This window comes from Pleurodeles waltl, chromosome 3_1 (assembly GCF_031143425.1).
Source record: "Pleurodeles waltl isolate 20211129_DDA chromosome 3_1, aPleWal1.hap1.20221129, whole genome shotgun sequence".
Classification (NCBI taxonomy): Eukaryota; Metazoa; Chordata; class Amphibia; order Caudata; family Salamandridae; genus Pleurodeles; species Pleurodeles waltl.
In genome coordinates, this window is record NC_090440.1 from 992,861,175 (window position 1) to 993,005,353 (window position 144,179).

At 43.2% G+C, this 144,179-nt stretch overlaps 1 protein-coding gene across 2 annotated transcripts; it reads right to left on the reverse strand.

Annotated features, from left to right (window-relative positions):
- Nucleotides 1-8,717: 8,717 nt before the first annotated feature.
- Nucleotides 8,718-70,420, reverse strand: YTHDF2 (YTH N6-methyladenosine RNA binding protein F2). 2 transcript variants are annotated; one of them, XM_069224130.1, is made up of 6 exons: nt 69,907-70,420; nt 68,921-68,948; nt 67,008-67,087; nt 61,580-63,157; nt 10,902-10,939; nt 8,718-9,754 (listed from the first exon to the last, which is right to left on the reverse strand). In XM_069224130.1, the coding sequence occupies exons 1-5, from the start codon at nt 69,931-69,933 to the stop codon at nt 10,925-10,927; spliced, it is 1,728 nt and encodes a 575-aa protein (XP_069080231.1). In that variant the 5' UTR covers nt 69,934-70,420; the 3' UTR covers nt 8,718-9,754; nt 10,902-10,924. The 2 variants fall into 2 exon arrangements, with proteins under 2 accessions (XP_069080231.1, XP_069080230.1); XM_069224129.1 differs by lacking the exons at nt 8,718-9,754; nt 10,902-10,939 and having other exon boundaries at nt 61,090-63,157.
- Between the last annotated feature and the right edge of the window lie 73,759 nt (nt 70,421-144,179).

The window sequence follows — 144,179 nt, forward strand, 5'->3', positions numbered from 1 at the left end:
GCAGCATAAAGGCGGATATGAAAGGCAGATGGGTTATAGCGGACATCAGATTCAATAAGCATCTTTATACTTTGGTATCTTCCTACGGCCCAAATCTCGATGATGCATCATTGCAGGATTTATGTAGTGAACTGTTGGATGTCCGGTACCCAATTATAATGGCAGGTGATTTTAATGTAGTGTTAGATCATTTATTGGATAAATCCACTGGAAGTAGATTGTTAGGATGTCAGACGTTAGCATATATTAAGATAATGAAACATTTTGCATTGGTGGACATCTAGAGAGTCTCATAGCCGTTCGCGTGGCTTCACTTATAACAAGAAGCATAAACATCACTCGAGGATAGCCTACTTTTTATTAGCTAGTTCACTTAGGAAGACCGTTGTGGACATTCAACATATTCCAACACACCCGTCTGATCATGCCACTGTAATTTTAACATTGGAGGGTGCAGCAGCACATCTTTCAAGAAGAGAGAAGTTGGACCGATCACTTCTAAATGAAGCTAAGGTGGTGGGGCGTTTAGTAAGTGACACTAAGTCCTTTTTTTAGTTTAATATTAACTCTACGCCCCCTCATGTGGTTTGGATTCCTACAAGGAATACATTAGGGGGATCTTGATCAGTATCTGTTCAGAGAACTAGAGATTACAGTAAAGAAATACAGAACTTGGAGAACAGCCTGGCCATTTTAGAAGGAAATTTGAGGGAATTACTGTTGGAAGGGAAAAACGAGGAATCAATATTATTCGACTGCTGTCTAAACGGGCCTCGTTGCTATCACTAATAGAAATAAGAGTAAGGAAAAGGTGGGAGTCACGTAAACTTGCACACCGAGTATGGTGAGAGTGCTGGAAAGTTGTTGGCATGGAAAGTGAAATCATATCTTGTAAGGAACAAGGTGACAGATAAGAGATTCCGCCACGGGGGCGATTTTAAGGGATGCCTCAGAGTTCCAGAAAGCATTTGTGAACTTTTTTTTAAGCCTTTTATACCGAAGATTTATTCAACACATTGGGGGGCCGGCTGCCAGGATTAGAAGATTTAAGGATGCAAAAACTTGAAGGAAAGACACTATTGGAGGAAAAGTTTAGAGAGCGAGTTAGTCCAGGCTATTTCCAAAGGTAACAGAGGGAAGGCAGCAGGACCTGATGGCTTACAGATTGAATTTTACGTAACACTGCAAGAAGTCCTAACCCCAGTTTTGAAAAATCTTTGACTTTTTATGGGAGAGTCTTCTCTCCCAAAATCTTGGAATGACGCGGTGATCACACACATTTTGAAACCTGGGAAGGACCCCTTACTTTGTGAATCATATAGACTAATCTTTGTTAAGCAAGGATTATAAAATATTTACTAGTATTTTGGCTAATAGGTTAGGTAAGATCATAATGGGGGGGGAGACGAACTGATTCAGGGCGACCAAAAGGGTTTCTTAAAGGGCAGACATGCACCAATTGTCCCATGAATTGATTGGGGCAATTGATTTGGCAAGACAACATGAATTACCCTTGGTAGTTATAACTTTGAACGCTACTAAACCGTTTGATCGAGTAAATTGGAAATTCCTAAAATTTTAACACAACTTAATTTCGGGCCAGACTTTCTTGGGATTTTGGAAAGTATCTAATGCCCCATCTGCTAGATTGTTAAATGGGAACTTCAGTAACCCTTTTTCTATTACTAGAGGGACTAGGCAGAGCTGCCCCCTTTCACCGCTACTGTTTGACCAATATATAGAACCATTGGCCCTTATGATTGAAAATGATCCCCTGATTAAGCCATTTGCCTATATGGATTGGGAGAAGAAAAACATTTTTGTATGCAGCTATGATTTTTATGGAAAATTTGCCCTCTGAGTTGAGAGCACTCAGCGTTAATGAGGAATTTTGGACAGGTGTCAGGGTATGCCGTCAATATGGCAAAAACAGAAATAATGATATGGAACATGAATGGGAAACATTAATAAAAGGAGAGAAAATACTTGGGTATAAACTGTAGGATATCCCTCTAGAAAATCTGAAATTGGTGACACGTGAAGTAGATAAACTTCTGTTAAGTTGGGTACATTTAGCATCGACTTTATATGGGAGGGTAAATTTAGTAAAGATGTTCATTCTCCCCAAGCTTACTTTCCTTTTTAATATGATCCTGTTATACTTCAAGAAAAAGGGAATAGAAGAACTCTAGGCAAGAATTGACAATTTTATCTGGGCCTCTAAAGGGGTTAGGACTGCAAGGAAAAAAAAAAAAAAAAAAAAACTTAGAAAGAAATATGATAAAGGAGAGATTGCCCTCCCTGATATCCAAATATATTCATGGGCCTTTCAGTTAAAGAACGCAAAAGATTCATCAGGAAATGAGGGCACTCACCAGAGAAGAGCTATGTTGAAAGGGGAGGGGAAGGACTGAAAGAACATTTTGTATAAATTTGGACATCTGAAATTCTATAAAAGAGTAAGACTGAAGACGTTACAAGTAGCTGCTTTATTGTGGGCGCAGATAAGGCCGGCCACAAAACTATCATACTATAGTGTTTATGCTCCTATTTGGGGCTTACAGGAACTCCCGAATGCTTTAAGGATGTCTTAACTCGACCTTTGAAGGAAGCGGATATTGCGGAGTGGGGGCAGGTATTTCAAGAAGGGATTTTAAAATCTTGGGACACATTTAAATAGATAAAAATCAGAAGATATCCACCAAGTACCAGGTTATTTTGGGCTTACATTCATCATTCTGTGTTCATATTGTTCCTCCACTGATCAACAACCCTGTTGTATTTGAGCATATATTCATTGCACATGCCCATTTAGGTATTGTAGTGTATTCTGATTTCACTGAGAATATTGATCTTGGAATACTTAGCTACACTACAGTTGGAGCTGTCCCGCCTTGAAAACACATTGCTCAGCTGCTGTATACACATCTATTTTAAACTTATTTATCTTTGCAACAACAGCAACAAATTAGAGAGGTATCCTGTCATTCCATGCAACATAGAAGCAGAGTACCTTACTTAGCCACAGATTTTTACATTTTTGGATTGCCTGGGTTTGAAGCTTGTAGAGTGTAGACAAAGAAAATTGTTCTTACTGCAAGAGGAGAGAAATATCTACACATACTAATGACCTGTGTTTCTCTACTGCCACAAGTTACTTTGTGATTCCAAGTCAGAGGGTGTCTTTAAAATTGACACTTTCTGCACGCTTCATATTCAGCAGTTCCTTGTTGGAATCTCAGGAGTGCAGTTGTGGCATCACTTTCGTCAACGTTCCTTGGAATGGACATGTTTCACAGAACCTTTGCGGAGGCTAGTGCATGTACTGCCCACGGCACATTCTCAAGTTGCTTGTTGCGATGCCAGTGTCACACCGAGATGGCAGTTTTGGTTTGTGAAATACAGATCACCAGTGATTGTGCTGTAGTTAACGTTTTAACATTCCGTGAAAGGGGTTATCTGCTGTTCATCAGGAAGTGGAAGCATTGAACTTCGGTCAGTACTTGTTGAATGTTGCTTGTTAAAACTTACAACTTGATTTTTCACAAATATTTTGTGTAGGAATCTCTAGGTGGAATGTATTAGAGTGTAAAGTGTGTACCACCTCAAACCAGACATCAAATGTGACAAGTGCATGGAACCCTTTACCAGGACTGTATCACATTTGGTATGGTTGGACAAACGCTATGCAGTTTGATCCCGCAGCTAAGTTCTTGCAAAGCAAGGGTGAGCCTCCTATTCCTTGGCTGGGGTGGAGAGGTGTTTCATCTACATGAAAGCTATAGATTGTGAACACATGGGGCTGAACAGAAGAAAAATATCTTCTTACACTGTCTTGGCTGAGGGTCAAGTTGATTTTAGGACGCACCACCAGGTCAGGCCATCTGAGGATGAAAATGAGCTGGATGTGTATAATGAAGCTATTCTGAGGATGGAACGGAGGTTTAAACCGACTAATATGGCTTTGAACAGGTTAAAATTTTACACAAGAGGGCAAAAATATGATGCATCATTTGAGTTTGATTGTGTTGAGGATTATCTATGAATTGCAATTTGGTTCTTTATAAATTTGTCCTATCAGACAAGATGATGCAGGACCAGCTAACAGTACATATGAAGAGTAAGAAAATCCAAGAGCAGTTATGGGTTAAACGATGACCAAGTTACAAGATGCTATTTCCACAGGGAAAGCACTGGAGCAAATCGAGAAGTGGCTGTCAACTGTGAAGAGCACTAGCATACATGTAAAGGGTGCTGAGGTACATTGTTCTGATGCATTTACCACAAGTGGTTCACGTGTGAATTTTGCTGGTAGTAGGAAATTGATAGGATAGAGAGGGGTGGTGTGTTATAGGTGTGGTAGTAATACACACATGGCATCGAATTTTGTTGTCCCACTGTCAACAGATAATGCAAAAAAATTAAGTGGGTAATTTTGCACCCATGTGTAGAGATCTAAGAAGAATTGGGTCATGTGGTGAAGTGTCACAACCGCCTGAAACATGTCAAGCTAAACTGAAGTGCAAATGTGGGAAACGTAAAGACCGCAAACAAGAGATTGTTTTATATAGCCAAGAGTGGGAAATGCTTAAGTAAGGGTATTGCGAAAAATAAATATTTGAAGGAAAAATTTAGTTGTGTATGGGACGCTGAATGTTTGCATCAGTCTGATATCCGCGCTGAAAGCTTTGATGGCTCTACTATTTAAATTAATGGATCTGCATGTGTAAAAGTGAAGTTAAGAGGGGAGAGGTGCTCATATCAAGCTTTGATGCTGCTGCAAAGGGTGTGAATGTGTTGGGTGGAAAGACTAGTGGGCACTGGTGCAAGAAGCCTTTGTTACTGTCCAAAGACGTTTTTGATGAGCTTGTCACTCATTGGAGGTAGGGGCTTAAGGAACATTTTAAAAACTTTAGAGCAGTTAGGGCAATTTAAGAACTTTATGCAAAAACTGTACAGTAATGCTGTGTGATCAGACCAGCAGCAGGTGGCATTTGTGAACATTAACAAGAAACTGAGATCTCCCACACAGACCATTGTGTAGAAGGAATGTGTTATCACTGTATGCAAGCATGCAAAATGATGCATTTGCCTCACAGAGATGTTACACCGGTACGCTGTGTTTAAGACCTTGTTGCCTGTGTTTGGGCTATTAACCTTACTACCCCATACATAGTTTCTAAAGTGTTTGAGGACAGCTTATAAGCCACTAGTGAATATCTTGTCCCCTGAGGTGGATAGAATTCAACAGTATGTATTGCCAAGTTCACCGCAAGACTACAAGAGTATAGTTTTAAAACTGTACGTCACTGGGAAGAGAAATGCGACGCTAATTTTATGTCACAGTTGCCCTGCCTGCAGGATGACACGACGCAAGGGAATGTGAGATGACTACTATGATTAGAGATGTAGTTACCAAGGAGTTTTAAAAGATTTCAGGATTCTGGAAGGACTGAGGAATTAGACAAAGTATGCCAAGCCACTAAGAGCTGTGTTTTGGATGGGTGGCCCAAGAGGAGTCCATGTAAAACGTAGCAGAGGTATTGGAAATTGAGGATTGTTTATTGTTCAAAAGGAGGGAAGAGTGTTTCTCCTATGGAGTAAAGGAAATCTGCAATGAAGCATTTTGTGCATAATTATTTCAGGTGGCCCGGAATGGATAGAATAGTGAGCGAATGCAAGGTGTGTGCTGGCAGTAAAAAAAATCTGAAAGCCAGTACAACTCTCCCCCCCCCCCCCAAACACACACACACTTAAAAGTAGCGAGTAGCCAGAGCTGCCATGGCAAAAGGTGGCTTTTGATATACCTGGACCTTTCAATTTCCTCCCTGTTGACTCTGTTCACATTAGTTTTGATAGATTACCATTCTAAGTGGCCAGGGGTAAAAAATGAGTCACCAGTTACCAAGATGGTTGAGTTTTTCCAAAGAGAAGGGTGCCAGTCTATTTTGGTCACAGACAATGGAGTTCAACTCACAAGTGGAGAAATTGAATTCTCAGGCATTGCAACAAACAACTTCATTATATGAACCATGCAAAAATGGTCAAGTGGAGATTCAACCGTGTGTTGAAAGGATATGTGATACAGGTACATCATCAGGGAGGTGATTAGAAAAATGTTTTGAGGGAATGGATATGGTTGTACTGTATAACACTTCACACCATTACTGAGATTAGTCCGTTCAATTTGTTGAGAGATCCAGCTTCTAGCTTATGCCCCTGGTGGTTTAAGGGGAAGAGTGCAAGAGAAATGTGGGTTGAAGGACTTTGAGGAAAAAGTTAAGACAGCAACAAAGCAAGTCTAAGGAGTGGTATGGTGCCAAGTGGAAGGCAACATGAGATTAAGGTTGGAGATTGGGTGAGTACTGAAACCTGGGTTTATAAAATAAAGACTTGTCCAGATTTGTTAAGTCTATGAAGGGGTTTACTAATTGTGCACTAAGGAAAGTAGGGAAGGTGAAAAGAGTTGCAAAATGTACTGGTTTGAATGAGAGGCGATAAGGAGACTGGGTGAGGACAACGGTTTTCTGCTGAAGTCTGACAAAGGGGATACATCATAGTTACTGTTGTGAAAGTAGTAATGAGTGCCTTGAAATCAACTGACAATGTGGAAGGGTTTGCTTACTCTGCAGCTTCTAAAGTCAAGGGCACACGGCAGGCACCTGGTAAATCTGCTGAATTTGTCAACTAGGAAATGTAATTTTGTTTACTCTATAATGTCCCTCTAGTTCTATTTTTTCCTCCCTCTTGCTTGTGTATATAAATCGGTTTCGTTTTTTTTATCTCATTGTAAATGTTGTTGTTTGGGAGGAGTTCTGTTGTATTTCGGCATACATTTGCCCACATTACCTCCAGTTGCCAGTTTTGTAGTGCATTCTGGATTCCACAGTAATCTTGGAACACTGTTGCAGTACAGTTGGATCTGGAGCCGTCCTGCCTAGAGGATTCTTTGCCCTGATGCTGTATATAAGCACTTATTTTAAAACTGGCTTTATCTTTGCAACAAACCACACCAAAAAAGCCACTAGGCCATACAAGGGATGGCTGAATGTACAACATGTGAACCCACAACAGATTCAAGATGCAAACAAAAAAAAAAAAAAAAAAAAAACACATTCCCTTCTTAAAGGTAAAGTAAAATGAACAGTACTGACCAAATTGAAGCACCTCTATGTAAAATTCTGCACCATCTGGCAGGCAATGAAAAGATAAAGGCCTTAGGTGGCCTTAGAAGGCTTCCTGCTCAACAACCAGCGAGTTGAGGATAACAGCACTTACAACAGACCTGGATAAGCTGTCATGTCTTCTGTATTGCGGAGGGGGGTTGGGAACATTGCTAAGAGTCTTGTGGTCTTCGACACACTACTCCCATGTGGTCAGACTAAAGTCCTATCACATAAACGTGATCTGTTGAAATTCAAACTTGCCTAAAACCTCAAGATGGTCTCAGAACAGGGTTTCAAATTCAGACTGACTTCCAAATGGAAACTGTAAGCCCAATAGGACCAACTGCTGTTGCTTATTGTAGCCCAGAGATGCAGCTGAATACAGTTGGGCCAGGATAAAGGTTTTTTTTGTGGTTGCAAAGGGCAGCTCTACACACAAGTGGAACACATCTTCAAATATCTGAGCCACCAAAATGCAGTGGCTGTGATTAGGCTAAAAAGCACTGAGCTGCAATGGAGGAGCGTACGGGATGTGAGATTTGGGAAAATGAGAGCTTGGAGGGGGAAAAAGGCCTCAGATTTGAGGCAAACCACACAAAAAAATAAGACTGACTGCAGGAGAAAGGAGGGAGAGAAGAAAAAGATCTGACAAAATCTTAACAGTAATGGTTGGGCTGGCAATGACCAATGGTTATGAAAAGAGCAATGGCCAGGTAGCCTTGCACATGGCTGATGTGGAGCAGGGTAAAAGACTGTTCAGAAAAAGAGGGATTTGCAGGCAAAAATCCTTCGCCAGACGACGTTCTAGATTGAGCAGTCAACACTAACATGACTTCAGATACATTTAAAATACAAAAACTGCTTTCGCTTAGCACAGCCTCGACACTTGAATGAAACATGCGGTTCCAAACAAATCACTTAGTTTGTAATTAATAAATTTCAACATGGACTGTGTAATTTACAAATGCAACTCATTTGTTGATTTGCATGATCTTGCATTCTCCAAGCGCCCATCACATCCCACCCACCCTCAATATTCATGCAAGTCTCAGATGTTTGAGGTAGCTCTGCACTACCCAAATACCTCTATATGTACTTGCATAGAATAGCAAATGCATTAAACCACAATTACCATGACTTCCTAGTTTAAAAAACAGAAAATTAGCTTGGATAAAGTATATAAGAAAAATCCAATCTCCATCAAAATTAGCAAAAAACAATTTAGGACGCATACTTGGAGGTTACTTAAGACATCAGGTAAGTGTTTAAATATCAAAGAGGATTTAAGTGCATGCCATACTTGCAATGCAAAACAATTTTTGGGAAGCCTATGCAGCAACTCCCTACCACTTATGGGGAAAATACCTTTCATCCATACATGCTCGATTCTTGTAAGGAGGCACACCTGAACTGGAACACGTGTTATAACCCAAAAAATGTACAGAAGATAAACTGGTTAAGCTCACCTGTTTGCCTCGATAATGGGAAACAGGAAAGACATCTGCGGCTCACAAATCAGTCTAACACTACAAACCAAAATCTGAACAGGTCTGATGCTCAACAGATTTATCACGTTTATTATGGACAAGTGATTAATGGTGGAGAGGCCACGCCCATTTCCTCATTGGCTTAACAAGAAACTGAAGATAAATGTTTCATACACATTTTACAATTTTTCCTTCCTCTCAAATTTCATTTCCTTGTAAACAAAACAAAGTTTGCTGCATTTTTTTTTACCGCTGTTCGCCATCAAATCAAAAAAGAAGAAATCCAGACTTAATTTGTAACCAGCACTAGAAGAGAAAGAAAAGGGTTTTGAGGACTACCTACGGAGCAACAGAATCACTGGAAAAAGGAGTCTGACAGGGAAAGGGAGTGCCACAAGGGATTTAAAAGGAATGGGAGAATACCTTTGAACCAAACACACAAGGTTAGGAGAGAAAAAAAAAAATCTTGAACGCCACAGAAACCAACCCAGCCGGGTCACATCCAAGTCACCATGCTTTTCTTCCACCACTCGAGATTAGAGAAGGGTTTAAAAAAAAATATATAATAATAATAATTCCACCCCCGACAACGGTCTTCAATTTCAGCGTTGATGGCGGTTGTCCAAATCAATGCTTGTGGTCCAAGTGCAAATGTCGAAAAAAAATGTTGGGAAGAATAGAGGGTAGGAGTTAAAACAAAATGAGGCATCTGCCAGATGTGGCTATTAAAATCCAAAAACAGTAAAAAGACACGGAACGTAAGCTTGTCAATGGTTCATAAATCACAACCAAAAGTCGAAAAGGGAACACCTTTCTATCATGACGAGTTTTATCCTTTCAGTCCAATGTCTCTTGCAAAGTTCGATTTGTGTGTTTTTTTTAAGTCTGTTTTAACTGCGAGTTTTTAATAAGGTCTTTCAGTTCTGTTTTAACTGAGTTTTTAATAAGGTCTTTCAGTTCATGAAATTAAGCAGAAAGAAGAACGTGTCCTATTTCTTCCGCGGGTAACCGATTCATTGAGGCTTCCCGGGGTGTCAAGAAGAGGCAGTTGCTGCAGCAAGCAGTTTTGCTTTTTTTCATTTGGACACTGCCTCAGCGCTTCTGCAAAAGGAACACAAGTTGACACTTAGTACATAGCATCTGCAACTTAATGCAAATCTCATCCAAAACAATCGATCGGGTAAAGTGCATAAAATAGAGCATGCTAAAAATTTCAATACCATCCTCGAATTTTTAACAGGCTATCTAAATAAAATAATGGGACCCTAGAACTGATGCTTTTATAAAACTAGTTCCACGCAGGGTGCAGGGAATTTTAAAACTGAAAACTAGGGTAGCAAAGTGCGGCAAGTCAACTGTTAAGACCGGCACTGTAAAGGAAAAGGATTTGACAACCACATACTTTTTTAAACCCACTCTCATTTCTGGTGATATTTACACTCAAAGAATTTGTACACATTAACTTAGCGGGTTAAGCAATTCCAGAATACTACCCAGGTAAAGTACCACTGCCAGTAAAAGGGCCAGCAAGATTCTTATTTACATAGGCAGCATAAGATTAAAAAAAGGGACTACCATATTAATCTGCAAGTGTGGGCTCCGCTTTACACATTTGCTTCGACAAGCGATAGTTGAGAGCCCAATCTTACAACACGGAGGCCGTAGCAGGACCACCCTTTAGCATTTCTTTACATACTGGCCAGGGCTATACTTTAAGTATACTAAGAAAAACAAGCATTTGAAAAGTAACCATCTTGCATTACATGGAGTTAGCTATTAGCATTGTAAACTCCGCACCGGACTTTACTTACCACATTTAAAAAAAAAAAAAAAGTGTAAAACGGCGCGATCACGCTGCGAAATAAAGAGAAAGTAGTCCAGAAACCATACGGAAAACAGAGCCTTGTATGTTTCAGTAGTTTACCGGTGCTCTTGAGGAGTGCTAAACACTGGAAAAAGGCATGACGTTCACAAATAAAATCAAGCGTATTTTTAAAGGGAAGCCCACGTGCCAATGAAAGTGACTGACTAACATGGGCATAGTTAAAATCCCCCAATGAGAGATTAGAAGAAGGTCGTAGCGATTTGTGCTCACCCCTAAAAATATAGGCTAAAGTTAGTATTTAATGCCAACGTAAGAACTTTCTTGAAACAGTATAGTCAGGAAATTCAGCCTACCACCCCAAGAGCGCCAAACTACGTATCTGGTATAAACAAGACATGCACCATAGTAGGAACTTCAACCTACCTTACTGATTTTTCTTAAGCGCTCTAATTCTTTAACACCTAGAAGGAGAAAAAAAAAACATAATTAGTGCATAGTGCTAAAATTCCACATTAGTCTGAGTTTTAACCCCTCAAATATAAATCGTAATGTAAAACAGAATTCATATAATTATTTTATGCCTGGGCCAAAACCTTATCCCTTTCGAAATCATTCAACTAGGAGATTAAAACTTCTCCGACTTGTCAACACAGTATCACACTCTGGGCATTAAGTGCTGCATAAATGCGGGGATACAACACGAGTGAGGGGTAATCAAGGGCAGAACAGACAAAACCAACCAAGATAGCCAAACCTGCAATCTGAAAGAGTTTACCGATCTGAAAATGCCACTGAAAGGTATTCGAACCACAAGGGCCTCTGGTCAGAGCCATTTTTAAATTAAATCACGGATTTCAAATCAGATTTTGTAGACTCAAATGCAATGCATCTTAAATCTGTAGTTTCACCGTTTAGATCCAAGCTGAAGGCGAGGTAGTTATCAGTATCAATTAGGGAAAACAAAACTATGCAGTATACAGCAGTGGTTCTTAACAAGTTTATTATTGGAACCCAACTGAATTATTAATGAAATCCAGAGGCTCCAAGAGGAATTTCTGGAAACCAGGGACTTCAATCTAAAGCATTTATGATAATTTTGAGCCACAAAACTATACATAATAGAAATACAGGCATTCATAAAGTACAAACAAAATATATTTAATTTACAAGTAAATATTTTAAAAACATAAAGACCAAAAAAAAAAAAACTTTAAGTGGGAAGATTGGAACTTGTCTATATTCAGTTGAGGCCACTCATTATCCATACAGTATTCTGTTTGATGCACTACTCATGATTCAATCCGACGATACTAAATTTGTATCCTCCAAATTCCTTTACATATACAGAATGTTTTACATTTTTATTAGTAATTTTTGCTTCATTTATAAAAGTTTAGTAATCTGGTAAAAAGTAATTTCCTAAGCAGCTGCGGACTCAAGAGTAAGCTTCACAGACCACAGGTATAGAACCACTGGCATTTGGCATAAGACAAAACATACGCTGAAGCCAGCCAGATTCAAGAACCTCAAAAGGAAACATTCACAGCACTTATTTCAGGGCCCTGCTACCATTGGCGTTTTTTCTTTTCTGTGAATTAATGGTAAAATAAGAACCGATTTGCTTGCTCACAAAGTGCTTTTTCATGCATAATGGTATAGTTACCAGTGGAGAAAGGCAGAGGGGTCCTTCGCATGGTTCTATATCTTATAGCTGCTTCATTCTGTTATCTTTATTAGAGTAGGACTAAGGTAGAAGACGAAAGCTCAAACCCACACTGAAAATAATTAATATTTCGAACAAATCAGAAATAACCAAGAGAGTAATTGGTAAAACTGATCTAATCTTTATTAATAGCGTTTCAAAACATCCAATTTCAGACATGCTTATTCTACGTATATTAATGGTATTCTGTGCGCAGACAGATTGACACAAACTTCCAATCTGTAGATCAAAGCGGAGGTCAGCTATTAGCATTAACTCGCTGAACTCTTTCGAGCGCATTTTCAGTATTGGAACAGTTCTTCTATTATCAGATCTTAGCCCTGAAACAAGTCTTCCCGTTCACGGGATGCATTAAATACACTGAATTAATGACTATCAAAACAAGATTTCTAATTAAACAATTCTGATACGAGATCGCAAAATATGAGTGAGCACATGTCCAATAGTTATGGGGCGAATAGACTAATTTTAACAGAAACAAGAGGACTTCACACCAAGAGACGCAAAGTAAGCAGAACTACGCATTAAAGTCATGCGCAGTCAGGCTAGAAACTGTCATACGCAGAAGCGGCATTTCTGAACACCACTCGGAAACTGCGAGCAGTACACCAAACAACCAGGACTGAAATGGACACCAATTTGCATTCAGTTTGCATATATTCCTTGGTATTCACCAGTAATTTACAATCTCCCACTCTATTTCCATTTCAGATGTGTGGGGGAACAAATGCAAAAACAAGCGCTGTATTTGCAGTTCCAAAAATAGCATTTGTGAAGCAATTTGCACGCCGGCAAATGCTACGAAATGTGGATACTTAGCCTTATCAAAGGACCTGACAAATGTAAAAAAAAAAAAAAGAAAAAAAGAAAAAAAAAAAAAGGAGGCAAAGGACTAGAATAGAACAAATGCTTTAAGAAAGAGTTCCAGCTAAGGCACATACCAAAACAGAAAATCTATGGCATCCCAAAGAAACAAATTAAAAGCCCAAAAGCAAAAAGGGCTGAGGAATACTAAATGTAGCCGGCTGGGATTCAAGGCAGTGATGCAACTTCGAACAAAGACCTGTGCATATGTATATAAAGTGGTGAATAAAGAAACCCTGGTTAATAGGGAGCCAACGAGTAAGCACAAAAGGGTCTTGCATGACGTGAGCAATCCGCACGCTTACTGTCCAACGGGCACCATGAATGGGTGCTTGTGAAAGGCAGGTGTGCATGAAGTAACCTGCTAACAGTGCCCTCACTAAAAGGGAAAACTGTATGGCTTGGAGGGTAGCCACTACGAGGGAACACTGATCCCGTTGCTTTGTACTCCGATTCGTACCTACTAATTTGATTACAACTACTGCTGCCAGACTTTCATACCCTCTTGTTTCCGGATTGCTGGGTTTCAGCACTAGTGCACAACGGCATACCGCAATTGATTCATTTATTTGGAACACTGAAGTGACATAAGGGCGGGGGGACTTGATACTTGCAGGGTGCAGTGCCTATGATTCAGTTGGGCTGACACAAGTGGTGTACCCATGATCTTCGATTGAGACAACTGTGCGCACCGGACAATAGGGAGGACCCAATAACAAGGACCACTGCAGACATATTGGTAGAGGGAGATACAACAGCTTCAGCTGATGGTGGGTAGGTGGCTGCAGATTAACTTGACATCTAGCAACCATACGTTCCAGAGACTCAATAGAAAGCAAAACTGACTCCCTGGAGGTGGACATTGGATGGTTAAGGTATGATCGGAGGAAGACGTCTGATCTAACGGCAAAAGGTCAGAAGTATGGTGGTGGGACCTGCCCCAGAGTATCTTAAGCAAGAACAGCTGCTGCAGAGAGTCCAACTGTTGGAAAGCAGGGTAGATAATGGTCGAGCTAGGCTCATCAGCGTAACTGAACTACCTGAAAAGACGGAAGGAAATTCAACTGTCAACCTTTGAGGACTGGCTTCAGGAGATGGTCACCAGCGGGCCCTTCAAATTGTATGCTCTCAAACGGGCACAGAGTGCCAGTGCAACTGTAAGGCATGGCGCCCAGCCACTGCTTATAGTACTGAGACTGCTATACCAACGAGACGGGCTACCGTCTCCAACAAGCCAGGTCAGCTGCGCCTTTCACAGTACATAATGCAAAGGTGTCCATATACCCAGACTATACACCGCCAGTTCAGTCCCAGTGCACGTTGCTCATGGTCGTGAAGAAGCATTTAAGAGCACTAAGCATGCAATTTACTGTTATTTCCGTCAACCCAGAGGGTACAGGTGAACGGGGAAGGCATCAATTTTCATCGATTCCTGCTGCTGAATGGTTCCTGGATTGAAAGCTATGAGGTTGGAGATCGGGAGATCAAGGGCTTCACTAACCCACCCGCATGTAAGAATGCCACATAAGAGCAGGGAGGAGGTACCCTAACAAAATGACTTCTTGCACAGCCGACAATAGACTACGAGCCTAGGTCTGCTGCCACAGGCACTGTACTACTATTATTTGAGCACTGGTGTTGCTAGGTCGGAAGATATCCCATTCAAAAGAGGAGTGTTGCGGCTGTGGGGCAGCCAGGGGCTTGCTGGGTTGTCAGTGGCTACACATCCTTTTCTACCCATAACACTTGCTCGCAAACTTACATGGCAGATGCCGAAAGTGATGCAAAAGTTTATTTTCCTATTGCTAGTATGGACAGTGTACATAGCCATTGCAGTCCTGGGGTGGAACATCACAAAGAATTGTATTTATCATCTTCGCTAAAGGGTTCTTGATCGTTCCAAGTTTGTTTGGGGGGGGTTGTAGATGTGCAAGAAACTCCTTTCTATTGGCTTGAGGGTCAAGCGCACAAAAAAAACCAAAAAAAAAAAAAAAAAAAATTTATTTACTACACCACCTACTCCGCATCTGCCTCTGGTGTGTTGATCTGCGTGAGGCTGGACACCCCCTTCCAGCCACTGTCAATCGTAACTGACCCTGAAAAGCAAAATATAGAATATCTCGATGTGAACTGGACAGTTCACACTTCCCTTAATACATCAAGGATGGCAAAGGCCTTTGGAAGGCACAATGAGAGATCGTGGACAGCCGGAAAGTGCTGGGAGGAGGGGGGGGGGGGGGGGGGGGGGATACATTATTCCAGTTTGCATGCCCTGCAAGCTGGACTGGACAAACTCTCCTGCTGCCCCCAAAGCAGACAAAGGTCGCACAAGTTGAATACTTGGCCATGATTTACTCTGACCATAGCCCATTGCTTTCGATGGCACAGTGGAGCCCCTCTGAAGTGCTTTTCCAAACCTGGAAGCATAATGTAGCTTTGGGAAAGCCACTTTTAAGGTTTTACTGGAAAGGTAAATCAATATTTACCTTACTGACAACACGAGCAGAGCTTTCTCCACAGCAGTGGAGTGAGACATTTAAGATTAACAGGATATTGCATTGCTGCCAGGGTGAGAGCAGTTTTACGTAGACATTACTACAGGATCAGTTTCTAAACACCACTGAGAGGGAGGCAATAGGGGGAAGCTGGCCATGGGAGCCACTCACAAAAGAAAGTGGGATTGGGGGTAGGGGCATGATGTCACTGGTTGACAGGCTAAAGGAATAGGGCCTATACCACTAAAGTTGGTTGGAGCTACACAGAGGTCCTGCACATTCACAGAGGGACCGCCCATCTATTCCCAAACTGAGATAAATGCATCTTTCAAGATGTACAAGGACATGCTTTATGCAGCCAGGGACTCCAACACTGCACAGAAATGAGATGACTGTCATGCGTGCCATACCTTCCAAGGTCGCGCAGACGGCTTTGGAATCTGGAATAACTAAGGAGGTAAAGGTGGCCATCAAGGAACAGATGAGGTAGTTGCTCAAAGCTTGAAATGTACGCAGCATATATAGGCACACTGGCCCCCAAATTGGTGATCTTCAATGAGTCTACAAATGCAGGATCGCTGCCTCAGTGAAGTAATTTAAAAAAATAAAAATGAACGAAGATCCAAAGTAGCCTCATATTGGCCTTTTAATACTCAAATGTGATTATAAAACCCTAAGCAAAATCTTATTGAACCAACTACTCCCTAGGGTGACAGATATTGTTCACCTCCACCAAATGGGTTGATCACCCAGCGCAATGACCATGCCAAACATGATTCATACAGGTACTATATGAACCATTGATTGTTCGTTACTCAGCTTTAATGTTATCCATCAACATTGAAAAAGCATTCAATTTCCTTCTGTCAGACTTCTACTCTGCAATGTTAGACAGGGGTCTGGGCCAAGGCTTCTTGGGGTGGATCAAACTATTAAACACAAATCTTCTGGCTGTAGTCAGAAAGGATCCCATTATGGCAAAGTCTTGTACAGTATGCAAGGATCTCTGTATTATTGGCAGTAGATCCACTGGCCCTCATGATTGGACAGGGCTGGTATTACCAGAGGATACAGATCAAGAGAAGTTTAACATTTCATCTATGGATGAGTTTGGCGGACTCTCTGGCCTGATAGGATAAAGCCTGAGGTTAATCAACAAGGGAGTCAAATGAAATGGACAGCCCATATGTACTTGGCATCATAAAGTTGGAACCCACTGGGTGTCCGGGGTATAATAGTTTTGAAGGAAACCTGCTGGAAGGGACCAACACGGCAGCCCTGGACTCTCAATCTATTGCTTTCTGAAACATTGCCGTTCTGTGGAAAACAGCCTTGTTGAAAGGATTATGCTGCTTCGACTTCTATTTATTTGCTTTTCTTCCCATACAGATCCAAGATCAGAGTTTTGAGAAATGGTTGGCAGGATAGTGAGAGTGGGGCACAAAGAAGCAGAACAGCACTAGCAAAACAGGCTCCCCACTGACTAGGTGGGCCTAGCAGTCCCAGGCTGCAAGCGATTTCATTTAGCAGTTCAATTACAATAGACATGCAGCCAGTTGGGATACAGCAGTCACAAACAATCCTGGTGCCCTTCTGTCAAATGTTGCTTAATCCCTTTCAGAAGAAGTCACTTAAAAATAAAGGCATCTTGATCCAGACACTACATTTTTGTCTTGACATGTAGTTAGAGAACACACCCACAGCTGCCTTGCACTAAACAAACAGCCCTAACATCGGACGACTTGGTCACACCAGGGGAGGGGATTGCACAAATGGGTTGAAAATACCCCTACAGTAGTGGCAGTCTATCTGCAGGGGCAGTAACAGGTATCCAGAGCATTAATGAGGAATAGGACTTACCATAGGGACATTTTCTTCTACATGGCGTCTTAATGGGAACACTAGAGGTGGTGGAAAAGGGGCACAGGAGCCTCCCAAATATGTATCTACAAAACATTTATGTCCGTGACAGTAGGATGTTAGTGATTACACTCCTTTACGGCTCACTAATGAGAGCTGCGTAGGGAGACCTACTTGTACTGTAAATGGGTGACATATGGGAGTGCAAATTACGGACACCGAATGAACCACTACACTGAAGCACTCATAAAAAGGTCTCTAAAAACAAAATATTTAAACCGATACAATATCACTAGCTGTATCTGGTATACATAACCCGTAAGCGAATCAATCACGTTCTCCGATGTGCCTAGGTGTGCAATGGCATGTGCAAACTTCAGTTTGGCGTTGCTCAAAGAGTTTCTTGGGGCAGGGGACAAACGGCTGTTACAAGAACCTTCGAGTGTGGCATTCCCTTACCACAGATGATATGCTTTTGGGCTATTTCCCTAGATAATAAGCCACCTCTGACAAGCAAACTTAGATTTGGCAGTGGTGTTAGACCTAATCGGCAAATAACCATAATCTGAAAAAGCCAGCCTGGCCAAGAGCTGCGAAAGTGGAGGAGAGCACTCACAAAATGGTCCAAATGTGAAAGCGCAATCCTTAAATAGAAAATGAGACTGCATAATATTCCTACTGCACAAGCTGGGAGTACGTTGTGGGCCCTGCCCGGTATTGGACCGAGACAGCCAGCTGCAGGTTCCACAGAAAGCTGAAGCTTTCTACCGACTGCTTAACAATGCCCCACGCCTCTCCCCTTACCACCACAACATATGCTAGACATGATACCGAATTACACGACAAACACGCATTGCGACCAGCCCTCAGTTTCCTTTTCGAGTTAACCACAGGCAAGAGGCAGTAAGCAGCTTTCTAAAGGCAGAATGTCTACACTTTGCAACAAAGAAAAACACCGTTTCAATCTGATCTGAATTCATTAATTACTAAGCAATACTGATAACCAAGCGGACAGGAAATAGAACACTTACGGAAATCATCGCATTGCTATGGTTTTTAAATTAGTTAAAATAAAATTGGTTTGAAACAAGAATTAGGCATGAAAGAAAATTATTACTGAAATGCAGTAGACAATCATCCATTCTTTCAAGCTGGCTTCCCAGAGCTCAAAGGGAATACAGTGTTAAAGTGAACAGACCCATAAGTTATTATTGAAACCACTGGAGAGCAACACTAACCACACTGTTACTGTTACTCTCACAGGACAATTCACATACTCCATTGACCAAGCGCTGCAGCGGACGTGCATTATAGGCTCGAAGAGTCTGCATGATTTTTTTTCTACAAAAGACAGTCAATGGGTTGTTTTAAGGCATGTCAGACAACTAAGAACGTTTAAGTAGAAAAAGGCTAGACAAAATTGTCTTGGGATGTCTCCTGTCTTAATGTTGCAGGTTAAATAAGGTCAATTAAGCACTAAAGTATGCATAAAAACCTTGACATTCAGAATAAGGTTAGGATGGTCTCTTAAAAAGCAACATGCTAGGAGTCCCTAGTTTTGTTATTAAACTGGAAATTAGGTTACTTTAATACTTTGGCAGCAGAAATGAAAAGCCTGCCCTCAGCGAAAAGGAAAATGCATCAAATTACACAATGAATTTCAATTTTACAAGCCTTGGTATACACATACTGTAAGAAACTGGATCACTTCGAGCGGGTGACTATCCACCCCAAAGAACCACCACAATCCTCGGGTGAACTCAGTCACTATATAAACTTGAGCCCAACCCTGGCTCTATGGTAAAGAGTAAGCAGGCTTAATTTAGAGTAACATGTAAGGTATTTTTAACCCCTTAAATGCGGGCGACCGCCACTGGCCGACGCCCGCACTACCTCCCTGGTGCGGGTCACGACCAGTGTCCGACACCAGGGAGGGTGTTAATAAATCCTCGGGTGCGTTGCACCCGAGGATTTTTTTTTTCTTGTTTTTTTTTAACCTTCCCCCGGGAGACACGGAAGCTTCCGTGTCTCCCCCCGCCCCTTTGTGAGGTCAGCGCGCCGCGAGGTGCGCTGACGTTTCAAAGGTGTTGTCCCCATCAAAGCAGGAAGCAACCTTGCGTCCGCTTCCTGCTTCGATGGGGAAAACGGCCTTTCCCACGTTTGGGAAGGCCTCGTAAGAAAGGGGAGACTCTCCCCTTTCTTACGAGGCCTTCTGAAACAGGTTTCCTGCCCACCCCGATCGCAGCACAGCACACCACTAGACGCCAGGGATTTCACTTTGGGGGGGCGGCCCCCTCGGAAAACGGCATGTGTAGCTGCAGATACACATGCTGTGCAGAGACTAGTAAGCAGTTATCTCCCCAAAAGCGGTGGTTCAGCCTGTAGGAGTTGAAGTTGTTTGAAATAATGTTCGTAGTACAGCTTGACCTACTGTGGCTTGTTGTGCCGTTAACACATCTACACAGTAGTGTTTGGTAAATGTATGAGGCATAGACCATGTTGCTGCCTTACATATTTCGTTCATTGGAATATTTCCTAGAAAGGCCATGGTAGCACCTTTTTTTCCTGGTTGAGTGTGCCTTTGGTGTAATAGGCAGCTCTCTCTTTGCTTTAAGATAGCAGGTTTGAATACACTTAACTATCCATCTAGCAATGCCTTGTTTAGAAATTGGATTCCCTGTATGAGGTTTTTGGAAAGCAATAAATAGTTGTTTTGTTTTTCGAATTAGTTTTGTTCTGTCAATGTAGTACATTAGTGCTCTTTTGATGTCTAATGGATGCAGTGCTCTTTCAGCTACAGAATCTGGCTGTGGGAAGAACACAGGTAATTCTACCGTTTGATTCAAGTGGAACGGTGAGATCACTTTTGGTAAAAATTTGGGATTTGTCCGTAGAACTACTTTATGCTTGTGTATTTGAAGAAATGGTTCTTGTATGGTAAATGCTTGAATTTCACTCACTCTTCTTAGAGATGTGATGGCAATCAAAAATGCAACTTTCCATGTTAAATATTTCATTTCACAAGAGTGCATGGGCTCAAAAGGTGGACTCATGAGTCGTGTTAAGACAATGTTGAGGTTCCATGAAGGAACTGGTGGTGTTCGTGGTGGTATAATTCTCTTTAGGCCTTCCATAAATGCTTTTATGACTGGTATCCTAAATAATGAAGTTGAGTGCGTAATTTGCAGGTAGGCTGAAATTGCGGTCAGATGTATCTTTATTGAAGAGAAAGCTAGCTTTGACTTTTGCAATTGTAGTAAGCATCCTACTATCTCTTTGGCAGATGCGTGTAAGGGTTGAATTTGATTATTATGGCTGTAATAAACAAATCTTTTCCACTTATTTGCATAGCAGTGTCTAGTGGTAGGTTTCCTAGCTTGTCTTATGACCCCCATACATTGTGTGAGGTCTAAGTGTCCGAATTCTAGGATTTCAGGAGCCAAACTGCTAGATTCAGCGATGCTGGATTTGGATGTCTGATCTGTTTGTGTTGTGTTAACAGATCTGGTCTGTTTGGTAGTTTGACATGAGGTACTACTGAGAGGTCTAGTAGTGTTGTGTACCAAGGTTGTCTTGCCCATGTCGGTGCTATTATTATGAGTTTGAGTTTGTTTTGACTCAATTTGTTTACTAGATAAGGAAGGAGTGGGAGAGGGGGAAAAGCGTAAGCAAATATCCCTGACCAGCTCATCCACAACGCATTGCCCTGAGACTGATCTTGTGGGTACCTGGATGCGAAGTTTTGGCATTTTGAGTTTTCTTTTGTTGCAAATAGATCTATTTGTGGTGTTCCCCACATTTGGAAGTAAGTGTTTAGTATTAGGGGGTGAATCTCCCATTCGTGGATCTGTTGGTGATCCCAAGAGAGATTGTCTGCTACCTGGTTCTGAATTCCTGGAATAAATTGTGCTATTAGGCGAATGTGGTTGTGAATCGCCCAATGCCATATTTTCTGTGTTAGGAGACGCAACTGTGTCGAGTGTGTGCCTCCCTGTTTGTTTAGGTAATACACTGTTGTCATGTTGTCGTCTGTTTTGACAAGAATGTGCTTGTGTCTTATTATGGGTTGAAATGCTTTGAGCGCTAGAAATACCGCTAACAGTTCTAAGTGATTTATGTGAAACTGTTTTTGCCGTATGTCCCATTGTCCTTGGATGCTGTGTTGATTGAGGTGTGCTCCCCACCCTATCATGGAAGCATCTGTGGTTATTACGTATTGTGCCACTGGGTCTTGGAAAGGCCGCCCTTGGTTTCAATTTATACTGTTCCACCATTGAAGCGAGATGTATGTTTGGCGGTCTATCAACACCAGATCCAGAAGCTGACCCTGTGCTTGTGACCATTGTGATACTAGGCACTGTTGTAAGGGCTGCATGTGCAACCTTGCGTTTGGGACAATGGCTATGCATGAAGACATCATGCCTAGTAGTTTCATCACCAGTTTGACTTGTATCCTTTGATTTGGATACATGGTCTGTATCACATTGTGAAATGTGTGAACTCTTTGTGGACTTGGAGTGGCAATCCCTTTTGCTGTGTTTGACACGGCAGAAGGTGTGACTGTGTAATTAATTGAGAAACCTAGTTTGTGGAGGATTTCTATGACATATTTTGTGTGTTGTGAACACCGTCTTAGCGTGTTGTTTTTGATTAACCAATCGTCTAGGTACGGGAACACATGTATTTGCTGCCTTCTGATATGTGCAGCTACTACTGCTAGGCATTTTGTAAAAACTCTTGGTGCAGTTGTTATTCCGAATGGCAACACTTTGAATTGGTAATGTATCCCTTGGAATACAAACCTTAGGTACTTTCTGTGTGAAGGATGTATTGGTATATGGAAATATGCATCCTTTAGGTCTAGTGTTGTCATGTAGTCTTGTTTGACCAGTGGGATTACGTCTTGTAAAGTAACCACGTGAAAGTGATCTGATTTGATGTAGATATTTAATGTTCTGAGATCTAGTATAGGTCTCAGACTCTTGTCTTTTTTGGGTATCAGAAAGTACAGGGAGTAAACTCCTGTGTTTATTTGTTGTTTTGGTACTAACTCTATTGCTTCTTATTGTAGCAATACCTGAACTTCTAGTCCTAGAAGATCTATATGTTGTTTTGACAGTGTGTTTTCGGTGGGATGTTTGGAGGGAATTTGAGAAATTCTATGCAATAACCATGCTGGATAATTGCTAAGACCCAAGTGTCTGTTATTTCCTCCCAATGTTTGTAAAACATGGTTAGTCTCCCCCCCACAGGTGTGTTGGGGATTTGTGACCTTGAAGTCACTGCTTGTTTGGAGGAGTTTTGGGACTTTGGAACTTTCCTCTATTCCTTTGAAATAGTCCCCCTCTATATTGTCCCCGAAAACCTCCCCGCTGATACTGGTTCTGGTAAGTGGGCTTTGTTTGTGAGGTTGTGGCTTCTGTGGTTTGCCCTCGAAACCCCCCTCGAAATTGTGTCTTTCGAAAAGTGCCTCTGCTCTGTGGGGAGTAGAGTGCGCCCATGGCTTTGGCCGTGTCAGTGTCTAAGTTTTTCGATCGCAGTGTCCACCTCCGGCCCAAACAACTGCTGTCCGTTGAATGGCCTATTCAGCACAGCTTGCTGTATCTCTGGTTTAAATCCTGATGTACGCAGCCATGCATGTCTCCTTATTGTTACAGCTGTGTTGACAGTTCTAGCAGCTGTGTCTGCAGCATCCATTGCTGACCGTATCTGATTATTGGAGATACCCTGTCCTACTACTTGCTGCGCTCTTTTTTGGAGCTCCTTGGGTAAATGTTCAATAAGGTGTTGCATCTCATCCCAATGGGCCCTATCATATCTGGCTAGCAAAGCTTGCGAATTTGCAATACGCCACTGGTTTGCTGCCTGTGCCGCCACCCTTTTGCCTGCAGCATCGAATTTTCGACTTTCTTTATCTGGAGGCGGTGCATCTCCTGAAGTATGAGAGTTGGCTCTTTTGCGCGCTGCTCCCACTACAACAGTCTGGTGTTAGCTGTTGTGTAATGTACACTGGGTCTGTTGGTGGCGGTTTATATTTTTTTATCTACTCTTGGAGTAATGGCTCGCCCTTTAACAGGCTCCTCAAACACTTGTTTGGAGTGTTTTAGCATTCCGGGTAGCATAGGAAGACTGATATTGGCTGTGAATGGACGACAGTGTATTAAAAAGAGTCGTCTTCAATGGGCTCTGAATGAAGGCTGACATTATGAAATGCAGCTGCTCTTGACACCACCTGTGCATAGCCTGTACTATCCTCTGGTGGCGATGGTTTAGCTGGATAGCATTCTGGACTATTATTGGACACTGGTGCGTCATAAAGGTCCCATGCGTCAGGGTCATCTTCTCATTCCTGTATGAGTTGGGGATTGCATCATTGGTGGAGTGGCTACTGGTGATGGTTGCGGAGAGTGATGTGGGGATGGTGGCGGTGTTACTTGTTTAGCCACCTTTGCGTGTGGCTGTTTGTCTTGGAAGGCAAGCTTGCGTTTCATTTTGACTGGAGGAAGAGTGCTGATCTTCCCTGTATCTTTTTGAATAAAGAGCCGTCTGTGTGTGATCTGGCTCTATTGCCTGTAATTCCTGTCCAAATCTATGTGTCTTCATTTGTGTGGACAGTCCTTGTTCCTCAGTGTAGGAACTTGTTTTCGGTTCCGAGGCCGGATATTACGGTACCGAAACCTTTTCAGCGACTTTTTTCGGCTCGGACAAAACCTTTTATTACTTTCGGCGTCGTGCTCTCTGTGCCGACCCGTTTTGGTTCCGCTGTCTCGGTGCCGAGTCTTTTCTGAGCCACTATCTCGGGCCAGAGATTGCTGTGTGCTGGTATCTCGACCGGAGTCGGATGACTTCGACACCAGCTCGCCCTTTTTCGGTGCCGATGAACGGTCACCTACTTTTCGGGTTAAGCCATGCCCTGTTGGCGGTGGTGTCCCCTGGGCTTTAGTGCTTCTCGTGAGTTCTTGGTTTCGACGTCTTACTCACGGTTTTTGGCGTTTCCTCGGGATCAATCTCCTCAGAGTCCGACTCCTGGGTGGAGAATGTTTCTTCCTCCTCCTCGAAACGCTCTTGTCCTGTCGGCGCCGACGCCATTTGCAGTCTTCTTGCTCTTCGGTCCCCGAGTGTCTTCCTGGACCGAAACGCTCGACAGGCCTCACAAGTATCCTCCTTGTGTTCTGGTGACAAACACAAGTTACAGACCAGATGTTGATCTGTATATGGATACTTGTTATGGCATTTTGGACAGAAGCGGAATGGGGTCCGTTCCATCAGCCTTGAAGAGACACGTGGCCGGGCCGACCAGGCCCCGACGGGGATGGAAGAAAACCCCGAAGGGCCACCGGAGCTCTTCTTAATTCGGTGTCGATCTGTTGTAACTAACCTGATACCGAACGCAAACAATACAGATGATTTTTCCGAGATTCTAACTAACTTTCCGACCCGAAACACGGAGCAAAAAGGAACACGTCCGAACCCGATGGCGGCAAAAAAACAATCTAAGATGGAGTCGACACCCATGCGCAATGGAGTCGAAATGGGAGGAGTCCCTCGGTCTCGTGACTCGAAAAAAAGACTTCTTCGAAGAAAAACAACTTGTAACACTCCAAGCCCAACACCAGATGGCACAGCATGTGTATCTGCAGCTACACATGCCATCGAATATATATATATATATATATATATATATATATATATATATATATATATATATATATATATATGTAGATCTATATATATCAATCAAAGATTTATAAAGCGCGCTACTCAAGGCACTGGAGTCGTGGGGTGGGGGGGGGGGGGGGGGGAGAAGGGGCTGGGAGGTTCACTGTTCGAAAAGCCAGGTTTTGAGGCCCTTCCTGAAAAGAAGTAGGTTTTGGGTCTTGTGAAGGTGGGTTGTGAGGGCGTTCCAGGTTTTGGGTGCAAGGTAGGAGAAGGATCTGCCCCTGGTGGTGGTGTGTTTGATGCGGGGGACAGAGGCGAGAGAGGTCAGCTGAGTGGACATTTCGTGTGGGGGTGTGGAAGGTGACTCTCCTTGAGGTAGGCAGGGCCTGTGTTGTGGAGTGATGTGTGCGAGGATGAGGATCTTGAAGGTGATCCTTTTGTCAGTGGGGAGCCAGTGGAGGGATTTGAGGTGTGGAGAGATGTGTTCGTGTCGGGGGAGGTCGAGGATGAGTCGTGCTCCTGAGTTCTGGATGCGCGTAGTTTGCGCTTGAGTTTTAGAGTGGTGCCGCCGTAGAGGGCGTTTCCGTAATCAAGCCTGCTGCTGATGAGTGCGTGAGTGACAGTTTTTCTGGTCTCTGTGGGGATCCATTTGAATGTTTTTCAGTATATGGAGTGTGTTGACGCATGAGGAGGTGAGAGCGTTGATTTGTTGGGTCATCGAGAGGGAGGAGTCTAGAATGATGCTGAGGTTGCATGCGTGGTTGGCGGGGGTGGGTGCAGGGCCTAGCGTGGTGGGCCACCATGAGTGGTCCCAGGTGTTTGTGTTGATCAAAGAGGATTATTTAGGTTTTGCTTGAGTTGAGTTTCAGGTGGTTGGCTGTCATATATATCACTTTTGTCAATATGTGTGTGGTTTCCCTGGGGGGAAAAGGGTCCGACTTGTCTAGTGGCAGTTTTAGTGCCATAAAGAAGCGCAGAAGGTTTATATGCCTACTGCAAAGAGCAAATCTGTATTTTATGTAAATAGCCGAGTACATTAGTAAAGTCAGCCATTACCTGCGCTATATACCAATGAAATGTATGTGCGGGGTGGAGGGCGGCTATGGAGAGATGAAGGGCACTTTTGCTGGGTGGTAATGAGGGAATCCGAGGAGGGAGTGGGAGCACCAATAAGGATTGTTGGACTGGGCGCAGGAGGTGCTAAAGACTGTGATGAATGGTATGTGACAAGGTGTTTGAGTGTCTTGAAAGTACGTGCTGATTGAGGGAAGAAGTGCAGGTAAGGTGGCCTCTACTGTTGCACGCATCTCACACACACCATCGATTTTGTGACTATCTACGTAGGCTAGTGTTTTAGAGCAACAGTTTAGCCAATAGCAGAGATGGCATCTTGATGGATGACTGCTGCCTGCACTCGGGTTATAGAGGACCGCTCTGACATAGGATCAGAGACTGAGACATCAGATACTGAGACAGCATCTGAGGGATAGGACAATGGCGCAGACTCTGGGAGTGATTTTTCAGTCAGAGGAGTCCCATTCGATAACTCCTCTTCCAGTACATTATGAGGGAGGTGATGAGGACAGTCCCTGCTGTCCCTTCGCAAGCTGTTAGTGCAACTGGGTAATAATGGGTTAGGCCAACCCAGAGAGCAGGTGAATGCAGCGAGAGAGCGAGATCTCTTGGGAGCTACCCAATTTAGTTCAGCCCCAAATTCCACCACCCAAATCACATTGTGGAGACATCAAAATCATCTATGGCAAAATAAACTGGTTTTGTAAGGCAGGCACTTGTGTTTTTGGTCCTGGATTCGGCGGCCATATAGAGAAACACACTAAACCCAAACATTTCTGGAAACTAGACATTCGGGGGAGTCCACAGAGGTGTGACTTGTGTGGATTCCCCAAAGTTTTCTTACCCAGAAATTTCTGTCACACAAACTACAGGAATATGCTGGGATCCACAAAATTCCTACCACCCAGTGACTCCTCACCTGTCCTGATAAAAACACTACCCCACTTGAGTGCCTACACCTAGTGAATGGATCACCCCAGGGTCAACAGCTGCCTCACGTAAGGACCAACACTGACCGTTGTGTGATCTATGCCTGTCGCGGGCACCAGGCCTAACCACGAAAGTGAGGTATCATATTTATTGGGAGACTTGGGGGAACGCTGGGTGGAAGGAAATTTGTGGCTCCTCTCAGATTCCAGAACTTTGTCACGAAATGTGAGGAAAACGTGTTATTTTAACCACATTGAGGTTTGCAAAGGATTCTGGGTAACAGAACCTGGTCAGAGCCCCATAAGTCACCTCATCTTGGATTCCCCTGGGTTTCTAGTTTTCAAAAATGTGCTGGTTTGCTAGGTCTCCCCAGGTGCCGGCTGAGCCAGAGGCCAAAATCCACAGGTAGGTACTGTTTTCTATGAAAAAATGTGATGTGTCCACGTTGTGTTTTGGGGCATTTCCTGTCGCGGGCGCCAGGCCTACCCACACAAGTAAAGTATCATTTTTATCGGGAGACTTGGGGGAATGCTGCGTGGAAGGAAATTTGTGGCTCCTCTCAGATTCCAGAACTTTCTGCCACAGAAATGTGAGGAACATGTGTTTTTTTAGCCAAATTGAGGATTGCAAAGGATTCTGGGTAACAGAACCTGGTCAGAGCCCCACAAGTCACCCCATCTTGGATTCCCCTATGTCTCTAGTTTTCAAAAATGCACAGGTTTGGTAGGTTTCCCTATGTGCCGGCTGAGCTAGAGGCCAAAATCTACAGGTAGGCACTTTGCAAAAAACAGCTCTGTATTTTGTCAAAAAATGGGATGTGTCCACGTTGTGTTTTGGGGCATTTCTTCCTGTCGCAGGCGCCAGGCCTACCCACACAAGTGAGGTATCATTTTTATCGGGAGACTCGGGGGAACATAGAATAGCAAAACAAGTGTTATTGCCCCTTATCTTTCTCTACATTTTTTCCTTCCAAATATAAGAGTGTGTGTAAAAAAGACGTCTATTTGAGAAATGCCCTGCAATTCACATGCTAGTATGGGCACCTCGGAATTCAGAGAAGTGCAAATAACCACTGCTCCTCAAAACCTTAGCTTGATCCCATTTTGGAAATGCAAAGGCTTTCTTGATACCTCTTTTTCACTCTTCATATTTCAGCAAATGAATTGCTGTATAGAATGAAAACCAACTGCAGGGTGCAGCTCATTTATTGGCTCTGGGTACCTAGGGTTCTTGATGAACCTACAAGCCCTTTATAACCCCGCAACCAGAAGAGTCCAGCAGACACAACGGTATATTGCTTTCAGAAATCTGACATCGCAGGAAAAAGTTAGAGTAAAACAAAGAAAAATGGCCGTTTTCAGCTCAGTTTCAATATTTTTTTTATTTCAGCTGTTATTTTCTGCAGGAAAACCTTGTAGGATCTACACAAAGGACCCCTTGCTGAATTCAGAATTTTGTCTAGTTTTCAGAAATGTTTAGCTTTCCGGGATCCAGCATTGATTTCACACCCATTCCTGTCACTAACTGGAAGGAGGTTGAAAGCACCAAAAATAGTAAAAATGGGGTATGTCCCAGTAAAATGCCAAATTTGTGTTGGAAAATGTGGTTTTCTGATTCAAGTCTGCCCGTTCCTGAAAGGTGGGAAGATAGTGATTTCAGCACCAGAAACCCTTTGTTGATGGCATTTTCAGGGGAAAAAACCACAAGCCTTCTTCGGCAGCCCTTTTTCCCCATTTTTTTTGGAAAAAACGAAATTTTCACTGTATTTTAGCTATTTTCTTGGTCTCCTCCAGGGGAAACCACAAACTCTGGGGACCATTAGAATCCCTAGGATGTTGGAAAAAAAAAAAAAAGGACGCAAATTTGGCGTGGTTAGCTTATGTGGACAAAAAGTTATGAAGCCCTAAGCGCGAACTACCCCAAATAGCCAAAAATGGGCTCAGCACTGGGGGGGAAGGCCCAGCAGCTAAGAGGATAAAGTACCAAAACGGTAATAAAGTCTTCAAAAACAAAAATGCCAAACCAAGTTATGAAAATAGAGTAAAAACAAATTGACAAAAAAAAATCCATAATGGGCTACAAGAGATGAATGTTTAAAATTTGAAATTGCAATAGCACGAAGCAGCTTAAAGTGACAACGGTCACAGTAAACCAGGACCAAGGTGCAATTGGACGCTGATGAAGTACAGGTCAGATACCAATCAGGTTTGTCCTGGTCTAAGATTTTACCTTTCTTCCTTCAAGTCCCCAATCCACCACAGGATTACACTGCTAAAGTCCCCAGTACCTTAGGGGAGGCAAAGACTCAACATGTGTCTAGCAAAGCCCAATCAGTCTTCAGTCCAGGTCCATTTGCCACTGGTCAACTGGCAAGTTACATGAAGTCCTTTTGTAGCTGGGTTGTACCCAAGTAGCTTTAACAGGTCAGTTTTATGACCTCCGGAGTCTACTTCTTTGTACAAGGTACAAGAGAGCATGTCTACTCCTATTCTAGTCTTCGTCAGGTCCAAGAGTGTTCTGAACTAGGTACCTGAGGTGACATTTATATCTGGCACAAGGTACTGGGTGAGAATGACTCATGAGCAAGCTCTAACCAATGGGGTAAAAGTGCCCAGGTTAATCCCTACCAGGTTGAACATTCAGGATTGTGCAAGTCTTTGGCCACAAACTTTGGCTCATTGGGCTGGGGTGTGTATGGAGAGTGCACTATGGGAATCAGTGTCATCCCACATCTAACACTAAAACCCAGTTTTAGGCAGTCTCTGTACCCCCAATAAATCTGGAGACAGAAGTCTGGCAGAACAAAGCATAGTTTTCCAGCAACGAGAGTGGCTACACAAGAATTGTTTTGCCACCGTTCTCACACCTTAAAGGAGCACCCTAAGTTTTATATGTTAAGCCACAGTCCTGTGAAGCATTATTTGACACAAATGTCATAAAGAGGTGCCCTGTGATTGGAGACTGTCTTGCTGGGGTACAAAGGAAGGACCCTCCCTAGTGGTCAGTTAAAATTTGCCTTTGACGGGTAAGACATCTTTGAAGTGTGCTCCAAGTGCTATATGTAAAACCCCCTCAGACTTACCAAGCAGGATTTGCCACTGAAGCAGGATGACAACCATGACAAAAAAGTTGCTCATAGCCCAACTGGCATATTGTCAGGTTCAGAGGGGTTCTCTGCCCATTCAGCTCAGGCTATGGTTTTGCTTTTGGAAGGCATTACACACCTATTCAAATGCCAGTTACTGCCTGAAGTGTAGGATATATACAAATTGGCCTCCAGTGGATTTAGGCAGGGAAAGGGTATCTTAAATAGTTTCCCCTTTATATTTATCAAGAATCTGATCGCCAATAAATTGGAATTTTAACAGCTTAAGAATAGTTTCTAATTTGTTGGGAAACTGCTGAAAATAAACATTAAAATTAACATAACATAGGATTGTTTTTCTATGGAACAGCAAGACTTGCTACACTGAAAATATCCTTTGGGACATCTTACCCTGTAAGGATGTGTTGAACATTAAATTCCTACATGTTCTACTTTTAAATATCAAGCACCGTGCCTAATGAGATGCAAAGCCTATACAGGGGTGGCTTAACATCTTTAAAAAGAAGGTTTAAAACTTCAGCCAGTATATAAATGGTAAGCCTACAGTCATGTTTTCACTGTCACTGTAGTGGACGGGCTAATGGGTGCTGTAGACTACTAGCGACATTTAACTTTTATATACAAGGGACTTGCAGGTACCACACGAGGGACTTGCAGTTAAGTTAAACAGGCCAAATTGAGGTATGCAGATTTCACTATGTTGAAATAGAGCACAGGCACTTAGTCTCTGTTTAGCAGGGATAAAGTGCAGCATTCTACAGCCAGCAAATATAGAAGGTCCAGAAAAAGGTTAAAAAAAATCTGGGGTGACCCTGCAGAAAGGGCAAACTTCTTACAAATACTAAAGCAATGGTTTTTGAGTGGCTGCTTGAAGTCACATGATTGTATTCTAATTTACCGAAGCCATCCAATGTTATGCACTATACTTTTTTTTTTTTTTTTTAAACAGTCAGTTGCATGCACGACAGTGCTTTTACAATTCAAAAGTGACACTAGTGAGCTCAAAAGCATGGTATTTAAAAGTTGAGACTTCAGCTCTGTTTATGACCATAAAAATGCAACTATTAAGACTGTATAAATGAGTATATTCAACATTAAACTGGATACAGAGTACTTCAAATTCTGATTAAACAATTCATCAAGGAAACCAAAAATGCATGTTTGAATCAATTTGAAAGAATTTGGGTAGAAGCATTTCAGGTCCAAAATGGATCTCACTAGCTCATTTCGTAGAAACCGTCAAGACTGCGATGCATTTCTTGAGTCCACCCAGTACCCAGCAAAAGTACTTGTCAAGCAAGTATTACATTGGTTCAGTTCTGTAACATTTGAACCGTGCCTCTTTTCCTTGTCCACCCAGTCATCCCAAACTTCCCACACATTACAACAGTGAATATTAACCACTTTAGGTTAGTGGCCAAATACAACATCCCAATTTTAAATTATTGGAATATCGTTCTAGATTTTAATCTGCAATATGACTAAGAAGTTACATAAGAAATCTATTGAACCAGCTTGTTAGATTGGCGAGTTAAGCAAATGCTTTAGGAAGTACAAAATCAGTCTAGAAAAATATCAAATGTCCTTGGCGAGGCTGCATAAGCAACTTTAAGGCAACTTCTTTTGGATTACTGAAGAAGAAAAGCTCAGGCAATACAATGAGGACCTCCAGGATTATACTGCCACAAAAGCAGCCATAAGTGCAATGGCAAGGTAAAAAAAATCCATAAAGCCTGCCCACTTGACAAAACAGGATAGTGTGCAGACTGCTGAGAACCCACATAGAAGGGCTGTGTCCAGATTAGTAACGTGCATTTCATCCCAGTACCAATATGCCTTATAAATTAATTAATTACCTATTGCCCGAAAGACTACACATCATGGTATTGTTTGAAAATGCTACCTTGGTGGCGGATTCTTGTTTCAAGCTACTAGCACTTTCCGTCCGACTGCAAGGTCGGACAACAAGTTAGTATCTTGGCCAAAGGTACAATCAAATTGAGATTACAACAGCTGGCAATTTCAAATGCAGCTTTTAAAAATGGCAGTGACATAACGGGACAGCACTGAACTACAAAGTATGGCTCATAATGCAACTCCAAAAAAAAGTGGGTTACTACAAATTGTAGACTAAAGTTTCCCGTGCATCACATTTTCAACAAGGACTTTCAAGCATATAAAGTATGCATCAAACATCTTTAGATGAAAAAAAAACATATGTTCCCACTTGGATTTAAGTTCTGGTTCAGAACTTTTGAATCCATAATAGCTCAATTAAATGTAGTGGCAGAAATCATCATTTAGAGGGATATTCACCTGCGGTTACAGAAACATTCACATAGCTTGGAAAAGATGTGTGCCACTGAAGGCGGTGCAGGACCTACTGCCAGACCCCAGTAAAATCTGTACTGTAACCAATAACCTGGGACCCTTAAGATCCACCATGAGTTGTGGCAACTGTGTGAGTCTACAAGACCCATGGTTACATGACAAGGTGAGCGACTGCATCAAATCTCTTGCAGATATCACGTACCTGTGCTACACACTGGTTCTTTCTAGTTCCCGGCCTGGAAATTCAGGGCTCTAGTGGGGGGGAAACAATCTGCTCCTTAGCAAAACTGGTCAATCTACAGAGCACAAAACATCCCCTCAAAACTCCACAATTCACTCCTGGCACAGGACTGAGCATATCACAACTTGGGCTAAAGGATGTTGGTGTACACATTGTCCAGTAACCTGCCTTACAGACAGGAGAAATGCCTTTTAGATGCTTGGCATCTCAAGTCAGACATTAGGAATTCTCCTGGAATAAGACTCTGCAAATATAATGCATAGAATGGAAAGGATGTTTCAGGGTGCAGCTCATCCCACATCTACGAATATGCCGTGAAATAAATAAAAAAAAATAAAAAAAAAAAACTATGCCCCACATTTGAAGAGGAAGCTTTTTCCTAGCCCAAACCATGAAGACAAATGCAAGGCCTAGCAAACAGCCGTGTGCAGACATCGAAGGTAAGCTTCCCAGGATCCACAAAGGAATGAGTAAAGGCTGACAAAATCTTCATAAAATGAAACAGCAATACCAAAGGCAGACAACTTGCAGACATTGCAAGATTGCAACAGTTTTGATAAAGTTTTGCAGCTAGACAGAGGGAAGCCCATATTTCCTTTTCCCAGAAGTGCAAAGGCTTCAAATCTACACCTCCGAGCTTGCAGTGGCATCCAATTTGCTAAAGCTGGTACTGATTCAGGAACCAATGAAATAGTTCCGTCCTCCTTAACCATCCAACCTAAATCAAGCCTGGAAAATTTCCCAAATCTTCAGCACCACCCCCCACCACTATGAGAAAGAGGGGGGGATCCGAGGGGGGGCGAACAAAACAAAAAAAAAAAAGACCCCTGGCCCTTACTAATTGAGCTAGTGGCCATGGGCATGCACCACCTATGAAAAACTCCCACCATGGCCTCAGTTACAGGCACTTAGTTTGGCCACAACAATATTTACAAGTACCAATCACAACATCTAGCAACCAAACATAAAATTAAGTCCATAACTGGCATCTTCTCTTACTGGCCCCTCTAGATGCTCATTTAAGCAGTGCACTCAACTACCAGTCTTAGTCTCACCGGCTGAACAGATATTTGACACCCTAAAGGACTAGGGTGAGATCCATGTTCAGGTTGTGTTTTTATGGGCGTTTGTGGCCATTTTGTACTTGGGAACGCAGCCACACATGCCCAATCTCCGAGAGAGTCAAGAAACTCAAAGAGGGGAAACAAAGCAAGCTATGTGGCATCCTTGTACACCACACAAATATTTTAACTGACTACGTAACTTTTGTCAAGCAACTCAGATTAGTACATATTTGAGTAGAGTATCTGTGCCACATGTTATTCTGCCAAACATTCACTGTATCTGTGCAATCAAGATGTCAGCCTCTATGATTCTGCCTAACAAGCCTCTAAGTGTAACTAAAGAAAGCCTTTAGACAGCAGGGATTTTTTTTTTTTGTATGTGGGGAGCGACCCCTTAGGCAAAAATTTGTTGCAGGCAATTTCTGCCCCCTCAGGGGCAGATTGGCCTTTTGTAATTATGGCACCCCTAAAAAAATCCCTTGTGCAATTCCACTCCAGGGTAGCGACCCCTTAGGCATGGGTCACTCCCCTGTGGGTGCAAATTTTAGGCCATTTCTGCTCCCCCTGGGGGCAGATCGGACTATTTCCATTAGGATGATCTGCCCCTCCCCCCCCAGGAGAGGGGATGGTTGGTAGCCCTATGGGCACATTACTGTCGGCCACGTCTGCCTCCCACGGGGGGCAGATTGGCCCATCTGCCCCCAATTGGGGGTGGGGTGCAGAAAGCTCACCAGGGAAGATACCCTCCCCCGGCCCCAAAATAAGAGGGTGGGGTATGGCGATACCCCCATCCCAAATAAAAATCGGGTCACCATTGTTCTGCCCACCGGTGGGCAGATGGGGGCAATTACCCAGCATCCATTCGGGGGGGTATGGGGAGAAAGCATTATATATGCTAGAATAGTAGAGTGGTGGCTCCCAACCAATATGGGCCTGGTTATTATGCCCCCACCCCAAATGAAGGGGGGGGGAGTTTTTCAGCTCTCTCCCCGCACACTAAAAACATCTTATCCCATGGCAAGCAAGAGGACATTGGATTTTTTTTTTTTTTTTTTTTTACATTTGGGCTACGAGAGCTTGGCTAACTCAAAATCGTCCCACTTAGAATGGTGAGGGCTGCACTTTTTGGACTGTGGGACGCTGCCATGTAGAAAGTCCACATTTCCTAGACACATCTGAAATCTAAACATCAGGGTGGTGTGCTTCACATGCACCCTGCACCATTTTCTTACCCACAATGCCCAGCAAACCTCCAACTTTGCTGGAAATCAGTTTCCCCACATTTGTGATGGAACCCTCAGGAATCCACAAAATGCCTACCACCCAGCATTGTCTCATCTATACCGATAAAAATTCTGCCCCACTTGTCAGCCTAAATGTCCCCCCCCAAACTGCCCTTTTGGACCCGCTTTGGTTCCCCCTCAATTTTGACATGTTTTTGGCTCTTCCCGGTCACAGGCAGGCCCACCTACAAAAGTGAGAAATTGATGGGAACATTTGGTGCTAGGAAATGTGTCCTCGTACCATAATCCCTCACAGAAATGTCAGAAAAATGAGATTTTATTTTTAAGCTAAATGAGGTTTGCTGAGGATTCTGAGTAAGAAAACATTAGGGGATTCACGCAAGTCACATCTCCCTGGACTTCCTCAGGTGTCTAGTTTTCAGAAATGTCTGGGTTTTGTAGGTTTCCCTAGATGGCTGCTGAGCCCAGTACCAAAAAAACGCAGGTGCCCGCACCGCACCCCAGGCCTGCCTACCCACGCAAGTGAGGTACTATTTTTACCAGGGCGGGGGTGATGTACACAATAGCAAAACAAGTGTTATTGCCCCTTGTCAGTCTACATTTTTCCCCTCCAAATGTAAGACATTGTGTTAAAAAAAAAAAAAAAAAAAAAAAAAGAGAAATGCCCTGTAATTCACATGGTACATGGCAGTATGGGCACCCCGGAATTCAGAGGTGCAAGTAACCACTGCTTCTCAACACCTCATCTAGTGCCCCTTTTGGAAATACAAAGGTTTTCTTGATACCCATTTTTCACTTTTTATAGGTCAGCAAATTAATTGCTGTATACCCAGTATAGAATGAAAACCCACTGCAAGGTGCAGCTAATTTATTGGCTCTGGATACCTAGGGTTCTTGATGAACCTACAAGTCCTATATATGCCCCACAACCAGAAGAGTCAAGCAGACTTAACGGTAGATTGCATTAAAAATAAAATCTGGCATTGCAGGAAAAAAGTTAAAGTAAAACGTTGAGAAAAAGGCTGTTTTGTTCACCTCAATGTCAATATTTTTTTATTTCAGTTATTGGTTTCTGTAGGAAACCCTTGTAGGATCTACACAAATTACCCCTTGCTGAATTCAGAATTCAGCCTACTTTTCTGAAATGTTTAGCTTTCTGGGATCCAGCATTGGTTCCAGGCTTTCAGGAGTCTGGCTTCGATTTGCACCTACCAAAAAAAAAAAAAAACTGGGTGTAGGGCACAATGGAGGGGTACGAGGTACTGATCGTGATTAATTAGCAAGAAATCTACGAATGCCTATAACCAGTAAGGCTTCAGAGGTAAAAAATGCTGATGCTGAAGGGATGCGTAACAATCTATTTGGACTATGGTTTTATTTATTAATCAGGTAATAAGTGTAAATACCAAACATTTTAAATGGAGGTCCTCTTGAACAACTGCAGTGACTATGATTGGTTTAAGTTCCACATCTGTTTCATTAACTGTTCTCGTATTTCAATCAAACCCATTTTCAGGATGGACGTCTTAGCACGCACATATGATCACGGTGAAGAACCAGATTAACCACGTCACTGGTAGTTAGAAGAGTTACCATCGCAAAAGTTTCATAAGAGTTTAAATAGACCTTTAGTTCCATCTAACCTGGACTCTGGGTGGCCTAGTATTTGCTGTAGTATACAATTATGCTTCAGAGGATATACCAAAGGCTACTAATTAAATATGTAAAAACTCATTCCATTTTGGACATTTACCCAGATATCCATCCTAAATAGTGCTAAGCATGAGGCTCATGGGTGTAGGAACACTTTAGTCTGTACAAACCTGGAAAGCATTTATGTTAATAGTAACTAAAAAAAAAAGTTGAATCTTCAGCCTTTTACGTGACAGACATTGCAAGATATTTAAATCTTGGCGGGACCTGTGAATTTACATTCCACTCAATTTAATAAGAAAGCGGACCTCAAAGATATTGTAGAATTCAGTCCTTGAACAAGCTTTAGCCTGCAGAAAATATTACAAGGAGTCTTATTAGTACTTAAGTCTACGCCAGAGTGAAAGAGGTAGGGGGTGGTCAATCTGCTTTTGAGTATGCACCAGAAGGAGCATTAATGAAGGTGAGTAATGTGTTCTTCAGATGTATACTTCCAAACAGATTTCACATCTCTTGAACATACCAAAGCAGTACCCTCCTAAGGTAATTGGCCTGAAGGAGGGACTTTACACCACCAAGTCCTGCAGGACTAAGTGGGCAAACTCACCAACCCTGCAAACCTAACCAACACAGTAAGGCTTGTTGAAGGTGTGGACTGACCCAAGTAGCAGCATGGCACACATCCAGCACCGAAAGTCCCTAGCCATAGTTATGGATGTGGCCAAGGCTGAATGAGCTTTAAGGCACTCAGGAAGAATGTTCCAATCTATAGCAATTGACACAGGACGGTCATCTTGAAATGGTCTGCTTTGAACAGCCCTTCCCTCACACCTGTGAAACCAATGAAGCGTTTTTGGACCACTTAGTTCTTACTAGTCCACTCAGTACAGAAGATAAGGAGTCTTCAGCAATGCAGCTAGTGAAGCTTCTCCTTTTCACAGGGATGATGCTAACAAAAGCAGGAGCATGATGGGCTTCCTCACACGTAAAGGCAACACTACTTGGAAATGCCATAATCTTGAGGAACTTGCCCAGGGGTGGGGTGAAGCAACTTTACTGACATGCAGGATTCTTAAGTTATCCCTATGAAATAGACTTTAGGGTAAGCAATCTTAAACACCTGTACATGGGTTCAAAAGATATGCACAACAAGAATTAAATTTAGGCCTCAATGCAGCATAATATGATGGCAGATGTACAGATTAAGCAACTCGAACTACCAGACTGTCAAGGAATAATGGGAGGAGCTGTGCCCAACCCCTTCAAATGACGCAGTATTGGGAACTATCAGTAGAAAGAGAAGAGCATAATGACAAAAGTCCACAGAAAGCAGAATAAGTCTCGGACAGGAGGCAGAAACTCCAGAGTGTGACAAGCTCTACATCAGAGTGTTTGAAGGTAGTGAAAAGGTGTACCCAGGAACGCGCAGCTGAGCAAAGACACAGTGAACATGACTGCTACATGAAGTCCGATACCCCCTGGTGCTCAAAACTTGACAGGTTGAGTCGGGGAAACCACCCAGAAGGTCCAACCAATACCTCTCATCACCTGGCACACAGCAGTCCTGTTCCTCTTATTGCCTACCATGTGGTCCGTGTCAGGACCTGGCTAAGAAAGCCCCGGACAGAAGGCAGGAAAGCACATGTGCACCTAGACATGGAAGCACCAGTATGAAACATTACGCCTGGTGACCAAGAAGCCTCAGAACTTTTTGGGATGGAACGGCAGAAAAACATGAGAACCATATTCTGAATGTCCCAACTCCATGTGGTGGCACAGATTCTTAGAAAGCCACTGAAAAAAGTAGTCTGTAGGTGCTTCACAACTGAATGACGTCCCCACCTTGAGCAACCAGTCACTGAGGTATGGGAATTAGCGTACACCTGTTTTAAGATGGGCCTTGACCATCTTTGTAAATACCCAGGGGGATGAAGTGAAAAACGGCAGGAAGTGACCCAAATTGTTCCGACTACACAACAAAGTAGAGGAAACACATGTGGGACTGCAGGAGGTGCAGAATAACGTACACATCAAGTCAAAGGACAAATTCTAATCCCCAGAATCTAGGGTAGAAAGCACTTCAGACAGACTTGGCATCCTAAATCTGGTTTTATGGAAAGTGCTTAACTAAAAATCCAAAAAATCCTGACCCGGCTGCCTTTCTTAGGCACCAAGTAGTAAATAGTCTTCACCCTTATTCTCAGGGACCATCCACTGCTCTTTGGCTTGCAATCATTGTAACTGTTTATACAGAGCTTACAACCCTGGTGAGGTGTTGAAACGATTTTCAGCAAGTAGCATGCTACCCCGCAACCCAAAAGGTTTAGTGGTAGATTAGTAAAGAGAAATAAGTGAAGTATTAGTATAGAGAAATGTGAGTTAATAGTAGCAGACATGAGTGTTAGTTTGAATAGAATATGGAGGGATAGAAGAGGGAAGAATACACAAGTACTAATTGTAAGATGTTTGGGATGAGTAAAGGAGAGATGGAGGAGGCAAGAGTCTGTAGAAAAGGATTAGGGAGCTCATAATAGTAAAATGAAGTTTAGGATGAGGCAAAGGGGAGATACATGAGGGGGAAATTTAGTAGGGTTGATTGGGAGAGCAAAGTAAACAGAGGTTTACGGTGAGTTAGGAGGGATAGAGAAAGTCTAGGAAGTGTTCTTTTTGAGTAAACAGTAGTAAAATAAGGTTTGGGGGGAGTCAGAGTCAAATAGAGGATAGACTGAAGAGGTATTGGAGATAATGTTTTGTTTACAGTACATCATATGAAATAGGGAAAGGTGCCCACCCCAGCCCTGTTTTTATAGCATGACCTTTCATAGTACAAAAAGGCAACCAGCCCAGTTTATAGTACAAAAACAGAAGATGGACAGAATACAGAACAAAATCAAACATTCACCCCCAGTCACAGATCTGGGTTTAATCCATCAGTTTTTTTTGCTTGCCTTGCCACTCCAGCTCAGACCCAGCCATATGCAAATCAGTCTTGACCCTGTTCCCCCATAGGAACAATCCAGCCCGAACTGCCAGGGCAGGTCCTACCTGGACCAGAAACAAGCATCCTGGGACGGTTTCAGGGTCTCACCCTTCAGCCAGGCTAGCTTGAATCTGGTGGCATAGCAAGCGCAGGACCCACATCTGGGTATACACTTCCCACTTGGGGCAACAAATGCAAAGACAGATCTGTGACTGGGGGTGAATATTTGATTTGCTCTGTATTCTGTCCATCAACTGTTCTTTTTGCATTTGTCGCCCCAAGTGGCAAGGGTATGCCCAGACGTGGGTCCTGTGCTCACTGTGCCACTGGATTCAAGCTAGTCTAGCTGATGAAGGGTGATACCCTGAAACCGGTCCTAGGATGCTTGTTTCCGGTCCAGGGAGGACCTGGCTTGGCAGTTCGGGCTGGACTGTTCCCCATGAGGCACAGGATCAAGACTGATTTGCATATGGCTGGGTTCAACCTGGGGTGGAGTGTTGAGCAAAAAAAAAAGATGGATTAAACCCAGATCTTTGTGAATGGGGGTGAATGTTTTTTGCAGTTTATAGTACAACAACATTACACAAATCAGAGAAGGCATCTCCAGTCCTGTTCTGAGTTATGAAAGGTCATGCTACCAGAAGACAACCACACAACTCAGGAGGCAACCACCACTGCCCTGTTTACAGCACAATCCTAAAGAGGTAACTACCCCAGCTCGGCTTATAAGTCTAAATAACTCACAGGAAGCCACTACCCCACCCCTATTGTATAACATTACAAAACTCAAGAGGCAGCAGGTACTTTAGCTTTTCCTTCTATGAGAACACCGTATATAATGAAGGTTATATCCTGTCTTATCGTACAGCTAAAGTACCCTCAGAGACTGACACTTTAGCCACTAACCAGTGACATATAGAATGGGCTGCTCAGACAGCACTTCTAATCGCTCTTTAGCTATTTTACAACTATGGTCACAATCGATACATACTTCATTGGGGGAGACCAGCTGAAAGATACCTCCTAATCATTTCATTCCTCAGCTGCTTTCCAAACCACAGTATCAGAACTGGCACCGCTTTAGCCTTTGCAACGCAGGTATAAATATCAGGCCGACCATCTCGCCTTTTTAAAATATATGTATATGTGAAAGACTTATATAATTTGTTTTTAAAACCAATTCTTTTTAAGCTATACAAGAAACCCTAACCTCGTCCACAGCCAGCTTCACTTAGATGGATTAACAGATAAGTGTAGGTATCAAAAGTAATATCAGAAACAGTAACAGGAGACTTGACACAGCTAGACATCTCCTAACCAGGGCCACTGGAATCACGCGACGGGAGAGGGTCAAATTATGCAGCAGGGTCGACAATTATGTGGAAAGGCAAATTAAGCGTCCTAATGCAGCACATTTTGTAGTACTATTGCTTCATCGTTTTTAAACTTGGCAACCCTGACTGGGCATTGGTTGCACCTTATTGAACCTATTTAGCAAGGATAAAGGTGTTCAAGAGGTGGAAAGTCTGGGGCCGTGAGAATCCACCGGAAAACATTTAAAAAGTAATTTAAAATACATTTTTCTTTAATAGGACTAATGCATTTTATAAATTCTGCGATACCTAAAGCATTTCCAAGACGCCTTCAAATTTTTCAGAATCCTTTTGCCAAATTACCACAAGACTAAGCCACGCTTTAACTCCCCATTTCCTTATAAAATGGCGATGAAAAAAGTGCACGATTCTTGGTCTAGGATCAGTTAGAATGGGGCCAGTCAAGAGTCAAAAACTGTCAGGATCAATTGTGGTAGGTGAGCAGACTGGTGTAGCCAAAGCAAAATTTGGTCTAGTTTCTGTTGAGCAGTGAATGAGCCCATAGCAAAGAAGCACAAAACGATTAGTAACCGAGGCAAATGAGCAGTTTTAAAATCTACTTATCAAAAGCCCAGGTTGCTAGGATTTCAAACAGTCCAAGAAAACCCGCAGGAGCAAATCCAGACAAAACACCAGAATATATTTAAGAGAACCCTTCCACTTCATAAAAATCTCAGCTGGTTTTACAAAACCTTATTCATGTCAATCATTTCTAAAGCAGTATCTGACGCAAGTAGACCAAATAAAACAGAAATTAGCCATTCGCTTGAATGCCTTTTGTTATTCTCATAAATGTGGAACTACAACTTAGGGTTAAGCCCCTCAGATGTTGAGTGCAAATATCAAATATCAAATCTCCAAAACAAAGCTTAACAATTTGAACTAATGTTTTAAGTCCCAACAGACCAGCTTTCTCACTTGGCCTTTACCTCTTTATAAATTACCCTGCAAACCATTAATTCACATTTAATTTATAAAGATGTATAAATAGGTAAGAACACCCTGTTCAGTGAACACCTAAGGCTAATGCAGCTTTGTGTCTCAGGTGCTGCCATTCAGGTTATGGCTAGTTACACAATTTCAGTTCTTCGGCTAAAAGTGTAGTGAAGTCCACATGCACAGCTCAGCTGGTGAATTTTGACTAATCAAATCCTCACAAAATAAGATGGCCTATAAACCTACCAAACACCACAAGCAGCACATGAAATGAGGTTGGGTAGGGCCACATCGAAATAGTATTCATAATGGGCATTATCAGCCTAACTGCCTATCTCCAAGTGGCAATTCAATTATTACCTTTATAAGTAACTTTTCCCATACTTTAATCCCATGGCCCAACAATTTTGATTAGACATTTCCCATCTATACAGTCATATCAGTAAAGGAGCTTTCCTTAGCTTCAATAGGAGCAAATTTATCGGAGACTACAAACCAACGACAACTTAGCAATTAGACTGACCACCGCTTACTAAGCAGAGGAGTAATATATTCTCCCAAAAGCCAACTGCTAGGATGTACGAAGTTCACTGTCCCTATAATGGGTAGTCTCCCAATCACAATGTACCACCACACTATTTTTACATAGCAAGTACCACACCACATACTTTGTGAAGAGCTTTTTGAAAACCACTGCAGAATGGACAAGACTGCACTGAATGTCCTTCTAGAGTGAAGCAGAGACATCCACTAGGACGAGAAACTAGAATAAGGAGCAATACATTTATTGACCACTGCTACCTTGTCCCCACCTACACCTTTTGGCTAGGGATTAACACTCAATGCTAACCATAGTCACTCAAAATTCTTGGTGCAAGAATTTTGAGCACTTTCTGGACAGTCATCTTCAACTGCCCTGCAATTATGAAATGCATTCAGACAGGAATTGCGGATGAAGACTGGCATTAAAAAACTCCTGCCACAGGGCCCAATTTAAAAATCCATGATTGGATCCAAGAAAAACTACACGCAGCTATCTAGCTTCAAAAGTCAGCATCACATCTGCTCGAGAAGAATGTTTAATGTATGCTTTATGGCTTATGCTGCTATGCCACCACGGTGTGATTCTTTGACTATTCATCAAGAGGTTGTCACTGGATTTTTATTTTCTTCCTCTATAATCCTGTCATTGAAACCAATGATTGTGGGTGCATGCCCACATCTGAGGAAATTATTCATTTCTCAAGAGACAAGATAAGCAGTACATACTTTTAGAGAAGTGATCTTTGCCTGTGTTTTATTTTGAAGGTCATCCCGAAATTCCTGCATAACTTATAAAGTTTTTTTTTTTTTTTTTAAGTGCAAGTTCAAACTGATGGTTACAAGAGTCATTGTCATGCTGAAAGCTAACTGAAGGGCTGTTTATAATCAAGGGGGATTCTTGTGTTTGCATGTTAGAAGGCTGAAACCACATGTGTGTCAATCAATTTCGATCAACGTTCCCAGCCACATACAGTTTAACCATGCTGGTTAGAAAGACTATAGAACACTCCGCACTAGCGTGAACACGTTAAACAAGAACCAACAGTTTGCCAAGGCCACATCATTCTAAATCTGCAGACTTTCAGAAGGATCAATTATCTACCAAATCAGCAAGAACATATGATGGAAGGCCAAAAATGGGGGCGGGGGTCGGCACTGGAGTAGAAAAAAAAAAAAAAAAAAAAAAAAAGACATTTTTCTGCGCTCCATGCTTTGGGTAAGTGAGGCCAGCAGAGAAACAGTCAACAGCTGCTGGCTTTAAAAGGTCTCCATTCAACACCCTGATAGAAGCTAAGATGGCAACCAAGAGACCTCTTTGCTACAGCTGGATCTTCCTCCCAGAAGTGGCAAGGATTTGAGGGCACAGGGAATGGGCGAGTGTTGCAGTGCTGAACGGGTGCTGTGGAATACCGACTGGTGGAGCATTGCTCTCCATATCCTCGCGCTGGGAGACAATTTAGTACAGTTCCACAGAGTCCCTGAATTCTTCACCTTGGCAGTTGTGTATAGACTAATTTGCCTCATTACCTGGGCACAACACCAAGCTCCGATGTTATGGCGATGCAAGCAGAAAAGCGTGGGGACAGATGCATTTTTCAAGCCATGTTTCAAGGAGAGGCTAAAGAAGCATTCCCCGAGCAATCCACAGATGAGCGTGACCTAACCACAGGTTAGCAAACAGTTTTACTATCAATTCACTACATTCTGGCCTTAACCGTAAAACGGACGAGACTGGGACGGCATACACAGCAACAGAGATTAAAGTGGAAGCACTAAAATAGTTTTATCTGGCAAACAGACGAGTAACAGGGCATCCAAGCTATGTCTACCATTCTGAATGATCTAATAAGCAGCCAGAGATTCAATCAAGAACAGTTCTAAGCAACAGTCTCTCCAAGTGTTCTGGCAAGTAGAAAGAAGGGTTATGCCACTATAACGATAGCTATTACATTCCCAAGGGTAGGGACAGGATCCCCAGACTGTATACCCTGCTATGCAAGTTATTTGGCCAACTATATTTTAAATACAGTTGTACGAGAGGGACACATTACCTTAAGATGGTTTCAGTGAGATTCTTGAACAGTGTACAACTACTGATAAAAAGAATTAAAATAAACGATACAGGAATTCTAACCAGTGACACTAAAAAGTGATTTATAGAATGGCTGGAAAGCCATCTATTGTAACCGCACATGGAAGGCATTTTGTTTACAGCCTATGATAGGACAAGGGTGATAGCCCCTGAACTCAATGCTGACCTAGATTTTGGACAACAGCAAACTTGTTCTGAGGGTTCTTACTATCTTTTTGTTCCGTACAAGAATGCTGCTATATTTGTTTTAATCTGTGCAAGTTAAAATTAAAGAACAACCAAATCTAGCTACAAACCAACAGATTTGGTCCTCTGTGGTCTTCCGTGGGTAATGCAGAAGTGGGTGAACTTGGGGCAAGGGAAAGCAGAGAATGAGTGGCAACTATGGAATGCTGACCACCTCTTAAATTTCCAAAGTGGTGGTTGTTTACCAATGCAAAAAAAAAAAAAAAAAAAGTGAAGTCTTGAGCAAGTTGGAGGAGAAACCTACTGTCAACCATATGTCAAAAGATCCCAGAAATAAAGGGAGTGCAGTTGCAATACATCCTGTGAATAAATGAGGTGAAGCAGTCTCCATTCTGCTTTTATTAAAAAAAGAAAATAAAAAAAAAACGCAAATCAATGCAAGCTTGCTGTTAAGATAGCAGAACACTTAGCACTGATCATTTAAGGCCAAAAGGACTATGGCTTGGAATCCAGATGCATGGCAAAGGCACCATTTACTCCGTTTAATAAGTCTTGCTCAATACAACCAACATTCCAAGCTAGGGGGTGTAGGTAAAGCTCAAAGAAGAAAAAAAACCTTAAGAGGTCTGCTCAGAAAACCGTTTACCTATTCAGTAGTATCAACCACCAAGAGATTAGACAGCTGGGACACTTATGAATGGGGGGGGGAAAAAAAAAAAAGCCAACCACCTCTTAAGTCCAAGCAGGGTTATGTGGATAAGTTAGAGAAGCTTTTGAAACCTTAAACACTGCTGTGTTACCAGCCTTAACCACAATAGACATTTAAGCAACTAAACATGCATGTAGAAAACTGTGGAGGCTTCCTCTGCCCACTGAAATCGGATAGTGTACAGCTTTCAGGAGATTGATTTTTTGTAGCTCCCAAAGAAAAGTAGAGGAAGACCTTCTTCAAATCAGACCTTGGCATTTCCACAGTCTGGTGCCAAGAGCTCAAGAACAGCAGCATCCTTTAACCATTTTAAAATAAAAGTATATTGTCATTTTGTGAAAGAGGAATGCAGATTTGTAGGTGTATTAAGTGGGATGAAGCACCTTACTTTGTGAAATGACCAACATTTTTTAAGTCTTTCCAAGCAGATAAAGAGTGGAGGCATTTTTGCCTTTTTGTAAGTCCCTGGTTAAATCAGACAGACACTGCACCATACTCAGCTGAAAGCCTCTTTCCATGCCACAAAGGATGACAGACGATGCATTTTAAAGTGACTTCATGCCCGGCATCTATTCTGGAGGCAAGAGATGCCCAGTCATTAGCATAAAAAAGCCTAAAATAGTTAAGGCCGAGGGGAAGAGGGGGGGGGCACCATATACTAAAATAGATGAATGAATAGTTAGTTCTCCCACCCAAGGGGACTTGGAAAAGGAAGACTGCAAGACCAGGACCATTCCAGTGGAACTCCATGGATTCCAGAAGAAAAGGACCTGCAAGAGAAGGGGACAGAGACCAGTCCACACAGAAGTGCCCAGGTATGGGAGGAGCCACTACCCACCAGTCTGTGGATGAAGATCCAGGTCGACGAGGGAATATTAAGATCGGCTGTTGCAGGGCAGCCCTTGGAGTAGTGCCGATATCCCGCATCAGTTGCCAAGTCGCAGACCACCAACAAGCCTTGGCAAATGCAAATCTGGGCAAAAGGATTTGAAGAAAAGGGGACCAGAAAGGTCCAGGGGACTCCCTTGGAAGGGAGTCCAAGCCGACCCTCAGCAGTCGGGGGGGTCAGCAAAAGCAGTCCCAGCCCCCATAGGCAATCCACTGGCAGCAGGCACAGTAAGTTGCAGTGAGGCCCAGTCAGCACACTTGTAGAGGAGTCCCATGCTGCTGGAGCAGCAGAGGAGACTGTCCTTGCAAGGATGAAGTGCTAGAGCCTGAAGATCCCTTGGAGCAGGAGTCAACAAGCCTTGGTTGCTGCAAGAGTTGCAGTGCACAGGGGTACTTTCCTCAAGGAGAGGCAAAGGCCCACTGTCTTCCAAGTTGGACAGAGAACCAAAAGGACCACTCAAACACCACCGGTGTTGGAGTATCTATGCAGTTCCTGTGAAGAGCAGATCCCAGCAGCCAAACGTTGTTGCCATAGTTCCCTGCGGATTCAGAGGAGTGAGTGCTTCACTCCAACGGAGATTCCTTCTTGCTTTGTTGGGGCAACTTAGGTCTTTCCACCCCAGAGGATGCACAGCCGAAGAAACAATGTTGCAAGACGGGTTTGTCCCAGGAGTTGCAGGCTTGTTTGGTTCCTATGAAGTCAGGCAGCACTTATAGGGACATGGATCAGAAGGTCGATGCAGAGGAGTCCTGGTGGAGTTTTGCACAACGAATATGGGGACCCACCTGCAAGGATGTGCCTAAACAGCCCTAACAAGGGGCTTGGTCTCACTGCAGTGTGACCACCTATCAGAGGTAGTCACTGACGTCAGCCACCTGTCCTGACTAACCAGGTGCTCCCAGGGGCCTCTGCACATCTTGTTTTCAAGATAGTAGATTCACATGGTTACCTGGAGGAGCTCTGGGCACCACCCCTGAGGTGATGGACAGACAAGTGGTCACTCCCCTTTCCGTTGTGTGCTTTCACACCAGAGCAGGGACCAGGGCTCCATGGACTGGTACAAATCAGATAATGCAAGGAGGGCAGCATATGTGCCCATAAAAGCAAGACGGTGGTGTGGGAAGGCTACTACTACCACCGGGTAAAATTGCTTCCCTGCACTTTGTGCAGTGACCAGAAGTGAAAGGGAACATGCACCTTTTCATGCAGGCTGCAATGGCAGACCTGTAGACAGTTTGCATGGGCTCCCATGGCTGGCATAATACATGCTGCAGCCTATGAGGGACCCCTGGCATACCAATGCCCTGGGTACCCAAGTACCATATACTAGGGACTTCAATGGGTACACCAATATGACAATTGTGGAGTGTTAAGGGTACTTAAGCAACAAAATTAAGAGGAGAGATCACAATCACTAGGGTCCTGGTTAGCAGGTTCCCAGTAAAAAGTCTTAACCCACTGATTAACAGGCAAAAAGTGGGAGTAACTATCAAAAAGTGTGACATTCCGACAGTTTTGCAATACCGCAACAGACCATCCCCCCAAAAAAAAAAAAAAAAACTGTACACATGGTCTGCATTGAAGCCTCTGAAAAGTAAAGGTTCATTTGTAATGACGACGGAATGCAAGGCGACAACTGCAAGTGCCCATTCACGTACCTCAAAGTTCCACATCAAATGCCTGTTTACTCAGTTCCAGCACAGCAGCTGATATGGGACAGATATCAGTAAATCACAATATGAATACTGGCTGGTGTCCCATCATCAAGTCTCCAGGATCGTCCCTGAAATCCAAGATGGGAAGGGTGCTCTTGTAACGGGGCACACAGACATAGCAAATGCCTTTGCTGCATATTTTCGGACACTATACCAGGCATCAGACAAGGTGGACCTAGATCTGGCCCGCCAACTACTAGAGAGCCCTCCTCCCTTGCTTACCTGTGGTAGAGGTGCGGGTCCTGGAAGACCCCATCAATGCAGACGAAATACAAACCACTATCTCAACTCTGGGCGCTGGGAAAACTCCAGGCCCAGATGGATTCCCTTCAGAATATTATAAAGCCTTCAGGGAAGAACTAGCACCATATTTACTAAACCTTTACAGAAATAGAAAACAATGGTTCCTTCCCACGGGAAATAGATGCCACCACCATTGTGGTGCTCCCCAAGACCCAAACCCCCTCACTGCATTGTGCTGATTATGGACCAATCTCACTAATACCGAAGTTAAAATCTTTGCCGCCATCCTTGCTGCCCGTCTTAAGAGGGTTCTACCCCACCTAATACACCCAGACCAATGTGGATTCATGGCCACCCGTAGCACCAGACACGATCTGTTGGCTACATGTGGCATTGGCCGAACGCCATCGACTGCCGAGACCTCTACCTTTTACTTATAGACTTTGAAAAAGCATTTGACTCGGTGGACTGGGGATTTCTCCTGCTTCGCCACGCAGGCCTGGGCCCGAGGTTCTGCCGCCTGGTACAAACTTTATACACCAATCCCACTGCCCAGGTGCAAGTTAACGGGACCCTGTCCTCAACCCTAGAGGTTCACCAGGGCACATGCCAGGGATGTTCCCTGTCTCCCTTTTATTTACCCTAGCCATCGAACCCCTGGCCCAGATGATCTGGTCTGATTCAATATACCGAGGGTGGAACTGGGACTACACACAGGAAGATAGAATAGCACTCTACGCTGATGACGCCCTACTATATATGGAAGAATCCAACATAACTGGCCCACGCAGCCTTGAACTGCTGCGGTGTTATGAGCAGACCTTCCGGAATTCAGCCCACTAGAGGCGTGGGAATCCTAGGAGCTCTAGTTCTGCTGGGAGTGATGGAAGAAACGGGTGGATCACGGGCCCAACGGGTCTTAATAGCCACAGCCCTGTTAGTAGCCAAAAGAGACATAGCCGCGGCCCGGATCCCTCCCGAAGGTCCATCGCTTTGAAAATGGAGGAGGGGAGTTGACTGGTGTGCCAGCCAAGAAAAAAAAAGTGGTGTTTGAATCGAGAGGCTGCCCTCGGAAATTTGAAGATGGGGGAAATGGATGGAAATGATATGGTAGGTGGACAGGGGAACAAGCCTCAAATTGTAGTACTGGAACACTAATACATATATTGTGGTTCACCATTTGGCTCGAACTCTGTCTCAAATATCGGTGTCACCGAGGGAGCATATCAATGAATAAGTTTAACCTGTTCAGAGACATAAGAACTGCATTTCACTTAAAAGGAGTAGATGAAAAGGAACTCTAATCATTACTTAAGCATGGAACGTTCTACTGGTCTAACACCATGGGTTTCTCCCCTAGTGGTAGTGCCAAAGAGAACAGTGAAGGAGCTGTGCGCATCTGCGTTGGTACGAGCCAAGCAAACAAGGCAATTGAATAAAGGACATCCAGGTCTGCACATTGGGACGTAACAATTGAATGGTGTGAGAGCCTTCTCACCTTGATTTAAACAAAGGTTATCAGATGGAACTGAAGGAGAAATGCAGATACAATACACCATTTCTATACATATTGGGTCTGTTTCAGTACAAGAGACTATGTTTTGGTGCATCATCAACTGCAGAGATTTTTCAAGATGTCATTAGACACGTACACCCCCTTGTAAATGCTTTTAACTATACGACATTGGTTTTCGGAGCTACACAGAAGGAATATGACCAAGCTTTACGGCAAGTACTTGTTGATTCTGGTTGAACGCTAAATGCAGATAAATGTGAATTCAAAAAGAAAGTTTAAGTACTTTGGCCATCTGTTGATAGGAGCATTACACCTGATTAAGCTAAATTACAGTTGTAAGAATTAAACAAGCTACTGAAAACTACTGAAATGGCATGCATAGTGTAGTTGATGCGAGCCCCGTCAGGTCAAGCGATATCCCTCCGCAACAGTGGACAGCCAAATGAACTAACAGTGGCTCAAGCAAGTAAAACGTTTCTCAGACTGACTGAATTCACAACCAGAAAAAGAAAGTTCAGCAGCGGTGGAGGCTTGTCACCATTTCTATATATTCCTGCAACCCAAAAGTCAAGATGCCTCAACAAATTTAACGATGGGGTCTACAGCTTCAAGAGTACAACACAATAGTGTATAGTCTGAGAAAGACCAAAACACTGCCCACTAATTCAAGAGCGCCCATACAAATGTCATAGTACCCAATCTAAAACTGCTGAAGCCTACATAATTCTCATTGCAACATCAAACACCAGCTGCCATTTAATGGGAACAAATTGTCACCGCCATGAGTCAAGATAGTGACGAGTTGAAAGACATTACACATCAGTCATGGAATCCACACACTCCACCTCTTACCAGTTACAATCTCAGAAATAGAAAAAAAATATCAGATGAACTATCAGCGACACTAAGAAATTAACTTGAGGTTCCTGAATTGTCATTTGAGACTAGACAAACAGCAAGTGATAGAAGTGGCTCCTGAACGGCATTTTGGCGCATAGGGTGAGGTGGGAGACTATAGAAGGCAGACGAGAGATCTAGTAGGATGAGCGATGTGGCTGCCTGAGGATGAGGAGAGTAGATGTCATCAGTGGTGGGGAGCAAGGCGGTCTTGGTGCTGTGGTTGGTTCGAATCCTGATTGGGAGATGTCCAGGATGATGTAATAAGATTGCTTCAGAGTACAGTGAAGTGGGTTAGAGTGGAGTGGTGCAGGGCATAGTGTACCGGTGTAGAGTAAAGTGGAGTAGAATGCAGTGTAGATTAGAGTGTCATACAGCGAACTGGCAGAAGGGTACATTATTGTTAAAGTGCATTGGTGTAGTGTTTTGGCATAGAGTGGAGTTGTACAGAGTGGACTGTGAGTCCTAGAATGGAGTGGTGTAGAGTGCAGTGGTTTGGTGTAGTGTAAAGTGGAGTGATGCAGAGTGCATTGGTGTAGATTGGAGTATTCATGTTGTGGTCACATACTGCCATTACAGACAACTCCTTTTCAATTGAAATGACAATTGCATTTGCATAGACATACACTTTTGCAAATAAAACTGTGGAGTGCACAGAAAACACTGTTTCGGCAACAGGAGGAATAAACTGAACCTGAACAGGCTAAAGCAAATACAGCCAGGAAACGGAAAGCCAGAAAGAGCGAGTTACAAAGCCATGGGTAATAAATGAGCGGAATACATTTGTAGGTCAACTTTCTGAAAGTCCCCAAGATGCCTTTCGCAAACCAGATAGCTGTGCAGTCTGCCAAGCTGCTTCCTGAACATAGAGAGTCGATGGACACAAAAACGAGGCCCAAGTCTTCCTTTTAAGCTACTCCAGCCAAATATATATACACACACACACACACACACACACACACATATACACACACACATACACACACACACACACACATATATACACACACACACACACACATATACACACACACACATATACACACACACACATATATACACACACACACATATATACACACACACACATACACACACACACACACACACATACACACACACACACACACACACACACACACACATACACACACATACACACACATACACACACATACACACATACACACATACACACACACATACACACATACACACACACATATACACACATACACACACACACATACACACATACACACATATATACACAAACATATATACACAAACATATATACACAAACATATATACACAAACATATATACACAAACATATATACACACACATATATACACAGACACAGAGAGAGATATAGATATCAAAAAGAAAGCACAATCCAGAACACAGGTGATGCAGGGAAAGCACCCTCCAGGGGCTACTCAAAGATCTAACCCAATAAAACCACTGCTTTGAAAAGCCAAGTTGAGATTCCACAAACACTGATCCACGCCAAATGATTACTTGCATTGTTTTAAATTAGTGCTGAGCAATGTTAATTCATCAAGTAATTAAGGACTTTGAAAGAGTGAGGTTAGCTTCACTAGGAATAAGTTGCTTCTACAGCACCCATTCAAATATCAGGCTTGGTTCTAGATAAAGATTTCTTAAACTGATCTTAATTTATCCCTTGTAGAACTTGACTGACTAGATAAATTCTAGATCTCAACAAGAGCTTCACCCCAAGGGGGCTGGCTTTGACTCCAATTGGCAACAATAAATATTTGCCTATAGATTTAGAATGAGTGCAAGACTGACGTTGGCAGCGGAGCACAAACCCCAGAATAAACAGGACACACAATTGAAAGTAAGTTGCAAACATTTTCATTTCTCATGCATCTCACTTTAATCTAGCAAAGAAACTGGACAAAAACTTTAGATAAAAAGTGAGTGGACCTGGCAATAATCTTGCAAGAAAAAGTCACGTTCAGTTAAACATTACTCACTGAAGCAACTTCACACTAACAAGAATTCAGAATTTAACAAGCATCTCTATTGAAATGGGGGGGGGGGCGAGAGAAAGCAATGGGAAAAAGAAAGAAAGAAAAAAAAAAAAAGTGTGAGCCAGTTACCTTGCCCCCACTGAAGCGCAAAAAAACAGGCAGTAGACAATCACATTAAATATATACAAGCAAAGGCGCACAATTTGAAATGCTGAAACTAGAGAGACGCGGCAAGACTGGAAAGAAAATACAAAACCAGTCAGTCATCACTGAAGGAAAGTTGAACAGGAGAATGGCATGTCCAAGAATCATCAGGGCATTGCAGAAAATTTACAGGACAGCACATCATTCCACACGGTCAGCCACGTTCGATGCATTGAGTTAAATCAGTAATGTTTATTCATAGTGGTTGTTTTAAAGCATCAGTCTGAAGAACTCAGTTTCCACTTATCAAAATCTGATTAGGAGAACGCTGCGAAGGACCGTTTTGATGTTAGAAACATGAGGGGCAACACCTAGTTACAAAGGGGCAACACCTAGTTACAAAGGGGCAACACCTAGTTACAAAGGGGCAACACCTAGTTACAAAGGGGCAACACCTAGTTACAAAGGGGCAACACCTAGTTACAAAGGGGCAACACCTAGTTACAAAGGGGCAACACCTAGTTACAAAGGGGCAACACGAGTGTTCAGTCTATTCTGTTTAAGGGCATTTGCGGAAGAGCAGCGAAACCCAAGAGGGGTTGAGGCGAAATAAGCTGCTCCTATCACACTGGAAGGCATATGAGACAACCTTATTCTCACAAACTAGGAGATGTATTAGGAATATAAAGAACTTAACTTTCTACCTACTCAGAAGTTATCATAAATTAATTTGCCAGTTAGGCAAGTCCCCCCGCCCCATACCCATTATACACACTCAATTCAAAGCAGCAAACTATTGATCAGCTTCTATGCCCAGGCAGCTCAAAAGAGCCTGATTGTTCACAACACTTCCCTTGCTGCACCAACACGCCAAGTACCTAACAACGAGCACATTTATCCCGAGAGCACCGTTTACAACAACCTTGCTAAACAGGTTTTTCAAGCTTATCTAAACAAACATTTGAAGCAACCCGAGGGCGGATACTCCCAGCTTGCTCCCCACCCTTTGACACCTTTTTAGCCAGGGAGACTTAGAGAAATAGGAGGATTGTGACGGAACTAAGGGCAAGAACACGGCCTTATGTGAATTTCTCTAGTGACCTACAACCAGGCTGTAATCGTCCTTAAACTCGCATCCAATACATAAACAAAACATGAACAGAATGTACAGATACCAGAAGACAAGCGGCAGAACAGAAGGTTTAACAAGTTAAAAATCATCAAATTACAATTTAGGTTGGTCAATTTAACACATTTAAGGTGCCTCTGCAACTTTCAAGAGATCCTCATATTGCAAAGCCCTTGGCAACCTTAATGGTGTGGCAGACCCAAGGGATTAGAAAGATTCACACGCCCCTTGCACACTCAGCTCACTAGCAGTCTAAATGCCATCTTGTTTTAGTGTCCAAATACTTGGGGGCTGAGCATTATCTAAACAGCCATATGGTGGCATAAGTGCGCGGCATAAAAAAAAAAAAAAAGTTAATCAGCATTGAAAGAAGAAGAAAACAAGCATTGGCAAAGCCAACAGGTCAAGCCTATACAAGGAATACTGGCTTTGGCAAAGTGTTTTGCCATGTTGTACACTAGTGTGGCGGGTTGATTGGAGTCAAAGGTTGTGGTAGAGTGGGATGGGGTGGACTGGAGTCATGGATTGGGATGGTAGCAGGGTAGACGCAAGTAGGACAGATTGTTTTGGGTTGAATCAGGGCAGATTAAAATGGGGCCGGGTGGAGACAGACAGATTATTTTGGACTGAGTGCACCAAACTGGGGCAGACTGTATTGGATTGGAGTGAACAGGAGTGGGGCAGATAAAATTGGGGTGGGTTGGAGTGGATCAGAGTGGGGCGAATTGGGGGTGTAGAGCATGATTGTGTTAAAGCATTTCAGAAATTACACAAAGAAATGTTGCTGCTTTCCAATGTTTAGAACAAGGTAATTGTCATCTTTTGACAATAGTGCCCACGACCAAAATTCCACACAGCCATGAGTGCAACATGAAAAAAAGTTAGATAAAAAAAATGATACTTGGTATTTTTGTTGTGCTGGGCACGTTTGTGCCCTTCACAAGGCTTCTTTTTGTAGGTACGAGAAGTTAAAAAGAACAAAATAGCACCTCAAATCACACTGGGAGCAGCAGACAGGCAATGAGTAAGTTGAATCAATCAGTGCTTGGTTTCTGCGCCACAGAGGAACAGATATGCTTGGCCTGCAGTGACAAATTCCGAGGCTTTAAATTAGAGTGCCATGCAAGCCAACAAATTGTAAGCGACAGGAGAGCTCCAAGCCCTTTACTGTACATGGTCTTGCAAACTGGATGCATGTGCTAGTGATGGCACTCGCAGGCTCGACCCCTGGAAGGGGGCTGGTGGACACCCACTTTCCAGTGATTGTGGCCAGTTACTTAAGTGCTCTGAAACAGGCAAAAAAGCAGGACCGCCATTTGTTCTACACTTAGTTAAAAATAAAAAAATAAAGATAATGAAATGACAATTTATGTTCAAATTGGTTCCAGAAGCACACTAGTCACGGGTGTCAAAAATACCACAAGTAACCGGTGCGTCAGTTCTGCTTCAGATATACTTTTAGTGCATGACCATAATCCGATCCAAACACAATACTGCTAGCATTGGTAAGTACATGGTTAACACTGTTTAGGGCTAGTGAAGGCAGATGCAAAACGTTCTCTACAACAACGTGCACTTGCAGTAAAGGAATCCCAGGGAAAGACATTCAGCCTAAACTTAAGGCAAAGCACAAGTGACAAGACTATTCATTTTGCAATGATCCAGGACAAACCCTACGTCAATCTGACACACTGGCCTATATACCCTCTTCCCCAATCAGGAACATTTACTGGGCCACCAAAACATTGTATGGGTAATAGTATTTATATAGCGCTTACTACCCGACGAGGCGTCAAAGCCCTTTTTGGCGAGTAGCACGCTACTCCGGAACCCAGCAAGAATCAGCGATGGATTAGTATCAGGAAATATGAGTACAGTTTTAGTATTACGAGTTAATTTGAGCTGCGGATATGAGAGTTTGTTAGATTGACTCGAGTAATGGAGGGGTGGAAGGAAGAAAGAAATCCAGAAGTGTTAATTGGGAGTATATGGTAATAGGATTTAGGGTTGGGATGAGTAAAAGGGGGATGGAGGAAGGAAGAGTGAGGAAGGGTTGGGGAGATCATAGTAGCAGGAGGGGTTTTGTATGAGTTAACGGTGAGATAAATGAGGTTGAAATTAGTAGGGTTGTTTGGGAGGTCATGGTAGTAGAGTGAGGTTTGGTGAGTTAGATGGGGAAGTGGAGGGAAGAGCTTAGACAGTTATTTAGGAGATGAAAGTAGTAGAATGGATTTGGGATGAGTCAGAGTGGGAATGGAGGATAGATTGATAGAGACATGACATATGATGATGGGTAGATAAGTGTGATAAGATGAGAGCAGGGATTCATAGATATCTAGTATACACCCCCCGCCCCCTCCGGAGCCATGCAATGACCCACGAACATGCCAAGCACAGAATAAATATTAAGTTGGTGGGGGAGAGTTAGGTTAATACTTGCTATCCAGTGGGGCAATCAAAGAGGCATACCACGAAGAGATGTACACTGGGGGACATTTTCGGTTTGATGGTATGTGTAGCTGCAGATACACATGCTTTGCATAGACTGAAAAACAGTCCCCTCCTAAATTAAGTGAGGGCTATTCTGGTTTCATCCAAACCACCTCGAGTAGTGCTTAGGTTTCAGCCACTTCTTCATACATTGACCCCCACCCCCTTTCCCAATCCACTGGAACTCACTGCCACCCAATAACCGGACTCACCGCTCATTCAATTAGTTTAAAAGATTCTTAAGTGTCATAATGAGATCAGGAGGCAAACCGTATCTATGGACACCAAATGAACCAAAGTTGCAAAAATGTACACATGTACCTCCGTTCTCTTGAATATCATTTAGCTATGCAGATAGAGGGCATTTATCTGAAACTTCGAATGTGTTTACAACCTACTTTCACTCCTTTTAATCACCACATTGGTTTAGTATGTGTGCTATGTGAACTTACTGTATGTACACCATTGTTTGAAATGTTAACCCAACTACAAATATGGTTTCATGAGAACTTTCCCTTTGGCCTGGGCATGCAAACAAAGTCTAGAGAGGGACCACAGGCAACAGTTTTTTCCAAACTATAGTTTTGACAGTACATGGGATACAGTTAAATGCAATAGTCCTACTAACTTGAGCAGCCACGAAGAAAGTCGGAAGTCGGGCCTCCACCCGCTGCAAAACTGACAGAGGTACTTTTACACTTTCCAAGCAAGGAAGATTCTCCACAACCCCGACTTCCTGCCATGCGCAATAAACTTCTGGGTAATGTCAGTGTGTCAGAAAGGAGGGGGGGTGACATGTGCTCAGAAATCAAGGACAGCAAGTCTAACGGCAGTGCTTCTATTGTTGGACGAACTCAAAAAGCCAAACGTTATCTGCTCATATGGTTAGCCACCCCAATCTTTACATCAAGACGTATATGAATACCCTATGCCCAGGACTGGCAGGATTATAGCCAAATCTGTTTTCATCCATTCTTCTCCTACAGTATACTTAGCCGTGCCTACCACTCCACAATGCTGACGAGACTAAGGGTTCTACAAGTCCATAAACAGACCAGCAGCTAAAAAGGCCCGTCTTTCGAATCCCCATTATCTCCACACTAACAGGGTTTCTGCCCTATGGAGGCTGCAATTTCAAGTAAAGTAGTTACACAATTATACAAGAAAAACGTCAGAATGGCAGTTTGGTACACACATAGGGCCCACTCAGGGAAATGCTACTGCACTAATGTAGGTGGGGCATTTAAAATGTATTCGGGCATAACAAAAACTATTAAACTAAATAGGAGCCAAATCTTGTTCCAATCCACAGAAAACCTGGAGAAATAAACGTAAACATTGACGCATCTGCAGTTCATTATGTTTGCGCGAGAGAAACGTGTTGAATTTCAAGCTCACCATTTACCGCAGCATGTTTACATCAGACAAACTAAAGATCAGACCTCTGCATGCAGAAATAACATCCATTTCTACTTCCAAATAGCTAACAGTGGATTTTTAGAGGTTAGCCTTTTTTTAGTCCCAATGGTGCCAACCCGTCTTAAAGACACCAAAACAATTCTTCACATGAGCCGAAGCCAAAAACGTGTTAGTAGGCCATGAACAAACTTCAAAGAAGTTGCCACTGCTGAAGTGATTTAAAGTTTTTTTTGGTTGGGTGGTGGTGCTCAAAGCTAACCCTACCCAGAAACTCTGCAATTCATAAACCATAGTAAATACATCAGCACCTGGCCTCCGGAACTAGGCCCACCACCAGCTCAGTAACTTCGGCTGGATCACGAAGTTTCTACGTGATGATCAGTCTCTGAAGTCCAGTTAAGGAAAGGCTGATCAAAGTCCAGTTGAGCTTCCCCTTAGAGCTTTCTCAACAGAGTATGCCGACATGCTACCTTGGAGCAACTCTCCTGCAACAGAGTTACACTGGCAGTCTGTAGACAGACATCTTCCCATTCAAAGCTATTGGTGCCAATCAAGCAATCCAAGACCAAGCAACTGACTATGACCAGCCCACAAAAAAGAAGAAAAATAAAAAAAAAGCCAAAGTAATTTTCCAGCCATTGACCTCCACTGTCTAGACAGCAAACCTCTGGAATGTGATAAATTGCAGAATAAGCATTGGAGTGCACCAAAACCGACTTCCCCCAATTCATTTCAACAGAAGAAACGTAATAGGTAAACTGAAAGCAGGAGTTTCCAAATGGAGTATCCTCACACTGTCCAAACCTCATGATCCGAGTTGTTTACCAGACCACGTGTGCAGCAAGTTTTCACACATTAAATGCTGCTTCAAAGGACATACTACATTCACCATCCTTACAACTACCAGTCTAACTAGGAGTCAAATACAAAAAATGCTTTGCTACCTCGTCAGGGGTAGAGCGTATATTTAAAAAAATCTGCAATACAATACGACATGCATTCAAACTCAACAAGAAACAGACGTGGGTTACTTCCTCTGAGCGACTGTTAGTCACATGCAGGTGTGAAAGCAACAGGATACATGGGTATTCTATTTTTAGGGTTATTTTGGGGGGTTTGGATATTGGGCACAGCTTGTGACCTAGTGAAAAGGGAGAGGGCAATGAGAGAAGATCGTTAGTGAGGAAAGAAAGCGATGTGTGTCACAAAGGTGGCCAACTCATTTATCAGCCTAATGAAAGATGGCGTCCGCCTGAGAAAACAAAGCTGGGGGCCAACACTTTGTCCAACTATCAAAAAAGCAAGTATGGCTCCAGGAGTCGTTAGGAAAAAAAAAAAAATTGAAGACAAACATAGCTGTCTTAATGGACTACAGCATTCTTGGAGGAACGGATATTACAGGTTTACGTGAAACAGCAAGCAATGCAACTATGTCACATGTTTACCTGCTGCAATGACGTTAATTTGCGGGGAATATCTTGTAACACACAAAAAGTGGCAACTAAACGCTAGGTGTTTACAAGTAAAGTCCTCGCCCTCCGCCCGCCCTCCCCATTACGTCTTTTATTAAATAACCCAACTGCACTAGCAGTAAGCAAAGTAACCCATAATCACGGGCTTGTATGTCATCACTAAGAGCAGACAAGCAGTGCATGCCAACGCGCAATAAGTTACGGGCATTAGGTCAACCACATGACGTCACTAGTACAGTTTTCACTGGCAGCACGAGCTCTTTCTAAAAAGGTTAGGAGAGGCCACTAAAGGTTCTGGCCAAGGAAGAGCCCTTTCTATAAGAGCGCAGCTCACCTGTCAGACAGCTATGGATAAAAGGAACATGTGAATCGGCTGCAAGTGGTACATGGATCGGAGAGGTACTAGTTATGTTATGGGTATTTGTAGAGTGCAAGACTCACCCGGGAGAGTACCCCGACGACGAAGAGACAAAGGCTGGGCTAAAACTTGATGTCTTGTGAAACTCAAAAACAGGCCAGCGGCTTTGATGTGCTCTAGGAAGGCTTGAACCTACTATTTCACTACAATTTGACACAGGGTTCACGAGTCATGGGGAAATCTTAGTATAACACAACAGAAAATGTTTAGAATTGCGAGGGAAATCAGATCTTTCCAACAAATCAAAATCATGTATGGTGCACACAGGAGTTGCCACATTCAAAAGTGGAGGACAGTCTGAAGTGGGCACCAATTATGGTATAAGTACCCATTCTCGGATTTTTTTGGGAGCGAGAGAAGCACCTGAAGTAGAGTAGTTACCCCCGTGATGGAACTGTTGGAAAAGGCAGGGGTTTCAAGCGTACACCTAAGACAGCTGGCTAGATACCATCCCATCTGAGTTACAAATGGGAGTCAGTCCTATTTTGTAGAGTCTATGCAAATTGATCTCAAGTGAATATCCTGTTAAGAAGCGTGTCTCGGGCACCAGTGGCCACCACTTGGGTCACTCCTACGGTAAATCCTTTTCCAATCACAGAACGACCGCGTAGACAATGGACATCAAAAGCCAGATGGGACTGGCTCACGGGGTCACAGCTACTTACAGAGACTATAGTCCACTAGATCAATCAGCATACAAATAGAACTTGCATTTCTGTAGTTCAATCTATTGTAGAAGATAATCAGTGTGGTATTTGGGTTCCACAGAGGGCAGCAAAAAAAAAAAAAAAAATATACAAACGAAAAGAAACACATGGAGCGTATGCCCAAACGTAACACCTACACTGTCGGCGTGTTTACATCAGCAGCAATTAGCTGCAACATGCCACGCGGACCTCTTCTTTTGAGGAAGTTTGTTCTAGAAACAATGCTACCGAACATTTTTTAATTACCACCCACAGAATATGTATGCAGAATTAGTTTTTTATCCAGTAAAATATTAAAATGCTCCCTTTCAAAACCGCCAGTAATTCCTGGTTGCAGAGAGGACATGAACACATTTGCAGGACGCAAATAATTTAAGGACCGGAAACAAAGGGAAGCAATGATATTAACCGAAAACACTGCTGGGAAAAAAAGCAAGAGACGTAAAACCTAGTTCCTTGGCCGAGTCAGTTTGATAACGAAGGGTGCGTGTAACAAATTAACCACAGCTCTGAACAAAATCTTTATTGTCTGACGAGTACTCAAGCATGCATTATTATAGAGAGCAATGTGCGCTCTTTAATCCCAACTCAGATGTGACTACACGACTTTAAAGAGTTTAGAACAGTAGCCAAACGAACATCCAAAACTTCACTCCAGACGATAACCTGGTGCCGTCCATAAAGATTTGCAGAAATGCGGAGCCCTGGGTCCACCTCCACCACAGATGTTCGAAAAGTCAATTAACCTCGCCCTCCAATCAGATGTCACATTAGCAGTGGAAGGTCACCCATAAGTGCCTGAACATTCACTTTTGTAATTATACCACTTATAGGTTCATATTTTCAGAAGGGTGGGGTTAAAAGGAAAACGTTTAAAATAAGAAAAACATTAAATCCAAAGCAAAATCCCTTTTGCGCCCTCAGCCCACGCTGGATAGTCCTCCGCACTCCCAGAGACAGCCACCTTACAAAGGAATGGAGTCGGGGCAAAGAGTTACCTTTTTGACCGTGTCCTCCTCTTCTTGGCGTTTCTCGTAGTGCGAGAAGTCGTCAAAGATGGAGGTGGTGTGCTTGTAGCTGGCAATGATTTTCAGCACCTGCTTGGCCTTCTCCAGAGGCACCTCTTGAGTGTCCCTGGAGTTGGTGACCGGTTTGTTCTCGTTGTTCTCCAGGCGGATGTGCCGCAGCTGACTGTTGGGAACGTCCTTCACAAATATCCACCTGACGTCGAAGCGTCCCTTCCACTTGTCCTGGGACCAAACACCAGCACACGTGTTGTAGTCCACGGCAGATTTCATTTCCGCAACCCCGCAGAAGTGGCCACTGCCATTGACACTGAACAGCAAGTAAACAGGACCCTTGGCATTCATGGAGCGATAGGCAGCATCCAGTCTCTTGTTACCATGCTCTGTGCTGCACCAGATGTTGTATTTGATGGAGCGGTGTATATCGTCCTCAGAGTAACTCTTGATGATAAAAACACGTCCATGTTTAGGGTTCCAGTCAAAATCCTTGGGGTTATAGTTGTTAATAGACCTTAGCTTCTCCAGGATGGGATGAGGCTCTGAAGGGACAGAACCAGAATTGGCCTGCGACAGGCCAGACCCGTTGCCGTCCACACCATTCTGCCCAAAGGCATTTCCACGGTTCCTAGGAGCTACCCAGCGAGTAGGTTGGGCCTGCTGCTGCACAGGCAGTTGAGTGGGCTGCGGCTGTGGAGGCGGCAAGTTTTGCTGCTGCCCCAAAGAAACTTGGGATACTGACTGGCTGTTCATTTGCTGACCCACCGGCTGTGGAGAGATTTGGTGAGGTTGCTGCCCAGTGTTCTGAACTAAAGTGTGCGGAGGCGCCTTGGCCACTGGCCCTTTGTTATCCCAAGTTCCAATATCCATATTGTTCTTTATTGGTGGTGGAAGATTTGAACCTGCAATCCCATTCTTGGTCTTCAGCTTGGGCTGCTGTTTTGCAGGTTTGCTAGCAATATCAGCCCAAGAGGTTGGTTTTGGTGGTGCAATGGTAGCCGGAGGCAAGCTGTTGGAAGCAACAATGTTACTGGCTATAGATCCACTGCCCACAGCCGAGCCAACTCCTTTGGGGATGTTGCTGGATACATCTGTGCTGCCCAACTTCAGAGCAGCCATCCCCTGGTCTATGGTGTTCATACCAGGAGCTTTATTCAGAGTCTCATTGGCAAATGCAGACTGGCCGTCAATCATGGCACCACCAAGCGAGCTAGGTGCATAGGCATAGTTGCTGCTGTACCCAGAACTTTGAGTGGATTGACCCTGAGAGCTGTTAGTTCCCCAGGCAGAGAAGTCAATTCCACTGGGGAAAAAGTTGAAGCCATGCTGGCCAAGGAAAGGAGTATTGCTCAGGGTTCCAGGCTGTCCAAACATGGCATCTGGGAGGAAATGTGGCTCCCCGTTGCTGAGCTGTCCGTAAGATGTTAAGTAGGACATTGGTGGGTCCCCACCTGTAGACCAGGCAGCAGCTTCACTCAGAGAATAGGAGAAGCCAATGGATGGGCTGTAGTAACTTGGCAGATAGGAGTCCGACATGGCAGTGTATGCATTATTCTGCAAGACAAAGAATTAAAATTTAGCAAGGTCAAACAGTAACACTTTGAAGCGCACAGCAATATCGATACGTTATTTCATGGCTGCCATACCAGTGTAACAGCTGCAGATTGCTTAGCATCAGAAGCAGTTTTAGATTCAAAATAGCCCAAGACAATATCAACTACTACAACTTAACTAGGACGTTGACATCCAAACCGCCCCGTCAGGAAAAAATGAACATCAAAAGCTTTACTACGAATCGCTACATTAACTCAAGTCTTCACACACCAAGCACCCACGTTGGTATTAAAGGGCATACCTTTAAAAGTGAACCATGTAGCACCCATCACACCAAGTTAGATCGCACACCCGCCCAGGTACATCCAACTTTACAGCAACCTCGGGGGAGGGGGCTGGCATGTCAAAGTACCCACTATGACGAAATTCTTATATTTGGCTTCTAAATTAAATGAAATAGCTTCTGAAACAACATATAAAGGCCATATTGTCCAGAAATGCCTATCAAACAGATCGAGGAATTGTAGATGCACAAGATGCTTTAGTAAAAAGTACAGCAGGCATGGTGGCGGAGATGGAGCGAGTTAACCTTGAAGCTGTGGAACAACCTCCAAATCTAGCTTAAGAAATTATTTAAAAAATAGACTTAAAACACGGGGACATTTTATGCCGTTAACAGACCGCATCTTTTTACCCAGCAATAAATGAAAGGTTACAAGAACCACACAAAACGCCTTAAAAAATAAAAATAAAAAATAAAGACTGAAAGAGTACACATTAAAGAAGTCCAAAAAGGCTCATGCAGCAAAAGCAATCAATCGCTGAGAGAATCTTAAATTCAGGTGGAGGCATCAATATGGAATATTCCCTTTTTGAGGAAACTTGCTTTTTACTCCCATACCCCATCTGGCAATTCCTTAGGTTTTTCACAACTGTGCCCGTCTTCAAAACGCAAACTTCAATGGACTGGTGTGCGACTATCTTGGCTACACTATTCCTCCTCTCCAACGTTAGTCCTGGTTTCTCTCCTTCCTCATAATATCCTCCAATTTTCTCCATTTTGTATTCTACTGGCAGCGCACACCACTGAACAGACTGTACTTGGAGCACTCAGAGCTTAACACTTACACCCCCCCCCCCGCCCCCAATTCCTGGCATACTCACATTAATGATAACTCTGCAGTCCTGCCTCTTTCCCTAATCTTACTGAGGGCTGCCATTTGCAGTCCCGAGTAAGCCTAACATGCCCCCACTTCACAAAAATTCTCTTCAGACTAGTTGGAATGATGCAGGTCCTTTCAATCTCTAAACCTGGCCTCCTCTACGTTTTTTTTTTTTTAAACCCTTTCTCTTTAATACACTCCTTTGTGTTGTGAAGAGAATAGACTTATTCTACTGGGGATAGTTTCCTGCGCTCTTCCTTACCATCTCCTTACATTTTGCACCAAATTAAAAAATTGTTCCTGGTTAAGTCAAAATGGAACTTTAAAAAAGCTTTTTTAGGAGAGGCAAGAGTACATGGATTCCTGAGTGACAATTATCCTGGCACAGGCCAAGAGTCTAGTAGTACACATGGGTCACAATGTAACTTGTGAGCACTGTGGGCGATGATCCACACAAGTCAGCGAATGCTTAAAAAGCAAGCAGGCTATGTAAAAGGTGGAGGAGAGGATGCCTTTCCCTGCTGGTTTCACGGTTTATTAATTTTTGGCGAGGTCTACTTTGTTTTGCTTTTTAACTCCATTCCATAGTTCTGGGTTAGCTATTTTTGCAGTAAAAAAAAAAAAAAAAAAAAAAGTAGGTGACAAACATGAAAAGGCTATCTAAAACTCATTACTGGAGTTAGATGGGTAAAAGACGAAAGCCTGGACAGAAGAACATAGATGAGACAAAGCAACGCGCTGGGGAAGCTAGTATTTGGGAACTTAAAAAGGTTTGTCATTTTCAGCTACAAAAATGACCGCCATTAAAAGATTCTAAGCTTGGTATTACTACTATGTGTCCTACCCTGTACATAACGACTTTAAGGTCAGGAAATAAAGAATATATCATACGGTGCATTGACAGTATTAAGTCAACTACAGCACGAACTTGACACCATTAACAATTGCCAATGAGTACACAGCACCTTTTACTGCAAGTACACTACTCTAACATTGAAATACAATGTTTTACAATGTAACTATTCTCTCATGAATTGTGGGACAATGGTAGTATAGGGTAGCATAACCTGCAACAATAATATTTTGTAATTTCAACACTTATTAATACTGTCTGGGCAGAGTGGTAGTCTCGTTAGTACCAGTTTATCATAGCAAAACGTAACTGGAAAGTCAAATGGTTTATTTGTGCACAGAATCACATTTCAGCCACATTTTGGTAAGTATCACTTAGAACCAAAAATTTTGGATGAAATATACAGCAAACGTTAGATTATATGGCAAATAAAGCACTGCTACGTCAAAGAATCCCAGTGTTTCTGCTCATAGTACAAAGAGTAAGCACTGGCAAGAGGGTGGAAGTAGAGTTGATTTCCCCCAAAAAGCAGGACCCCCAGATAAGAGCAGTCAGAAAATTAGGACCACCTGTGCTGGTTGCGTATTCTAGAGACACATTGCTTCAAGATAACGCTTGATTACTTAGTCCTCCGTGCAACAAGACTGGGTCAGTTATAGAGTGGACATTGGAAATTCACATTTCATACAACTGTGCAGGAAACCAAAACCTCAAAGCCTACAACTACAAAGACCACTGCAGTGCTTAAGGATTTTGAGTGAATCGACAAAACAATGCAGGGCAAGCACTCCACTGCTTGAAACAAACGAGTGTTTTTAGCACTCAGCTGTCTACAGGGATGGCACTTGAGCAAAAACTGTGCTCGACTGGTACCTTGCTCGAAATTGCACAAGTCATACTTCTAAAGACAAGATATAAAGTGTAGCTCTATAGCAGTACCAAGAAAAATTACTCTAGTTCTAGCACAGCATAACAGAGAAAATTCACTTGACAGTCATAATGGCTAAGACCCTGCCATGTTGGAGGAGATAGAATAATAGAAGAAATGCATATGGTCAAATCCCAGACATGCTAGTTCAATTTAGGGCTCCATGAACTAAAGCTATGGATGTGACCACGTGTGGAGGGAGGCATCCGATGCAATGCACAATGAACATAGCAGATAAAAAAAAAAACAGTAAGGATCTTCCCGAAAGGCCAATAAGAAAACGTTTCATTTAACTATTCTAGTTCCAACATACCTCGATTTTACTTTTTGTTTTCAGATGACTGGGTAACATTCTAACATACTTAGTTTTAAGGGTGAATCATAAAGACTCTCCAGAGCCAATACCATGATTTAAAAATGCCCAAATACATAGTTACCTAACTTGTACAAAGCTATCGGGTGTCAAGGACTATTATAATGTAGCAGCAAATACAATGGCGATGCGAGATAAACGTGTGCCTCTGACATCTGCTAGGAATGGCAGGGCTGAGTGCCAATACCAGCGAAGCTAACTTGGTAATCTCAAATTCAGTAAAATAAAAACCAGCGGTGCATGTGTAATGAACATGTCAGTAGCCAGAGTTTTTTTTTTTTTTTTTACAAATTCAGATGTGTGCCACCCCGAGGGACTAGTGTGTGCATTTCCCCCCTTAACACCTCCGATAGCTACAAAAGTGTCAAGTGAATGCATTTAACAAGACTCCGTGTAGTTCATAACTAAGTGTATTCGATAGAGCCATACTGTTTAGGAAAACAATTACCACACGAAATCCCCGATTAGTTGTAGTGAAATTGCAACCAGTTTCACCAATCACATTTGATCGCAGGTTCAAAAGTCTGGCTCACCTGTCTAGCCTGGGGGTTCAAATAAGGCTCGTAGTCGTCATCATTCAAAGAATCCTTGGGGTGAACGGCTCCATTTTGCACTAGGAAGGACAAATAGAACCAACAAGTTTAAGTTTGTGCCTACAGATGTACTCCAGAAAAACAAGTCAACTCTACATTGCTGAAAGACATTAAATTGCAGCTATAAAAAGCAGAATTTTAAAAACAGACACCAGTACAGAACACCACAATGGAAAACTCATGTGGATACAGTTAATAGGTCGACGCGTGTCTTTTGGATGTAAACTGCGCCGAAGTAATGAATGTGCTCTCAAAACTAGTAAGGAGGGAATTATTAAACAGGACAATATACTTGATGCAAATTTGCGAGACCCTCAATGTGTATTCTGAATGTGGGCCCAGCGGGGGAAAAAAAAATCTATTTAGTGCTAAGAGGCTGCAACTGCTTGCTTTATATTTTCATTTGGCAAGGACTTCCATGAACTTTGTAAACGCGAAAGACAAACCCTACCACCACCCAGAGGCCCTGCCGTTCACAAGCAGGCTATCAGGCTGCACATTGTGCTGTCCCATCGATGTACATTTCCGCAGCCAACAGTTGAGGGACAAGAATGGTTCGTCATCTTGTTACCATCGGAATCTGACTCTGAAGGACGTCGTACCTGCTGATTCAAATCATACAAGCACCGCGAAAGATCAGGGACAAGATAAGTTGCAGGTTTGAATCCTCAAACTGCCTTTATAGTAGCAAAGAGGGTAAACTGAAGTTTAGGTGTAGAATGACAGAATTCCCCATAAGGAAAGCAATACAATATAGATCAATACAACTGGCATTTTCATTGCCAGGACTAAAAGCAACCGATGACAGAAGAGACCTGTCTTAACCAGACAAGTTGTGAGACAAATTCAACTGCAGCGAAATACATATGTTAAATACTGTCCCAGTCATCAATCACCGATTCGGCAGGAGTAGCCATTTCTTTGTTCTTTCTCCAGAAAAAGAATCTGGACAAAATGGATGAGTGCAACAGCTAATATACCGCACTAAAAAATCAACAGTTAGTAGCTTGGATAAAAGACCCAGGCGTATTACTGCCATATCACTCTTGAAACTAACGTATGACAACATTTCGACCACTTCACGTAGTGGCGAAGTACCTTCGCAGAAATATAGCCAAGTGGAAACATTTCTACATTAATCCAGCTATATATTCCGCGCAGCAGCAGCATCGCAACACTACGATGTACTTTATGGCAATGATTACCGACTGCTAAATGCTGTCCGATTACACAGCATCAAATACTAGATATATCATAGTTAAATCAACAGCCATTAGCAGCACAGCACTATTGACTATAGTGATGCTTCATGATAGCAGCACGACGCAGGGCTTTCTCAAGAGAGCACTGCCTAAATGAGAACTCTAATGTGCAAGGAGGATAGCTGCTCTGCATTAAGGCATTTTGATTCATACAATGCCCACAAATAAATAAAAAAAAACTGGTCTCATTGTCTACCATAAACAAGTTAATCTAATTTGCTTGGGGGCAGAAGTTTCTCTTTATGGTCACGGATACGCAGAAAAAGCATTAAAATGATGCTACTTCTGCATAACACTCGCATATTTTCATCTCGGTTTGCATAAAGCGCAGGAATAAACCACAACCAAACACGCATTTTGACTATTCATCTTTCTGTGGAGAAAGAAGCCGACGACAAGAAAGCTAATATTAGGCATGAGAAGGCACAAATTCATCGGAAGTTTTATACACCAGTAAGTTATTTTTCTGCAAAGATACAAAATCCTCAAGTGAATAGCAGTCTGCCAAGAAGTGCCATCATCTTCATCGCGGCTGGCTGTTTCCTATTTAGAAACTAGTGACCATGTCTGCGCATCAGTAGAGGGTCTTACCTTTGTTCCCTTGGCTGCCTTTTGGTCTCTGCATCACGGCCGAAGCAAATTCCATTAGAGATGGGGAAAGAAAAAAAAGTAGTTAGGAGACAAGTGCATTACGTACTGGGGAGCAGCTTAAGCAAAAGGGGAGGCGCGTCAGTAACTCTAGAAAATAAGTGGTACTATGGAACCACCCACGAGTGCCAAGAAGAAGTACTGGTAAGAAATATCTAAGGAGCATGGTAGATTATGCCGAGGAACATGACATGCAAAGTGACACACAAGTCAAATACAGTAGTCAGTCAAAACCGGGATGTCATGCATGCCGTGGGGAAAATGGGAGGGGGCGCCATAGGAAATAGAGGAAGTCTGTGCAAAGTTGAGTATCTAAAAAGGGAAATACAACCAATTCATATGGTAATAAAAAGGTAATTCCCAAAAACACAGGAGGGCTAGAGGCGTTGGGATGAAATTATGTATTAGGATGCCAAGGAGGAATGAGTGTCAAGCTGATTTACTAACGAGATATTGGAGACTACGCAGGAATTACATTCTAAATGGAGCGAAATACACGCTGAGTGACGGGTGGAAACCCAGGAGGTATAGTAAAAAGAAATCCGATCCCTGGACAGGAACAAAATACACGGAGGGAGGGAAAGACCTGTGGGCCGTTTGGCTAGTGGAATGAGTACTAGGCCTTTGCGGTAGGTAAGAAAGACGCCCAGGCGGGTGTTTGGGCATCAGGGGCCCGTAATGAGAAATAGAAGAGAACCAGAAATGTGACTGCGGCCTATGTTAGGAGGCTCGTACCATCCTATTCTGTGAGCAGTAAAGAAGTGCGAAGTCTGCGCATACAATGGAGAAATGTTCCGGTGTCTGAGGAAGGAGTAAGGTCTGTGACAGTGAAGGCCCGCGCTTCCGCCCGAGCCGCGGCCCTCCCGCGCTAGAGGAGCGCGCGGCCTTCCCCCGCCACTGCTGGCGGCATGCCGGCAGGGAAGCCTCACCTGTTCCAGTAGACTGCTGGCAGACATGGCGGCAGGAGGGCGGCTGAGGAGTGGCGGCAGCGGAAAGAAAAGGCCTCGCGCTCTCACTGTAGCTCGCGCTGCTGCTGACGCCTCGCGCTCCGTCTCCTCTGGCTCCTTCTTGGTGTGCGCGCGCCCTGGAGCTGTGCGTCTCGAGCGGCGAGCTCGCGCACGCTTCCTTCAGCAAGGCCGTGCGTGCGTGCGTACGTAAGTTCATGCACACTGTGTCACCTCCTTTGCCTCGCCCTCTAGTCCCAAAAAGAATATGCCACTCTGGAGGACATGTTGAGGCCAGGCACTCCCAAACGTTGTACGTGGACCCTGGATTCACGTCTTGACTGGTTTTGATATGGCAGGTTTTACAAACAGAACTGGTCTTGAACAGTGATGGTCGTAGGTACCACGCTCAGCGACTAGCTCGCCTCTTCGATTTCGCGCATGCCCGAGAAGGATTGCGCGCGACACCTCCTCCACCCAGGAGAAAAGTTCGCGAGCGCGCACGTAAATCTGGAAGGAGGCAAGACGTCGTGACGGTATCGCGTTTATTCTTAGCGGAAGTACGTTTGTAACAGGGAATGAAGAAAGAGGCGTGTGCTTAATACGAAGAAAGACTTTTTCTTTGTATTGTGCAATTGGGTGGGATCTCGGCAGGCCCAATGATACAGCATCAAGGCCCGAGCCTTTGGCCTCCAGGTTAGGTCTCGTCCCCGTTACTTGACAAAATCAGTCCCCGGGGTTTTTCAGAGCACTTCTACGTGTGTACAATAATTAACGTTACATTGTGATTGTAATTGAAAGCTAGATGTAGTTAACACGTACCAACGCTCCCGAGTTAGTCGTAAACTTTAACGTTTCTTAAAAATACAAATGGTGCTCTTTTAACATGTAACCTTTCTTTCTCTTAAAACTTCATCCACTCTATTACAAGTGAGTAGGGAAATTGATCATCCCATGTTCTGTGTTACCGCGTGATCCACCTTAATCTGTTATTTCAGTTGACCTCCAATTTTCCATGTGGGGATGAGATTGAGGAATTGGAAGAAGTAGCTGACAGCATATGGGCACCCAGATCGTTATGTATATGAATACACCTTCTGAACCTTTCCTGTTGATGCGCTTTTCTTTGAGCACAGAATTGATGAATGTTGGCAGTGCCCAATTTGTAAAACAATACGTGCAGGTGCTTAAACTCTGCTCAGAAGGCCGGCTGGCGCTATTAAATGTTGGTCCTTGGATTCACCTCAGGCCTACTTAATCCACTACCGGACAGACTCTGTCCATATCTCTCTCTCTTGCAGGTCCCTGAATTCTTCCTTTGTGACCTTTTTCAAGCTTTCTTTTCATCTTCCTTTCCGTTTTGTGTTTTCCCCGCTCTTGCTCTTGGTTAATAGCTGATAAAGAAAAATAAACCCCGGTCCCAAACAATGAGTGCCAGTGTGACCCACCTGCAACCACAGGCTCAAATTAAGCACAAAGTGTTGGATTCTAGAACTGATGGGGAGATGGCACCTAACCCATGATCGATTTGCATGAATTGGTTTCAGAAGCAGTTAATAAGGTGAGAAGCATTGTGTACAGTTGAGCTCTTACTGTGTGATCATTAATGGTGACATCTCCCGTTAGGGAGAGTTTTTACGTACTGTTGAAGTGATTGTACAACATTGTTAGAGGCGTGGAATACATAGTCCTGAGACGCGATTGCTGAATGTCAACCATATATGCGTTTGGAGAGAGACTCCTTGTGGTGCGTGGATCGAATGCAGAATGTAGATCTACATCATAAGGCAAGGAGAGGGAGGATTTGATGGGCAGCGGTTGGACGAGGTGGTCGATGGCCGACATTGCTCCTGTAACGAACCGTGTACTTCCATGTAAGTAAAAGGATTGCTCTCACCCTATTGTCTCCATTTTTACAATGGCAACAAGACAGGCAGGAGCGAGGTTGGTGCAGTAATCAATGATCGTGGTTTCCTGTTGTTGGTGTGCTCAGCGATCGCGCTTTCCTGTGTTGGTGTGCTCGGTGTCCCGGACGCAGTGTGCCGTTCAAGCAAAGATTAAGGACGCGCTGCCACTTTTATCTGGAGTACTTTGGCAGTGTTTTGTGGACCAATATAACTGGCTTTCAGTGGAACTGGAGCAGCAACAACATGTGGAATTCTGGGTAGGAGTGTGCGGAGGCCATTTTGCCAGATTGGGAAGCTTTCCTATCTTTTACCTGATTTTATGGTGATAGGCACACCTCGTGCCTGTAATTAAAAAAAATATTCTTCTAGTGGAAACGATTAGCAGTAGTGATAGGCACACCTTGGTGCTTGTTGAAGGTGCACACATTTATAGTTGTTACTGGAACACCATTTTGCTGCTACTCATAAATAAAAAATGCATTTTATGGATATCTGAGAGCCATTTAAGACCCAAGGCACTCCTTGTGCCGATAACTTTGAGTTACAGGGAGAAATTGATTGTGGATATAGTAGTTTTGTTACTTATATATGCATTCAGCATTGAAAAATATTGTTTTCTGCAAAATGTCTAGTATTCAACTTCCACCATTTTTTTTTTTTTTTTAAATGAACCAGGAGATCCACCTATTCAGTGGGAATTGTGGTTGGATTTATTTAAAGCATACGTAGATGTATTGGAAGAAGGTGAATGTTCGCCTGATAGACATTTGTCATTGCTTAAATATCGGTTGGGGGCTGTTGGGTTAAGGGAATTAAAACATTTGCCACCTATAGATAATCTGAATGGAGAAGATGTGTACAAATGTGCATTACAACAGTTACAGGATAGATATGGCCAGAAAATAAATGTAGTTATGGAAAGATATATATTTTATTCCAGGGAGCAGAAGGTGAATGAGTCCATTGATCAGTACATGGCAGTATTGAGAGGCCTTGCGGTTACTTGTGCTTTTGATCATATGATCAAGTTTTAAGGGATCAATTATTAATGAAGACTAAATCTAAAAAAGTACAAGAGAAACTATGGTCTTCAGGAGAAATATCGTTAAAAACAGCTGTTGAGGTGGCAAGGAGCATTGAGATTATGGAGGACTGCGTACAAAGTATGAGGAAGGAAGTCAAGGATAATGATACTGTGTGTACTGTAAGTAGTGATAGGGACTGTAAGGGAAAAAAGAAAAGGGTTGCATCACGTTCTGTTGGTGGGGATACCTAATCTGGAACAATTAACAATATTAAATTGTGTTTAAGGTGTGGTGCCAGTTAGCATTTTGCAAATTTTAGTGTATGTCCGGCAGTTGGGAAAATTTGTAGTATGTGCAAGAAAAAAGGACATTTTGCACAAGTCTGTAAAAGTTTTGGAAGGTGAGTTGTATTGTGGAAAGTGAGGATGATGATGTATTTGAGGAATTAATGCAGAATATGGTGTTAAGCATTCAGAGTAGTAACATTAAGGGAAGAGACCTTCAATTTCCCAAGTGCTGCGTAAGTATTGATGGGGTACAAGTGGAAGTTATGGTGGACTCATGTGCATGGTACACCACAAGGGGCAAACCGCTGTTTAATCAATTATGGCCTGGAAAAGAATTTCAAAAACACTAAAACCAGTCCTTTCAGCTATTCTGGCCACAAAATTGCGATTGTAGGAAAAAAGCAGGCAGAAATTTAATTTGCTGAGAAGAAGTGTTCAGAAGAAATTCTCATAGCTGAAAGTGGGGCGGCAATTTTGGGTTGGCCGCATATATATGAATTGGGGTTGAAAGTGGACCCTAGTGCCAGTCCACCAGTGTACACTGTGAAAATGGATAAAGTACAGAATGATATGTACCTTGACGTAAAGAGGATGTTTCCCACCGTTGGGGAGTATGAAAAACTTCCAACATACAATTGTATTAAAGGAGAATGCCATTCCCGTAGACAAAAATTGAGAAATGTTCCCTTAAATTATAGAGGGAAATTCAAGGAAATATTAAGGGACTTGTGTGACAAGGATATTATCGAATGCTCGGATTGGGTTTCTCCGATTGTAATTTCAGTAAAGTCGAGTGGGGACCTCAGGTTGTGTGTTGACCTGCAGGCACTCAATGATACAATTTGGGTAGATGCATTTCCTTTGCCAAATCTGCAGGAATAGATGTCGTCCAATGGAGATGCTACAGTATTTTCAACTATCGATTTGGCAAGTGCGCATCATAAAATACATTTGAATCCTGAGTCTAAACGTTGTACAGCATTTATTACACCAGAAGGAATGTTCCAGTATAAAAGGGTGCCATTTGCATTGGCTAGTGCATCTGCAGTTTTCCAAAGGGAGTTATCCAAAATACTTTCAAATGTTAAGGGTGCAAAGGTGTTCCAAGATGATATATTAGTATATGGAAAAGACAGAATCAAGCATGACAGTAATTTAAAGGCAGTATTGCAGGCATTGAGAGACTACTGACTAACTGTTAAAGGTCAAAAGTGCAAATTCGGAGAGAGCTGAGTGGAATATTTAGGTCATATTATCTTTAAGGATGGTATTCGGCCTAAGATTAGTCATGTGAAAGCTATTTGTGGAGCTCCAGACCCTAAGTGCAAGGAACAATTGCTATCATTTTTAGGCCTAGCGGAGTTTTATTCTCGTTTTGTGGAAAACTTTGCATCCAAAGTGGAGAACCTCCGTGCCTTGCTGAGGAAAAATGCAACATTTTGCTGGGAACAGATACTTGCCAAGGAGTTTGCAACTATAAAGGAAGAAATTGTGAATGCATCCTGCCTAAAATCGTTTGATGAAACTGCTGAATGTACTATATCAGTGGATACTTCTGGATATGGTATTGGAGCAGTATTGTCTCAACGGAAGAAAGGGAACACGTGGGTGGTCGCATATGCCTGTCGTATTTTGTCTCAACAGAGAGGAACTATTCTGTGATTGAGAAAGAGTTGTTAGCTACTACTTGGGCTGAACAACAATTTAGCATGTGTATATGGGGGCGCACATTTAAAATTTGTACAGATCACAAGCCTCTGGTTAACATTTTGGGTACGGAAGGGGGAAGGAACCTTACTCCTAGGTTGGCAAGCTTGCCTTAGAAATTACAAACGTACCACTTTGAGATTTAGCATCTTCCGGGGAAGAGTAATTGTGTAGCAGATGGGTTGTCTTGTTTACTACTATCTCATGGAAGTGTTGAAGAGATTGACGATGGTGAGTGTGATGTTGCTTTCACTCATGATGATGTGATGTTTCTGCAAAACGGGAGTGTGGATGGTGAGATATCTGAATGTTTGTGGATGAAAGAAATGCAGAAGGATGAGATTTTGTTGAAAGTGAAGGATTTTATTTTGAGGGGGTGGCTATCGGAATGGAGCTTGCGAGGTGAGTGTAGTACATACTGGAAGGTTAAATAGGACATGTCTGTGTCAAACGACATTATATTGAGAGGTGATAAAATTGTGCCTCCCTATGGTATACGTGGCACTATTGTCAGGTTGGGCCTTAAGGTCATGGTGGCATGGCAAGTACTAGGAGGAAGATCAAAGAAATCTTTTGGTGGCCGGGTCTAGATGGTATGGTGGACCATTGGGTAAGAGAGTGTAGTGTGTACTGAGTTATAAATCTGTAAAACCATTAGTGGGGCCATTACAGATGGTTGAACTACCTGTGGTGCAAAGTTGCGATCGATTTTATGTGCCCGTTCGTTACCTGCTAAGGAAGCATATGCTATTGTCCTAGTTGATTATATTATATTGAAAGAAAATAGGTCTTCCTCCCAACGCGTTTCAGCCGTAGCCTTGTTCACAGATGGGGGAATGTTGCAAACAACAGAAATAAATACACATACATAGACATAAAAGAAGGACTCAAACCACCATACAAGTATATATCCAAATGCAGTAATGAGTGCCATCTTATAACGGTTAAATAGGTCATAATATCTCAGCAAGTGTATATTACAATTTAACCAACTTTCAATATAAATAAATGCCTAAAGTTATCTATTCCATTTCTCAAATGTCACCTACATAACCAAATGCACTATACTTAATACTCCTATTGGATATTAGTCCCTCTTTCACAATTGAATGCAATAAAACCAAACACCCCCCCAAACAAAACACCTAGTGTAGGATTAATACTAAAACCGAATATTTTTACAGACTTAATTCAAAGATATAAAAAAAGCTCCAAAGAAAATTAGAATTTGTTTTAGAACAATTAGAAAAAATTAGAAAAACTTGAAAACAATTTTTTTCTATTTGATGACCAAATATACAAACAGATTCAAGGGACTGCGATGGGTACATGCTTTGCTCCGAGCTACGCGAACTTGTTTATGGGCTGGTGGGAGGAGCAGGTGTCCTCCAATACAGCCAACTATGATGACAATGTGGTGATATGGTGCCGATATATAGATGATATTTTTATCATCTGGAGAGGAGATGTGGATTCGGCACTTAACTTTGTGACAATTTTAAATGACAATCAATATAATCTTAAATTGAGTGAGCAGCATAGCAGCACATCCATCCAGTTCATTGATGTTGAATTGAATGTTGAGAATAATTTGGTACAGACCAGGTTATATAGGAAAAAAACAACAGGCAATAGTTTGTTAAATGCCAAGAGTGCTCATCCTCCTAACCTGATCAGAAGTATACCATATGGTGAACTCCTGAGAGCGAGACGAATATGCAGTACCGATGAAAAGTATCAGCAGGAATGTAGGATCATGTGCGCAAGATTCAGTGAAAGAGGATACAGCGATAATATTATTCGCCAAGCTGTGAAGAAAGTTGAGGGAACAGTAAGGTCTGAAGTACTATACCGTACACAACAAAATAATACACCTGATGAGAAGATTAGGTTTATTACGACCTACTCCAATCAAACATTTAATTTAAGGCGAGCACTTACTAGGAGTTGGCATATTCTTCAAACAAATCAGGATTTACAGGAGTATGTGTGCAATAGTCCTGCATTAACCTTCCGTAAGGGTAGGTCACTTAGGGACAACCTCAGCCCCAATATGGTGCTTAGCAGTATTAAACCTGAGAGTGGGAGGTCTGGAATCTCAGGCTTTTTCTGCTGTCAACAATGTAAAGCATGTAGATACAGTAAGGACTCCAAGAATGTAACATGGGGCGTTGGTCAAGATGAATATACCATTAAGGGCTTTTATACGTGTAACACAGATTTCTGTGTCTACTGCTTACGATGTCCATGTGACAAAATATACGTGGGCAATACGATTCATAAAGCAAAAAAGAGAATGCTAGAACATGTAAGAGCCATACGTAACTTTGATCGTAGTTACCCGGTAGCACGACACTTTCATGAAGTACATCTAGGTGATGAAAGACAACTTACATACTTGGTTTGTGATCAGATTAAACTTAATTCATGAGGTGGTGATAGACAGAAAATGTTACGGGTTCTTGAATCAAAGTATATTATTAAATTCATGACTTTGTCTCCCAATGGGTTAAACTTAAGTGAAGAGATGAATCCCCATCTGTGAGTTAAATAATGACTTGCTGGATTTTTCTAATTTTTCTAATTTTTTCTAATTGTTCTAAAAAAAATTCTAATTTTCTTTGGAGCTTTTTTGATATCTTTGAATTAAGTCTGTAAAAATATTCGGTTTTAGTATTAATCCTACACTAGGTGTTTTGTTTGGGGGTGTGTTTGGTTTTATTGCATTCAATTGTGATAGAGGGACTAATATCCAATAGGAGTATTAAGTATAGTGCATTTGGTTATGTAGGTGACATTTGAGAAATGGAATAGATAACTTTAGGCATTTATTTATATTGAAAGTTGGTTAAATTGTAATATACACTTGCTGAGATATTATGACCTATTTAACCGTTATAAGATGGCACTCATTACTGCATTTGGATATATACTTGTATGGTGGTTTGAGTCCTTCTTTTATGTCTATGTATGTGTATTTATTTCTGTTGTTTGCAACATTCCCCCATCCGTGAACAAGGCTACGGCTGAAACGCGTTGGGAGGAAGACCTATTTTCTTTCAATATAATTTACAAACTGTCCGTCTTGCGTCTTGATTTCTTGTCCTAGTGGGTGAAGAAAATTTACTTAATGTATATATTGTTATATATATTTTGTTTTTGTTTTGATAAGGGCAAAGATGTGTGGTGCGTGGATCCGAATGTAGATCTACATTCGATCTACATCAAAAGGCAAGGAGAGGGAGGATTCGATGAGCGTCAGTTGGACGAGGCGGTCGATGGCCGACATCGCTCCTGTAACGAACCGTGTACTTCCATGTAAATAAAAGGATTGCTCTCACCCGATTGTCTCCGCCTTATATGTTTAAGGTCACTGAGCATGAGCATAACCTTACAGGGCTGCCATATAGTACTTATAACCGTAATTGGATACGCAATCAAGTAAAGGCACGTGATCGAGTTGGAGTCGCGTACGATCAACGTAAGCAGTGTAACTATTGTTGAATAATATTTAAGGACATCAAGCAAGTAAGTTTCAGGACATGGGCTAAGAATTTTTATTTTCCTGAATCAGCCCTTGTAATTATGTGGTGCCAGGTGGAAGTTTACAAGACCATTGATCTAGTATATTTCTGCCCTTGTTAAAAATGTAGTGGAGAATACTAAGAGAAATTCTTAAGTATTCAGATAACAAGGAGAGTACAGGTAGTTCAGGATACAAACTCAAACACATATTGAGCCAATTTGTCATTTAAAGCACGAATCAGTAATAGCGGTTTAGTAAATACAGGTGTTTAAAGTCTTGGTCCCAGTATGGTGACGGAAGGACTAATTACTGGTTTAGTATAAAGCTAGTTCATCTGGCGCCAAGGGTCCAGATGAAATGCGCATCACTATAATAATAAAAAAAGCTATCCTATTGTTTGTATTGCTATATCCAGTATTTAAATACTGCTACCAACATGGAGACATTTGAAGTTCTTGGACTGGTAGCATAGTAGTTCCCTTATATAAAAAGGGGTTATATAATCTCCCAAATTATTATAGACAAATAACCCGATTAGAGTCTGTGGGGAATGTTTTCTCAAAAAACGTATATTAGAACATATTCAAGGGTGGGTGACTGATAATGGGATATTGCCAGTAGAACATGCAGAATTTAAAGTAAATAGTTCCACCTTAGATAATAAAGCCCTGCTTCAATTAATTATAGAAAAAGTATGTTTTAACTGAAAGCCAATTTGTTCATGCAGTTTTTATAAACTTTTCGATTAAATAGCTGGTCCTACTCTTAGAAAAAAGCTGCAAAGTCTTGGAGTTCTTCCTAATTTACTCAAATTGCACTGATTACATACCGGTAATCCCCATTACTCTTAGTCGTACTTGTCCTCGACCCAGTCCTGATGTCATGAGGTTATTTCCCATCCAGGCAGGAAACAAAGCAGGCAACACTCCCCAGCCGCACCCACTCTGAGTCAGGCATATAGCCAGTAACCAATAGGAGGACGTTCTGTAATACCAATCCCACAAAGGCCTGCTCCAGAAGGGTGTGAGGGAAAAAGATCTGGGTTGAGGATGAGTAGAACTAAGAGTAATGGGTATTACCGGTAAGTAATCAGGGGATTACCTCTACGTCCCTCGTCCTCGACTCAGTCCTAACATCATGAAGCATACCAAAGCAAAACCCCAATCAGAAGGCCTTTGTGTAGGCTCGGAAGGAAAGAAACACACACCACACAGCCCAGTGAATGCAGTGAGTCACGTTTATTGAAGAGACAAAATCGGCAGAACTGAGGGTTACCAGCAAAAGCCTGTAGAACACCATGACCAAAATTACCAACAGCTGTCTGGTCACAATTCAGATGATAATACCGGCTAAAAGCAGAATCCGAAGCCCAGGTCCCTGCCCTGCAAATCTTCGCCAATAAGGCATCCTGAAAAGCAGCCCAGGCGGCTGAGGGACCCCTAGTGGACTGTGCCTGGACGGACACAGGACAAGGCAACCCCGCACGTTGATGAGCCAGGGAAATGGTCCCCGTAAGCCAGAGGCTGAGGGTCAATTTGGAGGCTGCTTTACCATGGGCTGCAACACCAAACTTGACAATGAGATTTTCGGAGGACCCGAAAGGATTAGTGCGATCAATATAGATAGAAAGGGCATGTTTCACATCCAAAGTGTGGAGAAGAACCTCCTCTGGAGAAGACCGAGAAGGCCAAAAGGCAGAAAGAATGAGCTCCTGAGTAGAATGAAAACAGAAGACAACCTTGGAAAGGAACGCCATATCCATCCAGAGGCCCACAGTATTCTCCAAGAAGTGCAGAAAAGGAGGAGAACAGCGCAGAGCGGTCAACTCTCCCAGCCGCCTTGCAGAGGTAATAGCCACCAGAAAATCAACCTTACATGACAGAAACTTGAAATCAACAGAGGCCAGAGGCTCAAAAGGAGGAGACTGAAGGGCATGGAGCATGACAGAAAGGTCCCACAGAGGAACCGTGGCAGAAAGGAAAAAACTCAGAAACAACCTAGAAACCCCAGGAGAAGAAGAAGAGGATAAAGAAGAAGGGTCCCGAAAGGCCTAGATAGCAGCCCATTGGCTCTTTAAGGTGGAGAGGGCATACCCCTTAAGAAACCCATCCAAAAAAAACTGGAGGACAGCAGAAACTGGACAGGAAACAGAAGAGAAATTATGAAGGGAACACCAAGAAGCAAAGTGAGCCCAAAGTTTAGAAAAAGCAGCAAGAGTAGATCGTCCCCTAGAACCCTGCACCAAAGAAACCAAAGGAGTAGGCAAACCATCCCTCATCAAGGCTCTCTGTTCCATACCCAGACCGTAAGCGTCAGGGATGCCAAGAGAGGGGGACCCATAAGCAGCAAAAGGGAAGGGTCCTGTGAAAGAGTCCATGGATGCTGAACCGCCAGGCTCTGCAGCAACGGGAACCAGGACCTGAAGGGCCAATAAGGAAGGACACCCACCACCCGAGCACCCTCCAGCCGGACCTTCAGCAGAAAGGATTGGTCAAAGGGAAAGGGAGGAATGGCATATAGCAGACCCCTTGGCCAAGGAAATGACAAAGCATCCACTCCCCAGACATCCTCCTCTGGGCTCCTGTTGCAGAACAGGGGCAGAAGGGTGTTCCCCCTGGAGGCGAACAGATCCAGACGAGGACACCTGAATCATCTGCAAATTCCTTGATATACTCGAGGATGGAGCCTCAGGTCCAAGGAAGAGGGGAACTTCCGACTCATAGAGTCCGCCACCACATTGTCTTCTCCCCTGATGTGCTGGGCATGAACGGATTGAAGATGATGCTCTGCCCACTGTGCAGTAGAGCAAGCCACCAGATTGAGAGAGCGACTGTGTATGCTGCCTTGATGGTTGATGTAAGCCACAGTCACTGTGTTGTTCGACCGAACCAACACATTGCAACCCACCAGGAGAGGCTGGAAATGATGCAGCACTCTGTTCGCAGTTGACAGCTCCTGCCAGTTGAATGAATAATGTGCCTCCAAAGGTAGCCACCACTTGAGTACCCAGTTTAGCCACCAGCCCACAAGGCTCGCATCTGCCACTAGCACCACCGGAGCGGGAAGATGAATCAATACCCCCTTGATGAGATTCAAGGTGTCCAACCACCAATGCTGACAGGAAATCACTGCAGGTGACATCGGAGCTAACTGGGACAGGTTCAACACATGCCTGGACACAAACCGGTGGAGAAGCAACAGTAATGGTCTCTGATGAAGACGGGCCCCAGGGACCCTGAAGACTGTCACTGCCATATGTCCCTGCACCTCCATCCACAGACCCAGAGGGGGGAAGAGTCATCCAACAGGGCACGAACCAGGACCTGCAACTTCAGAATCTGCTACTGAGGAAGAAAGACCTTGCCCAGAAACGTGTCGAATTCTGCACCTACGAACAACTTCCTGGTTTCTGGCAGGAGATTGCATTTCAGAAGATTCAGGAGGAAACCATGGCTGCAGAGCATATGAATGGTGAACTCTAGATGCCCATGTAGCACCGAAATGGAAGGAGCCTGAAGGATCCAGTCGTCCATGTAAGGAAAGATTAATATTCCCTGAAGTTGAAGATGAGCGACTAGAGGCGCCACAATCTTTGTAAACACCCTGAGGGATGTACGAAGACCGAAGGGTAGGACCCACAACTTCCAATGGTGACCCATCAAAGCGAACCTCAGAAAAGGTTGCAACCGGGACAAGAAAGGTAAGCATCCTGGAGACCCACCGTGGCCATGACAGCATCCTTCTGAATCAGTGGAATAATACGCTGCAGATTCTCCATTTAAAAAAAGATTTTCCTTACAAAAGAGTTCAGACCCTTCAGAGTTATCAGGATCCAGAGACCCCCGTCACCTTTGGCACCAGAAAACAATGGAATACAACCCAGACCTCTTTTGGAGGGGAGAAACGGGCACAATGGCCCCTTTCTTAACGAGACCCCAGATCACTGACATCAAGGCCTGACGTTTCACAGGATCCCGTGGGACCGGGGACATCACATTTCCTGGTGGTTTGAATAGGAGAGGAACTCAATCATGTAGCCCACTTCCTGAATGTCCAAAACCTACTTTTCCGATGTGGTAATGCACCAGGTGTCCCGAAACCAACACAGCCACCCCTACCCACCCCCCACTACCACCACAGAGGGAACCCCAAAAGGGGTGACATTAGCATAGTCTGGACTGTTGAAAGTCAGTGCCAGGATCCAGACGAGATTTCTTCTGGAACTTCCCATGAAAACTTTTAGCGTGGGACCTCTGCTGCCCCGTTACTGCAGGCTGGCGGCAGGAAGGCTGACTAAAGGATCTTGAAGAGGGCCACCCCAGGCAAAACCTGGAATTCAAGGCTGCCAGGACAAAGAATGTTTTCAGCTCCTTTAACACACAATGTAGTTTTTCCTCCAACTCATGCCCAAACAGCCGCGGTCCAGTGAAAGGCAGACAGAAGGCCATGAAGCGTTGACCCACATCTGTATTCCAGCCTTTCAAATGCAGGTTACAGCGGGCCGCAACCAACACACCACAGTAAAGAGCGAAGGACCTCACAGAGTCTAAAGAATTATCCGAGAGTAATTCAGCCTGTTGGTCCATAGACTCCAGAAGATCTGCACACAAGCCCCTTCCTGCATAGCGGAAAACAGAATATTGAAGTCATACAACAGGGACTCAGCCACATAAGCCCCATATGCACCAGCACGTAAGGCGAGTTGAGCCCCTGCATAAGCCTTCTTCATGGAAGAGTCCACCTTCCTGTCCGCCACAACTTTTAGGATATTCTTCTCTGCCATGGACAGTCTACTTATCAAAATGGCCACAACCAAATCCACGTGCACAGCCTCAGGCAACTTCTCTTTCATATCCTCTAAGGGGTACAACTTGGACATGAAACGAGGCAAAGCAATGAGGTCAGGAACCTTCCATTCCTGCAATAAGACATCCATGCCAAACTGATGCATCGGAAGGGCCACACTAGGCTAGGACTGAAATTGGACAACACAGAGTCCTGAGAAGAACCAAGCAAAGCATCCACAGGGAAATCCATATTAACACGCACATGGTAGTAAATCCAGTTTTTGAATATATACTTCCCCCTCTTGTCAGTGCAGGGAGAGGAGTCAGAAGAAGAGCTTGAAATATCTGAGTACAAGCCCTGCACCTGTAGAGACCGGGTCCTTGACTTAGAGTTCAGCAAAGAAGACAAGGTGGCCAGAATTAAAGGCCTCGGTTTTTCTTCCTTAGGTTAACCTTTCAACCTAGGAGGAGAGGGGGCAGGCAACCCCACACCTAAGGATGAAGAGTAAACAGAAAAGGGGGGAGAACAATGTCTCTGCATGGCTGTATGCTTCCTTATGACCAGGAGTAACAAAAGACGAATCACAACAGTAATGTGAAAACCCATCCCCAAGAACAAGCATATTAAATAGTGCAAAATCACTAACCAGAAATCAGCAGAGGACATTTAAGGGTACCCAATACCCTATGAGGAACGAAAAACAGAGTGCAAGGGGCTGCCATCCTAATTGACCCTACCCTGAGGAACGCGGAAGCGCTAGTGGCTGCAAAGCGTCACCGTGGCCCTCCCAATGCAAGAGAGAGCCAGCAGAAACACCAGAGCACAGGTTGTGCACAGTGCATTTGCAGCCTGCCCAAGGTATGAGACTCAGCTGTCAGCGTAAGAGGCTGACCGTAACCTAGTATGCCACAGGTGGCCCCTCTATGATCCATCCAGCGGGAAGGGTAGGGAGGCTGGCTAAGCCATAACCAACTATCCAATGACTGCTGAGAAATGAAGGTGGGGGGAGGATATGGCGGTACGGAGACACTGGCAGACGTAAGCCAGTATGCCAAAGAGATGATCGACCGCCACCAAAAAGCAAACATGGAGACAGCCAGAGCTCAACCACCCTCTGGCCGCCAAAAGTAGCCCCCAGCAGGAAGCCTGTTATGCTGCCCAACCTAGTGACCAGACATACCTGCAGAACAAGACGGGGGCCCATGCAGTCCCGCTGTACAGCGTGCTCCCATGAAGGTCACAGGATCTCCCCAGAGCCCTGCAAAAGGGGAAAGCCATGCGCCATGATTGAGGGAAAAAGCCCGGCAATCACCTCGGTGTCACCTAAAAGAATCCGAACAGGAAACAAAACAGGTTACTGGCTATCTGCCTGACCCGTATGGTGGGTTGGGCTAGGGAGTGTTGCCTGTTTTGTTTCCTGTCTGGGTGGGTGATAACCTCATGACGTCAGGACTGGGTTGAGGACGAGGGACATAGAGGTAATAAATAAGTTAATCATAGCTGTCACAAATCTACCTGGTGTTGTGTTCTAGTGGGTGGAGACCATGGTCTTTCATCTAGTGTACTTATAAAAACAGACTAAAGCAGGGCAGCTTATTGGCCCCATGACTGTTTTCTCTCTACATATATGATTCACAATTGGTTCTTGCTACACCTGAGGGAGATGTCCCGAGAGTAGGAAATTGAAAATGATCATGCCATTTATATGCAGACTATGTAGTAGATATAATAATGTTTAATCTCACCATGAATGAAATCCAAAAACATCTGGATAACTGCTAGGAATATGCTGAAAGACATTCAATAAAGATAAATCCATCAAAAAGCAAAATCCTTATATTTAAGAGAAACATTCATCAGAAAAAATATTTATAGTATCTTGGAAATGAACTACTTGAAATTGTAAAATGTAACTATGCAACATCTAGTGCTTTAAAGGCTGGATATGTTAAGCAATAGGGGGCATTGCAAAACTGTGTGAGAGAGGACTATTTGGAGATCCTGTCATGGAACGTTGCAGGTTTGACGAGCAGACTGGAGGATAGAGATAGGTTAAACTTTATTATTAGCTATACTGTATGTTGTTTCCAGGAAGCATAGTCCCTGTCTGAAAGTGGTAAATGTGGGTTCTTGAAAATCATGGAGCCAACCAAACGCCCAAAAAAAGAGCAACTGGTGGAGGGGCTTTCAACATGGATATCAGGTAAAATGAATCATGAAATAGAGCAATTGGGAAGAAAAACAACTTTCTCCCAATGTATTGCACATGAGGCTCACTATGGCCACATAAGAAGTCAGTACTGTTAATACCATTAATATACATTGCACCTGGGTGGTCGCCTAAAGTACAGGCAATGTTGGGAAACTTTGTTGACTATGTTGAAATTATTTGGGAAAATGGAGCTAAGGGGGCACCCGTCTAGGATTGGTATGTGGGGATTTTAATATTTATCCATCCGACTGTCATAAATGAAGAAGGACTGGCACAGACTATTATTGGGTAGGTGTCCCCAAACTAGTTATGCACCTGACAAAAACAACCAAGAAAGGGGAGTTATTTTCATAATTTCCTATAAACTACCGGTTACGTTTTTGAGTGGATGCACTCCCTCTCTTAGACCAGCAAAGTTGACCTATAGTAAAGGTAAAAAGGCATCCTTGATTGATTACATCCTAGTAATCCTAGAACCTTAGGGAATAGTAGTTTATATGGTAGTTGCAGGGGTGTGGAATTCTATAAGATATCTACTTGTCCATGGGACAGTTTGCTTCATACATCTACTTGTCCTGTAAAAACATCTACTTGTCCCTTTGGTGCAATGTAGTGTGGTGAAAATTATGGCATTAATCTCATTATATAAGAGCTCTGATAAGAGCCTCTCTGATCATGCCATGGCTAATACTATACTAGGGCTTGACTACTAGCAAATTGCTTATTTTCCAACCTTTCCACAGACCTGCATACTGGGGCTGGAGGAAGCAGTAAGCAATAGTTCCAGGATTGGAATGTCTTTGAGTCTTTGCAAGCCTACTAACTTGCATATTTTATGGATTTTAACCAGCTGAAGTAGAAGTTCTTCCAGAGTTGGAAAGAAAGCGAACTTGTAAACGCTCAGTAGGTTTTCATTTGAGCAAGTCTACATATGCATATTTGCTAGTGCTAAAGTACAGTTCACAAATATTTTCTAGGAGTACGATTTCCTGATCTACTTCTGTAAATTCTTTTGAATTCATGAAAGTCATAATTCTGCATTAATGCAAAGACATATACCATGGGTGTACTTTTGTGACTTTAAGAATTGGGCCCCAAATGAGGTCTGGCGTTAACCAAGAACTTTTGTTTTTATTAAAATTCTGTTTCTCTCTCTATCCACCTATCGGCTGTCTTTACTGTGAATTATACATTCTGCTCTTTCACAAGAAGCATATTGGCACACAAAGTAGTTTTGTTCAGTGTCAGGAACTACTGTGGCAATGTGTGGTTTTTTTTTAAAACCAAACAATATTTTTGCTTTTTGCCAATGTTTGTTAAAATGATGAGAGCCTGGCAGCGCCCACAACAATAAAGTTTTGCAAAAGCTATGTCAATACAAGACAGTGACAAAACCAAAAGACTGACCACCAATTTCAGATTAGTTGGCATTGCCAATGCTTGTTTATTTTCCTGTTTCCCATAATGTTGATCAAAACTGGTTACACTGATTTTCTATTATGAATATTTTTGGAACTGCTATCATGCATCAACACATTTATACTGCAAATAAATGGTACCTAAAATTTCACAGTAATTTAGCAGAACCTTTTTTACTACCTGCATTGTTTTTCTGAACATTCTATTTTGAAAGCAAAGAATCATCTGCCCTACTTACAAGCTTTTGCAAATATTTGCATCTAATCAGAGAGCATTCTGGGAGCATTATACGTAATCTCATACTGTTAAACTTTAAAAAGTGTGTACACATTTTTTACTGGAACCATTGTCAGTAGTGCAGTCCAAGCTTACAACATTTATTTACAGTGCTCACCCTAATAATAAAGGCTTTGCATTAATGAACCTTAAATACAAGTTCAAACATCATTAATGTAGAAATACAAACACTACCTCAACTGCAGACAGTCCCCTTCCCTGTAAACTGGTAGCCAGAGGGTTTGTGCTGCAGGGGGTTGGGGCTGCTTGCCCTAATGTCAAAATAAATATAAATACGTTTTGTCCTTGACACCAAACAAAATGTCCTGGGTGTCCTATAGAATTCCGCACCCCTGTAGTTGTGAAGAGGATGGAAAGTGATCATGATTCCCTTATAGTCAGTATAAAGACTTCTTCTAGACTCCAGATGCAAGTCAGTGTGAAATGATGTCAAGAGTATGTGCCTGGGACTCTACCCCTAAATAATAGGAGGAGTATTAGATAGAGTAAATATAAATAAACAAAATCACTCTTTTTAGTACAATCATGACAAGATAAGGACACAACATCCTTAATGCTCCAAATGATACTAACCTTGATGTATTGCTCATGTATGATCTTATGGTTCATGAACTCAAACTCCTGTGGGCATAGCCAGTATTAACAATGAAGGGGAGTCCAAGGATGCACAATTGCCCAAGTTGGTACTATAAAGAATGTTATAAAACGAAGCACAAAGTTTTGCAAGCCCCAATCCAGAGCCACAATGATATGGACAGCGAATGGATGTTTCAAGCCTGTAGGAGAGAGTACTATCATTTGTTAAGAATAAAGAAACAAGAAGCACAGAATGGTCTGAAACTGAACTGAACTGAAAGAAGCAATGTATACAAAGTACACTAAGAAGTTAAAGCCCAAGGGAGTGGGTTAACCATTTTAGTGACTTGAATAGGTGTGATAACCCTAGCACAAGTAATTTTACCCTCATCGAACGAGAAACAGTGTACAAACTATCCCTCGATGGGCATTTTAGCACCAGAAGTAGAAAGTGTACTGGCCAATATGAAAAAATGTAAAGCAAAAGGCACAGATTTAGAGACAATTGATTTCTTTCAGGAAGATCTGCAGCTGAACACCAGAGTACTTACATAGGTATTTAATGCATCCATAGCTAGCAATAATATTCCCCATTCCTGCCAATCAACGTTCCTTGTCCCCATTTATTAGAAAGTGGATTATATTTGTCCTTCAAAATACCAGCCTATTTCTCCTTTAGATGATGAAGCAAGCAAAATTATTGGTAAAAATGTATTAAATCAACTACAAGACTGGATAAACAAGTAAAATGTTCTATCCGAGGTGCAGGCTGGCTTCAGGTCATCGGTAGGAACAACAAATTGATCCATTTGATTACAAATTCTATGCTACAAATATGCTGTAATCAAAAAGTATCATATCTAGCGTTCATTGATCTGAAGTCAGCATTTGACTTTGTTGATTGTACAATGTTATGGCAATGGCTGGCTATCCATGGAGTAGAGGCTCTCTTTTATGAGTAATAATGGTTTATCGCACCAACAACATGGTAAAGACTAGGTACGGACCAACAGGTAAATGTAGTGAAACATTCCTTGTAGAAGAATGTATAGTATAGGGATATGTGCTGGCACCTCTACTTTCTAGCCTTTTATTAAATTATAAGTGGTTGACCATCTATTAAGAGAATCCTATTTATAGCCTCATAATAGCTGACTGGAAGGTTCTGCATCTCATTTTCACAAATGATGCGGTTTTCCTGGCTCAAACGGAGACTGCAGCAAATATGCCGACTATTGCAATAAAAAGGACCTCACCACACTAAAGTCATTGCACTAGGATCATCCTCAGGAATAAAGAGGAAGCTACTCATAAATGTCAGTTGTATTGAACATTTAAAGTTCTATGAGTACCTGGGATACGATTTCCAGAACAACTCGGTTGGGAGGCCCAGATATTGAAGGCCAGAACGGTCTTACTCCAGTCTGCCTGTGTGTTACTAATTTTAGGTAAAAAGTAGGTTCCCAAAGAATTAGTACCATACTCCAGATATATAAGCACAAAGTGGTAGTAACGGTCTCTGATGCTGAGATGTGGGGGTATAGTAATATAGGCCCACTTCAGGTGGCAGACGATAATGTTTTGAGGGCACTGTTCAGGTTGGGACCCAGTACCCCCTGTTAGCACTTTATATGGAACTCAGACTAATGCCTATTTCTGATCCAGCAGTAATTAAAACCAGAGCTACACTGGATCGGGCTGGTAAGAAACCAGAATGCCAGGAGGTACGTTTGTGGTCGCTGGAGTATGCCTATAGATGCATGATGGTCCAGTTTGTGGTAGCTGGCCGGCCCAGGTGAGAAACTTGCAAACTGATTTCCAATTGTGGGACCTATGGATAGACCCAAATAAGGTAAGATGTGACACCATAGAACTTGTGAAAAAAATGCTACTACAGGCTTAGGTGGATAACAAAGTTCAGTGTGAAAAGACCAGGCAGTATTTTTAGCGGCTACCTTGATCGCAGAGCAGGTCTATCTGGAAGGCCTACTTGGACCAGATTCATCCAGAACTGAAATGCACGCTATTTGGTTGGTTTAGCTTGGGGATTTTCCCCACTAGGAAATATATGGTTAGGTGTGCAGGATTCCAAAAGGGAAGTGAACACCGTGTCTGCACTATTTTAGGAGGCGGCGGGTGGGAGAGGGGGCAACATTTTGCACTTAGTGCTTTTTTGCACAAACTTTGTTACTGACAACAAAAGATGGGTGCTAAGTTTATTTAGGCATTAACGAGATTGGCTCAATGAGTACTGTCCTAGATTTTTGTCTTAGGACAGACGATAAATTCATTTTTAATTCTGTGGCTTCATATCTATGGGCAGTCTGGCCTTGAGTAAGAGAGGTTTTTGATCAGTCTCAAGGCAATCTCTAGAGTCCTGAGACTGCTCAGTGACATTGGATTGCCAGTACTTAGATTTTATAGGTTGTGATTTGTACTGTATATGCACCTGCACTTTGTTGCTTTTAAGATATATTGAATGCCTATATATTTTTTATTTTAACTTTGTTTATTGGTATTTTCATGAAATCATATTATGCTGCCAAATACAGAATTTTATGTACAAGGTACAAATACATGTATAAGCTGTGTAGTTAGCTGAAAAACAATGATATATAATGGTCGTTGTTCCATTAGATATGAGATTATTATTTGTCATACATTCTATAGGTCTGTTCTTCATAGTACGGTTCAGTAGTTTTGTCTTTTCACATTTAGTGGAATGTTGCGGACATCAAGGCACGTATCATTTACGTTAGGAACACATATAACCAATGCTGAGAAAACTAAAATGAAATAACTAAGGAACAGTGCGCCGGAGTGTCATCTCTGTGTTGTGATGTGGCTATGGTGGTCTGGCTTACCCAGACTGGTGGGCTAGTGATGTCAGTATTAGTGCAATCATTTCTCTTCACAGTCTGCTGAGTGGGTCGCGGCCTCGTCAGTTTGTTCCAGTCCTTTTCCTCCATTAATTAGAGGGGTCATTGTAGTCGAGTTATCATCTACCCTGTGGTTTTGGTCTCCCACTTTCCATTGCGTTGGTGTCGGAGCCTCTTTTCATCACTCAGCCCGTTCTTTACATACCTCCCCTCTCTTTCTGGCTAGGAGGCGGTTTGATTCGTGTCTGGTTCATTCTCCCCGGACACCTGGGCCTCGGGAGATTCACGCATCTGTTTCTCCCAGGCCTCTAGGATCTCACCCGACAATGGGGCAATCAGCCGTGCACGGATTCCCCGCATTTCCTCTCTTCTTAGTACATGTAGCTCGGTCCGGGCCCAGTTTGAGACATCCCGTCTATCAGAGAGGGGCCCCTAGGGGATTTCCAAGCCATTGCCATTCTTCGCTTGAGCAATCCCAAGGCCAGGTCCATAAACCTGTTGCCCACTTTCTTAGAAGCAGGTCTGGAGTGTAACCCCTGTAGACAGAAGGAGGGGTCCAAATTCAGTCGAGAGTTCAGTGTTCCCCCCAAGTCGTCTAGTGCACTCCGCAAATATCTCTGTATCTCAGGACACTCCCACAGCATGTGGTCAAAGTCTGCATCTATTGTACTACATTTGGGGCATGGTCTGGGTTCGCCTCCATATATTACCCAAAGTCTGGGGGGGGGTAAGGTACGTATGTATGGAATTGATTTGGATGTAACGGAGACGTGTGTTGCGCGGTATTCTATCGGGACCTGCCAGTGCCCTCCGCCACTCTGCGTCTGTCAGTTCCTTTCCTAGTGTCCCCTCCCATTTCGCTCTCAACGGCTGCAGGGATTCCTGTGTGCTCTCAATGTGGGCTCTATAAAGTCTAGTAATTAGGTGTGTATTGGTTCCTGTAGTTAATAGGAGTTGGAGAATACTGTGCGTCTCAGGCTCCGCGTTCACTGTGGTACATAGTTCCCTTATAGCGTGTGTTATTGACTGGTGTAAGAGGAATTGGCCTCTTGGGATTCCATTCTCCTCTACCAGATTTGCAAAAGGTCTCAGGACGCCATCCTGAAAGCAGTCCCCCAGTGTCAACACCCCTGCCCGGGTACAGTTCCTCAACTGATTCTGCGATGTCGCACTGTCCGGGGCTCCCAGAGGCAAGGCTGTCAGTCGTACCTCAGGGGAATAGGCCACCGTCGTACCTGTACGTCTCAGGCACCTTTTCCAACAGGAGAGGGCCACTGTCAACATAATATTCCGCGCTGGCATTGTAATTTGGGGGTTAATTAACCGCGCCAGCAACAGGTCGCTTCCAACCTCTCCCTGAACTGTTGTCAGGTCCAGTCGACTCTCCCCTGCAAACCATCTGGCAACCCACTGGAGTTGGCATGACAGATAATATTATTCAAAATCTGGCACTCCCAGCCCTCCCTCAGAAGTGGGGCATCGCAGGGTGGAGAGGGATGCTCGCGGTCTACCCCCGTCCCATAGGAGCTCTCTGAGGAGCGCATTCAGGTCCCTGAACCAACTCGTCGGTACATTCACTGGGAGATTGGAGAAGTAATACAGGAGTCAGGGCAGCATGATCATCTTGGATAAGGAGACTCAGGCCATCATTGAGAGCTTAAGGGAGCGCCAGAACGTCACGCCTGATCTCAAAGCTCTAAGCGTCCTACCCAGGTTGCAGTCTCAAAGATCTCTTATGTCATGGAACACTTGTATTCCCAGGTATTTAAAAGTGTTGGGGACCATTTGATGTCTATAGGGCAGGTGGAAGGACGCTCTTCGCCCGCCTTCCAGGGGAAGACATATGTCTTCACCCTATTCAATCAAAGGCCCGAGGGGCTAGTAAATTCCTCAAGTATAGCGAATGCCCAGGGGATCCCAGACACACCATCCCGAAGGTAGATCAGTATGTCATCTGCATAGAGTGATATGTTATGTTCCACAGAGCCCCACACCACCCCCCTGCCCGCCCCTCCACTTGGAACCGTGCTGCCAGGGGCTCGATAGCAAGCGCAAACAGCAGGGGGGAGAGAGGGCAACCCTGCTTAGTGCCTCGGAATATGGGATAGGTATTCAACACTGTTCTGCCCGTTCGCACTATCGCCACAGGGTGATAGTACAGTAATTCTACCCAGCGCACCCATTTCTCCCCCAATCTCATCCGTAGCATCACCGCTCGTAGGTAATCCCACCGTATTGAGTCCAACGCTTTGTCGAGGTCAACTGAGATAAGTGCTGCACCAGGGGGCCTTTCGGTTTGTGACATGTGGAGAAGTGAGAATAATCATCTGAGGTTCAGAGAGGTGCTGCGCGCTGGTATGAAGCCGTTTTGGTCCTCATGTATGAGGTGAGGGATATGTCGGATCATCCGATCCGCCAGGACTTTACTTAGGATCTTGAAGTCGCGGATCAGCCAGGATAAAGGTCTGAAATCAAACACCGAAGCCTCACGCGATGTGGTCTTGGGAAGGGGAAACACTAAGGCCTCCCTCAACGTCTCTGGGAGTACCCCCCATTCAAATGCCTCCGCATATAGCCCGACCAATAGAGGTGCTATAACATCTGAGTAAGTCTTATAAAACTCCATGGGGAGTCCATCCATGCCCGGGGTTTTACCTGCTGCCAACTGTGTAATAGCAGCCTTTACCTCCTCCAGAGTCACCGGGTCCCCCGAGGTATCTCTGTCCTCAGGGGGCAGTATATTCAACGGCAGGGACTGTAAATGTGGACCCAACGAATGTGGTAAGTCCTCTTCCGGCTGTTTATAGAGTGAGGTGTAGTACAGTTCAAATGCCTTATTTATTTCGGACGGTGCATGTACTAGGTCCCCCTGTCTCCCTCGGATGGTAGTGATCGGGGCACCTTCCCCTTAGGTCTCAACAGCCATGCCAGAATTCTGCCAGGTCTGCTCTCCTCTGCATGCAGAGCTGCTAGGTGTGTCTGGTAACTGTGACATCGTAGTCTTTCCTGGGTCTGAGCAAAGGACTCCTTGGCCTCAAGGAGTCTCCGCTGTGTGATCTGATCTGTGCTCTGGGCATTGTCTCCTTCATGAATTATCTTTTACAGTCGGATAAGTTCGAGCTCTAGGGCCCGCCTGATCCCCACTGTCTGTCCCATGCAATAGCCTCGGGTCACTACTTTTATGGTTTCCCATTCTGTGTGCCATGTTGTGGTGGTTCCTTTGTTGATATGTTCTAGAAGGTGAGACTTAAGTGCCTCCCTATTGGCCGGATCCTCAAGTGCCATCGGCTGGAGCCTCCACATTGGAATGGGAGGTTTAGCTTCAGCATAACGCCAAGTAATAATTAGTGGGCTATGATCAGAGATAGTACGGCCCAGGTACTCGGAGTGGTTTATCTCGGGGGTGACACCTCCAGTGCTCAATATTCGGTCTATCCTGGTATGTAACTGATGTAGACCAGAATAGAATGAATAATCCCTGTCTTTTGGGTATTGTATCCGCCATATGTCCTTTAGTCCCCAGTGTACCATCCATTCCGCCAGTCCTTTAGCTGTTTTGTGCGACATCGCTCTGGGCAGTGAGGGGAGGGAGCAGTCTAGTTCGGTGTCAATCACACAATTAAAGTCTCCCCCAATCAGCAACCGCCCACCTGGGGGGTGGGACAGGTGTCTCAAGAGAGATTGTATACGCAGCACAGTACAACATGTCTACCATGTAGTCTGCCCTTTACAATTACGAATCTACCGTCCTTGTCTATGTTTGTTGAAATAGCCTCAAAGGGGACCCCGCTCTCACCCATATCAGTGTGCCCCATGTAAATGCTGAGTATGTGTTGGCGCATATCTGTCCTCTCCAGCTACGCCTGAGCCTGTCTACTTCCCTGGAGGTGATGTGTGTTTTCTGAAGTAGTGCTATATGTACCCCCTTCTTTTCAGATAAGTCAGGACCTTATGTCGCTTGATCATCGTCCCCGTCCCTCGGATATTCCAAGTTAACAGCTTATAGTCTGCCATTGTGTGAGGTCAATATCGTTAAGTGACAGCGACTCCACCCAACTGCCGCTCCTTTTCCGTTCCACCACCCTGTCCCCCAGTACCAGAGACAAACTTAGGTTAGCAATACTCATTCTCCTGCGCTGAACAAAAACTTGAAAGTTCAATCCCCAACCCCCCATCCCCATGGCAACACTCCAACCGATGGTTGCCCAATTTGTGTAAAACAAACATGACAGTAACAGTAGGTTGCATCGTGTTCTCGCCATTCGTGCTGCTGTTTCCGAAAAGTTGGGGAGTTCCATAGCCAACAAGGCCCCATTTCCAGATGCGAGGCCCCACCCTGGGACCAGGACCACTCGATCAGAATCAGCCCAGGTCATCAGCTGTTTGTTTGGTCACTCTCGGGGCCTCCTCAGTACGACAGGAGTCCGCGTCTGAGGAATTGCTGTGTTGGTCAGAATCTCTCCCACTGACATCTTCGGACAGGTCTGCGCTCCATAGTGACGCCATGGCTTCCAGAGCTGCTTTTCTGTCCGATTCATTCTGCGCTGGGGTTGGTCCGACACCAGTTCGGGGCCTACTGCGTTATCTTCTTGTTCTCCTACGTTCACACCTCGGCATCTGTCTCTTCCTGGCATGTGGGTCCCACCTGCTCTGTGTTACTCTAGCAACTCCCACGCTTCCTCAGGTGTCTGGAGGAAGATGGTATGCCCATCAATGATCAATCTCAGTCTGGCTGAGAATAGAAGAGAATACTGAATGCCCTCCTCCCGGAGTGCTCGTTTCACCGCTACGTAGGAGGCCCGCCTGTACGGGACCTCTGCTGTGAAATCTGGGAATAGAGTTACTGTTCCATTCTCCACACGGAAGAGGCCAGCCTCCCTGGCTCGTTGAAGCCACACGTCTCTGTCCCTATAATGCAGCAGTTTAGCTACCACTACCCGCGGTGGTCTGCCTGGGGCAGGTGGTCTTGACGGTACTCAGTGCGCTCTTTCCAATGCAAAAAAGGGGGAAAGTTATTCCGGAGCCACCTCTGCTTTGAACCACTTCTCTAGGTAGGCCACCATGTCGTTTTCCTCAACACCTTCCGGGAGGCTGATGACTCGCACATTGTTCCTTCGATTTCGGCCTTCCGCATCTTCAGCGCAGCATTCCAATCATTGGACGCGGTCTGTCAGCTGGAGGACGGTAGCTTTGATTTCCAGTTGTGCTGGTGCGAGATCCGCAAGTGTGGTCACAGTGCCTGAGACTCTATCTGCTAATTTCTGATGGTCATCTCTCAGGAGGCCCAGCTCCGCTATACCCGCCCGATTTCCCACTGTAGTGTCGTCTTGGACTCTTCTATGGCTCCCAGGATCTTGTCCAGCGTGACTTGGAGGGAGCGCAGGATTGGGTCCGTCAGGTCCGATTGGGCCATGTCGCTAGTGCGGCAGCGGGCCTGAGCCTTGATCTTTTTCCGAGTTTTGATGGTCATCCGGCCCGGTAGGGGGCTCCCCGCGGCAGCCCCTGGCTGTCGCCCCTGCGTTTTTCCCCCGATGTGTGTGTTGCTCCTTCAGTGTTAGATTAGGCCACAGGGGCTTGGTCTCTCTGTGTGGACCACCCTCTACTCACCCCACTCTAGAGTGGAGTGCGGGAAAGAGGGGGGGTCCATGTACGTTCCGTTGCCTGGATCCACAAGGGGGGGCCCCGCCAGTCCCCACCCCACCTCGCAAGAGTTCCTATGGCCTCCCGTGAGGCCGATGCCTTAATTTCAGTAGGCAGGTCCTCTGTGAGTAGATGGGCCCCTCGGTCGGGGTCGTTCAGCGTCTGTGGTACCTCCCGAACACCTGGCGTGTACCGCTGACTCGCGAGCGGACAACCGCCGCCCTTCCGCTCCTCACCTCAAGCCTCCGACACCCAGCATGGCCATCTGGTCCTCCACATGCCGTGGGTGCATATTGTTAATAGTGATATTGTGGTTGCCCATATTTCACATCTAGGATTAATAGGATGTTATCTGTACTGTACATGCACTCACACTTTTCTGTTTTTATAAAGACTTGATGTGTAGTGATAATATGTGGTAACATTGATAAACTGAATTGAACCCATGTTGATTTATTGTGCATCTACAAATAATTGTATAATATGTGTTATAGCAGAGCTGCAGTACATAAGCTACTCAAGGTACTGTGCAAAGTAATGAAGGATAGTGAAATAGCATCAATAGGAATCAGATGTAATTTTTAACATGTACATAGATGTATGCTTTTGAAACTTCTTATTTCCTCAGGTAGGAATAGTGATTGCCTGCTCTACATAGAACCGCATTTTAACATATAAATTATATGTTTTATGGATTGCTTTCGTAGATGTATTTAATTTTATTATGTATAATATATTATGTGTTACACTGTTAACCTTATTGCTGAAACAATAAAGATTATTGAGAGATTGATATCCATATTTAGGATTTTTTTCTCCAGTCTAAATGAAGAGGAATATTTACAGTACTTGATTAGAAAATGAACATCACACCCAAATGGTCTTAGAACATTCTATAATTCCCATTGTATTATCATCTTCTAATGCTATATCACTTAAAAACACTCCTAGCTTCATATATGGAACATAAACTATTGATGTCATAAACTAGTCTTTTACGATCAGTATTGAGACCAGATATTGGACAGACTTTATTTTGAATACCATAGCAGGGACGCAGGCTATTTGATTGTAGCCTGGGGTGAATAACACTTTTGAGCTGGGTCTAGCAGCAGTTTTACACTTGCGGCATCGATTAATTAATTGCAAAGAAAGTTCTCAGTAGAAACTAGTGTAATTAGAATGTTCATCAAAAAGAGAGAAGACAATATATTTTGCAGATATTTCTTATATGCTGTGGATCAATTGATTTAAGATCAATTTAAGATCCAGCAAGGTGCATTTGAGACTTTCATTGTCACAATTAAAATCTCATCTTAAATCACTCTTATCTAGGGCAGTGTGAATCCAGATTTTGAATACTGCTCTAGAATGATAAATACATTTTCATTGTTTTCTCTTGCATTGAGAAAAAAACCTTAGCCCTGTGTGGTATGGTATTTAGATTTAGATCACTGGATCCACCACCCGTTTATAATATTGAGAAATAATATATTACGATTAAGGATTGGTACAGGGGCCTGGTAAAAAATGAATGTTCAGGATACGATATGTGAGTTATGTAACAATGGGGTCCAATGTTCACCAGTATGCGGATGATACACAACTGTACCCGAAATTCTCCTCTGCTCCAGATATCCATTGCCTCAAACATTGCCTGCTACTAATCTAGTCCTGGACATCAAGCAGCTACCTGAAACTCAACTGAAAACCAATGCAGAATTCCTGCTATTTACAAACCACAACAAGCATGAAAAAGTACAAACCTGGTTCATTGACACGTACCTTCAAAGCTTCAATTCCCAGCTTTCACTGCATGCCACGTTACTTTGATTCACCCTGGACACCAACCTCACACTCAAGAACACTTTGCCCAAAAAATCATAGATGGCCTGGTACCAGCTTTCTCTTCTAATGAATGTAAACCAGTTTCTTCCACAAAGTGATGTTAAAACTGCAGTTTAAGCCCTCGTCCTGTTGCATCTGAATCATGGTAATGTCTTACTGTATGACCTTCCAGACCTCTCACTTTGCATCCTTTAAAGGCATACTTCACTCTTCAGCACATCTCATCCAGGGCCAGAAGAAATACAATTGCATCACCCCATCCCAGTAAAACTCCATTGGCCCCACTTCCAGCCTATTCTATCTTCAGAAACATCTGCATCATTTACAAGGTCATCATGATCAGCACATAAGGACCTTCCCAACATTGCTACAAATTAAGAAAGAGTAGAAGATGCATCTCTTTACAGAACAGAACACAACATCACAATGTAGTGAAAATCCAGTAACAACCGACCTTTCCTATTACTCAACTATATGATTGCCTTTGACACGGTAGCGGGCTCCACTGCCTTTTTTTTTGGTTAGGTTAATGCTATACAAATACCACATACATACATGCTTATAGATCCAACAAGTGCAGGTCTATTTGTATTTTGAATTTTGGGTTATTTGTAAAATCGCATTCGAGACTAGAGGTATCGAAGCGCTAAGCAGGTGAGAAGGCTGAAGCGAAGCAGCCACCTATAATGCGGACAGCCAAGTTTTTAGATGCTTTCAAAATGGCAGGAGGGAGGATATCTCTCTAATTGTTGGAGGGAGCGAGTTCTAGAGCCTGACAGCTCCCACTGAGAAATCTTTGTCTCCCCATTTAGCTTTTTTTACTTCTTCCTGTCTGCACCTGCCTAAGCCCAGCCGATCTTAAAGGACGGTTGGGAGTGTACCAACTAATGGCCGATTGTAGGTATCCTGATCCCTGAGAGGCAAGGGCCTTATGAGTCAGGCACAGTGCCTTAAAGGTAATGCTTTTTCTGATGGAAAGCCAGTGCAATTTCTTCAGACCTTCTGTAATGGAGGAGAATTTCGGCAGCCCAAGCACTACTTGAGCAGCAGCATTCTGTATTAGCTGCTACTTGTGAAGGGATGATTAGTTTATAATTGAATAAAGGGAATTACAGCAGTCCAGTCTAGAGATTATGAGGGCCAGCACCACTGTCGCCGTGAGGTCTGGAGGAATAAATGGCAGAATTTGTTTTTAGAATTCTAATTAATTCCTGTCTGCACCTGCCTAAGCCCAGCCGATCTTAAAGGACGGTTGGGAGTGTACCAACTAATGGCCGATTGTAGGTATCCTGATTCCTGAGAGGCAAGGGCCTTATGAGTCAGGCACAGTGCCTTAAAGGTAATGCTTTTTCTGATGGAAAGCCAGTGCAATTTCTTCAGACCTTCTGTAATGGAGGAGAATTTCGGCAGCCCAAGCACTACTCGAGCAGCAGCATTCTGTATTAGCTGCTACTTGTGAAGGGATGATTAGTTTATAATTGAATAAAGGGAATTACAGCAGTCCAGTCTAGAGATTATGAGGGCCAGCACCACTGTCGCCGTAAGGTCTGGAGGAATAAATGGCAGAATTTGTTTTTAGAATTCTAATTATCCAAATAAAGGTATTGGCAATTTTATTTATTTGCGAATTAAAAACCAGAGCTGAATCGCAGATGACCCTGAGGTTCCTGGCTTCAGAAATAGGATTGGGAAGGGTCCCACAGATCTCTGGCCACCAGCTATAATTCCAAATGGAGATGTTTGCCCCAAAAAAGAAGACCTCCGTTTTATCCCCGTTCATCTTCAACCAATTGTCGTTCATCCAATTGCTGATTTCCTTCATGCAGGATTGAAATCTGCCTGCCATAATCTGTATATTGTCATGAATATTGTCAATAATTTGGGTGTCATCAGCATATGAAGATACCTGGAATTTAAAAAATCTGATGATTTTAGTCAGAGGGGTCATGTACAAATTAAAGAGGGTGGGGCTAAGTGACGATCCCTGAGGGACTCCACAGGGAAGCTGAAAGGGGTTTGAGCTGTAGTTGTCACAGCTAATTGTCATTGTCCTGTTTTGGAGAAAAGACTCCATGATACTACTAGCCGTACCCCTCAGTCCTGCCTGATGTATGTGGTGTAGCAAAATATGGAGCGAGATAATATTGAATGCTGCTGACAGGTCCAATAGAATCAGGATGGCACTGCCTCCCTGGTCAATCTGTCTCTTAATGGAATCAGTGATGGCGATCAGAGCGGATTCCGTGCTGTAGTTAAGCAAGAAGGTGGCCAGCTCTTGGTTGATATGTTTTTCCAGAATGTTTGCAAGCATAGGCAGAAGGGCAAAGGGGCGCAGGTTTTTAAGATTGTCTGGTTTGCCTCCAAGTTTTTTCTTAATGGGCATGATTATTGTTTCCTTCCAAGTGGGTGAAAACACCCCTTAGTCCAGAACATCTGCAAAAGTTGTCTCCAGTGGCACAGCGATAGTCACTTACTTGACGGGAAGGGGTCTTTGGGGGACCCAAGTGAATTCTAGCTAGAAGGTAATTAATTTTGCTGGGACCTAGCGAAGCAGATTTTGTCAGTATAGGGCCTCCATCAGTTTCCTCTCAGGTGCTGGGGCAAAAGGTCCCCTGATGGGTGCTTGGGGGGTAAAATTCAGAATTAATTTTTATGATTTTATCTCGAAAGAACTCGGCCACTCTGTTGCAGAAAATTAGTATGTTGTCTAGTTCCTGAGAGGGAGGGGGGGCAGCAAGTGCCTTAACCACTTTAAATAATTCTTTAGGGTTGTTGGAAGTACATCTGATTTTCGGGGACTAAAAACATGGTTTGGCAGTTCTAATGGTCCCTTTGTAAGTTCTCCAAAGCTCCCTAAGCCTCGCTTTTTCCAACAGCCCAGAATCTAATTTCCATTTTCTTTCTTTTTTCCTACATTGCCTTTGAAGGGCCTTGAGAGCGTCCGTGTACCAGGGGGCTGATGCTTTTATTTCTCTGTCTTTATTTTAATCTCCCTCATAAGTGCAATTTCCTCAATGGCTTCCCTTATCCAGGAGTCAAAGTTCTGTTCCTGAGAACCCCGTCCCCCTTCAAACCACTCCTGACGCCTCAGGAAAGCCAGAAGCAAGTCTTCCTTTTTGACTTGCCCCAATTACGACTCAAAATATTAGATTTGTTCTTGGGGTGCGGACAACTTCTATGTATAATTCTTAAGGGGACCAGACAATGATCCGACCATTCTAGCTGCTGACAATTGCCCACTGTGACTAGTTCCTGTGTGGAGAACACCCCATTCAGTACATGACCTGCCACGTGTGTGCTCGAGGTGAGCCGTTGACTCCAGCCAAAACAGGACATGAAATCCAGAAGGGAAAGAGTGTCCTTATCCTCCCTATCTTCCAGGTGGAAGTTAAAATATTAAAGTATCAAACACCGTTCGAGCAAGACGCGGGGCTCAGTGATTTCAGACCAGTTCTCTAGGAAAGTCTTCTTGGGACCTGGTGGGCGGTAGACAAGGAGTCCTTCCAGCCTTATAAGATTTCCTTGTTTTAGTTTAAAATAGGTGCCTCAAATATCTGGGAGGTGCTTAGGGGGCCTATGGGTAACATTTCAAATGTATATAGAAGAGATCTACGGTTAAGTGGATTGATAGTGCAGAAGAAAAGATTTCTAGTGAAAATTAGCATAATAATAGTAGCTGTTTCTTTAATATTAAGGAACATGTTATAATGGATATTTACAAGGCAGGGAGAAAAACAAATAAACCAAAATGCCACGTGACAGTAGGTGTGTACACATTCAGTTTGTAGCTGATTTAGCTTCCTGGTATACTATGGTAGAACAGCATGTATGGAAAAGGAAATCTGATTTTAAATTAGGTTGTAAGTAGTTGGGGACAGACATATCAGGTACAGTGGGAAATCCATTGAAGTATTGAGGTATAGGAACTTAGATGGTTGGGAAACATCATGTGGCTAAAAAGGGTCCATACTTTATAGCGTGGATGGACCAGTCGAATCAACATACACTTCTAGCCCGAAATAGTACTGAAAAGATTCTAAGTGTCAATGAGGGGAAAACAACAGAACGGAATTATTTAAAAAATCCCTAATGTGTTTATTGAAAAGTTTGGAAAGCAGTTGACCACAAAATAGCACTAAGAACTCATGCATGTCCTCGAATTTACAAAGTCAGAAAGAGTAGGCGTGAGTAAGGAACTAGTGATTACGCAAAGGTTCAACTGTAAAGTAAGATTACATGTAGATTTGCACACTTTACATAGCAATGTTTTGAATTTTCTTTACCAAAGATTGGAGAGATGTTGGCATTGTGTAAGGGTGTCAGTTAGTTTTCCACACTAGACCCGCTAGCTCCATGCCACCATATTCCATTGCATAAATATAATAGAAGGTATATTGCCTTCATTAAAACTGATGGTTATTACCATTTAGGTGGATACAATTTGATTTGGCACCCATAGCAGCAGGATTTTAGAGTAATGTTCAATTTGTTTGGCAAAGGAAAAGAGGATACCTTATTTTATGATGACTTAATTTATAATGGGAAGAGACAAGACTTAGCATGATTGAAAATTAGAGAAATTGCTGGAAGTCTTAAATAGGAATGGAGTGGTGATTGAATATTCAGAAGAAGCAAAGAGTGTAATTTGTTTGGGTCAAAAGATCAGTGGAGATGCTGTCAAACCAAAAACAAAATTAATTAATACAATTAAAAACTCTCTGGTGTCACAAGGTTACAGATAAAGGTCAGTATTTTCCGGACTTGTCATAACTTTATGCAAAGTATGGGTATACGTTTACTGATAAAACATGTCCTGGTTTGGCAGCTGTTGACATCAAGGCAAAGTATGAGCAGTCCTATGACTGTGTGGGTGATTTTGTTCAGATTAAGTTTGCCATTGGCAAAGTTCCAGCGTTGCAACATTTTTATCCTCTGCAAATCAAATTGTAACCAACAATGCTAGCAGTAAAAGGTTGGAGCTGTTTGGACACAGTGAGATAAACATGAAAATCATTTATTGCATTTGCTTTTCACCCCCTTTCCCCAGGTGAGAAATATTTGGTTATTGAACTGTTAAAGCTGAAATGAAGAGATCTTCAAATAACAAAGGAGTCAGACATCGAGAAGCTCCAATATCCTTTATTCTGCTCCGCTGCAGCAGGTAGTCTCCAGGTGTTCACCTGAGAGTGTGCTTCAGCTTACATACTGCTCAACTTGTATACATTTGTAATCACATAGGAAATAGTGAAAAACAGTGATCACAACAGAAAATTATCAAAGCGCACAAAGGTCCTTGAGAAATGCAGCTTTAGCAGGAAGATTTCAGACTGCTTGTCCCTCATCTTTGACAATGGTTGATTGGTTTCCTTCCTTTCTCACAACGTCTGGTTACAAACCATTATTCACTATCCTTGACAACACAATGTTTGTAGTATTTATAACTAATTTTATGATAATATCTGTGCAGTGACAGCCTCTTAACCTTTTCTGAAACTGTGGTGACATTTTACAAGACTAAATGAGAGATAAATGCTTTCCTTTAGTGATCTTTGAACTAGAAGGAAAACATTCTGCAGTCAAAGCCTTTCCTTAGGCATGTAATTTAACTGACTTTTCCATGATCCTAGCTAAACTAGATAAACATGTATCCCGGGAATAAGTTAATGTAAAGGATACAGAGAAGAGAAAAGAAAAAAATGGCAATATTGAGAAATATGGTCTCTCAGAACAAGACACTCTTGCTTGTACATGGGCTTTGAAACTCTGCAAGGAATTCATATGCAGAAAATAATTTACCCAGATGCGAATACCTCAGCAGCGACAGCACAGCTGTCCATGCATCTAGAAGATTATGCTTACAGAGTATCGTACATTACTGGCAAGAAGAGGTTGGTGGCAGATTTCTTATCTAGAATGCCCATACTTAAGATTGAATATGTTGGTTATGTGATTGATGAATGTCAGGTGGTGTTGGTGGCTGATAGGGGACTGCCGGCAATTTGAAAAGATAAGTGGGAGCTAAAGTTTGAGAAAGACTTGATCTCACAGAGTTGAATGGTGCACGCCAGTCAGGGATGTCCGAAGAAGGATATGAGGAGTTGTGGGTAAGGAATTTTGGGTAGTTGGAAGAAGTAGTTGATGCGTATGTGCGTCCATGTTGGTGTGAATAAGCCTCATAAATTATTCAGGATTACGTAGGATTCTTTGAAGTTTAGTAATGATAATTCTTCAAGCCTGTCAGTGGCAGTTGGTGCATAGAAGGTGTTAGGAAACCCTCTCATCTACAATAGAACAACTGAAAAAGAAGCTGCTTCTTGCATCTAAACTAGAGCAGTAGAAAAGAAAACAGACAACGTGACAGACTTATCATTTTGTCTGTTTACATTTCCGAGGCCTCTCTGTGTGCTTCCATAGCAAAGTGTACATGTCAGAAAAACAGGCAAGGGTTCTATGGATTGTGCATGTGCATATTACGCTTTCCATTTCAGCCCCTTCGCACATTTAAAATTCATGGACATGCTGTACAGGCATACGCAGACATGCTAAAAACAGGTGCTCTGAACAGTACTTTTAACAGTTGCAACTAGTGGGCTACTGGGGTAGCAAAGTGCCAAGATTTGACCATGATCTTATCCTTTTCCTCCTTATCTCTCACTGTTCTCTGTACCAAGTTAGGCTTATCCAGATTCAGTAAGACAACTCTGCCAGAGAAACTCCTACCTCTAGGGGATGTATACTGCACAACCTTCACCCTTATTTCCAGAAATAGTGGACAAAACACAGTTATTATTATTTAACAATAGTAGATTATTTATTATGTAGTATCAGCATATAAATCCCTTTTTTATATATTTTATTTTCATTTTAGGTATACATATGTAGAAAAATAAAAAATGAACTAATCTTCGGTAGCATCTATCCTTAACAATCAATTTTCTTTGGCTGGTGAGATCAAGATAGGCTTGCTATCAAGTCTATGTTCAATGAAACATTAATTCAAGTCATTTTTCAAATTATAGTCACACCAAGTTTTCTGTCATTATATATATTGCATATACTATATTCACGAGCATTATTTTCATATACCTCCCCACCTCCCCTGTTCATGGCTTGGTACTCCTCTAAATACTCAAAGAGAAAACCTAAAGGGGTCCCTGAAATGATAAGGAGAGAAGCCCAGGGAAGCAACAACAATAAACAGCCAAAGCAACTCTCCTGTCTTATATACAAAGAAACACAACAATCATTATGATATACATTATAAATACAGAAATCACATTTAATTTAATTTAAAATAAAACAAATACATTTTTATTTTAAAAAATAACTTATAATCAGAACATCTTACTTTCGGACAACAAAAAACATCAAAGACTCAGACAAGCAACAATCAACACAACATATAACAAATCATCACAAGCTGACCAAAACAACAGACCATCAAAAACATATAGAACAACCTATGTGTATATCATAACACAAATATTATTTCAAACATATCAGTACATGGCTATGTCTCCACAAAAGGATAAATAGCAATTTATTAAGGTTTTATTAAAGTATTAATCGCCTTCATTTAAGAACTCACTATTTATAGACAGTGAGTTCTTAAATGAAGGCGATTTAATTCTGATGGATACAACTACCTGTGGATTCCTCACCTAATGAATTCTCCCCATGCGTAGCATTCGACGGAAACTTCTCTCTAGCTCTGCACATCGGCGAGGACGTCACAATTGCCCGACTCCACGCGGCTCCGTGTGATGTCATCGTGGCAATAAGAAGCCCTCGCCGCCGTGCTGACGTCAGTTCCCTTTTTTCTGTGCCTTCGATAACGGTTACTTTTCTGGCTACCTGTATCGTTCGCTTTTCGGAAGGGATACTTTGTTTTTTTCACGATGTCGGCTCCAAAGAAATCGGGTATCAAGCCCTGCCGGGAGTGTGGAGGTCAGATGTCGGTGACTGACCCTCACAACGACTGTCTTTGGTGCCTCAGTTCGTATCATTACGTCCAGGAATGCGGCTCCTGTCAGAAGATGAATCCCAAGGCGTTGAAGGAGCGTGAGGCGAAGCTATTTTTAGCTAAGTCAAAGAAGGAGAGAAAGCGGCACCATGGATCGTCTTCAGGAAAGTCGTCTCATAAGAAGCGGCGTCACCGTGACTCTCGGCGTCGATCCAGGAGTCGGTCGGAGTCGAGGTCTCCGTCGACACGCCGCTGCAAGTCTTGGGAAGTGAGTCCAACAGTGTCCCCGCAGCCTGTGACACCACAAACGTCCCCAGCACCGTCAGTCTTCGAGGTCGTGGAGCCCCAGAGTCATCTGGCTTCTCCGGTGCATCCAGGCGCCCAAGAGTCCAGCCCGGCTCCTGCTCCGCAAGGTTATCCTTCGTTCCTGACTCCAGGTACGGATCCGGCGGCATTTCTTAATGCCATGTTTGCCATATTTCAAAATATGGCTCTGGGAGGTGGTGCGCCGGCTAGCCCCACCGGTCCCCTGGCATTCAGTCTCAGCGTTCCGGCTCCATACAAGCCGACGCCGTTTATGCCTTTCTGTTTGGCTGGAGACTCTGGTCAAGCACCTCTGCCGGCAGCGCAGCCCTCGACGTCGAGGGAGAGACCTTCGACGCCGTTGTCGGAGGAGAAGGAGCCTAGAGGTCGGAAGGCGTAGTCGGATGCAGGAGCCTTGTCCAAGGCGCCGATGGATCCATCTGCGGTGTCGGGTAGATCTGGAGATCCTATCATGACGCCTTCCCGGCGCCATTCACCGACGTCGTTGCACTCCATGTCGACGCCGGGGCTGGAGGCCAAGTTGAGGTCTCAGCGAAAGGCCCTTAGGTTGCTGGAAGAAAGGGAATATCGGCAACAATTCCTTGAAGAAGGTGAGATCACTGATCCCCAGAGTGAGTTCCCAGGACTGGATACTGCAAGTGGATTTGACACTTCTCCAGAATGGGATCTGGCCTCCCCAGGAGAATATACGGAGGAGGCAGCCACTTTCCATTCAGTGATTCGGAAGGCTGCCACTTTTTTGGAACTTCTCTTACCTACAGCACAGGTTAAGACCAACCTGTTGACGGAAGTTTTGCATCCTGCTACAGCCATGGCGGACCCTCTTTTACCTTTTAATGATGCTCTAATGGAACCAATCGAAGAGGTGTGGAAGAAGCCTGTCACCTCTTCGGCGGTTAGTAGATCAGTGGCCAGGCGTTATAGGTCTGCGTCTGGGGGCCTGGAGTTTTTGTCAAAACACCCTTCGCCAGAGAGTCTGGTGGTGCAAGCATCTTGCTCTTCGACGTCGGCCCCTGGTTCGTTTCCGGGAGTCCCATCGGACCTGGAATCCAAGCGAATGGACCAATCGGCCAAGAAGGTGTTTTCGTCATGCAGCATGGCGCTGAAATCTACCAATGCTACTTGTATTTTTGGCAGGTATACACATGCTGTAATGGATGCGGCAAAGACTGTTCTTCCGGACATGCCCCAGGACTTGCATAGCCTTCTTTCGGATGCTCAGGCGGCGGCTACGCAAGTTATTCAGTCAGGGCTGAATACCACGGACTCTGTTGCAAGAGCCATGGGGACTTCCGTTGCCACCAGGCGTCATGCGTGGTTACGCATTCTGGTTTTTCTTCTGACGTCCAGGCCACGCTATTGGATTTGCTTTTTGATGGGGCAAAACTATTCGGATCAAAAGCAGACTCTGCGCTAGAGCGCTTTAAAGAATGTAGGGCCACTGCTAGGTCTTTGGGTCTGCAGGCTGCTTCCACCCCGTTTCGGTCATTCAGACGGCTGCAAGTTTTTGGTAGAGGGGCTTCCTTTCATGGGAGGTCACAGCAGCTGGGGCAGCAGTCTTCGAGTCTCCCTTATCGATCGCTTAGGGGGCGGGGTAGAGTCCGCACAAGAGGGGCCACCTAGCAGCAGCACCCTTCCTCTTCCTCTGGAGGGTTACCACAAGGAAAGCAGCCCTAGTCCTCTTGCCATTGTCTCTCATGTCTCTCCGGTAGGGGGGAGGCTTTCTCTTTTTCTTCCCATATGGGAGTCCATAACATCAGATTCCTGGGTCATCAGTGTGGTAAGAAAAGGTTATGCTCTTCCCTTTCGGGAGATTCCTCCTCCCTTCCCTCCCTGTCCTTCCTTTTGTTCAGAAGATCATCTCCTGTTGCTAGAACAGGAGGTTCTCTCCCTATTGTTGAAGGGCGCAGTGGAGTTGGTTCCGGAGCAGGAGAGGGGTCAGGGGTGCTATTCCAGGCACTTCCTTACCCCCAAAAAGGATGGTCGTCTGAGACCTATTTTGGACCTGAGGGTTTTGAATTGGTTCCTCAAACAGGAGAAATTCAAAATGCTGACTCTGGCACAGGTGCTTTTGGCGTTGAACAAGGAGGATTGGATGGTGTCGGTCAACTTGCAGGATGCTTATTTTCACATTCCCATTCTCGAGTCGCACAGGAAGTATCTCCGGTTTGTGGTAGGGTCGCAGCACTATCAGTTTGTGGTCCTTCCTTTTGGTCTTACTTCCGCACCTCGGGTCGTCACAAAGGTGATGGCGGTTGTTGCAGCACACCTCAGGAGGAAGGGAGTAGCAGTATTCCCTTACCTGGACGATTGGTTGATCAAAGCCGAGTCTCCGGGGCTTGTGTTGTGTCATCTGCAGCTGACAACCCAGTTGTTGTTCAGTCTGGGTTTTTCAATAAATGTGCCCAAGTCTCACCTGGAGCCCTCTCAACGCCTCCTGTTCATAGGGGCAGTACTGGACACGCCATTGAATCGGGCCTTTCCTCCGCCACAGCGGATACAGGAAATTCAGGCGTTGGTTCCAATGTTTCAAGAAGGGGCGGTAATTCCAGTCCTCAAAGTCCTTCGTCTGCTCGGCCTGTTCACTTCTTGCATTCTGTTGGTCACTCATGCACGCTGGCATATGAGGGCTCTTCAGTGGTGCCTCCGCAGGCAGTGGTTTCAACACAGAGAAGATCTTGGGGAGTCAATAAAGATCTCCAGAGACACTGCAGTGGATCTCCGATGGTGGGCTGCGGAAGGCAGCCTTTCTCAAGGAAAGCCGTTTTTGCTGCCAACTCCGGTGACCACGTTGATAACTCATCTGGAGGATCTGGAGATCAAGGGTCGTTGGTCTCCAGTAGAGCAGAGGTTTCATATCAATCTGCTGGAACTGCGGGTGATTCGTTTGGCCCTCAAGGCCTTCCTCCCGTCCCTTTGTGGTCAGTCAGTTCAGATCCTGACGGACAACACGACCGCAGGGGGGTGTAGGGTCGTACCTTCTTTGCAGAGAGGCTCTGCGACTCTGGTCCTGGGCACGGGACCATCGGCTTTGCGCAGTAGCAAACCATCTGGCTGGGGTCCAAAACATGAGGGCGGACAGACTCAGTTGCTTCTTCTTGGACGACCACGAGTGGCGTCTGCATCTGGATCTCATTCTTCACCTCTTTCGGATGTGGGGGTTTCCCCAGATAGACCTGTTTGCCACTTGAGAGAACGCGCACTGTCCGTCGTTCTGCAGCCTTCAGAATCCGATGCAAGGAGTGTTGGGGGACGCGTTTCAGATGTCTTGGTGCAACCAGCTGCTTTACACGTTCCCCCCCCCCAATACCCTTGATTCTTCGGGTTTTGAGGAAGATTCGCCAAGACCGGGCCCAAGTCATTCTAATAGCTCCGGATTGGCCACAAAGGGTATGGTATGCAGACCTTCTTCAACTCTCTCTGTGCCCTCCGCACCGTCTCCCTCTCAGGGCAGACCTCCTCTCGCAGGGGCAGGTTTTACACCCCCACCTCCAGAGCCTGCACCTTCATGTCTGGAGATTGAGCGGGGCAACCTGAGTGCTTTTTCTCTCCCACCAGAGGTGGTGGACGTTCTTTTATCCTCCAGGCGACACTCCACCAAATCGGTCTATGCGAGTAGGTGGGCTAAATTCGTTCGTTGGTGTGGAGAGCAGAAAATTGATCCCTTAAGTGCCCATCTTTCAGATATTTTGTTATTTGCATTATGGTTGGCTCAGCACGGTTGTGCTGTGGCCACTGTTAAAGGCTATCTTTCGGCCCTTTCGCCCTTCTTATGTCTTCCAGATCAACCCTCTTTATTCAAATCTACTTTGGTTTTACGATTTTTGAAGGGGCTTACTAATAGGTTTCCTCCCACTCCTTTTATCATGCCGCAGTGGGACCTGAATCTAGTGTTGACTTTTTTGATCGGCTCTCCCTTTGAGCCACTTCATTCTTGTCCCTTGAGGTATTTGTTTTTCAAAACTGTGTTTCTGACAGCCATTACGTCGGCTAGACGTGTTAGTGAACTGCAGGCCCTTTCTGTTCACCCGCCTTTCACGACTTTTCATGAGGACAAGGTGGTTTTGAGGACCAGGGCGGCTTTCCTCCCCAAGGTAGTGTCTCCGTTTCACTTGGGACAATCCATAACTCTCTCGTGGTTCTACCCTTCTCCGCACCCATCGAAGGAGGAGGAAAGACTCCATGGTCTGGATCCTAGGAGGGCTCTCAAGTTTTATATCAACAGGACGAGAGAGTTCCGGTTTCATGAACAACTCTTTATTGAGTACGTGGGGAAGAGGAAGGGGAAGGTCGTCCACAAGAGAACGCTCTCCAGGTGGGTGGTTCTTTGTATAAAAATAAGTTATTCATTGGCGAAGAAAGATCCTCCTGAGGGGATCAGAGTCCATTCCACCAGGACCAAGTCGGCATCATCGGCTTTGGCTAGAGGTGTTCCGGTGGCGGATATCTGTAAGGCCGCGACTTGGTCTTCCCTCCACACCTTTGTAAAGCATTATTGTCTGGATTCGGAGGTGCGGAGGGATGGCCATTTTGCGCGGTCTGTGCTGTAGGAGTTCCTGGTGTGACCAGATGGACACCCTCCTCCGAGGTGGTACTGCTTCGGGACTCTATTCATTAGGTGAGGAATACACAGGTAGTTGTATCCATCAGAAGAGCAAGTTACTTACCTTCGGTAATGCTTTTTCTGGTGGTTACATTTAGCTACCTGTGGATTCCTCACCGAACCTCCCACCTCCCCGTTGTCTGTCTGGTCATACCGGGTTCGCATTGGGTGTGCACTTCAGTGCCTTAAATTCTGTGTTTCTATATATGTATATATGTTCATAGTTGCAATTCAGGTTATTTCCATGTTTGCAAACTGCTCATGTTGGTATGTTCTTTTTAAGGAACTTTTTGTGAAAGTTTTTATATGAAGGTTCTCTATAAAGTTTTATTATTTCCGATCATGAAGTGTTTAGATTGTAGGTGTTTTCTGTATGTTTCAAAGACATGTCAAAAATGGCGTAAACTGACGTCAGCACGGCTGCGAGGGCCTCTTATTGCCACGATGACGTCACAAGGAGGCGCGTGGAGTTGGGCAATTGTGACGTCCTCACCGACGTGCAGAGCTAGAGAGAAGTTTCCGTCGAATGCTACGCATGGGGAGAATTTATTAGGTGAGGAATCCACAGGTAGCTAATGTATCCACCAGAAAAAGCGTTACCAAAGGTAAGTAACTTGCTCTTCAAGCCTTTTTTGTTATGTTAGCTTAACCTTAATAAATCACTATTTATCCTTTTGTAGAGACATAGCCAAGAGAACAATCTAATCCTTTTTGAAAGACAAAGTCTTTCTAGGTATGGAAGTTGTATTTTTGATATGGTGGCTTTTTCTTGGAAAATAGACATTTTTACTAATTGCCCTGTGGTGTTTATTCACAAGTTTTGGTGTTGGGTATTAGGACTGTTTGTGTTCTGCTTTGTATTTGATTGTAAGGTTAACTAGGTATGTGTTTAAACTTTTCTATTTTGTTTTATTTGTTTCGCTTTTTGGGCTTTTAAACTATCTTGTCTTTTTTGTATTCACATCCACATATATTATATTTGGGTTACTTTCGGATGGCACTAAATGATTTTAGGTAATATACAATACAAGTATGATATAGAGATTCATATAATTGAACAATACTTCATCTTTACCTTTTTGATCTAGACGTATTTGGTGTTCTATGGGGCTTTTTAATGCATTTGCCCTGAAGAAGGTTGGTCTGAAAGATTATAAATATATTGGAAAGTTGAAACCACCGAAACGCGTGTCGGCGATGGAGTACCAAACTTCGATTGTGCTATAAGAAGATCGATTGAGAGGACGGAATACCAAATTTTGATTGCTCTTTAACAAGATGAATTGAGCTGACCTATGAAGATTTCGATACTTATTTTTATAGGAAGTAGCAGAGTACAAACACATAAGATCTAGATGGACAATAAATATTACTGCCAGAATAATAAAGGATATCTATTTTTCTTTATTGAGAACTATATTAGTTATTTATGTACTGATATGTTTGAAATAATATTTGTGTTATGATATACACGTAGGTTGTTCTATATGTCTTTGAGGGTCTGTTGTTTTGGTCAGCTTGTGATGATTTGTTATATGTTGTGTTGATCGTTGTTTGTCTGAGTCTTTGATGTTTTTTGTCATCCGAAAGTATGATGTTTTGATTATATGTTATTTGTTTTTTATAAAAATGTATTTGTATTATTTGAAATTAAATAAAATGTGACTTCTGTATTTATAATGTATATCATAATGATTGTTATGTTTCTTTGTACATAAGACAGGAGAGTTGCTTTGGCTGTTTATTGTTACTCCTCTAAATACTGCCATATGGCTGAGAACCTTTTCATGCTCCCGACACGTTTTGAGTATGCCTCCTCATACTTCTTAGTTGTTAGCATTTTATTCCACCAGTTCTGCATGGTAGGAGTCGTCTGAGTGCGCCATAGCTGAAGTATGAAAGATGAGCTACTGCAAAAATAATTGCTATAAAATATTGTTGGTACTTTGCTAGCTGACGTGTTTTCTCAGAGACTCCAAACAGCAGTAGATTTGAATCTAGCTCAGTCCTAGAGTTGGAGGTGTAATTCATTACCTCCTCTATTCCCAACCAGAAAGTAGTTAATTTGGGGCAGGCAAAAAAGACATGAAGCCAATTCCCCCATGCATCCTGATGGCAGCGAAAGCATTGATCAGGAATTGACGGAGACATTTTGTGTATCTTTTCAGGAGTGTAGTACCATCCATCTAGAGAGAAAAGACATTCTTTTATAATTAGCTGCCCTCAAAGATATTAGACATTGTGTTGTTCGAAGAATATTATCCCTTAATTCTGTGATTATTTCCGAAGCTGGTCGTTCCACTAGCAATCTGTACCAATTTCCTGTACCAAGAACTTTACTTCTGATTAGAGCCCTCCATATTGGGTGTTGTTGGGTGCTTTCCTCGGGTGAAATAGTAGTAAGAAAATGGGAGATCTGAAAAAAGCTCAGAAAGAGTCTAGTTGCCATATCGCCAAGTCTGGTTTCAACCTCTTCCCAAGTGATGTATCTATTTCTTAATATAAAATCACCCATCTCTTTAAACCCTTTGCTTTTCCATAGGACTGTCACTGCTTCTGGAAGGTGTAAGCCAAAGTATTTCCACTCCTGTTTTTGTAGATAAGTATAACCTGGTGGTATTTGATATGTTTTACGTAAGATTTCAAGTCTTTTGCTAAAGTCGTGTATATATTTATATCAAGTGTTTTTGGGAGTTTCATCATTTTATAAATGCTGGGAGACTTATTGTTGATTCTATGATCATTCTATTGAAAAAAAAATATCCATAGTGCCTTCTATAGCAAAATGACGTACCAATATATCCTGCAATGCCGCCTGGTAATAAACTTGAAATTAGGAAGTGCCAAGACCCCATGGCTTCTATTTAGCTGAATAACTGAAAGCCTCACCCTTGTTTTTTTTTTCCTCCATATAAAACGTCATATCATGCAATCCATTTCATGAAAATAGGAGCTATTTATTCTTATAGGTACATTATTAAATAGAAAAAGAAAGAGCGGGAGAATTGACATTTTAATTAAAGAGATTCTCCCTATCAGAGTCAATGGTAGAACGATCCATCTATTGAGAAGTGCTTGCACTTTTGCAAGCATCCAAACATAATTAAGATTAAACAAATCTCCATAAATCTTTGTGACATCAATTCCCAAGTACCTAACAGGTTCAGATGAATTGTCTTTCTGTTGCAAAGCATAGGGAAGATTCTCTGTTCCTACATTAAATAGGAGAACCTCCGTTTTGCTTTCATTAATCTTGTATCCCCGCTTTTGCGTGAACTCATTGATCTTATTAAGAACTCTTTGCATATTAGCAATCTCTGGTATTAAATATAGAATGATGTCATCAGCAAAGAGTTAAATTTAAGGCATATCCGGTACTGGTGCAGTAATTTCCTTCAAACTGCCTATTATCTGTGCAAGAGGCTCAATAAAAAAGGCAGAGAGTTTAGGAGAAAGAGGACGTCCCTGTCTAGTACCTCTTTTAATCTGAATTGTTCCTCTAACTTTTGAATTGATAACAATTCTAGCCTGAGCTCCCTGATACAATCGCCTTATCATTGAAGTAAATTGAGAAGGGAAACCAAATTTAGTTAGGCTGTATACCAAGGCTTCCCAATTAACTAGGTTGAATGCTTTCTCTGCATCTAACATTATTACTACTGCATTGCCTGTAGCAAAAAGTTTGTATTGGATGTCATCAACCTACTGGCTACAAAACCGTTCTGATCTTTATGTATTAATTGCTGTGCAACTGGTGCGATCCTGATAGCCCAGACCTTTGTTAAGATTTTATAATCTTCATTTAGCAGACTAATTGGGCGATATGCGTCGGGTTTCAATGGATTTTTATCTTCTTTCAAAAAGCTGACTATTGTTGCTGCTTTAAACGTTGAAGGTATTTCTGCTCCCTTAAGTATTCCATTACATAATTCTGTCAAAAACGGTGTGAGCTCTTCGCAGAAAGTTTTATAAAATTCAATTGGAAAGCCATCGCCACCACAAGCTTTTGCACTTGGTATTCTCTGAATAGCTTCCTTAATCTACGACGGCATAGTCTTCTGAGCTACATCGTTCTGAATCTTTAACGAAATTTTAGGCAGCATGATAGAGCTACAATACTGATTTAGCTGCAAGAGTGAAACTGTATAGTCTATCTCATAAATTCTAGAATAATGTGACATGAACACTCAAGCTATATCCTTGTCTTCATTGCCAATTGTACTAGTCTCAGGATCCTGGATTTGGTGAATTGTCTGCTTTTCCTGTTTTATATGTGTGGTCCAAGCTAAGTGTTTACCTATCTGTTGACTTTCTTCATAAACCTGCTGCTGATAAGCTCTTGAGCTAGCTACTTCTTCCAGAATAAAACATTCTTTAAACTGAGCCCTCTTTTGGTTAAGATTACGCCTTGCTACTTCATGCCCCCCTGATTTGATACATTCATCTGTTGCCTTATCTATTGCCTTCTGTAGTTTTTTTTATTTGTAACTCTCTCTGTCGTGTCTGTGCTGCTTTAATAGAAATGATTTACCCCCTAGCTGTTGCTTTAAATACTTCCCAGGCATTAAACAGGGATGCTGAATTCCGATTAAACTGAAAGAACCTTTATGAATTTTCTCATGTCTGAGACCCACTGCTGATTAGTTAGCAAAGATCTGTCAAACTGCCATCTGGGTCTCTCTTTGTAAGGCAGGTCCAATTCTACTATCGCCATGACCACGGAATGATCGGAAAAATAATTTGCCCAAATATCTGAGTCTAGCTTCTTCAACGAGCAGGATACTAAAAAGAAATCTATCAGGGAGCCAGTCTTATAACGGTGTGAAAAGCAAATGTATTGAGTGGCAACGCGGTGTCCTTCTCGCCAAGGGTCTGTTATCTGGAAATCACTTTTCATTATATTCAGAAGTCTTTTTAGGTTTAAGTTGCCTTTTCGCCTGGTTGGAAGTATTTAGTGTTGTATCTTGAATATAATTAAAATCGCCTCCCATAATAAAAGGGCCCGTGGCGCTCATCGCTATACTATAAAGTTGCATTAGTGGCTCTACTTCATCTGTAATTAACCAGATTAACTTGAGCTCCTGATTGTAAAACTTTGAGCCAGATCCACCTCCCAATGGGGTCTCTAATGACGTTGTTCAGAGCCCAGTCTAGTCTGTTACTGAGACTGCCACCCCTTTAACTGCCAGCCCAGGTGACGCAAATAAAGCTGCAGAGAACTGTTTTGGAATATATATATTTTGGGACTATTACTTTTTAGATGGGTTTCTTGGAAGTAAAGAACATCAGGATTAAATTATATTAACCATTTTAACATTGCCTTATATTTCTTCTTATTTGAGATGCCATTCGCATTGCAGGAAATTACTTTAAGCTTGACCATTCTTATTGGTTGATTTGTTAATCATCCTTCTCCATCCTTCTCCAACCAAGGCCAATATATGCTACTTCTTGAAAAAACCTGAATTTTCTCAACTTAAGGGACCTCATTACTTTTCCTCCCCTGTACCCCAACTTACCCTGTGTGAAACCCAGCCCACCTCCAAAGTGGCCTACACCTGGGGCCCTCCCGTCTGGGCGATCCAGGACCACTTCCCATCCCGACCCTTATAATCCCACCTGGGTGCCTTGACATGGCACTGAGTCACCGAAAGCAGTAGAGGGTACAGATAAATAACATAGTAGTAAAGTGCGCTGTGTTTTGTGTAAAATCCTCAAAAACATATCCCACTGATTAGTGTCCAGATCAGCCAGCCCCATTACCATTACATAGTGAGTGTAACAGAGTTTTAGCCGCCATCACTGTATGGATTATGCTTGATCATCCCTTGAAAAGAACTTTTATCTTTGATTGCTGGAACAGACCAGCCTGAGCGCCAGCTTTTTCTCTCAATTCCCTTCTCATTCAAGCAACGGCGGCAGGCATGTCGGAGAAAATTTTGAAAGTAAAATCACCAGGAATCTTATGCACTCTACACTTAATTGCCTGAGATAAAATTTGTTCTTTGATACGATAGTCACCAAAGTTCACCAGGATTGTGCGAGGTTATTTGGCGTTGGGTAATTGTGTGGCCAGAACGTGGTGAGCACGCATAATGGAAAGGTCCTGATGATTATCCGCTAAATCCGGGAGCACATGTTGTTTAATCAGATTCGTCATGAGTTCTATAGTAGTCTGCCCATTCTTGCGCCCTTCCGGCACCCCCCGAATCTTAAATTTGCTCTGCATGAGCGGTTTTCCGCATCATCCAGGCGAATCTGTAATTCCAGAAGATTGGCTTGATATTTGGAGACTGTGGGCGCTAACTGGGCACTGCCGTCCTCCAAATCTGAGACTCTCTGTTCTCCCTCCACCATACGCGGATTAAGTTGCTGAATGTTAGTATTTATTAAGTTTAACTGTATTTCAATTTTATGATTCTCTTCTATTCGTGAAAGTTTTAAGGACTTCAGTTCGTTTAATATTTGGAGGAGCAGAGAATCCTGAGGCTGCGAACTTGGCTTTGGTGTTTCCTGTAACCCTGTAAACGACGTTATCTGCCCCTCCCCCCTTTTGGCCCTGCTGACAAACCTGAAATTCCACTTGGATCTTAGAATTCCTGAGAGGGCCAGTTTTGCTTGTCTCTCTTACAAAGCTTATATCCGAGCCATTTAGAACTGGGGGAGGGATGCTATCTTCCACTGGTATGGGGGTATGGCTGGAGGATTGTGGTCCTGAACAGCTCTCCCTTGAGCCCGTGCCACCCCCGGCGAATAATTGATATAACTGCTTCGCAGTGCTGCCGCCCTCATCAGGATTACCCCTCTCTGCTAGTGAGGTTGGGGTTGGAGTAGTTTTTAACCTGGATCAGGGTTTACCAAATTAGCTTGCTGCCCTCTCTTTCTTAGTGCTTCATCCACTGTCTCAATGGACTGGTTTGCTAACATGCCATAATCACAGAGGTTTGGCTGATCTGCGTCCGTCGAGCTGAGGGCCATACGAGATTGGAAGTCCAAATTAGCTGTGAATTGAGGTCCAATTATGCTTGTGGTAGGCTCATTATTTGCCATCTTATCCGGGGGTAGATGGTGCTTATTTTTAATACTGCTTGCTGTCTTTAAAGATTTTGACGACGGACGTCCCTTGTTCTGTAGATCTCTAGGGGAGCGTTGCATCACTGACAGAGGGTGAGGCCAGTATATGTCAGTATTGTAGAACCTCTTTCTGGGTAGCCAGAGACACCTGAGGGCCACAAGCTGCACCTGTGACTTCACAGGCCGCCTCCGTGATTCCTTACCGTGCTCGAGCAGCCCAGCGGGAGGACCTAATGTTGTTTACCGCTGGGAGAGGCAAATCTGTTGGCGAAACTTGAAGCTGTGATTAAATATAGTTAAGAAGGGGGGCAGGGAAGCCTATCTAGGGCTAGTGGCCCCTGTTAGCCTGGAGGGGGTATTACACTGTAAGCCCCCCCCCCCGCGCTGCCTGTCGTGCCTTGCCAATACCAACTTCTCTGCTCCTTTCAGGAGGGCGGGGGGAGAAAGGCTTGATCGTGCCTTGTCCTTTAGAGCTCCTCCTGCCCCTCCCTGTACCTTGCTGGTGACTTTTGCTGCGTGCTTCGAGCCAGCCGTAGAGCCATAGGTCCGTGTCGTCTGTTGGGGCCGTCCAAAACCCGACTAGAGTAGCGGGTCGGCGAGCATCAGGGCGTCCGATGCAGTGAAATGCAGCTCCCTTCACTACACATTCGGCTCCTCAGCCATGGAGCATGTTGGGAGCTCCAAAGCACATAAATCCTGTGGTTCAAATTGTTGGTGTAATGGTTATCTCATTAGTCATTAAACCTAAAGGATTTTCACCACATATTCCTATTTCCTCTAATAGAGTAGTCTAATCTCGTCCTAATATTTTGTCTGTGTTGTCCTCTTGGTTATCCTATTAACTGAGCAATTAGTAATCTCGCTACTAATGTTTTGCCATGCTATGTAACCATCCCCACATATTCAGAAAGCTCTTGTGCCTGCAGTCGGATAATGGCACTCTGGCAATTGGTCTTCGTGTCTGCCCCTCCCAAATTCTCAGATCTCTTTACACCTTCAGGCCATATGATTTTCTGTAGAGAGATGGTAGGTGGAATCTTTGGTGTGGCCAGACTCCTGTATCTACCTGAAAAATGGCTCTGTAGTGGCACACTTAGAAGGTGAGCAACTGTAATCAATTTTGCTTCTGTCTTCCTTCCAAACTTGTTCAGTGCAAGGCCAGCTGGTAATTTAGTGCTCATAAGTACATACAGTCTTCTGCGGTAGAAGATTTCTTTCTACTGCATTTGTTTTATTTTTGTAGACATTACCATTCAGTGTATCACTTTCTGAGGCCCTAAGCTTTTTTTATTGCACACACTCAAAACAGTTCCTCGTCTTACATAAATCAGCCGTAGCTTGCATGGAGCATGTATGTATTGGCAGGAAAAGCCCTGCCACACACTGCACCCCCATTTTGTATGATGATCACCCAATTAACAATCATTATGCACCGTTCCTTTTTAATAATGACAACCAATTGTTGTTAAATTAACAACCTATTTCATTCTGCTATGTCTTTGTGACTTTGTGTATGTGAGCCAGTTATAATGCAGTTAAATGGCAATGTGACCAAAAAGAAAGCTCAGTGGGTTTTATTTTAGTACACAGTGCTTAAGGCCATATTATTTCATAGTGCTATTCTTCGGGGGGTGGGTTTAGGAATGCCGAGTTTCATCCACTTGTTTCCAGGAAGACACCTCTCACTTCAGAATGCTGAAATTCTACATCTTTTGAGTGCAGTTTACTGTCTTAAGTAGTAGATTAACCCCATTTTGAACATCAATTTATCTTGTCTGCTGAGTTTCCTACATCTCTTCAAAATTAGTATCACAAATAGTGTGATAGCATCACATTATTATGATTTTAGTTAATCATGTGAAACACTCTAAAAATATGTGCCCTCGTGTAGGCAAGCCTGAACCTAGTGTTTCTTTGATTTAGCCATAATGTATATTTTATACGTGTTACTATGCCTTCTGTGTTAGATACATGCAACATAGTTTTTAACCCTTCCGTAAATGAAGATGGGTATGTTTTTTGTAATACTTGTACTGTTCTTCCTGCACCATGTGTAACTTGAGAGTTTTAATAATTCATTACTGGTTGTCATATTAAAGCTTGCATTGCCAACAATTAAATTATGCTTGTCAATTTATTAAGATTTGCTCAAGAGCTGGTTAGTATTTGGCCATCTACGTGCAATTATCACTCCTTATGTTGGTGGGTATAATGTATATACACAACATTCAATCAGCTCCCTCACCCTTCCACTCACTAAATATGTGAAACCTTTGCGGAGTGAAATACATTTTTCTGTGAATCTTACAATACAGGAACCATTTTCATCGTTTCTAAAATATAAGCAATTTCTTTTTTTGGCGATACATCCAGCTTACAGATGCTATTAGATTAGCTGTTGTTGCACTTTACTCGTCATAAAAAAATAATTTGTGTACAGTTCAGCAATATTCCCATCGTCTGTTCCCTTTAAAAATACCGTTTTTTTCAACTGTGCATTGGATATGGAATTTCTTATGTATATTTTTGAAAATGAGTTACCTAGTTGTTTGGTCCACCTATCATCTTTCTTTATAAGACAATTGTCAATTTGTAATACATTAATAGGTGTTGTGGTAAACTTATGTATCAACCACATAACACTTGATCTTTCATATGCAGTATATTATAATAATTCAATGTCCTCTGGTGAGAACAAATTGAATGCAGAATCTCTTTTGCTTAGGGCCTGGTTTAGAGTTGTAATAGAGTTTCCAGGGTACACCATCACAAATATCTTAAAGCAGCTGTAGCAATATGTTGCCAGTAATGCTTTATGTGATACAATCTGGATAGGAACAGTAGTTCCTTGTCTATTATGAGGGCATGCTTGGTGTACCCCTCCAGGTCACAGCACGGGTCCTGTACCTCACATTGTCAGGGACAGGCACAGATCTCTACACACATACTAGATTTTCATGATTCCTGGACCAAAATTAAAGTTAGATTACCAGCACAGTCTTTCACTCAGGGCAGGGGAACCATCTGTATAACATTTAGGGAACATTTTCCATCTCAACAGCCTTATTTCTTCTCACCACACAACTTGTTAACTAAAACCTTGGCTAAAATGGTAAACCATGCACATGAATCTACTCTGATGATTATTTACGTTCCATCGATTTCCATTGTGTATCTTGATAGACCCTTAAATTTATGGTCAGCTCAACAGTAAACACCACATTAGGATTTACTAAATTTACTTTGTTACCTCTACAGACTTGCCCAAAATGTCCTCTGTTCTTGCAGCAAATCGTGTAATAAGCTGAACACATTTTTATAATTCTCCATATGACCTCAACTCCCACATCGGAAGCATTTCACGGTAATTTTCTTTTAAAATTGTTTCGATATTTGTTTACATTTGCATGCAGAATATTTTCTGTAGATTCCCCAACGGTTTGCTTGAGTAAAACCTAACATCATTACATCACTGTGTTAATATTTATCCCATAACTTAAAGACATTTGTTTAATGGCTTACTCAAGAATACTTGTTTCATTCGGTGTTTCCAGAATCTACAATTGCAGCCTACTAGCCGTTCTCTACCCTGTGGCTGCCTGAATGAGGGCTGACAGTCACCAACTGACATACCGCTTGGGGATGGCACCAGTCATAAAATTGACCTCACGGGTTGGTTTTGGCCCGAAATGTACTTCAGAGGAAGGCAAATGGGGGTTAAGATTGATCCAGCGAAAATAGGCACCCTCATTTTGACATGAGCCACTGAAGAGCAAATGGGGATTAGACGCAGCCCTCGTTCTGACCCTCTGGTTCATGTGATTCAGATTTGTGACAGTAGCATTCCGCATTGTTGGATGCTAACCCAGCATCCAATGCTAGTGTATATTATGTAGAGAGACTTTAGAGTAAGTTTAGTGCTGTTTTTGGCAGAAACTTAGTTAAGTTAAAAAAACGTTTTCCTGCAGACTATTTTGAAGGATTGTTAAGCACTGAGTTAGATATTTACCATTAATACAAAAGGGGTGTAGATTTTCACACTTTGTGACTTTAGCTCACATTCCTGACCTGATTCTCATACTTGCAAGCAGACATCATATGCATGGCATAAACTTCTTAAATTCTTCGGATCAACCCAGCACCAACGTGCACTGGTTGGGCTGAACAAGTTGGTTTCAAGTTTTTTTTTGTGTGAAAGTGCATTAGCGAAGGAGCTAATCGACTATTTAGAGGCATGGCTAAGGAAAAAGCTTGTATGGACGTCAAGGCATGGCAAAATTTAGGTTTTGCCAGATTAGAATCTCTGGAGGTTGCAATAGTGTATGAAGTTATTAAGATTGTCAGCAAAGCAATTGGAGTGATCTCTGACAAGCACCTTCAAAGTGCTGCAACAGAACTTGTACAAAGCCGAGCCTTCGCGTGGCCTCTTCCTGCATGCAATGTGGTTACTTCATGCTCTAAGCCTCCCTCCCATAACCTTCCTGTGGCAGAGGTGCTGTCCATTGGTGCGCTATGCAGATGGACGTTAGTGCTCACCTGTGGGAATGCTTTGTAAATGCTCAGAGAGGGACACTATGTCAACATTTTTAGGTTGAGCCTAGGCTGCACGCAGGCACTGTCTCTCGACATGTTGTACTCTACATCTCTGGGCTTTCAACACGCCCATCACTTTCATTCGTTCTTTCGCCTGTCTTTCAAAATTCCCTTGACTTACTAGGTAAATGCTTTACTTTTGACCCACATTGTGGCATCTTTATTACTGCCTTGCAGACTGACCCTGTTACATGGATTATTGCATGATCGTCCATATACCTTTGTGTGGCGCACAACTTTTTTCTTTTCTCGCCACTTCGCGCTGCGTGGCCGAATGTTGTTTCTTCTTCCTTGTTTTGGGCATGCCGCTGTTTCTTTGTGGTGTCTACTTACAAAGGCTGCAAGTTGAAGGGGGGCTATTTTTTATTTATTTAACTTTTTTTTTTTTTTAAAGGTTCCTCTATCGCAGATTCGATCGGAGGAGCACTTTACATGAGGACGCAAAGTTTCATATAGCGTGAACTTGATCGGAGGAGTACTTTACATGACTACGTGAAGTTTCATATAGCGCATCCTCGATCTGAGTAGCACTTTACATGAGTACCACTTTACAATTTTAGCAGTTGAAAAGTATACAAACTGGAACATTTAACATAGAATAAAACACAGAAATCCTCAATGCACTCTCCGGCAGAGCGTGAGAGCTGATACTACAATATTCACTGCACTCGGGAAATTCGCCCCATAATGCTTTGTGGGCCATTGCTTTTTCAAAACATTGTTGCCCATAACTCAACTTGTGGTCCTATGATAGTGGCACCATCACCAAACCGTTCAGCACGACACACACTTTCTTTCTAGGTCATCTCTGGGTCCCCACACTAGGTTGCGGAGACCCCAAAATAGTAACCTCTCCCAACTTTCAATGTCTTTTTAAGCTCTCTCATGGCTCGATATTTGTTTTACAGCTGGGGGTAGTTTGTGTTTAAGGGCCTTATTTGTAATAGTATTGCAGTAGGCCTAAAAGGCCTGAAAGTGTGTAAGCGACTACGCCCTCTAGGGGTTACATACAATGTTACACTGCATTATTTTCTGCCATTCTGTTTTCATGTTGTTATGCCTTCTAGGGGCTGACTGTATGGTTAGATGAACATGTTTCTTACAAATGCTGCTGTTATTATTGTGTCGTCTAGGGGCTGTCCTGATCATTAAAATCAAGATACTACAATATTCGCTGCAGTCACAAACTTGCCCCTAGTGCTTTGCGGGCATTCCTTTTACAAAATCTTTTTGCCTTTTACTCACTGCACGATGCGCTGTTACTTTCTAGGTCATCTCTGGGTCCCCAAAATAATAATACTAATAAATATAATAAATAATGGCAATATTTTCATTTTTGCTGCAGATAGAGGAAGAAGGTAAATGGAAATGCTTTAGTTATATGCAGGGCCACTGGAATTATGTGGCAGAGACGACCAAATTATCCGGCAGGGTTGACCAATTTATGTGACAAGAAAAGATGCGAGACCTATTGCATTGCAAATGGTTGTTTAAAATAGTCGCCCTGCAAGCATGTTCACAGCACTGTACAGTGTCTTGGCAACCAACCCATGAGAACTGCTGCTTCCTGCCCCCAGTGGCAGTGCTTTTGAAGGAAATGTAGAAGTGCTTGTACTCACTCTGCAGAGTACCTGCTTACTTTTGAGAAGTGATGGTACGCTCCCATGAAATGTAATGGAGCAGTGCTGAGATGTGCAGGTACTGACCCCTTCAAATTAAAGAAGCCAGTACCAGACAGTACCTGCCCATTTAAAGCACTGACAGAAGGATGCCCCCCTTGGGGAATGTGATGCGGGTCCCAGAGTTTCCCGTCTTAAAGATATTCATTGACCTAGGGCTGAATGTGGCCCCTGAAGGGTTGCCCCCCCCACCTGCGCCGCCCCTGCCCAGAGGGTAATACAAATTCAAAATGACCGCGCGGTGAGCCCTGTCTGTTTGCAGCATCAGCTCTGTACCTCATTTTTGTGGATGTGTAGCCGTGTTATTCAGTTTAATGATTGGATCCTAGCGATGATTTGTTTTGCAAATACATGTAATGGACCTCACTGATGTGTTGAGCCTCGCCTAAAAATCATTTGCATGTGTTTCCAGCTTCTGGGGTGTGTGCATGTTCATGACGGTGTGTCTGTGCTCAGCCATTGTAATGTGTGTCCATGCAACAAGTGTAGTGAATGCACATGTAGTGTGATTGTATATTTGTGTTTATGTACCACCTGGAGTGTGTGTGCACAGTTTCTGTGGTAGCTGTGTGCACACATGACACCAGACTGTGGGAGGAGTATGTGCCTGTAACGTTTTCATGTTTGTGGGCTGCAGGAAACCCTACACATCACACCACAAGGCTGCTTGTGACCCTTTAGGGCCAGAGGTCTATATGTACAACAAAACAACACTTCAAGGCTTCCTTCAATGTTTGCCTGCCATGTGCTACTGCTGAGGTTTGTTCACACGAGTAGTCTGTGTGCTGGACTGTGTATGTTCGCATGCAACCAGCATGCTTCGTATTATGCACGTCTTGTGTGCACTTCCTGTAGCTTTGTTCAGTGTTCTAGAAAGGCTTCTTGTGTCACATGGACTTAATATGTCATGTATTTATTAAACAGAGAACTGATCAACTTCTCAAAAATTAAACACACCATTAATCGTTGAATTAAAACGAGAAAGAGAAAAGGATTCCCATTTAGAGGCTGAACTGCACAATGTGAAACCAGGATACCCAGGATCAATTTCGGCTTCTCTGCTTGACCAAATTTTGTGATCTTGGTCATTTACTTTATTTCATTGTGCCTCCTTTTCATCCAGCATCGCATTTAAGAGCACCTTTGAATAGTCAGTTCAGGATGTGCACTGTACAAGCCTCTCTGGTGTTTGGGTTATTAGACTTTATTGTTGCTCCATCTGTAATAACAATTTAGGCACCATGTAGGGGGTATATGACAGCTGACATGCTTCTTGGTTCACTAATGGTATTGTCAGGTCATTTGGTGGTGGAATGAATATTTTAATATTAATATTTAGAAACTACTACTTACAATAAATGACAATGAATTAATATTTTAGTATATATAATCTAATGTCCTAAAATGAAACGTTTCAACGTAATACAAACATTAACTTTGTTTTTTAAATTTGAAGAGTCTTTATCAAATATTTACATGACGATTGTTTACATGGCAAACATTTTCTTGTCAAATATTTTCATGGCTCCCTTTCTGCTCTGGCTGTTAGGGCCTAGCTTGACCCCTGGCTCTGCTCTGACTATAAATTTGTTGACTTGCCACCTCTACTCGTAAGACATTTGCAGGTGCAAAGGAAGCCAGTGCAGCTGGGACATAATAGGAGATGTTATCAGAAATTAGGGACGTATTTGCAAGCTCCTTGTGTCGCCCGTGTGTCACTTTTTTGGCGCTTCGGCAGCACAGTGTGCAGACCCATATCTACGAGGCCACGCAAAGCCATTTTGTGTGGCTTTTCATGACCTCGTACATATGGTGCAAGGCAACGCAGCACAATTCACTACATTGCCTCACACTACGTCAGAGGGGCATTGCAATGGGTTTTCCCATGCAACACCCATGGGTTTTGACATATTTCTAGATTTACGAGGATCTGTAAACCTGGGAATGCATCAAAATCTTACACCTCTCCAGGGAAGGTGCAGCAAGGAGAAATAACTTTATTTCTCCTTGTTTGTTCCTCTTTCTAGATGTGATGCATTCTGCAGCACACATAGAAAGAGGAAAACCCCTTTATTGATTGTTTTGGGCAGGAAGGTGCCCCTTCCTGGACAAAAACAATCCTGCATGCAACACAGGCACCCTTATACCATGGAGCAAGGCTGCCTGCACTGGAGCTAGGCAGCAATTTGTGCACCAGCGCATAGGGAAAGGACAGAAATGCACAGTAATTAATAAATACAGTGCATTTCTGCCCTTTTCCTGTGAAGCAGGGCAGTGCAGCAAGGTTACTTGCTGTGCTACCATGTGCCACTTCCTTGTAAATATGCCCCTTAATTTGTAAAATAATAAGAGCCAGGTTGAAACATTTTGCTTAGAAGCTGCCCCCTGCGCTGCAGACATCTTTGTGCCAAATACCAAGACTGCATAGTCTCGCTTCCACCTCATGGATTTTTGATTCAGCACCACACACTCTCTGGCTCACTCATGCATTTTTCCTGCTTCTCCCTTTGTCTCTGTTTTCCATCTTTTTCTTTCTCCTTGTCCCCCCACATTTATGTTTGTCTCTCTTGTGCTAGGTTGAAGTCTGAGGACGAAAAATAATTGCTGATGCCCAAAAATAAATGCAGATGCGCCCTGTCTGTAACCACTGGCTCAGATTAAGCACTGATGTTATCACAGTTATAAATAATGTATACCAAAAGAGCTGGAGAGCACCACAATGAGCTCTGAGCGGCAAGTAAGCAAGAAAGCAGGGAGGCCAAAAAAGCAGTGCATCCCTCCGCCTAATCTGCACATATGAAACCGTACCATATGAAAGGCAGGGTTACAAAGGAAAAGTGTAATCCTTTGCAGCAGATACACATGGGAAGAGCAGGCAGTAACCAAATTACTAGTGTGAGACTAGGTGTTCAAAGTCCAGTAGATTTTTAAAAATAGAAGAGAGAGCTGGAAAGAGATCCAGGGAGGTTAGGGGGGAAAGCAAAGGACAATCCAGAGGAGAAAATAGTTAAAATGAGACTAAAAGAAACTCAGTTTTAGAAAGTTTCAGAAAATGGCTGGTCATCCAGCTCTGAGACAGTTCTGCAAGCGGTGGATGTCAGACATAGAAGCCACCTATAGAGTTGAATGCTGTTTACCTATTTGTATACAGAGATGTCTAAATCCCCATTCGGATCCCCCAGAAGTGTCACATGAATGTTAAATAGAGTCGGCCAGCAGGATATCACAACTAAGTTCATTCCAGAGTATCACACCAATGGTGCACTCTACCGCTCCCTCAATTTGGATTTTAAATCATAAACCCTGTCGGGTGGGAGAACGCACCCATCTGCAGTCTCAACTGCAATGTAATCGCTAGTTGCTTTCGCATCCAGATGATCTTTCAGACTCTGGCGACATATCTTGATCTCTGCTGTGCTGTCTAACAGTGTCCCTGCCCACGTCTTGTTCTTGAGCAATGTTCTCAAGTGTACTGACATTTTTAATTGACAGTGCTGTCACCTTTTTCTTTTTAAACTGTGGCTTTTGTTGTGGGGTCTTGTCTTCTTTTGTTGTCTGAAGACTGTAGTGAATCTTTCTTCTGGTGCATGTAGTCAGGATGTTGCTCTGACTGGCCCACTCTCTCACTACGTCTATCCAGTGCGTCCTGAAAGGAACGAGAGGGAGGGGAATCAGTAAATCTGTCAGGAGCTTTTATATTTTCTCTATTTCTGAGAGTATATCTCCTGTCAGAGTTCTCCGGTGTGGAGAATCTTCTCTCCTATTTCGTCAGTCTTTAAATTGCTTTTGTTTATCCCAGCACTTTTTAGAACCCTCCCGTGTTTGTTTAGTACCTTCCTTGGGCGCGGTACTCTGTATTTTGAACTTTTTTGGCTTGGCTCACAAACTATCTCATCCTATACTGTATAGGTGTTTTCGGTAGCTGTTTCTCCTGGTCCAAATGTGGAATCTCTCAGAGATGCTGGCATATAGCCGCTTCCTCTTTAATGTTGCTGAGTATTATTGAGGAGACTGCATCAAAGTTGGGCATTAATTTCATCCCCAAATCTAGGGCTGGTGCAGCCCCATGCTCATTCTGAATTTGTTTTAACACTTCTGGTAAATTGGCAAGTGTCGGGGTACCATGGGTGGTAGTATAAATTGGAGTGAAGACTGTACCCCATGTGGTGCAGTCATCCACCGAGGGAACCATCCTGAAGGGCAAGCACATTGTGGGAATTCTATGTTTTTCCTGTGGTCCCGTATGGGGAAACACAGCTTCCAGTTGATTTGTTTTCTGGGCTACCAAGATTGGAATTTTCTCCCGTTCTGTGGATACTTTACCCATAGTAGAATGTACTGTTTGTGGATTGATCCCAGTACAAGCCAATTGGTATCCAGCATGTGCTGGGAGTGCTGGTGTAGTGTTCAGAGTTCACATTACAAACTGAACAAATCGTCTATATAGTGTTACTATCTCAATGTATAGATTTTGCAGGTCTGGTGACCTCATGTTTTGTATACCTGGGTGAGGTGTGTATGTGGCAAACATAGGCCATTTTGCTCCTTCATTACCTACGGGACCTAATCTCAAGGGTTGTATTACGTGTGGTAGGGCGCCATTAAAACAGTTCTGATGTTCTTGATAAGTAATCGGGTTTTCAAGATACTGGTATGCTTGGTACCATTGAGGTACGTTTGCAATTTTGTATGTGTGGAATGTGAATGATCTTTTGTCTTCCACAGGAAAGGTGACTCAAGAGTAGAATGTTTCTGTTTGGTAAGCTTCACTAGCTTCTACTATAAATGCGACCTCCCTGCCTCGTCTGTTAAGCCATGCACTACCAGGTGCAGAGTTAATGCTTGTCTAGCATTCTCAGGAATGTCTGTGGCATTAACCATATTGTTTAATAGGGAAAGAGATAGAACACCAAGTGGGGAGAAAAGTAATTTTAATGGTTTGAGCTCGAACAACCTCCATCCTAATTAGGTACTCCCTGATCAGCTGAGGAAGATCTTCCCCAAGACCACGGACATCTCCGTATAATGGTACTTAGGGTACCTGTTGTATGTGAGACAGTGATAGTCATGGTATCCGTAAATTAATGCCTAAACACCATCGTTGGTGGTGCCATGTCGTAGTTTGACTCTTGCTGTAGGCAAGACTGCTGGTTTAAGAATGACAGTACTTATGTTTGTAGAAGACTATGCCAGTCCTACAACAAGTCGCAACTGTCGTCCCAACCCTTCCGGCTCACAAGCAGTACCTCACCAAACACCCAAACAGTAAAAGATGATCCTTGCAGCCTTCACGCATGGACTCAAGAGTCTGACAGCTCGGGGAGTGTTGTGGTTAAACAGAGATTACCCCTTTCTCACACGAACAACATGTCTCAATCAAACACAGGCAATGGAGGAGATGCTGTAAAGTTTTCAATAGGTTTTATTAACAAAACTGCAATCTACAATAAGTTGCATGGGCTGCAATGATAAGGATAATGAATACTGCAAGAAACAAAATTGTGAACATGAGTCATTGATACAAATACCCCCACCATCTCGCAATAATATAAAATTACATGATATGAAATATGTTCTAATACCCTAGTATGATAAACTTAATCTCTAACCTAAAGAGAGCTAGTTGTGTTAAACCTAAACTGTCAATGCCATGTCCATGAGAAAAGCCCCCCACCCCTTGTTACCTTGAAATGAGGTCCCTAGATCAGACTCCGTAGGTACACGAAGACTGGGTCAGCGTCAACGCGACTGCAGCATGGATAGCATTAATGGCATCTGGTAGGAATCCCTCTAACTATCTGTCTATGTGAGGTGCATTTGTACAGATCTGCTCGGACTCCTGATGTTGGTCTGTTTCCAAACAATAGATAACAAGACATGCTTGGGGTGGCAATTACATAAACAGTTCCCTCGAAAGCACAAAGTGGGAGAGTACCTAATGTGAATACCTACATCTTATCTAGCTCTGGCGCTGATAGTGACGCCTTAGCAGAGTGGCACTGATAGCACGAAACTAAAACATTGCCCCAACTAGAAACAATGCAGCCAACTTGGAAAAATATAGTTAAATAAATGCGCTAAAACAGAGCAAGCTAAGTAGGGTAAAGGTTACTGGGTGACGGGGGCACAGGTCTGTAAGTAAGTCAGAAGGCTAAGCTAACTCCTGCTTCCCACTAAAACAAGGTAGGATTCACTACATGGACACCGGATAGCATGCTATTGGGACAACTGACATTGTTTCAACTGGTCTTTTGGTGAGCCTTCTAAGTAGAAAAGAGAGTATAGAGGTGTGAATTTTTGTCTTGAGGTCTTGCATGATCCTTCTGTGTGACTCCCTTCTTCCCAGGACCTCTGTGACTTTCACCTCTCAGACAAAGAAAAACAGGCTGTTAGGCGGGCTCTAACAATTTTATTCTTCTTTGCCTTCTAGAGGTCAGTACTAAGAGTTTATAAAGTCCTGTTACGCACCACATTTCTGTTCTCTTTCACCTGTGATCCCGCTCCATTTGTGCAATACTCAGTAAGCTGTGCTGTCCCTTTTCTGTTGTGCTCCACTCAAGACTTGTGACACAAAGATTTTAAGATATCCCACCATGTGTAGTACCTAGCCGCTTAGCAATGTATTCGAATTTAGAGTGTGAGGATGCGAACCTCGCTTCATAGATGGTGCAATAAAATGTAGATGGTGTGGATGCATTGAGGTTCCAGGGAAGGCAGTTTAAGAGGGAGAAACAAGAGAAGAGGAGCTAACAGGATACAGGAGTGGCTGAGGTGTTTATTTGAAGATCTTAAATAAACCTGTTACCATCTCCACACGTGTCGATGGCATGCTTCTTTACACTGGCGACGATATGAGGAACCCCAACACCTTAACACCTGAGAAGTATTCTAGCATAGCAGTTTAGTGAATGAAGGTCACCTCACCGAAAGCGCATCACAGTTCCTGGCTTCAATCCCTATTTGAGTGCATCTGTTACTATACCGAAGTGGATCGGACTTCAACTGAAGTAAAACAAGAGACTCAACTCAGTAAGAGTGATACTGTAAGTAGAAGTTAATTTATTTTATTCAGTGCAGTCTTGCCATTGAGCTGATAATAATTAATTTGGCCTGTTTAAGCAAGAGCACTGCCAAAATATAACGTCCAGCTGTTAGGAAGTTAAAGCAATTTATGGGAAAGCGGTTACTTAGTTCTATTTTCAAACAGTACCGCTGATGTTGATTAGAAATAAGACGATACCTTTGGCTAACGGATCGAAGATGTTGCCTTGGAGACCCTGACCTTGGAAACTGAAGAAGACACTGTTTGTAACCTCACCCGGAGGCTGACTATCAACTGGAATCTGGAGTGGTAGGGATATCCGGATTGGCTGACAGACAATCATTGCTTATGGTTTCCTGTCGCCCCTTCTTAACCGCTATTGTCTGGGACTAGTAATTCCGAGCTTTGATTGGCTCCTGTCCTCATCTGTACATACCTGCTATTGGCTGCCACCTGTGTGACCAGTGACACGCACACCAAACTGCTGATCGGGATCGGTGGTGTGTGTCAGTTCTGAACAGTAACACGCACACTATGCGGTGCAACAGTGACTCGCCCATGAGAAACGTGCACAAAGCGAGTATCCTGTGACCGGTGACACACACACACCAAACTGCTGGTTGTGATCTGCGGTGTGTGTCAGTTCCGGATCGGTGACATGCACACCATACCGCATAAATGCATATTCATTAGTGTGTATTAGCATCGGCTTCGCTTGGCGATGCACACACCTAGGTAAGTGGATAAACATGCTACCTCAGTGTGTATGTTACCCCAAAAACAGATTTTAACTGTGCGTGTCAAGGATAACTGTGTTTGGTGATGCACACACCTCGATAAGTGGGAATTCAGTGCGGTGATTATGTGCGACAATCTCACAAGGGACACCTGGGTAATTTCATTTGGTGTTACACACATTTTGTTTGTCAGTGCGTTTAGGAACATAAAATATTTGGATTGATAGATTAAAGCACTATCCCCTGAGTGGAAACAAGACAGGCCATTGGTGTATAGAGTTAGTAAGAAAACTAAGATGCAGAATATTGCACCACCACCATTTTTCTTAACCTCACCGGGAGAGCCTAACTTACTATGGACAAAATGGAAACAGCTGGTTACGCACTATGTGAAGGTTTGTGGGTCCACACTAAGTGCTGCAAGGAAAGCATCATAATTGCTTCATTGTTTGGGCCCAGAAAGGTAGGATGTATTTGAACACCTACCTGAGTTGAAGGCTGTGGGAAGTGGAAGGCCTGAATGAATGACATTTGCATAAAACAATTGGACAAACATTACTTACCGAAAGTTAACATAATATTGGAAAGGTATAAATTTTGGAAAACATGCACAGGAATCAGTAGAAAGCTATGTTACACATCTAAGGAAACTAGTGTCCACATGTAGGTTTGAGAGTGATCGAGATGAACGAATCAGAGACCAGTTTATGCTTAGATGCTACAGTGATAAGGTGAGAGATTAAATTTGGCAGAAGGTGGAACCCAAATTAGATGAAGTGATTAACATTGCGAAATAAATAGAACATTCTCTGGCGTGTGTGGACATAATTAAAATCGGATAATACTAGGGAAGAGGCCCATGCATCAAAATATATAGTTCAGGCAGTAAATTCAAACCGGATTACAATTCAAAAAAGGGATTTATGGGAAAATGCTTCAGATGTGGTACAGTGGGTCATATGGCCAATGACAAGAAATGTCCAGCGGTGGAAGTGGTTTGCAATTTGTGCGGTGTCAAATGTCACTATGGAAAGGCGTACAGGACTAAGGGTGATAAACAAAATGGTGAGAGAGGCAGGAATTGATTATGAAGGGGCAGAAGAATATGAATATTAGGAATCTCAAGTTCGTGAAATCACATTGCAGGTGGATGGAAAAGCCAAAAAGCATGGTCCTGAAGATTTGATACAAATAAATGGGAAAAATATTAAGATGCTATTTGACTCGAGGCAACAATTAGATTAGTTCCCAAAAAATGTTACTATGAAAGGTTATCTAAAAGAAATCATTTGCACAAATCAGACATCAATCTACTAGCATATGGGGTCAACCAATTAAGCTATTAGATTATTTTCTGGGAGAATTGGAATATAAAGGAAGGTTTTTCAGCAGGGAAAATATATGTATCATGTAAAGGTGACAGTTTAATTAGTTGGCAACAGCAAGCAGATTTGGAAGTCGTGTTGGATCCTAACATGTGCCACCTATTTTGCTGAAAAATTGGATGAGACTATCTCCAAGAGACTTAATGTAGTAAACGCAGGAATGGAGAGCAATAATGAATATCCTGGAGAATACTGGCAGAAGGAATTTCCAGAAGCACTCTGTGATAAGCTAGAGTGTCTCACTCAATATCAACATAAAATTACATTAAAGGAGGGTGACCAACCAGCTGTTAGCAAAGTGAGAGATGTTCCCTTGACCATGAGACAGCCCATGAAACTTGAACTGGAAAGGTTAACACAGGAAGGAATATTCGAGGCGATAGCAGTTTCGGAGTGGGTGTCTCCAGTAGTTTTAGTAAAGCAAACGTCAGGTGAAATCAGAATTTGTGTAGATCTAAGAAAACTTAATAAGGTGGTAGTGACAAATGTGCTCCCATTACCTAATATAACGGATATGCTCAAGCAATTAAAAGGAGTATGTATGTTCTCAACTCTAGATCTACGAGCATCTTACCACCAGATAGAGCTGGATGAACTGTCCAAAAATTAGACTGCATTTGTCACTCTCTTTAGGATATTCAGATTCACAAGATTGCCTTTTGGCTTAATATCAGCAGCTTCTGTTTTTCAAATGGCAATGGAGAGTGTCTTGGAAGGGTTGTCAGGGACAAAAATATATCAAGATAATGTGTTAATTTATGGGAACACACAGGAAGAACACAATTCACATTTGAGGGCTACACTTTAGAGGTGCAGGAAGAGAGGCCTCACTGTAAAAGAAAAGAAATACAATTTTGACAACAAGGTAGTACTTTATTTGGTGATAAACTGACAGGAAAGGGGGTTCTTCCTAATGAGGATCTTGTAGTCTTGAGTGAGAAATTGTCTAGTCCTGAAAACAAAGAGGATCTAATTAGGTTCCTTGGATTGGCTGAATACTATCATTGATTTGTACCTCAGTTTGCGGCAAATACGTACAACCTGAGAAAATTGTTAAAAAAGGGAGTAAAACTTGAATGGATGCCTTAGTGTGATAAAGAGTTTTCTGAAATTAAAGAGTTACTGTCCAAGACACCGTCATTGGGGAGTTTTAACACACAGGAAAGATCAATACTTATTACAGATGCAAGTTCTAAAGGACTTGGGGCAATGCTTAAACAAGGTGAAAGTGGCAGTGAACACACAATAATGTTTTTTATCCAGGAGCTTGAAAAATGCTGAATTGCGGTATTTGGTAATTGAGAGGGAAGCGTTGTGTATGTATGGGCCATCAAGAAGTTGAACATTTTCTGTGAGGATCAAAATTTATAGTTAAGATGGCTCACATACCAGTGTGAGAAATGTTTGAAAAGAAAGGATTAGACATGATCTCTGAAGAATTTGCAAATGGATGATCTCAGTACAAGATTACGATTTCAAAGTAGAATATATATCAGGGATTCAAGATAGAGTGGCTAACTGCCTATCTAGATTGGTAAAGGTTGAGGCAGGATCGTATGACTCGGAAAAAGAATGGGAACTAAAGGACAATGTTAAAGTATGTGAAATAACAGAAGGTGCAATGAATGAGTAGGAATGGAACAGTCAATGTGAGGATGATGAACTAACAGCAATATCTATATATATATAAAAGATGGCTGGGAAGACCGAAAGAGAATGAAACAAGCATATCAAGGGTACTGGGAAGTGAGAGACAAGTTGAGCATACAAAATGGCATGGTACCTAGAGGTACAAAATTAATACCACCCATGAACCTAAGGAATAAAGTATTACAGCTGGCTCACTAAGGTCACTGGGGAATAGGCAAAACAAAAGAAAGGATCAAGGTCCATCTTTGGTGGCCATGATTAGATACACAAGAGGAGCAAATGGTAAGGGATTGTGTAAAGTGCAAGTAGAGTAATAAAACTTTTAAGACCAGAACACAACCCAAGACAATAAGAGAAATACCAAATATACCGTAGGAGCAAGGGTCCCTAGATATATTGGGTCCAGTAAGCAGTAAAAGTGAGGTGCTGTATATCATTGTACTAGTTGGTTTATATTCTAGGTGGCCAGAGATTAAGATCACCTCATGGGTAGAGACGAGACCCGTAGTAAACTAAAAAAGGCATACCAGAGTCAATATTGACTAATAATGGTGTGCAATGTATAGAAAGAGATGGAGGAATTCTTGAAGGGGAGAGGCCTACTACACAAGAGGTGTGCACTCCATCATCCTAAATCTAATGGCGTAGTGTAAAAGTTCCAAAAAGCGCTTGAAGCCATACATATCAAAACAGGAGTTGAAAGATTGGAGAAAAGAGATTCTGACAATAGTGGAAATGTATCGCCTTACTGCACTTATGGTCACATGAAGGGTTCCATTTGAACTACTCAGAGGTAGAAGACCTAACTCATTGTGGGTCCAGCCTGGATCGATCATTTAGGAAGGGATTTCAGGAGGAAGGATAACAATTGGAAAACTAGGCAGCAAAAAAGATATGACCAAATGAAAATAAATTATGATATGAGGAACACTGTAAAGACAACAAGTGTGAATGTTGATGATTGGGTGAGGGTAAGGCTTTCTGTGGGTCTAGTAAAACATGCTAAATTTGGTAAACCAGGAAGTTGTTAAAATCTTTAAGACTGCAGTCAAACTGAAGGACATTTGGGTATGGAACTTGAGCAGAATTGTTGTGGTAAGAAGAACAGAGAAAGATCTACGGGGAGACGAAGAGCATAGAAATGAACTAAAGAAGGAGGAGGAAATATCAAACAAAGAAGATCCAAGACATGGTAGGAAAGAGAAACTACCACAATATCTCAAAGATTATACATTGTAAATAGATCTATATTAAATAGACACATAAACATGTTAACGGGTATTTATTATTAACGGTTTGCCAAAAGTTACTAGTTAGGAGGTGTTTTATGTATATAAAAGAGAAAAAAAAAACAAGAATTGTGCTAATGGTAGTACATTGTTAAATAGGTTACTAGTTTTATGTAAAGGAGGAAAATGTGTAGTACCTCGCTGATAAGCAGTGTACTAGAATGTAAAGTGTGAGGATGGACCCTCGCTTCATAGATGATGCAATTAAATGTTGATGGTTGGGATACAGCAAGGTTCCAGGGAAGGTAGATGAAGAGGGAGAAACCAAAGAACTGGAGATAACAGGATACGGGAATGGCGCAGGTGTTGATTTGAAGATCTTAAACCTGTTATCATCTCTACACATGTCAATGGCATGCTTCTTTATATATGGATTCTTGTCTTGAGGTCTTAGATGATCGTTCTGCATGGCTCCCTTCCTCCCAGGACTTCTGTGATCTTCAGCTCGCAGACAAAGACTAATGGGCTCTGTTGAATGGACTCTAACAATTTTATTCTGCTTCACTCTCTAGCGGTCAGTACTAAGAGGTTTCAAAGTCCTGTAATGCACCACATTTGTGTTCTCTTTCACCTGTGATCCCTTTCCATTTGTGCAATACTCAGAAAGCTGTGCTATCACGTTTCTGCTGTGCTTCACTCAAGACTTGTGACACAAAGGCCCTCATTATGAACATGGCGGTGTTTACCGCTGTGTTCAGGCTGGCGGTCATTTCACTGACCGCCAGCCCCCCCTGGGACCCTGCCGGCTGCATAAAGAACATTCTGCTGGGCTGAGGGGCTGAAACATTGTTTCCGCCCGCCGGCCCACCGAATGCATGGTCGGGACATTGCCAGCGGCTCCACATGGAGCCGTCATCAATGCCTTTGTGCGGCGGGTGCAGCTGCACCCGTCGCGCAGATCACTGCCCCTGCGCGATGGGGCACTGCACAGGGGCTGCTGCACTGCCCATGCCAAGTGCAGGGGCCCCCAGGGGGGCCCCAGAGCACCCCTTCCGCCAGCGAAAGGCTGGTGCCAGAAGGGATCCTTATCAGCACTGCCCTTTCGGACAATGATTCCCTCCACTGTCAGGCTGCCTATGGCGGCCCTCCCTGTGTTGTTTATATGGCGGTTCAGACCGCCATGCCGGTGGCGGTCTTTTCACCCACTGCAGGCATGGCGGTCTGAACCGCCGGGGATCATAATGACCCCCAAAGTTTGTAAGATATCCTACCAGTTATCCACAACTTGCCAGAGGCAATGATCCCTCCATGCGACTGTGCCAGGTGGGGGAACATACGCCTGACATTGGGCAGTGAGCGGGTCTGAGTCTACCCACCTTCTTGCTGGTGTTGTTGGTGTCTTAAGATCCACTCCTGCCCCACTGTCCTGTGGTCTTCTTTCTCTCTGCTCTGCTGCCACGCCACCCTTCCCTTCCTTCAATTTTCATCTTGGCACTTTGCCCGTCTGCTCTTCGTCCAATCTCCGCCTCTCGTACTGCTGCTGCCATGCTGCTCCTCTCCTCTGGTCTTCTCCTTGATACTCAACCACTCCATTCCTCTGATCTCCAGCTCCCCTGCTCTGCTGTTACACTGTACTTCTCCTCACCCAGCCTTTCCTTCTGCTCTCCACATTCCACTACTGTCATATGCAGCTCCTGCATCACCACACCTCTCACTCTAAAACTGTTCCCCACATCACAGTGATAAGGCATGGCTAAAGCAGCCTCAGGGCAGAACATATCCAGGTCAAGCACAGACCCTTTCTAGGAATATAGGGTCTAATTACGAGTGTGGAAGTCATTAGACCATCAGACTCGTGGTGGCGGTGTGGACAGCTGCTGCTGTGGCGGTCCGACCACCACATTACAACCATGGTAGTCCGACCATCAGCGCACTGCCGTCTCTGCCGGGATCGGTGATTCCAAAGGGCTGACGGCAGATGCAGGTTGCAATCAGCCAGGGTGATGCTGCATGGAGCGCCGCCCAGCTGATTACAACTGGTTCTCCGCCAGCCTTTTCATGGTGGTTTCGCCACCATGAAAAGGCTGATGGTGAACAGGTGCAGAAGGCCACAAGTAGGGCCCCTGCACTTCCCATGCCTATAGCATGGGCAGTGCCAGGGGTCCCCCTGCCCAGCACCCTCATAATGCGCACTGTATGCTGTACAGAATTATGAGAGTGCCTCCGCGGGTAGCAGCATTGTCGCTGCCTTGGTTTCCGCACGTCAGCCCAGCAGGAAAGTCATAATGGGTCCAGCGGGGAGGTCACCACTACAGTAGCGGCTACCCTGCTGGGAGTCTGGGGGACGGTTGTTCCCGTCCACCAAACTCATAATCAGGTCAGAGTCTCCTCATGGGTCAATGGCTAGTATGTACAGGGCAATGAAAGGTGATTGGGAAGTACACATTCAACTCTATAATGTACATACTGCAGATGTGGACAGATGTCCATGACCATCTACTTCGTATGCACCCTTGGTAAGTCCTGTAATCTGCCACAAGGGTGAACACCAAAATCGGCATCTGGGGCACACATTGTAGAGTATAGTGAATGGAGCAAACCCAAACTCTCTCTTTTAGTCAAACTGTTTCCAGACCAATAGATGGAAAACCTGACAGTGACCTTCCTCCATGTGGTTTGTCAAAGTGGCTAAGAGACCAACACATCAGAAGCATCTGAGAGATCAAACAAAATCAAAGGACAGGTAGCTGCATTATGCAGTATACTTATGGTGTCACTAACCACATGAGAGAAGACCATCAAAGTACCACACAAGGAGTGGAAACAAGACTGGTATAGCAGAAGATGGTGAGTTGAAGAGAGATGCACTTGCAGTTGCAGAGTTGTACGCTCATCGAGGAACTGGCCCAGAAACATTGCATTGGTTATTGGCCAGGCAGCCATAAATGAGATTTGGCTTTTTTTAAGTAACAAAGAAACCTGTGTATTTTTTAGGTCATCACGTTGATCCCTCCACCCAGACTTTTACGTGCACAGTTGATACCGTTTTCACTTTCTAATTCCCATTAATTAATGCCTCCTTCAAATGAATTTTCCCTGCTGCGCTTGGTTGATACATTAGGTTTGAAGTAGGCTGCTTTCAGAATTGCAAGATACGTTATGATTTTTTTTTTCTTGACATGGACAGTTGAATGGATTTTTAGGATTAGACCGAATACATTTATATAGTGAATGAGATTAGACTTTGCTGCAATACGGTATGTAAAGAAGACAATGCGGCTGCTGTAGAGATCTTTTCCATTATACTTTTAAAAAGTTATAGCGAGTGTTATGCTTTTGGTATCAGCAATAGTGCAGTTTTTGTCAAACTGGCTAGCTGCTTCATAACATTATTGTAGATAGGCAACTGTTTACTTTGCGTTGGTGTCAACTAACCAAAATGCCAAAATAGCAGAAGTGATATTTCATACCTTTTGACCACAGACCAACAGTGAAGGGTTGCTCCTTGTTCCACCTAAAACAAAGATGCCTTTTTCACACACATATGTCCTCGATGTTTCTCCGTGGTACTTTAAATGAGCCACCCTAATGTGTTAATGGAGAATAGATGCTAAGACATGTCACTGTGTGGAAAATAATAAAAATGTTTCTTAGGGCTTGTCACCACGTGAACACCACTGAAGAATGCATTCCCCTGGTGACTATCCCACAATGATTTCTCCTCCTAGGTGTGCATTTCCAGTCTTGCTTGCTATGTGCATACCTGTTTGTTTTGGTACCACGCTTCCTGAGATCTTTTATTTGTTTTTTCAGTAAAGCAAGGGTCAGCGGCAGTGGCTCTAATCCATACATAAAGCAATGTTCCACTAGCAGCTAAGTAGCCCACTGCTAGGTTTATGCATGGTGGGGAACCATTCCCACCTTTGCCTAGCAAAGTACAACTTGAACATGAGTGAAGTTATAAATGACAATCTAAAATGGCCACTGTTTCTCCTGATTATTTGAGAGTTTACGGTTTTCTGGTAATAGTAGTTTGCTGTCAGTGTACTGTTGCATAATGTATACTCCATGCCCGCGTAGCCTTAGTCCAGAAAGCACCAGCACTCTTTGATGACCACCAGTCTTTACTTTGCGCAAAGAAACTTAACACAAGTGGATTTTGAATACTGTCCTCCGGCAGATAAGCCAGACTGAGTGGTAAGGAGTATCTACAGCCCTCCTTCCTGACAGCTCAATTTGTCTGTCCTTTTTTTCCTGTATGTGAATTGTTTTTCCTCCCTCAGGTGTGCCCTATCCAGTTTATCTGCTGCCGGTACCGCTACCTTCGCCTTTCCCTGGTCTCCACTGTACTTAATCAGTCCATCCTTCTCCTCCCTGCGCTAGCTGCCTCTTTTCTCCTCCAATGCCGGCTTTTCTAAAGCTCTTGGTGGCTCTGAGAAAACTTGTCTTTGTGCCTCTGCTCACCCGAGGCCATTTGAAAAAGTGGCCAACCTCCTGATGGTGCCTAATGTCCAGCCAGTTCCTGCACCCACTCCTCCACTTTAATCTAAATTTACATATGTAATATGTGAGCTCATACGCATCACATGACATGGACACAAGTTATTAGTTCACTAAACTGTAACTTGCAAATGTCAGTGTTTTTTTGGTTTCCATATTGACAGCCTTGTCACTGACTAATTTAGAAAGCATATTATTAGTTCTTGGCAGAGACATACAAGTACAATTTGAGACCGCTGAGTCCAATCAAAAGGAAATAGAGCAGGTCCATAATTAATATAGTTAATACAAAGAATAAGACTGTAAGAATCAATGGAGCAGGTCAAGTCCAAGATCCATGAGAATACCCATGCAAGTAGCAAACTGAAGGGATCAGTCTAGGATGTATCCTCTGGTAAGGATTAAGAAACAGCCCAGAAGGAACAATTTAGGAATCATAAACATTCCTAAACTGTCTGAGAGGGCATATATAAATGCTTTTGTTGTTAAGGTCTTATAAGAATCATTTTTTCAAACAAATGATTTTCTGGACTTGCGAAGGTAATACATCATATTACTAGAGACTCGTTTATGCTAAACCCAAATAGGAAAAATGCCTGCAAAAATGTAGGCAATTATTTGTAATCTTCAGTAAAAGAACACATTTTAAAAAGGGCTCTCAAGTCAAAATAATTCCAGACACATTACTTTTATTTTGAAATGTCATCTGATAGCATTAAACTCACAAAATAAAGACAATGAGAACTTAGACAAAGGTGGAAGAGTTAAAAACTCTAGGTGCAAGGTCCAACCTAAATTCCCAGCATCGATTCATATAAAGTAGAGAAACAAAATGAATTAATTGTGTTTGGTTACAGAGGTGGACAGGTTAGTTTGTATAGTTAAGAGAGGATTGGTACAAATTTAGAGTAAATCAGGAGAATGGGGACAGGGGAGGTGAACTCACATGAACAAATTGAGTGGCAGCAGTGTCCCAGGGTGGTCTCCCTAAAATGAAGGGGATGCATCAGGAAAAAAAAATAGTAGTCCTCTCAACATGGGTCCCATGAGCACTTATTTCCCCCTCCAAGATTTTTGCTAAGTTGTTAGATTATCCATCCCATTTACAATTGAAGGAGACTTCAACGTAGTGGTTGATATTGTGTTAGACAGATTTACGGTAACCTAAAGGTATATCGTACACTAAAGGATAGCATTTGAGAGTTAGAATTATGTGTTATTGGGAGTGAGAGAGCAGGGAATCACAGAGGCTTTACATTTCATTCTTAGAAGTGTGACCAATTCTAGAGAGTGGATCTATTCTTTATTGACAGATCATTGACTCAACACATAGGACAGGTCACACATCTGCCTGCGGATATTGCAAATCATCCATCAGTTCACTTAATAGGGAGACTCCATAAAAGGTGCTATTCTTTAATAGACCTTAGGACACTATTGTTGCTTCCAGAAGTGCTGTCTAAGATTAAAAGTGTAGCTAAGTAGTCTCTCAGCTTTAATATATCATCTTCTATACTAGAGGTAGTTTTGGCTTTGTTGCCGGTCATCTTAACCCCATTGGTGCCTGTGTCGGCCAATGGTCGACACATGCACACCCTCCCTGGTGCGGGCCATGACCATTGGCTGACACCAGGGAGGGGATTTAAAATCCTCCAATGCTTTGCACTGGAGGATTTTTTATTTAAAAAACCCTTGGGAGACACAGAAGAGCTTCCGTGCCTCCCCCTGACTCTCCCATCCACCCATCTGTGATACCAGCATGCTGCAAGGCGTGCTGGCATCACAGTTTGTTTTCCTCACCGGAGCAGGAAGCAGCAGGCAAGGCAGCTTTCTACTCCAGTGGTAAAAACAGGCCGAAAAGGGCCTCCCCACCTTTCAGGAAGGCCTTGTTTGAAAGGGGAGATTCTCTCCCCTTTAAACAAGGCCTCTCTGAAAGGATTTCCTGCCCGTGGATCGCAGCCACGCTGCTATCCTCTGCCACAATACCCCACTAGATGCAGGGATTTACTCTGAGGGGGACGGGAGTCGGGCTTCTTGAAAATGGGCCAATGTCTTCCCACCCCTATCCGCCCCAGGGACATTTTTATAAAAAATAATTTGTTTACCCCGGAGGGGGCGGGGGTCACAGGGCTTTTTTATAGATGTGTGGATTCCCTGGGGGCCACGATTGCCCTCCAGGGAAACCACACAGCTAAATATGTCTCTATCTCTCTGTAGAGGGAGAGAAATCTCAGTCTCATATGTATATATCACTTTTATCATTGCATTTGTGGTTTCCCTGGGCACTGCGATCGGCCCCCAAGGAAACCACACACACATAAAAGAGTGATCTCTTTACATATACATATAGAGAGAGAGAGAGAGAGAGAGAGACACTCTCCCTAGATATACGTATAGTTTTTAGGTAGCAATAAAAATGTCAAGATAACTCTTGTGATTATGTTCCTGCTAGAGAAAGAGATCGGACTTTTGTCTAGTGGCAGTTTTTGACGCCATAAATTAGTGCAGAAGGTTTATATGCCTGCTACACAGAACAGATCTGTATTTGATGTGAATTGCTGAGTTGATCAATAAAGCCAGCTGTTTCCTGCGCTTTAAAACAAATGAAATGTATGTGCGAGGTGGGCCATGGAGAGATGAAGGGCAATTTTGCTGGGTAGTAGTAGGGGAATCCAAGGAGAAGGTCATGGGAGGGAGAGCGGCAAAAAAGCTTTCGCACTGGGCACCACCAGCGCTAAAGGCTGTGATGATGGGTGTGTGGCAAGGTGGAGTAATAGTGTGTCTTTTTTGTTTTTCAGTGTCTTCAGGGAACCTGCTGATTGAGGGAAGGAGCGAAGGTAAGGTGACTGACATTTACTGTTGCACACATCACACACACTAGCATTTTTGTTACCATATCTGCCTTCTACGTAGACTCATGTTTTAGAGGGACAGTTTAGCCAGTAACAGAGAGGGTGTCTTTTTGGATGACTGCTGCTGAAGCCGTATCTCGACTTATGGTGGACAGCTGTAAGGCAGGATCAGAGACTGATACGGCAGATACTGAGACAGCATCTGATAGAGGAGACAATGGAGCAGAATCTAGGAGTGATTTTTTCAGTCAGCGGAGTCCCATCCAATGACACCTCTGCCAGTGATTCTGAGGAAAACGATGAGGACAGCATACTGTCCCTTTGCAAACACAGTCTGTGTAGTGGGACAACAGTGGGTTCGCCCAACCCAGAGCTCAGGTGCATGCGGGGGCAAGCACAGACAGAGTGCTCTCTTGCAGCCCCCCAATTTAGTTTATCCCCAAATTCCACCTTTTACTGGTGATGCTGGCTGTAAAGTCGATACGGCCAACTTTTTGTCAGTCGGCTACATCCATC

Coding starts and splice junctions, on each gene's coding strand:
- YTHDF2 (XM_069224129.1), bottom strand. CDS start 69,933: ATGTCTGCCAGCAGTCTACTGGAACAG. Junction 67,088..68,920: donor AGGCAGCCAAGGGAACAAAG/GTAAGACCCTCT, acceptor TGTCCTTCCTAG/TGCAAAATGGAGCCGTTCAC. Junction 63,158..67,007: donor TGAACCCCCAGGCTAGACAG/GTGAGCCAGACT, acceptor TTTGTCTTGCAG/AATAATGCATACACTGCCAT.